A 137,108-nucleotide genomic window follows, 5' to 3' on the forward strand; every position below is an offset into this window, starting at 1 on the left:
ACTGCTCTCAGTGGTCTTTTTTTTTTTTTTTTTTTAAGCACTGCTCAGCTCTGGTTTATGTTGGCATGAGGGAGTGAACCTGGGATTTGGAGCCTCAGGCATGAGAGTCTCTTTGCGTAACCATTATGCTCTCTACGTCTGCCCGTTTTTCCTCAGATAGCAGGTGACAGAACGGGAGACACTGTGGTACTGGCTCCCTACTGCAGGTGCCCCTGTGATGGCCTGACAGGCTCTCGTGCATGGTGTTATGTGTGCTCTACCAGGGCGCACACACCTCGAGTTCATATTGTCCTGTCAACATTTCCACAGGCAGTATCTTCATTTTTGGTGAGTGTGTGGGGATGGGGGCAGGAATGGAACCCAGAGCTGCTGGCGTGGGAAGCAGGTACCACTGGGCTACACCCCCAGCCCTTTCTTTCTCCTGAGTGTTGATGTGCAGGGCCACAAATTCAGGACAAATTTCCTCTCAGGACGAATCGTGGCTGTAGACACTTCCAAGTCACAGCTTTCTCCTCACTGCCTCCGGCATCCAGCCTCCCTCCCTGGGTTCTCTGAAAGGCGCCTTCCTGTCGGCGCCGATGCTCACAGACACGGCTCCCACACGTGCGCTCACACGGGGTCTCCCACTCAGGATGGAACACACTTTCTCTCTCTCTTTCTGGCATTTAGAGCTTGTGACTCTCTTCTCTCCACCGAGGGCTTCACTGCCCCCCTTCACTCAGAGCAGCTGCCCCTACCCATCACTTCCACAGGATTCTGACACCTCGCCAGATCCGGGACACCAACGACGGTCACCACTGGCCACACAGGGCTACTGACCACCTATCACCCAGAGAGTCTAGACTGAGGGGTGCTGGCTGCCATACACACACACACACACACACACACACACACACACACACACACACACACACACACGGAGACTCGGCATGGAAAGAGGGCAGAAAGCACTGCAGTCATGTGTTTGGGCTGGGGTGACAGTGCGGCCTGTCAGAGCACCAACCTAGACGCCTGAGGTCACAGGTTCAATGCCCTGCACGACCTTATGCCAGAGCTGAGCAGGGCTCTTCCCTCTCTTTCATAAATAAATACATAAAACATTTCAGATTGATTCATACTGAAGTAATGTCTTGTACAGATTAAATAAAAATCTCTATATTAAATTTCACCATTATTATTATTATTTATTATTATTACCTTTCTAAAGTGGCTAATAAAACACCTGCCTGGACGGCCAGCTAGAGAGCAGTCTTTTGCTGGATCACACTTTTCCGCCTGCCCCTTCTTTCTCTCTGCTACCACCCCCCACCCGAATCCAAATCCACACCCTCTGCTTCTCCACACCTAGCGTTCCCTCAGTCTGCCTCCTCAAGACCTTGTCTACTTCTAATGTGGGTGCCTGATACTCCCTTTTGCTTTGAGGAGCTGCTACTCTTGCAGCCTTAACTGCAATCGATTTCAAGTTCAATCCACAATTCCTTGTGGATTCTTGTGGAGAACCGTCTGGACTCTCAGAGAAATTTTAAAGACGCAACCCTTGTAGTTCCCAACCAAAATGACCTTCTCCGAATTGTCCAGCCTCCCCAACGATCTTACTTCAAAGGCCCAATAACTGCAGAACAGCAAGCAAAAGTAAACCCACACTTAGAGCAAGGTAGCGCAGGACGGTGTCCCCCTCCTCCGGCGAGGCCTCGCCCTTTGCTCTCAGCAGGAAGCTCTCACTCCATCCGCTAGGACACCCCACAAGTAGGACACCCCACAAGTAGGACACCCCACAAGTCCCCATTTTCCCACTGTTTTTAGCATGAGCCACATGTCACGCCCCCCCCCCCATGACTTCTGGCCATTTCTGGGTCGTCTTTCATCCGCCATCCCCTCTTCAACTATACGAGGGAAAACAAAAACCAGAAACAAACAGACTCAGGGCTGGGAATGTGGAGAGGCGGGTGAGGAGGGGGAGAGATGGTCCTGAAAATGGGAAGGTTGCCCCTCACCCTCTTCCTTGGGTTTCCAGGGAGCCCTCTGCCTTCTCGGCCGCCAAGTGGCCCCCTCCCAGGGCAGTCACGTCCTCTCAGAGTCCTGCCTCTGTGTGAGAGCCTTCCACCCTTCACTCCACGGACACCCTGACTGCCTCCGCCAGCTTCCTCAAACATTTGGTGAGGGTGGGGGTTTCCCTCGCCTTCCTGCACGTCCACTTGCTTCCAGTCCCGTCACTCCTGTGTGGACACAGGAAGTGCTCCTGGCCCCACCAGAGTACTTCTCCAGAGCCTCCTGGCATGTTCCAGGCAGCCCTCCTTCCTGTGTCCTCTCCTCAGGTTCCCCAGGATGCAGCTCACTTGGGGCTCTTTCCATGATTCTTTCCACCTCCCTCCCACTCCCTCTTCTTTCCCTCGGCCATTCTCCCCACTTCATTCCACAGCCCACACCTCACCTGCTTCAGAAAGGAACCCCATTCTACACGTGGGTCTGAATGGGAAATGAGGGAACCTGAAATGGCAGACAAGTGGTTCTCTCTCTCCCACATCTGGGACATGGTGCCTGTCCAGTGCCCATGTGTGTCTGTGGGGAGCCCTCCCCTCCCTTCCCTCCTCTGCAGCCATCTCTCTCCAGGTACACCTGCCCTGCTCATCGTGTCCCTAGCCAGCCTTGCCCCTTCTGCTCCTGGACCCTGCTATTGCCAACCCGGGGCCAGCCTTTCTCCTGCTCATCCTGCCAGCCTCCCTCCCTTCCCATTCATGTGGCTGTCTCCATCCAGGTGAGACCCTGTTACCTCCTGACCCTCTCTAGGAGAAGCTACTTGGACTCCAGGCACGGCACGGAATACCCCGGTCCAGCCATGTACATCCCCACCTCCAAATGTCCAAGGTTTGACGGGGAAAGGAGAGAAAGGAGCTCACAGGCAACCTGGCAGAGTCCAGATGTGCAATCAGCCCTCTGGAGTTCCAGGGAAGGGCCAGGCACCGTGCTCAGGAACTAACCCCTCCTGGCAAAGGACAAAGGACCCTTGGACCTCAGCGAGTGTCACCCCCAGCCCAGGGCCACGTCCTCCAAAGCTGGCTGTGAGGGGCAGTATGGTAGACGTGCTAGCCCTCGGCTGCTGCTTCCGGGGACAGGTGCAGCACTGGACAGGCTCAGGAATGCTGCACTTGGGACCTGCCCCTCTCGACCTGCTGGGGGCTCTGCTGGTGGGGAGTCCAAGGAGCCCAGCAACCCCAGCCAGGGCCAGGCAGGGGACCTCGGAGCTGACTTTCACTTCAGTTTTTGCTGGAGTCTCCAGCCGGGCCTGGGGTCCCCACCCGCCTAACTGAGGCCCCTTCGGAGGTCCTCTGGTGGGTCTTGGTTCCGGCAAGGGGGGCACTAGGTCCCCTGCTTGGCTGGTCAAATCTCTGCTCCAAAGCTGCTCCTTTTAGAAGTAGCCTCCACGAACAGGACAAGAGAGGCCACGGACCCGGTCACCTGGGCTGGGATGCTGCTTTTGCAAGCCCCTTCCCAGGACCAGGAGGTGACCCCACACCCAGCTGCCAGCTGCCCTAGTGCCACCCGAGAAGCCCAGACTCTGCGCCCGCCCTGCGGGGCAGGGGAGAAGGGCGGGATTCCGGAGGGAGCGCGGAGGCAGGCTTTGGTGCAGCAGGCGGAGGGGACAGGGCGGGCCTGAGGCTTGGGGGGCCGCGGGCGGATCCTCCATGGGGGCCGGCGCCCGGTGCCCTGAGCCCGCTTTGGCCGCCCGCCTCTACTCACCGGGCAGACTTGGCAAAGTGTCTGCAAAGTGCTGCGGGGCCGGTGGCGGGGGCTGCGCGGGCTCTGTCGCCTTCTCTCGGGCGGGCAGCAGCTCGGCGGTGTCCAGCTCAGCCTCGGGACGCCGGGCGCCGGGCTCTGGGTGGCTTCGGGCAGCGGCGAGCTCAGGCGGCCCGTAGAAGGCGTCGGGCGGCTCAGCAAAGCTGGGCAGTGCGGTGGTCAGCGCCAGCATGGAGGGCACGGCCTGGCCCAGGCCGGCGCAGAAGGAGTTGGAGAGGCGGCCGGCGAAGGAGGCCAGGGGAGCCAGCGGCGGGAGTCCGGCGGGCAGCGGGGTGGGGGCCAGCGCCTGGGGCAGCACCAGCGGCCGGTAGGGCATGAACATAGGATACCCCGCGGCGTAGAGCAGCGGCCCGGCCCGCGGCGGCGGCGGCCCGATCAGCGCGTCGATGGAGAAGGCGGTGCCCGGGCCCGCACCCCCGCCGCCCCCCGGCGCCCCGCCGCCCGCCCGCTGCATGGTGCCCGCGCCCCGCTACCCGCTCCGGGCTGCCGGCCGGCGGCGGGCGCAGTGAGCTCTGGGCGCCGCGCCCCGCGCTCATAAGCAGGGAGGGGGCGGGCGGGCGGGCTGGGGGTGTCGCCCTCCGGACTCATCCATCTTCCTCAAATTACGCTTCACTTCCTCCCTCCGCCCGTCGCCCCGCGCCCGTTCCCAGCGGCGGCCGCGCCCGGACCCGCCCGCCCGGCCCAGCCAACTATTATTAATGGAGATTGATGAAGCCGCCCGCTTTGGGAAAGTTTGCGGCCAAGGGGGGCGGGCAGGAGGTGGACGGGGGGGGGGGGGGGGGGCGGCAGCTGCGGGTCCGGAGCCCTCTACCCAGGTCCACCCCGCCCAGGGGTGACCCCAGCATCCGGCCAGGATGCACCCTAGGGTGGCCAAGTGGGGGGGGCTGGATCCCTCCCTCTGCCTCCCACCCAGGCTCCCACCCTGTCCCCCACCCTGTCCCTCTCTTCCTCCCTGGGGGTCATGGCCTCAGATACTATCCCACAGAGGCCTCTAAGCTCCCCGGACGGTCGCTGCACCCCACCCCATCCCAGCCGGGTGTCCTGGTGTCAGTCCCCCCAATTCCCGCCTCTCGGCCCGACCCCCCAGCCGTAGGTCCGTCAGTGGGCTCCCTCCCTGGCCCGAGCTGAGCTGCGATTACTCCCCTGATTGGCTCCTCGCTGATGAGCCCTATTCATCCCCTGGCTGACACTCTCGACCTGCCGGCTGATTGCGGGGCGCCCCTGGCACTGATGAGCCCGGGGGTCAGCCGTGCTAATTACCCGCTAATTGCGATGACTCCGCTTGCTCTCCCCTCTCCCGCCCCCCCAGCCCTGGCGCCCTTCAGCAGCGGGCTGACAGTCTGGAGCAAAAGTCACACGGCCAGGCCACTGGTGCCAGGACGGGAGCTGTGGGGCCAGTGGGTGCCCCGGGGAGCAGCCGGAGCCGGGCCGTGAGGTCTGGACCCGGAAGTCTTCTGGGGGCTTGCTGGCCAGGCTGGGGGCAGACAGCCACCCTCCAGGAGTCTATCATCCGGAGGGCACCATCACATGTGGGGCCCTGAAAGGGTCTGCCAGATGGGCAGGGGGCTAGTCGGGAAGATGCAGGAGCCTGGGCCCCACGTTCACCTCAGTGGAGCCCCTCAGAGGGGAGGCTGGTAGGAAGGTGGAGGAGGGGAGCCACCCCCAACTTCTCTCAAGGTGCTCACTGAATGCCAGGACACTTGTTCTGTTTCTCAGAACAGCCCTGGTCCGAGGCCAGCCCTCCCCGAACGAAGGTTGGCCCAGAGAGTGGCTCTTACTTGGGCAGTGAGGGAGGGACCCTTAGTCAGGCGGCTTCCCGGAGACGGGCACATGACAGGCTCACTGGCTCTGGTCACAGAAGGTCAGTCACAGTAGTGGTGCCTACACCAGCCCAGCAAGGCAGAGGGGAAAAGCCCTGATTCTTTGCTTAGACAACAGACCTGCTTGGTGCAAAGTTCCAAGAGATAAGGGGGCCAGGATGTGGTGCAGCAGGTTAAGCACAAATAGCACAAGCCCAAGGACTGGCACAAGGATCCTGGTTCGAGACCCTGGTTCCCCACCTGCAGAGGGGATCACTTCACAAACGGCAAAGCAGGTCTGCAGGTGTCTCTCTATCTCCCCCTCCCCTCTCAATTTATCTTTATCCCATCCAATAAAATGGGGGGGGGGGGAAGGCCACCAGGAGCAGTGGATTTGTAGTGCTTGCACTGAACTCCAGCAATAATCCTGGAGGGAAAAAAAAAGTCTCAAGAGTGGACACACATTCTGAAACCGCTCTCCTGCCAGGCCCACTGGGTAAAAGCCCACGTTAGTAAGGTCACCACTATTGGGTGGGTAGGACACAGTGCCCGGCACCCTGCCAAGGACCCAGTCCAAGGCCTGTGATCTTGAAGTCGTATGCCGCCTAGTTCAGGCTAAGGGACTCCCAAGGAGTCTCAGTGGGCTACTTGCTCTGAAGGGAGGGCAAGGGAGCCCCCGGGGGCTTTTGCACTATCCTAGGTCCACGGTGTGTGTCTGCTGCTGGATTCTACAACCCTGGTTGAGTGGGGCCGTGAGGTGAGGTGTGTCTAGGTTGCTGTGCTTGGTCAAGGCTGGGCTGGGGGTACAGACCTAGAGACTCAGTGGCCACGGGGCAGCCCCCACCTGGTAGGGCCCTCGAATAGGGCCAACAGGCACAGGCTGGAGCGACCTTCTCTCTTGGACCCTTTCCTGGGTCTATGTGACTGTCCCCTGGAGGATGTGACTTCGTCTGCGGGAGGGGCGAGGAGGATCCTCAGGTCTCAGCACGCGGCAGGTGCCTTCCGTGTGGGGAGGGCCCCAGAGAGGGGCCACTGCAGGGACCCAACCTCCGAGAGGAAAACTCGGCTGTCAGCACCAAGGACAGGGCCGGCACCTCTGGTCACGCAGCCTCCTCCAGGCAGCCGTGGGCTCTCGGCCTGCAGGGGACACCAGGCTCCAGGATCTGCGGGCAGCCCTGCGCGCCCTCTCCCCACCCGCGGGTGCGACCCCATCCCCGCACTGGACTCTGGACTCGAAGCCCCCTCTGCACCCAGCCGGGGACAGTGCCACGCGCCTCGGCCTGCAAGGGTGGGGGGGCTATGGAGCCCAGGACGTCAGTCCTGCAGGGAGCCCGCACCCCGCACCCCCACACACCGCTCCCCCCACAACCGGCAGCCCCTGCATCCCGCTCCCCCCCCGCACCCTGCAGCCCCCGCACCCCGCATACCCCGCACCCTGCAGCGCCCACACCCCGCTCCCCCCCCGCACCCCGCTCCCCCCGCACCCCGCACCCTGCGCCCCGCTGGAGTTCTCGCGGCCTGCCCGCGGGCGCCCTCTGCTGGCTGCCTGCAACCGCTCCCCGGGGTGGGGGTCGCAGCGCCCCCTGGCGTCTTCGGGCCGCGGCCAGGTGAGCGGGCAGGGCCTTGCACTCGCAGGCTCGCGCTCGGGCGGGGGTGCGGGGGTGCGGGGGTGCTGGGGGTGCGGGGATGCGGGGGGTGCCGAGGTGCGGCGCCGCGGGCGCGGGGCGGGGTCCTCACGCAGGCGTGAAATTGGTTTGGAGCAAACACATTAGGGGAAGCAATTACCGCCGAGAGGCTCCGGGCCCGCAGGGCCGCACCGGGCTGGGGGGCGCTGCGGCTCACCCCGGGGGGGAGGGGGGAATCCTCTTCTCGCCCCTCCCCCTCCCCTCCCCCTTCCCTCCCCTCCCCTCCGCACAGCGCCCAGGGCCCGGCTCTGCCCCGCAACCCCTGCACTCCACGCCTCCCCGGGCCACGTGCGGGGCAGGGCGGCTGCAGGACACACAGACGGCCCCGGGACCCCGGAGTCCAGGTCCTCACCGCAGCTCAGCACCCATCCCACCCCGCGTGCACCCCGGCTCCAGAGACCCCCAGAGACCTGGGGAGAAGGCTGGGTGTCCCCTGCCCCGGCCAGCCATGGCTTCAGCTGGGCCCAGGCTGCGCGCCCCTTCCCCAGAGCGCAGGGTGGGGGTGGGTGGGGGTGGCTAGGTCTCTGAATTAAGCACCAGACGCACCCCACTCCCTTCTGCTCCCCCACCTGCCCGGCTGGGCCCCTCACCTCCTGCTTAGTGTCTCCAGAGCCTCTTGGGAGACCTGCCACCTCGGGGGTCCCCCCAGGTCTGCGGGCGCCAAGCAAGGTGGTGGGGGCAAAGCCGGTGGGCCCAGGGGCCGGGTGGGAGGACCCTCATGCTTCCGCAGCGCCTGCCCCCCCTGCACCCGCCTTTCGCTGGGAGGTGGCACCGGCCTGTCCCCACAGTGGCTGCCTGGCCTACACCTGCAGGTCACCGGGTTCGGCTTGCCCGCTGCTGTGACCGCATCATGCCCAGGGGCCTTGGGTTCAAGCCTCAGCACCTCATGATAGCCCCGTGCAAAGCACCAGGGGAAGCCCATGGAAGGTGGAATGGCGCTGTTCCCTCTCTCTCTTTCAGGGCACCTGAGAGAAGAGTGGGGCTGGGGAGGAGGGGCTGGGCGATGGCGCATGAGGTTGTGTGTGTAAGGATCTGGGTTCAAGCCCCCTTCTGCCTCCCCTGTCCCCACATGCAGGGAGAATCTTCTGGAGTGGTGGAGCAGGGCTGCAGGTCTCTTTCCTTTTCTTATTTATTATCTTTCTCTTTGTTTCTTCTTTTATTCCTTTGTTGGGGGCTTGTTTACAGTCGACAGTAAAATACAATAGCTTGTCCATGCATGGCATTTCCCAGTTTTCCACATGACAAGTCAACCCCAGTAGGTCCTCCTCTGCCATCAAGTTCCAGGACCTGACCCTCCCCCTCACTCCAGAGTCCTTTACTTTAGTGCAATACAACAATTTTTTAAAATATTTATTTTATTTATTTATTCCCTTTTGTTGCCCTTGTTGTTTTATTGTTGTAGTTATTATTGTTGTTGTTGTTGGATAGGACAGAGAGAAATGGAGAGAGAAGGGGAAGACAGAGAGGGGGAGAGAAAGATAGACACCTGCAGACCTGCTTCACCACCTGTGAAGCGATTCCCCTGCAGGTGGGGAGCCAGGGTTCGAACCGGGATCCTTACGCTGGTCCTTGTGCTTTGCGCCACCTGCGCTTAACCCGTTGTGCTACAGCCCGACTCCCAATACACCAATTTTTAAAAATTATCTTTATTTATTTGTTGGATAGAGACAGTCAGAAATTGAGAGGAAGGGGGAGGTAGAGAGGAAGAGAGACAGAGAGACTCCTGCAGCACTGCTTCACCACCTGCAAAGATTCCCCCCTGCAGATGGGGACCCAAAGGGCTTGAACCTGAGTCCTTGTAAATTGTAACATGTGCGCTCAACCAGGTGCGCCATCACCAGCTCGTGTCTCTTTTTGTATCCCTCTTCCCCTCTCAATTTCTCTGCCTCTATCCAAAAATAAGTAAATAAAATAAGAGCACATGTTATCATGTGAAAAGGCCCGGGTTTGGGGCCCTGATCCCCACCTGCAGGGAGGAAGCTTCATGAGTGGTGAAGCAGGTCTCTCTCTCTTTTTTATAAACTTTTTTTTTTTTGTCTCCAGGGTTATCTCTGGGGCTCAGTGCCAGCACTATGAATCCTCTGCTCCTGGCGGCCATTTTTCTCCCTCGTTTCATTGGGTAGGACAGAGAGAAATTGAGGGGGGGTAGCTAGAGAGGGGGAGACGCAGAGAGACACCTGCAGATCTGCTTCACTGCTTGTGAAGCGACACCCTGCAGGTGGGTAGCCAGGGTGGGGGGGGGGCGCTGGAGCCGGGATCCTTGTGCTTCAGGCCATGTGTGCTTAATTCAGTGCCCCACTGCCCCTCTCTCTCTCCCTCTCTTAGGTGGTTGTCACCAGCAGAAGCTGATGACCCTTCAAAGGTTTGAGGGTAAACCCAGGGTCCACCCTGTGTGCTGTCCCTGACCAGTCAGCCCCCCTCAAGGTGGGTTCCTTCACGCCCCATCCAAGAAGAAGTGAAGGAGATTTCTTTTTTTCTTTTTCTTTTAATTTTTAAACTTATCTTTATTGGATAGAGACAGCCAGAAACTGAGAGGGTAGGGGAGATAGAAAGGGAGAGAGACAGAGAGACACCTGCAGCCCTGCTTCACCACTTACAAAGCTTTCCCCCTGCAGGTGGGAACGGGAGCTCGAACCTGGGTCCTTGAGCACTGTAACATGTGTGCTCAACCAGGTGTGCCACCACCTGGCCCCCTTTCTTTTTCTTTTCTTTTTCTTTTTCTTTTTTTGCCTCCAGGGTTATTGCTGGTGTTCGGTTTCTGCACCATGAATCCACTTCTCCCGGTAGCCACTTTTTTTGTTGTTGTTGGATAGGACAGAGAGAAAATGGGGGGGGGGTAGAGAGGGGGAGAGAAAGACACCTGCAGACCTGCTTCATCACTGTGACGCGACACCCCCCCAACACAGGTGGGGAGCCGGGGACTCGAACCAGGATCCTTGCACGGGTTCTTGCGTGGATCCTTGCACTTTGTACTACGTGTGCTTAACCCAGTGCGCTACCGCCCGGCCCCGATTTCATCATTTTTTCTAGCTGGGTAGTATTGCATTGTGTATATATGCTACGGCTTTCTTTTTCATTCCTTTATTTATCATTCTGTTGATGGTTAAAGGGACACCACACCCACTTTGTGCTTCCTCTTCCTGCACTTGCTTCTCAAGTGTCACCCCTAAGTGAGAGCTTTCAGTATTTGTCCTTGTCTTTTTGACTTATCTCAGCTAACACAATACCCTCCAGTTCCACCCAGTATGAGGCAACTGAGATGACTTCACCATCATTCTTAGCTGCTGCGTAATGTTCCACTTATACCATAACTTCCGTAGCCACCCGTCTGTCACTGGGCATCTGGGCTGCTTCTGTTTGTGCTGCTCTCGAGCAAAGGTGAACATGGTTTTCTCTGGCTGGGGCTTCCTGCAAGCTTTGGGCAGAGCCCCAGGAGGAGGACTTCAGGCTCACAGGGCAGGTCTCTTTCTCCCGTTCTGAGGAATCCCCTGGCTGTTCCCACAGGAGCTGGGCTGACTGACATTCCTACCCACAATGGAAAGGCCCCCCTTTCCTCCAACCTCTTTCTTCTTTACATGATTTTTGAACCATTTATTCATTAACCTCCAGCGTTATCACTGGGGTTCAGTGCTGACACTATGAAGCCACTGCTCCCAGTGGCCTTTTTGTCCCTCCCTTTCCTTCCCTTTCCTCCTCTCTCTCTCTCTCTCTCTCTCTCTCTCTCTCACCAGAACACTGTTCAGTTCTGGCTTATGGTGGTGTGGGGGATTGAACCTGGGATGTTGGAGCCTCAGGCATGAGAGCCTGTTTGCATAACCATTATGCTATCTACCCTCTGCCCCCTTTCCCTTTCTTTCCTTTTTTTTTTTCCTTTCAAATTTTTATTAGATAGGATAGAGAGAAGCTGAGAGGGGAGGGATAGGTAGAGGGGAGAGAAAGATAGACCTGCTTCTCCACATGTGAAGCATCCCCCCCCGCAGGTGGGAACAGGGGCTCAGACACAAATCCTTGTGCTTGGTACTGTGTGTGCTTAACTGGGTGAGCCACTGCCTGGCTCCACTCTGTTCTTTCTTTCTCTATCTCTTTCATTCTTTCTCTCTTCCTTCCTTCCTTTTTTTTTTTAAAACATAGTAACGTCTTAAAAACTTTATTATCTTTATTTATTTACTAGCTAGAGACAGAGAAAAATTGAGAGGGAAGGGGTGTCGTGCTGCGCCACGGAGAAGAGAGAGAGGGGGAGTCCGGAGCGAAGAGGGAACACAAATCTTTATTTGCGCTGGCACCTCAGAGTTGGGTGAGAGAGAGGCAGGTTGGGCCACGTGGAGGTAGCAAAAATCACCGCCTCATGCAGTAACCTTCCCTGCGTCTAAACACCGAAGTGAAGGGCTGGCAAGAGAGAGAGGTGCGGAAGAAGAAGGGCTTTTATGGGAGCAGCTCTCGTGAGAATGGGAAGGGGGAGGAGTGACCACAGCACTCCAGGGAAGGATAATAACTCTCGGAAGAATGGGAAGGGGGAGGAGTGACCACAGCACTCCAGGGAAGGATAATAACTCTCGGAAGAATGGGAAGGGGGAGGAGTGACCACAGCACTCCAGGGAAGGATAATAACTCTCGTGAGAATGGGAAGGGGGAGGAATGACCAGAGCACTGCAACACACAATGCCTTGAGGGCACAACATGGCAAACAGGTGCTCTGAGAATGTCCCAACTCTCTCGGGAACTAGCAGTAGCCTGAGGGGACAACATGGTAGCTATGACTACGTCTGCACAATTTCCCAGCAAAGGGGGTCGAGAGAGAGAGAGAGAGAGAGAGAGAGAGAGAGAGAGACCTGCAGCACTGTTTCACCACTCGTGAAGCTTTCCCCCTGCAGGCGGGGACCAGGGGCTTGAACCTTCATCCTTGTGCACTGTAACATGAGTGCTTAACCAGGTGCACCACCACCTGCCCCCTTATTTAAATTATCTTTTAAAAAATATTTTATTTACTTATTCCCTTTTGTTGCTCTTGTTGTTTTATTGTTGTAGTTATTATTGATGTCCTTATTTTTGAATAGGACAGAGAGAAATGGAGAGAGGAGGGGAAGACAGAGAGGGGAAGAGAAAGACAGACACCTGCAGACCTGCTTCACCGCCTGTGAAGCGACTCCCCTGCAGGTGGGGAGCCGGGGCTCAAACCAGGATCTTTATGCCAGTCCTCGAGTTTCACGCCATGTGCGCTTAACCTGCTGCGCTACCGCCCGAGTCCCATAGTCTTTATTTATTTATTGGCTAGAGATGGTTAGAAATTGAGAGCAGATGGGGAGATAGAGAGGGTGCGAGACAGAGAGACACCTGCAGCACTTCTCCACTTGTGAAGCTTTCCCCCTGCAGGTGGGGACTGGGGGCTCAAACCTGGGTCCTTGTGCATTGTAACATGTGTGCTCAACCAGGTGCGCCACTACCCGGCCCTCCTTCCTTTTTCTCAAGACAGAAATTACTCAAGAGGGAATGGGGACATAGAGAAGGACAGAGAAATAGACACCTGCAGCACTGTTCCACCTGCAGGTGGGGACCAGGGGACCCGAACCCAGGTGTGCTGTAATGGGTGTGCCACCATCCGGTCCCCGTTCCAGCTGGCTGTCCTGTGGACCTCTCAACCCACCCCCTCTGGGGACCATATCTTGAGTCAGAGAGGCAGGTCTGCCTGGGACCCCAAAGGATGAAGGTGAGCCTGTAGCTGGCACTGTAGGGCAGATGGGGCCCCCAGGTGTGAGCCAGCAGAGGAGAATTAGATGCACCAAGCAGCACAGCTCTGAAGTGGTTTTTTAAATGTATTTATTTTATTTTTATGCTGGGGTTGAGAGAGAGAGAGAGAGAGAGAAAGAGAGAGAGCATAAGTCCTGTGTTCTATGACTGAGATACCACCCCAGCCCACTGGGGACTCTACTGCCCTTACAGTGTTGGGTGGGCTGGAGGGGCCTACCCCTCCCCTCCCCCGTCCCACTCCCTGCCCTGTCCCCCGCGTCTGGGGTCGCCCCAGCCCCGGGGACTCACCTAGTAGAGCACGTCTTCAAACTCCAGCTGCAGGAAGCGAAGTAGGCGCGGAGGCAGCGGCAGGCGGGGCAGAGCGCTGGGCAGGCGGGCGGCCAGGTGCTCGCGGATGGCACAGCGGCTCAGGTGCTGTAGGGAGCGGGGCCGTCGCACCAGGGCGAACAGGGAGGTGTAGAAACGCTGGTGCTCCTGGGGACAAGGGGGGTTCAGCCCGGCCACCCTGGGAGCAGCACCCACTCCTGGGGTGGGGAGCGGGGGGGGGGCTCCTGGTGGTTGGCGGGCAGAGGGGGGAAGGTCATGGCGCCCCACCTCCATTTTAAATTCTGGATAGACACAGAAAGTCTGAGAGAGGAAGGGGAAGAGGGGAGAGAGAGAGAGAGAGAGAGAGCTGCAACCCTACTTCATTACCTGCAAAGTATCAGCCCTGCATGTGGGTATCTGGGGCTTGAACCTGGGTCCTTGCACAAGGTAATAGGTGTGTCACTGCCTGGCACTTCTTTTTATAATTTTCTTTCTTTATTGGATTGAGACAGGCAGAGAGAGAGAGAGAGAGAGACTGAGACGGACCTACAGCCCTGCTTCACCACTTATGAAGCTTTCTCCCTGCAGGTGGAGACCGGGGACTTGAACCTGAGTCCTTGAGCACTGTAATGTGTGTGCTCAACCAGGTGCACCACCACCCGGCCCTGGGGGTGCCGTTTAGAAGCTGGTTGTCTCTGGGGGTGGACTGAGCGAGCGGTGTGAGTTTGAGTCCCAGCGCCTGACCTGCAGGGTTTCGGGGGGCACCAGGCTCCGAGCGTCCTCAGGCAGCGTGACTGAGCTGTAGGTGTTCATCAGGACCTCGATGGTCCTTGGGGACGTGCACCAGCGCTCCAGCACCTGGACAAAGAGGCAGTGGTCACTCCACAGGAGGAGGGGGTACAGGCAGCCCAGGACAGCTGCTGGGGCGTCTCCCAATGTGACCAAGTTAAAGTGAGGTGATGGGGGGGGGGTGAGGGGGCTCCTAATCCTGCGGGATCAGTGTCCTTGCAGAAGGACAGCGGCACAGGGGTCTGTCCGCACGTGGCTCAGGGGGCTGGATACACGACTACCATGCGGGGAGCCCTGAATTCCATGGACAACACCAGGGGGAGCTCTACAGATGGTGGAGCAGGGAGCTGGTCTCTCTCCATCTCTCTCTCTCCTCTCCTCTCCTCTCCTCTCCTCTCCTCTCCTCTCCTCTCCTCTCCTCTCCTCTCCTCTCCTCTCCTCTCCTCTCCTCTCCTCTCCTCTCTCTCTCTGGAAGTATAGTATGTAGTTTGGTTCAGGGAGACAGCTCAGCAGTCTTACATGTGCGCGAAGCATTAGGGTCACTCCTCAGCGCCCCTCCGCCACGTTCAGCATGGTGGTGTGGGGCTGCTAGGACAGCTTGCTTAGGTGGTGCACCTGCTTTGCTGAGTCTGAGACCCAGGTTGGAGCTCAGTTCCTGCTGCATTAGAGGAAGCGTCAGCAGTGGAGTGTCTTCCCCACCCTTTCTCTCTCTGTGACTCAATCTCTCTTTTTCTTTTCTTTTTAATTTTTATTTATAAAAAGGAAACACCAACCAAAAAAAAAAAAAAAAAAACACAGGATAAGAGGGGTACAACTCCACACAATTCCCACCACCAGAACTCCATATCCCATCCCTCCCCTGACAGCTTTCCTATTCTTTATCCCTCTGGGAGCATGGACCCAGGGTCATTGTGGGATGCAGAAGGTGGAAGGTCTGGCTTCTGGAATTGCTTCCCCGCTGAACATGGGTGTTGACAGGTGGATCCATACTCCCAGCCTGTCTCTCTCTTTCCCTAGTGGGGCAGGGCTATGGGGAAGCAGAGCTCCAGGACACATTGGTGGGGTTGTCTGTCCAAGGAAGTATGGCTGGCATCGTGCTAGTATCTGGAACCTGGTGGTTGAAAAAAGAGTTAACATTTAAAGCCAAACAAATTGTTGACTAATCATGAACCTAAAGGCTGGAATAGTGCAGATGATGAGTTGGGAGTTCTCCGTTTTGTAGATAGCTAATAGGCCTATTTTAGTTATGTTCCAAAGGGCCTGTGGCTATACTAGTTTTTTTTTTTCCTGAGCCTGAAATCTGATATGCAGGTGGATCCAAGCTATTGTCTGGGGAGATGATATCATGGCTGGGAGAAGGACGAGAAAGCTGGATCAGGGAAGAGAGTAGCTCCCTAATATGGGAAAGGTGTATAAATATTGTTGACTGTAAACCCCATCTATTTGATGTGATCTGGGGTCCATAATTAGCTTAGGAGCCTATGTGATCTCTGCATCCCTCTAGATCTGAGCTCACATTCTGTGGTCATGAGTAGGAACATTCCAAGCTGCCCCAATATCTACCCATCTTCTTCAGGTGGAGCATAGAGTATGTTGTCCAGCCTCCCTTCAGAGGATGAAACATTCTCTACCATTGTTGATCCAAGTTGGGGGCAAGGTCCTATGGGGGCCCACAAAGGGGTCTATTTTGTTGTTCTTGATGGAGACTGGTAACAGCTGAGAGAGGGATTTATTCAAGGTCTAGGCCCATCATATCTGTTTGGGAATCTCAGGACTCCCTGACTAGGGCCCCAGCTGATGGGGTGGCCTGATAGTGACTCAAGAGTCATCATTAAAGTCTGCCAGTCTCTTGCCCTTATTCAGCTTTTGCAGTCCTTGCTTTGATAAGGTTAGCTTTGGAGTGAGTGAGGGAAGTGTAACAGGAAGTAGGTGAGGAGGGTATCTAAGTCTAAGTAGACACTATTTCATTAGGAACTATCAGGTCTTTCTACTTCCTTGCTGCATATACCTGAAAGCAAAAGAGCACAGTAGTCTGAAATGAGTCAGTCTCTCTTTATATCTGAAAAAGTCAGCTCAGACTGTGAAGTTCTAGAGGCAACCAGAAGAAAAATTAAAACAAAGGTGGGTGAGAGGCTGAGGGAAAGCTCACATGGTGGAACATACACCTTACCAGGTGCAGCCTGGACTCCAGACTTGGCGTCACAGGTGAGCACTGTGCACAGCACCCAGGGAGCCCATGGAGGGTGGGCAGGGCTGTGGGGTCTCTCCTCTCTCAGCACCAGGCACAGCACCCAGGGAGCCCATGGAGGGTGGGCAGGGCTGTGGGTCTCTCCTCTCTCAGCACCAGGCACAGCACCCAGGGAGCCCCATGGAGGGTGGGCAGGGCTGTGGGGTGTCTCCTCTCTCAGCACCCTGCACAGCACCCAGGGAGCCCATGGAGGGTGGGCAGGGCTGTGGGGTGTCTCCTCTCTCAGCACCAGGCACAGCACCCAGGGAGCCCCATGGAGGGTGGGCAGGGCTGTGGGGTCTCTCCTCTCTCAGCACCCTGCACAGCACCCAGGGAGCCCATGGAGGGTGGGCAGGGCTGTGGGGTGTCTCCTCTCTCAGCACCCTGCACAGCACCCAGGGAGCCCATGGAGGGTGGGCAGGGCTGTGGGGTCTCTCCTCTCTCAGCAGCAGGCACAACAATCATGGAGCCCCATGGCGGGTGGGACAGGAGTATGCTGTTTCTTTTTCTCCTCTCTTCCTATCTAGACATAGGGTGGAAATTGACCTGGGAAAGTCTCTCAGTAATTTCTCATTAGTACTGTGCACATATGAAGCCCTGGATTCATTCCATGACACCATATAAAACAATCACTCCCAGGGGCTGGGTAGTGCCACACCTGGCTAATTGCACACATCACCATGTGCAGGGACCTGAGTTCAAGCCCTCACTCCCACTCCCCACCTATAGAGATGAAAGCTTCACAAATGGTGAAGTAGGTCTGCAGGTGTCTCTCGGTCTCTCTCTCCCCTTCTATCTCACCCTCAAATTCTCTATCCTATCAAATAAAGAAGGAAGAAATAAATTACTCTTTGCTCAAGGCCAGATCTGCCCTTTGGACTGGGGGTGGGTGGGATAGGTGGCTGGGGGTGTTCAGCCAGGGGGTGGGAGGTTTGGGCTGTGCAGCTGAGAATCAGAGCTGAGCTGGGGAGCATTCAGGGAGGAGAGACATGGCCAAGCAAACCGGCTTGGCTGGAGCCAGAGAAATTTCATTCCTTCCTTGTTATTATCTTAAATACAATTCTGGGGAGCAAATGCAGGGCCTTACACAGAGAGCTCTACAGTTGAGCCACTGAGTACTGAGAACTGAGTACTGGCCAGCCTGGCAATTATAGTAAAAAAGATATATTTATGTGTCTAGGGGGCGGGCAGCCATGTATGGAGCTGCAGGTTAAAGCCAGGGCTTTTCTCATGCAAGTCCTGTGCTTTGCCCGTGGAGCCACAACTCTGGCTGCCTGGTTCAGTTAGCATTTTATTTATTATTATTTTTAATTATTTTTATTTATTGAATCGAGACAGCCAGAAATCGACAGGGAAGGGGGTGATGGAGAGGGAGAGCGACAGACAGACACCTGCAGCCCTGCTTCACTACTCGTGAAGCTTCCCCCCTGCAGGTGAGGACCGGGGACTCAAACCCAGGTCCTTGTGCACTGTAACGTGTGTGCTCAACCAGGTGCACCACCACCCAGCCCCAGTATTTTATTTATTTATTATTTTTACCAATGCACTCATCTCTGGCTTATGGTGGTGCTGGGGACTGAACCTGGGGACCTTTAACGCCTCAGGCATGAAATGCTTTTTGCATAACTATTATTCTGTCTCCCAACTCATATTTTATTTTTTATTTTTTTAAATAAAGATTTTATTTATTTATTAATGAGAAAGATAGGAGGAGAGAGAAAGAGCCAGACATCACTCTGGTACATGTGCTGCCAGGGATTGAACTCAGGACCTCATGCTTGAGGGTCCAGTGCTTTACCCACTGTGCCACTTCCTGGACCACTCATCTTTTATTTTTGTATGTCAGCAATAGGACGAGACTAGAGAGAGGGTGAGACACAGGCACGGCCCCACCCTCCACAGAGCTCCCTTTGTTCTGACTTCGGTGTTTCCCTATGCTACCGGGAAGCAGGATTGAGGTGCCTGTCCCCCACCCGATGTCCTGTGTCCCCTGTGTATTGTCCCGCCACTGGGCGGTGCCCATGGAGCTGCCCCAGCCCGTCGCCTGAGGCAGGACTTCTGCAGGAAGCAGATGGGTATCAGAGCGATCTCTGCCCCCTGCCTCCCTGCCTGCTCTTAGCTGGCTCTCGGTCCTCCAGGCCCATGGGGGTTCCTGCAGTGCCCTCCTCCTTCACCTCTCCAGCCACACCCCTGGGAGCAGCCCTTCTGCCCTGCACGCACCCCTCTGGCGATGCTGACACGGGGAACATGGGAAGCAGGCACGGGAGATGCACTTGCTTCATAGATGGGGAAATTGAGGCCCAGAGAGAGTAAGAGACTGGCTAAGGGCCGCAAGGACTCCAGGACCAGCTAAGCTCAAAGACTGGGGGGAGCAAGGACCCACTTCAGGGGGCAGGGGACACATCTTACAGTGGCGTCTGGTGTGAGGCCAGGGTCACCCAGCAAGCTCTTGGAGCTTCCCATTAGTGGGGGTGGGGGGGAGGGTGCACCCAGTGAGCAGAGCTGGCTCAGGGAAGCCCCACCGTCTGCCTGTGCTCAGTCAGCAGCTAAGCCAGGCGCTGGGCCAGCTCTCCTTCCAACCCGGAGCAGGTTGGTGTCTCATGAGAACTGGCCGGGGGCCTGCATGGTGGAGGGAAGCAGAGAGCAGCCCCCCCTACTCAGGACAGAACCTCAACCATGCCCAGAGTGGCTACAGGTGTCAGGAAGCTGATGCAGGCGGCGGGGGGTTGGGGGTGGAGGTGGCACCTGAAGGAAGGGACAGGTAGCCCATCCTGTGTCCCTAAGGCTGGAGAGAGGGGGTGGTCCACCCCTCGGGTCTCCAGGAAGCCCACTGGCTGGCCCGCCTCCTTCTGCCACCCCCTCCCTGACGGGGCATGGGGGGGGACCATTAGCTGTCAGAGGCGCCATCAGATTACAGGAATCGCTCGCCGCCTAATTATCTGGTGTTAATAGGAGATTAATTAGTGTTAATTGTTGATTTTCTTGTATTTTCCCAAAGGGGAGACCAATCTGCCGAACTCTCAGGCTGTTTAATTATTTGGTCTTGCTCAGGAATCTCGACAGATGCTCCTGGGTTTGCATGTGAGTGGCTGAGGCTGGACAGGGGGCTGGGACTGGCCAGACCATTGGAGCCGTGTGTGTGTGTGTGTGTGTGTGTGTGTGTGTGTGTGTGTGTGCATGCGGGGGGGTGTTATAGAGTCGTTCACAGCCAGCCAAACCTGCTCTGGGCCTGGGGTTCTCTCAAGGGCAGGGGTCTGCACCCCACACAGCATGGCCTTCGTGACATTCTCCAGCCCCCGAGAAGACACAGCACAGCCTGGGGATGCCCCCTCACCCCACACACACGGACTCCAGGTGGACCCACTTTGGGGAAGTGAGCGAGAAGGGAGGCTCCACTGCAGGTCCAGGGAGATGAAGTGTGTCCTGCCCAGTCTGGATCGCTGGGCCAGTGTGACTACCTGGACTGCTGGTGGGGGAGGTGGCCTGCTGGGACAGAGGCCCCACAGGAGCCCCACAAGGACACCACGGCCAGCCAGGCTTCCTGGCAGCTTGCCATTGGCTCCCTTTCCCTGGGGTCCAGACCCCTGCTGACCGGGCCCCACTGCCCCCAGCCCACCTGCATCGAACATGCACACACATGTGTGAACACGTGTGCAGACATGCTCTCTCTCTACATATGCACATATGCTCTTTAATTTTTTAATTAGTTACTTTAAATTGTATTTATTATTGGATAGAGACAGAAATTGAGAGGGGAGGGGGAGATAGAGAGACAGAGAGACACCAGCAGCCCTGCTTCACCACTTGTAAAGCTTTCCCCCTGCTGGTGGGGACCAGGGGCTTGAACCTGAATCCTTGTGTACTGTAGTATAAGTGCTTAACTAGGTCCGCCATCACCTGGCCCCATTAACTATTTATTTTAATGAAAGACACTCTCTCTCTCTCTCTTTCTCTCTCTCTCTCTCTCTCTCCAGAGCCCTGCTCGGCTCTGGTTGATGGTGGTGCTGGGGATTGAACCTGGGACTTCAGAGCCTCAGGCAGGAAAGTTTTTTGCAGAATTATTATTATTTTCCCCAGACCCTGTTCAGCCCTAGCTGATGGTGGTGCTGGAGATCGAACCTGGGACTTCAGAGCCTCAGGAGACTCTTTGCAGAACCATGATGCCCTATTATTGTTATTGTTTATTTTTCCAGGAGAACTTCTCAGCTCTGGCTGATGGTGGTGATGGGGATTGAACTGGGGACTGCAGAGCCTCAGGCAGGAGAATCATTTGCAGAACCTCTGTGCTGTCTCCCAAGCCCTACACATGTGCACTTAACTGGCTGCACACACAGTTACACAAACATGCCTGGCTGGGTTCCAATGTGCACACACACACACACACACACACACACACACAATCCAGTCTCTGTATGCCCTGACCTTTGCCCTCTTGACCTTTACTTACTTATGTGCACAGATGTGCCCCATCTAGGGGCCAGGTGGTGGCACACCTGGCTAAGTGCCCACATTACAGCACAGACCCAGGTGGTCCTCACCTCCAGGGGGAAAAGCAAGTGGTGAAGCAAGGCTGCAGGTGTCTCTCTGTCTCATTCCCTCCTTCTATATGTATATTTGCCGCCAGGGTTATTGCTGGGGCTTAGTGCCTGCACTACAAATCCACTGCTCCTGGAAGCCATTTTTTTTCCATTTTGTTGCCCTTGTTGTTGCTATTATTGTTGCCACTGACGTTGTTGGATAGGACACAGAGAAATCAAGAGAGGAAGGGAGACAGAAATGGAGGAGAGAGACAGACACCTGCAGACCTGCTTCACCACTTGTGAAGCAACCTCCCTGCAGGTGGGGAGCCATGGGCTCGAACTGGGATCTTTATGCCGGACCTTGTACTTTGTGCCACTTGTGCTTAACCCGCTGTGCTACCGCCAGATGGCCTGATTTTTTTTTTTTTTATAAGAGCACTGATCAGCTATGGCTATGGTGGTTTGAGGGACTGAACCTGGGACTTCGGAGCCTCAGGCATGAGTGTCTCTTTGCATAACCCTTATGTTATCTACCCTACACTCTCCTTCCCTCTATATTTCTCCCACTTTTATCAATTTCTCTGTCTCTATGCAATAATAAATAAATAGATAAATAAATAAAATTGTGCCACATCCTAGCAAGGGACCCGCCCATTCAGCCAGGGAACCCCCAGTGTGCTCTACCCACCCCAGGCCCCCGCTGTCCCAGCTGTACCTTGGGGAGGGCTCCTGGCCACACCCGGACCGCCCCATGGTTGAGTAGGGCACGCACGGCCAGCTCGGGGCTCTGGGCCACAGCGGCGGGGGGCCCCTGGAGGGCACAGTGCAGGGCCATGTGCCCCCCGTAGTCCATGGCATTGACGCTGACGCCAAACGACAGGAGCAGCTCCACCACGGGCACGTGGCCCCGGCGACAGGCCAGGTGCAGGGGCCGCAGCTTGTCCCTGTCCGCCGCGTCCGCATCCGCCCCTGCGGAGAGCAGCAGCTGGCAGAGCTGCAGGCAGCGGGCAGTGGTGGCCTCGGCGGTGGCGGGGCACGTGCTGCGGGCATCACAGGCGGCCAGCAGGGGCGTCCCGCCCTCGGCGTCACGGGTGTCAGGACAGGCCCCCCGGCTCAGGAGCAGAGCTGTCAGCTCCACATGGCCCAGCCGTGCAGCCACATGCAAAGGTGTCTCCTCTTCTTCCTCGGACCTGCCCTCCACACTGGCCCCAAACCTCAGTAGCAGCTCTGCACACCTGGGAGGGGGAGAAGGGGTGAGGAGAGGCTGTCTTTACCGGAATTTCTCATTAGCAAGAGAGGAGGGACCCCACAGCCCTGCCCACCCTCCATGGGCTCCCTGGGTGCTGTGCAGGGTGCTGAGAGAGGAGACACCCCACAGCCCTGCCCACCCTCCATGGGCTCCCTGGGTGCTGTGCCTGGTGCTGAGAGAGGAGACACCCCACAGCCCTGCCCCACCCTCCATGGGCTCCCTGGGTGCTGTGCAGGGTGCTGAGAGAGGAGACACCCCACAGCCCTGCCCACCCTCCATGGGCTCCCTGGGTGCTGTGCCTGGTGCTGAGAGAGGAGACACCCCACAGCCCTGCCCACCCTCCATGGGCTCCCTGGGTGCTGAGAGAGGAGACACCCCACAGTCCTGCCCACCCTCCATGGGCTCCCTGGGTGCTGTGCAGGGTACTGAGAGAGGAGAGACCCCACAGCCCTGCCCACCCTCCATGGGCTCCCTGGGTGCTGTGCAGGGTGCTGAGAGAGGAGACACCCCACAACCCTGCCCACCCTCCATGGGCTCCCTGGATGCTGTGCAGGGTGCTGAGAGAGGAGACACCCCACAGCCCTGCCCACCCTCCATGGGCTCCCTGGGTGCTGTGCAGGGTTCTGAGAGAGGAGACACCCCACAGCCCTGCCCACCCTCCATGGGCTCCCTGGGTGCTGTGCAGGGTGCTGAGAGAGGAGACACCCCACAGCCCTGCCCACCCTCCATGGGCTCCCTGGGTGCTGTGCAGGGTGCTGAGAGAGGAGACACCCCACAGCCCTGCCCACCCTCCATGGGCTCCCTGGGTGCTGTGCCTGGTGCTGAGAGAGGAGACACCCCACAGCCCTGCCCACCCTCCATGGGTTCCCTGGGTGCTGTGCCTGGTGCTGAGAGAGGAGACACCCCACAGCCCTGCCCACCCTCCATGGGTTCCCTGGGTGCTGTGCCTGGTGCTGAGAGAGGAGACACCCCACAGCCCTGCCCACCCTCCATGGGCTCCCTGGGTGCTGTGCCTGGTGCTGAGAGAGGAGACACCCCACAGCCCTGCCCACCCTCCATGGGCTCCCTGGGTGCTGTGCAGGGTGCTGAGAGAGGAGACACCCCACAGCCCTGCCCACCCTCCATGGGCTCCCTGGGTGCTGTGCAGGGTGCTGAGAGAGGAGACACCCCACAGCCCTGCCCACCCTCCATGGGCTCCCTGGGTGCTGTGCCTGGTGCTGAGAGAGGAGACACCCCACAGCCCTGCCCACCCTCCATGGGCTCCCTGGGTGCTGTGCCTGGTGCTGAGAGAGGAGACACCCCACAGCCCTGCCCACCCTCCATGGGCTCCCTGGGTGCTGTGCCTGGTGCTGAGAGAGGAGACACCCCACAGCCCTGCCCACCCTCCATGGGCTCCCTGGGTGCTGTGCCTGATGCTGAGAGAGGGGAGACCCCACAGTCCTGCCCACCCTCCATGGGCTCCCTGGGTGCTGTGCAGGGTACTGAGAGAGGAGAGACCCCACAGCCCTGCCCACCCTCCATGGGCTCCCTGGGTGCTGTGCCTGGTGCTGAGAGAGGAGAGACCCACAGCCCTGCCCACCCTCCATGGGCTCCCTGGGTGCTGTGCCTAGTGCTGAGAGAGGAGACACCCCACAGCCCTGCCCACGCTCCATGGGCTTCCTGGGTGCTGTGCAGGGTGCTGAGAGAGGAGAGACCCCACAGCCCTGCGGTGGCCACCCTCCATGGGCTCCTGGGTGCTGTGCCTGGTGCTCCCGTGTTAGCTTGTGCTGGTAAGATACACTCTACCGTCTGAGCTATTTTCAGACCCTTTCTTCCTTCCTCCTCTCCCTTCTTTAAACTTGTGTCTTATAATTAAATTTATGACTACCTGCCTTTCTAGAAGTATGATTATTAGGAAGTTTCTCTCATTCTGGTCTCAGAACATAGAAAGTCAGATGGGGGAGTCGGGCGGTAGCGCAGTGGGTTAAGCGCACTTGGCGCAAAGCGCAAGGACCAGCGCAAAGATCCTGGTTTGAGCCCCCGGCTCCCCACCTGAGGGGAGTCGCTTCCCAGGTGGTGAAGCAGGTCTGCAGGTGTCTGTCTTTCTCTCCCCCTCTCTGTCTTCCCTCCTCTCTCCATTTCTCTCTGTCCTATCCAACAACGAAGACAGACAATAATAACTACAACAATAAAACAACAAGGGCAACAAAAAGGGAATAAATAAATACATAAATATTTTTTAAAAGTCAGATAGGACTAGGGAAACAGGATAAAAGTTACATAAAAACCTTTCATGCCAAGACAGCTACTGGATGGTTTCACTCTTGGGAATAATCTGGACAACTGATACACATGAACTTGCAGAAAACAAGCAAACAAAAATAAAGAGACATGGCAGAGGAGCAGTGGCAGAAGCCAGACCTTCCACCTTCTGCTCCCATAATGACCCTGGGTCCACACTCCCAGAGGGATAAAGAACAGGAAAGTTTCAGTGGAGGGGATGGGATACAGAACTCTGGTGAAGGGAACTGTGTGGAATTGTACCCCTTCTTGCATGGCATGTAAAGTTCTTCTCTCATTGTCATTCTCCCATTCTGTGAGGGGTCTCTTGGTTTGGGTAGTGGTTTCTTTTGTTGTGCAGAAGCTTTTTAATTTGATGTAGTCCCATTGGTTTATTTTTTATTTAGTATTCTTTGTAATTTCATTGATGATTTCTTTAAAATTTAGATGGAAAAGAGTTCTGCCAACATTTTCCTCTAAGTATTTGATAGTTTTCGGTCTAACATCCAAGTCCTTGATCCACTTGGAATTTACTTTTGTATTTGGTGAAATACAGTGGTTGAGTTTCATTCCTATGCATGTTTCAACCCAATTTTTTCAACACCATTTGCTGAAGAGACTCTGCTTTCCCCATTTAATAGTCTGGGCCCCTTTGTCAAAGATTAGATGTCCATAGGTGTGGGGACTCACTTCTGGGCTCTCAATTCTACTCCACTGGTCAGTGTGTCTATTCATGTTCCAGTACCAAGCAATTTTGATGACAATGGCCCTATAATACAGTTTGAGACTTGGGAGTGTGATGCCTCCAGTTCTGTTCTTTCTTCTCAAGATAGTTTTGGTAATTTTTTTTTTTTTTAGTTTTGGCAATTCTAGGTCTTTTCTGGTTCCAGATAAACAATTGTAGCTTTTTTTTCTGTTGTCCTAAAATACTTGGAAAGGATCTTGATGGGGATAGCATTAAATTTGTAGATGGCTCTGGGTAATATATTCATTTTGATGATGTTAATTCTTCCAGCCCATGAACAGGGAATATCTTTCCACTTCTTTGTGTCTTTTTCAATTTCCTTGAGTAGTGACTCATAATTTTCAGTATATAAGTCTTTCACTTTTTTGTTAGGTTTATTTCTAGATATTTTATTGTTTTTGTGGCTATAGTAAAAGGAAGTGATTTCTGGATTTCTTCTTCTTCTAACTTATTGTTTGCATAAAGTAATGCCACTGAATTTTGAATGTTAATTCTGTAGCCTGACACCTTACTGTATTGCCTGATAATTTCTGAGAGCTTTCTGCCAGATTCTTTAGGTTTTTCTATGTATACTATCATGTCATCTGCAAATAGGGAGAGTTTGACTTTTCTTCCAATCTGTATGCCTTTAATTCCTTGCTCCTGCCTGATTGCTATGGCAAGAACTTCCAACACTATGTTGAATAGTAATGGTGATAGTGGGCAGCCCTGTCTAGTACCTGATCTGAGTGGAAATGCTTCCAGTTTTTCACCATTGAGTATGATGTTGGCTGTAGGTTTGCTATATATAGACTCCACTATCTTGAGGAATTTTTTTATCTATTCCCCATTTTTGTAGCATTTTGATCATAAAGGGATGTTAGATTTTGTCAAAGGCTTTCTCTGCATCTATTGACATGACTATATGGTTTTTGGTCTTGCTTTTGTTGATGTGGTGGGTCACATTGATTGATTTATATATATTAAACCAACCTTGCATGCCTGGGATAAACCCTACTTGGTCATGATGCACAATCTTTTTAATATACTGCTGTGTCCAGTTGGCTAGAATTTTGTTCAGTATTTTAGCATCTATGTTCATTAGAGATATTGATCTGTAGTTTTCTTTTTTTTGTGGTATCCTTATCTGCTGTTGGTATCAATGTGATGTCAGCTTCATAGAAGCTGGAAGGGAGCATTCCTGCGTCTTCAATATTTGGAAGCGTTTTAAAAGTAGTGGTATTAGCTTTTCCTTGAAGGTTTTGTAGAATTCATTTGTAAAACCATCTGGTCCAGGACTTTTATTCTTGGAAAGGTTTTTGATAACTGTTTCAATGTCTTTGGCTGTGATTGGCCTGCTCATATTTTCTAGTTCATCTTTATTTAATTTTGGAAGTTTGTAGGTATCTAGGAACTCGCCCATTTCTTCCAGTTTCTCTAGCTTAGTGGCATAGAGTTGTTCATAGAAATCTTGGATGATATGTTGAATTTCTGCGGTGTCTGTTGTGATATCTCCTCTTTCATTGACTATCCGATTTATTTGGGTCGTCTCCCTTTTTTGTTTTGTGAGTCTCACTATGGGTTTGTTGATTTGTTCACCCTTTCAAAGAACCAACACTTAGCTTCATTGATCTTTTGTATGGTTTTCTTATTTCCATTGTTATTTATTTCTGCCCTAACTTTAGTTATTTCAGTCCTTCCCTGTCATTTCACGAACATCTCATAAAAACTGCAGCAAAGGTGGGCACGAGGAATAACATCATTGCAAGACTGGCCAGCTCCTCATGGGGCGCGAGCGCTTCCACACTACGATCATCATCTCTGGCATTATGCTATTCCACTGCAGAATACTGTGCCCCAGTATGGTTCCGTAGCCCCCATGTCCACTTGGTCGACTCCAAATTATATTCCTCCATGAGGGTCATTTCTGGAACCATCTGTTCCACCCCAGTTCCATGGCTGCCAGTTCTTAGCAACATCGCCCCGCCAGATATTCGTCGGGATGTGGCATCATCTAAGTTCATTTCCCACGTCTACGCTCGACCGGACCTGCCAATATACGCGGATATCTTTGCCCACCCTGTCCAACGCTTGACGTCTCATCATCCCATCTGGTCCCCTACGCCTACACTGAACTTCTCTGTTCCAGACTCTTGGAAACAGAGTTGGCAGTCAGATGAGGTCAAGAACAAACACCTCATCACAGACCCCTGCAAGCGTCAACCTGGCTTTGACCTAGCACGTTATGATTGGGCCCTCCTCAATCGCTATCGAACAGGCCATGGTCGGTGCGCCGCTATGTTCCATCGCTGGGGAGCCAGAGACGACCCGAACTGCCCCTGCGGCTCCAGACAGACTATGACCCACATAGTCAACGACTGCCACCTCTCCAGATTCAAAGGAGGTCTCGAAACTTTACATCAGGCTCAACCTGACGCTGTTGACTGGCTACGGAAGAAGGGCAAACGCTAGAAGAAGAAGAAGTCCTTCCTGTTGCTTTAGGGTTCCTTTGTTCTTCTTCTAAGTCTTTAAGATGAGCAATCGGGTTGTTTATTTGAGCTTTTTCTCAATTCCTAATGTGTGCTTGTATGGCTATGAACTTCCCTCGTAGTACTCGTAGCCTTAGCTGTGTCCCAAATATTTTGATAGCTTGAGTCTTCATTTTCATTGAATCGCGAAACATTTTGATTTCTTCCTTAATTTCCTCTTTGACCCAGTAGTTGTTAAGAAAGCTTCACAAATGTTGGAGCAGGGCTGCAGGTGTCTGTCTCTCTCCCTCTCTACCTCCCCCTTCCTCTCAATTTCTGGCTGTTCCTATCCAGTAAATAAACAAATACAAAAAAAAAGGAAGAAAAAATGGACCCTGAGAGTGATGAACTTGTCATGCAGGTGCTGTGTCCCAGTGATAACACCGGTGGCAATAAAAAAATAGATTAAATATTTTTTTATTGTTGTTGTAGTTATTGATGTCATCGTTGCTGGATAGGATAGAGAGAAATGGAGAGAGGAGGGGAAGACAGAGAGGCGGAGAGACAGAGAGATACCTGCAGACCTGCTTCACCGCCTGTGAAGTGACTCCCCTGCAAGTGGGGAGCCGGGGGCTCGAACTGCGATCCTTATGTCCAGTGTGCTTTGCGCCACGTGCACTTAACCCATTGCACTACTGCCCGACTCCCAGATTAAATATTTTTAACACCTACTTTTCTGTATGTCTGAAGCTCTGTTGAGAAGTTTAGTATTTTTAAACTTAAAATTTAAAATTAAAAATATATATATTTTTTCTTTTTTTCTGTTCTTGTTTTTTATTGTTGTTGTAGTTGATGTTGTAGACATCGCCCTGCAGGTGGGGAGCCAGGGGCTCAAACTGGGATCCTTAGGCTGGTCCTTGTGCTTTGTGCCATGTGCGCTTAACCCGTTGTGGTACCACCCGACTCCCAGATTATATATATATATATATATATATATATATATATATATATATATATATTTAAATTATTTCCAGAAATTGATGTTTTTTTTATATTTTATTTATTTATTAATGAGAAAGATAGGAAGAGAGAGAAAGAACCAGACATCACTCTGATACATGTGCTGCCAGGAATTGAACTCAGGACCTCATGCTTGAGAGTCCAATGCTTTATCCACTGTGCCATCTCCTGGACCACAGATTAAATATTTTTAACACCTACCTTTCTGTATGTCTGAAGCTCTGTTGAGCAATTTAGTTTTTTAAACTTAAATTTTTAAAAATTTTTTAAAAAATATATTTTTCTTTCTATTGTTCTTGTTTTTTATTGTTGTTGTAGGTATTATTGTTGCTATCGATGTTATCGTTGTTGGATAGGACAGAGAGACATGGAGAGAGGAAGGGAAGACAGAGAGGGGGAGAGAAAGACAGACACCTGCAGACCTGCTTCACCGCCTGTGAAGCGACTCCCCTGCAGGTAGGGAGCCGGGGGCTCGAACCGGGATCCTTATGCGGGTCCTTGCGTATGTGCCACCTGCACTTAACCCGCTGTGCTGCCACCCAACTCCCAGAATTTTCTTTAAATTTATTTAATGATGGAGACAAAGACCAGAGCCCTGCTCAGCTTGGGCTTATAGGGTTGAGCTCTGGCTCCACTCAGGGCCCCACAGACAGCATGGGGGAGCTCTCTGCTATCTGTTTCTTCTTCCCTCTTCTCTCTTCCTATCTTTCCGTGCAGCCAATAAGGATGAGAACGTTAGGCCACTCAGCAGTGCTGTGTGTCATGACATCCTGGGCCCAGGCACTGGCACTCACTGCAGTAGGGGAAGGAAGAGCAAAAACACTTGTCCTCTCCAGGAAAGGAAAGAACACCCCCTCCCCGGGCCTGCTCTCAGGGGGCTGAGCCTGGGCGCGACCAGAGCTGCAGAGTGGGTCCCACAGAGCCACGCTGTGGGCACAGAAGCCATGTGAAGAGAGTGTGAAGATAGCTGGGAGGTAGCGCAGCAGGTTAAGCACCAAGGACCGGCATAAGGATCCAGGTTTGAGCTGCCGGCTCCCCACCTGCAGGGAGAAGCAGGACTCAGGTGTCTGTCTTTCTCTCCCCCTCTCTGTCTTCCCCTCCTCTCTCCACAGAAGCCATGTGAGATCACTAAGCACGTGAGGATGCTTGACCTCACGGACCCCATCAATTCTAAAGACTGAGTCCCACTGGGACTGCCCCTTCCGTGCCCCTCCCCACACGACCCCCGGGTCACATGCCCGGGGCTTGAAGCTACCCACCCCAAACAGATAAATCCATTCAATACCTCATTAGCTTCTTCACTGATAACATTGGGGATACCTTGTGTTCAACAAAGTGTCTGATCAAAATCAATTTCACAGCCATCCAGACTCCATGCTCACACCACGTTAGTCAACATGGGGGCACCACCTCAGGGTCTCTCACCAGATGGGGGAGGGAAACAGGAACTCCGAGCGGTCTCAGGAAGCCAGCAGGGTCCGGGAGGTGGCCCAGCGAGTACGGTGCTGAACAGGGAAGCATGAGACCCCAGGCTCGATCCCTGGCATCCCATGTGCCAGAGTGCTGTTCTAGTTCTCACTCTCTCTCACACTAATACAGCAACAAATTGATCCGTTTTTAATTGCCACCAGAGTTAACACTGGGGCTCAGTGCCTGCACTATGTGTTCACTGCTCTGGGTGGGCATTTTTTCCATTAGTGCTGTGCAGGGTGCTGAGAGAGGAGACACCCCACAGCCCTGCCCACCCTCCATGGGCTCCCTGGGTGCTGTGCAGGGTGCTGAGAGAGGAGAGATCCCACAGCCCTGCCCACCCTCCATGGGCTCCCTGGGTGCTGTGCAGGGTGCTGAGAGAGGAGAGACCCCACAGCCCTGCCCACCCTCCATGGGGCTCCCTGGGTGCTGTGCATGGTGCTGAGAGAGGAGACACCCCACAGCCCTGCCCACCCTCCATGGGCTCCCTGGGTGCTGTGCAGGGTGCTGAGAGAGGAGAGACCCCACAGCCCTGCCCACCCTCCATGGGCTCCCTGGGTGCTGTGCATGGTGCTGAGAGAGGAGACACCCCACAGCCCTGCCCACCCTCCATGGGCTCCCTGGGTGCTGTGCAGGGTGCTGAGAGAGGAGACACCCCACAGCCCTGCCCACCCTCCATGGGCTCCCTGGGTGCTGTGCATGGTGCTGAGAGAGGAGACACCCCACAGCCCTGCCCACCCTCCATGGGCTCCCTGGGTGCTGTGCATGGTGCTGAGAGAGGAGAGACCCACAGCCCTGCCCACCCTCCACGGGCTCCCTGGGTGCTGTGCCTGGTGCTGAGAGAGGAGACACCCCACAGCCCTGCCCACCCTCCATGGGCTCCCTGGGTGCTGTGCATGGTGCTGAGAGAGGAGAGATCCCACAGCCCTGCCCACCCTCCATGGGCTCCCTGGGTGCTGTGCATGGTGCTGAGAGAGGAGACACCCCACAGCCTGCCCACCCTCCATGGGCTCCCTGGGTGCTGTGCAGGGTGCTGAGAGAGGAGAGACCCACAGCCCTGCCCACCCTCCATGGGCTCCCTGGGTGCTGTGCAGGGTGCTGAGAGAGGAGACACCCCACAGCCCTGCCCACCCTCCATGGGCTCCCTGGGTGCTGTGCCTGGTGCTGAGAGAGGAGAGATCCCACAGCCCTGCCCACCCTCCATGGGCTCCCTGGGTGCTGTGCATGGTGCTGAGAGAGGAGAGATCCCACAGACCTGCCCACCCTCCATGGGCTCCCTGGGTGCTGTGCATGGTGCTTAGAGAGGAGACACCCCACAGCCTGCCCACCCTCCATGGGCTCCCTGGGTGCTGTGCATGGTGCTGAGAGAGGAGAGACCCACAGCCCTGCCCACCCTCCATGGGCTCCCTGGGTGCTGTGCAGGGTGCTGAGAGAGGAGACACCCCACAGCCCTGCCCACCCTCCATGGGCTCCCTGGGTGCTGTGCATGGTGCTGAGAGAGGAGAGATCCCACAGCCCTGCCCACCCTCCATGGGCTCCCTGGGTGCTGTGCATGGTGCTGAGAGAGGAGACACCCCACAGCCTGCCCACCCTCCATGGGCTCCCTGGGTGCTGTGCATGGTGCTGAGAGAGGAGAGACCCACAGCCCTGCCCACCCTCCATGGGCTCCCTGGGTGCTGTGCATGGTGCTGAGAGAGGAGAGACCCCACAGCCCTGCCCACCCTCCATGGGCTCCCTGGGTGCTGTGCAGGGTGCTGAGAGAGGAGACACCCCACAGCCCTGCCCACCCTCCATCGGCTCCCTGGGTGCTGTGCCTGGTGCTGAGAGAGGATAGACCCCACAGCCCTGCCCACCCTCCATGGGCTCCCTGGGTGCTGTGCAGGGTGCTGAGAGAGGAGAGACCCCACAGCCCTGCCCACCCTCCATGGGCTCCCTGGGTACTGTGCAGGGTGCTGAGAGAGGAGACCCCGCATCCCTGCCCACCCTCCATGGGCTCCCTGGGTGCTGTGCCTGGTGCTGAGAGAGGAGACCCCACAGCCCTACTCCACCATGAGAGTGGCGAAGCAGGTCTGCAGGTCACTCTCTCCCTCTCCTCTGTTATTGTCTCTGTCCTATCCAATAAAATTGAAAAAATGGCGTCCAGGAGCAGTGGATTCACAGTGCCATCACCAAGCTCCAGTAGTAACCCCCGAGGCACACACACAAAAGCAAACAGACAACACAGCACCTCTCCACTATCTCTAGAGCTCTCCCCCAGTGCTGCCTGTGATCCTCCCAGGTGGGGCCCCGGGCTCAAAGCCAGCAGTGCCTGACATTCCCCCCACCTCCTGGGCCTTGGCTGCTGGCTTCTCTTTTAGTTAATTTTAAAAGATATTTACATGGCCTGAGAGGAAGTGCAGTGGGTCCATGTGGACTCTCGAACTTGGGTTCAGTCCCTGGCACCATATGTGTGAGAGTGGATCTCTGGTTCTCTCTGTGTGTATTTCTTTATCTCTCTCTTTCTCCTTCCATCTCTCTTTCCTATCTATCTCTCTCTCCTCTTTCTCCCCCTTTCTGGTCTCTCTCCCTCTCAATAGCAAGTAAATTAGTTTTTTAAAAAAAATTGTTTAATAACACCAGAGAGAGAGAGAGAGGGAGAGAGAGGCTAAGAGAGAGGAGAGGAGAGAACAGAGTCTCACTCTGGCCCATGCAGTCTCACTCAGGACTTCCTGCTTACAAATCTCGTGCCTTACTATGTGACACCACCACCAGAGTGCTGGGGTTAAAACTTAACTCTTAAAAAAAAAAACCTTAACTCCTAGTGCCCCTCCTTCTTGGATCCTCTCTTTCTCCCTTTGGTTCGTCTGTCCTCAGAGGATTCCATGGACTTAGTCAGATTAGGGTTTAAGATATGAGCATGGTTTAATAGAAACACAATGCAAGGACTCCAATTCAAGTCCCTACTCCCCACATGAAGGGAAGCTTCACAAGTGGGTAAAGCAGGGCTGCAGGTGTGTCTCTTTCTCAGGCTTGCAAGTCAATATATATGTATATATGGTCTAAGCACACCTGGCACAAAGCACAAGGACGGGCATTAGGATCCCGGTTCGAGTCCCCGGCTCCCCACCTGTAGGGGAGTCGCTTCACAGGCGGTGAAGCAGGTCTGCAGGTGTCTCTCTGTCTCTTCCCCTCTCTGTCTTCCCCTCCTCTCTCCATTTCTCACTGTCCTATCTAATAACGATAGCATCAATAACAATAATAACTACAACAACAACAAAAACAAGGACAACAAAAGGGAAAATAAATATTAAAAAATGTTTTTAAAAAATATATATATTATGTATATATTATTGGGAAGATATATATTTTCATTCCTTATCCTACCTCCTCTGACCCCCAGCAGTTCTCCTGTGGTGCTGGGCGCCAGGGCTCTGCACACATTAAGACACATATTCCTACCTATTTCATTATCTCCTGTTCTCCATTTTTTGTCAGCTATCATATGAATGAATGTCTTCCCCCCACACACACTCTCCACCCCCCCAGAACCCACCATTCTTCTGTCTCTGTGAGTCTCACTTTTCAAGATTGTAGACTTTGATCTTTTGTGACCGGCTTACTTCACCTAGCTCTGCCAAGCTCCACAAGTCTGGGAGAATTTCCTTCCTTTAATAAAATGATTTTCGGGAGTAAGGCAGTAGCGCAGCGGGCAAAGCACAAAGACCGGCGTAAGGATCCCGGTTCGAGCCCCCGGCTCCCCACCTGGAGGGGAGTCGCTTCACAGGCGGTGAAACAGGTCTGCAGGTGTCTGTCTTTCTCTCCCCCTCTCTGTCTTCCCCTCCTCTCTCCATTTCTCTCTGTCCTACCTGTCGACGACGACATCAATAACAAGAACAATAATAACTACAACAATAAAACAACAAGGGCAACAAAAGGGAATAAATAAATAAATAAATAAATAAATAAAAGAAATGAAGCTGAGGGAGTGTTTCAAATAAAAATAAAATGATTTTCTTGGGGCCAGGCAGTGGTGCACCTGATTAAGCACACACACTACAGTGTGCAAGGACCCGGGCTCAAGCCCCCGGTCCCCACCAGCAGGGGGAAAGTTTCACAAGCAGTGAAGCAGGGCCATAGGTGTCTCTCTGTCTCTCTCCCTCTCTATCTTCCTCCTCCCGTCCCAATTTCTCTGCCTCTATCCAATAAAAAAATAAATAAAATTTAAAAACTCATTCTCTTTATTTGCCATGAGCAACACCCAGGGAAAAGGTCATATAAGAAAGGGAGAGTGGTCTGGAAGTTGGCGCAGTGGGTAAAGCACTGGAGTCTCACGCATGAGGTCCCAAGTTCAGTCCCTGGCAGCACATGTACCAGAATGATATCTGGTAATAACTTTTAAATATTAAAAGAGAGAGAGAAGAGCCAGAGCTCAACTCTGGAGCATGCAGCACTGGGAGGAGCCTCAAGCAGGATGCAGTTGTGGGGGCTGCTGTGAAGTTCTATCTCTTGCTGGAAAGGGCTCATGGTCACTCACATGTGGGGGTTTGGCTGGCTGGGCTCAGCCTCTGTGCCCCTTTATCGGAGGGTAGGTCCATCAGGCCAGAGCCAGACACTTGCTGCAGGGATGGTCCCCTCTCTAGGGGTCCCCCAGATGGCTGGAGTCTTGGACACTGGGGATGAGGGGGCAGGTCTTACTCACTGCCTGCTGAGCCTGAAGCTGGGACATGGGACAACGGAGAATTTCAGATGCCCTGGCAGCCTCATCTGGGGTGACGAGAGTATGGTTTGGGGAGCAGCCCTGCCCTCCCTGCCCAGACCCCTTGGCGCCTCCCACCCGGCCTGCCCCCACTCCCACTCACATCCCCTGCCCCACTCCCACCCACATCCCCACTGGCCCTGCTCCACTCCCCAGTGGAGGGCTTTGGGGTACCACTCACTCCAGCAAGCCGGCGCCCCTGCACAGATGCAGGGGGGGCTTCCCGTCCTGGTCTGGCAGGTTGGGGTCGGCACCGGCCACCAGCAGGGCACGGACACAGGCGGCGTGGCCGGCACTGCAGGCTTCGTGCAGGGCGGTGCGGCCCCCAGGGGCACTGTCGGGCCGGGCCCCCCGCCTCAGGAGCAGCTGCAGGATCCCGGTGTGGCCCCGGCTGGCAGCCACGTGCAGCGGCGTGGTCAGCTCCTCCTGGTAGGTCAGGGACCAGAGTCCTGGGAGGGAGGCGAGACTGAGCTCACAGCATCCCCCTCACCCAGCCCAGCACCCCACAGTGGAGCGGGCCCAGCGCATACTCAGGGCACGGATGTTGAAACGGAAATCCCTCCAGCGTTCGGGGTCACTAGTGTCAAACACGGAGTCAGGGCCCAGGCCTGAGTCGGGGTCAGCGAGGATGAGGGCCACGGAGGCTGTGTCCCCGGCCAGCACCGCGCGCCAGAAGGCCAGCGCAGGCCCCGAGGCCAAGCGGGCCACGATGGGCCCCGGGGACTCCCCGGAAGCCCCACCACTGGGGCGCTCCACCAGCCTGGCGCACAGGGGGTGTCTGTCTCCCGGGGGCGACTCCTGCCCCCCGAAATCCTCTGAGGACCAGCTCATAAGGGCAGAAGGGACAGAGGCTGTGTCCTTGGCCCCCAGCCTCGGCCTCGGCCGGGCGCTGTCTGCAGCTATTCTGGGCCCCGCGTGACCCTTAGCTGCGCCAGCCCAGCCTGGGTCAGGCCCTCCTGGGGGGCGGCCCCCTGCCCCTCACCCCTGTCGCTGCTGCTCCAGCGGGGCTCTGCCGCTCGGCTCTGCAGCAGCAGGTCTGCCGTGCTGTGCGGGGGGAAGAGCTCTTGTAGCCGGCCCAGGTCTCCTGTGTACAGCGCGTTCTGCAGAGCCATGTCCCTGCACAGCAGCGGGGGGGCCCGGGGACCCCAGGCCCGGCGGGCAGGGGTGTGGGGCAGGCGGGGAGAGAAGCTGTTTCTCCTGGACATGGCCCGACCGGTGAGTGGGGCGCCAGGCAGATGGGGCCCCTGGGTGCTGGCCTGTGGGAGGGGCGGCGGAACAGGGTGCCATAAATAGCTTGCTGTGAGGCTGCCAGGAGTGGAGCGGGCTGGCATGGGTGGGGGGGGCACTCCCGCCCTGTGAGCTTGAATCATTTCTCTCTGTCCTATACAACAACGACATCAATAACAACAATAATAAAACAACAAGGGCAACAAAATGGAATAAATAGGGTGGGGGTATAGCATAATGGTTATGCAAAGAAACTTTCATGCCTGAGGCTCTCAAGTCCCAGGTTCAATTCCACACACTACAACAAGCCACAGCTGAGCAGTGCTCTGGTAAAAAAATTTTTTAAAAGGAATAAATAAATATTAAAGAAAAAATTTAAAAAGTAATTATTATTTATTTATTTTAAAAAATATATTTAATTTATTTATTCCCTTTTGTTTCCCTTGTTGTTTTATTGTAGTTATTATTGTTGTTGTCGTTGTTGGATAGGACAGAGAGAAATGGAGAGAGGAGGGGAAGACAGAGAGGAGGAGAGAAAGCTAGACACCTGCAGACCTGCTTCACCGCTTGTGAAGCGACTCCCCTGCAGGTGGGGAGCCGGGGTTCGAACCGGGATCCTTATGCCGGTCCTTGTGCTTTGCGCCACCTGTGCTTAACCCGCTGCGATACAGCCCGACTCCCGTAATTATTATTTTTAATCAGAGCCCTGCTCAGCTTTAACTTAATGATGGTGCAGGGGATTGAACCTGGGACTTTGGAGCTTCAGGCAGGAGAGTCTCTTTGCAGAATCATTATGCTATCTTCCCCACCCTCTCTCTTTACATTTAAAACAAATTATTTGTTAGAGGCAGAATGAATTGCAGCCCCTTTGTTTAGCCGTGTGTGTGGTTTCTCAGCTTTGTGCAGCAGGCGTCTGCTCTTAACCCTCCCCCACCCCCATGAAAGCTCCAAGCTCCCTCCTCCTCCCCCAGACCCCCAGTGCCCTTCTCTCCCCAGAGCCCCTGGCTTTGGTGCAGTACCCCACACCCCACCCAGGTTGTACCCCCATTCTCCCTTCCTAGCTCTGTCTCCCGAGTTCCACCTCCATGTGGAGTCACCCCGTATCCACGCCTCTCCTCCTGACCATCCTGCCCAGAACTGCTACATTTCTGTTGTCACCGAGGTTATTGCTGGGATTTGGTGCTGACACTGCAAATCTACTGCTTCCAGCGGCCATTGATTCCTTCTTTTTATTATTTATTTTATTTGATAGGACAGAGGAAAATATAGAGAGGAAGGGAGATAGAGAGGGAGAGAGACATCTGCAGCCCTGCTCCCCTACTCATGAGGTGTCCTCCCTGCACATGAGGAGCTGGGGCTCAAACCCGGGTCCTTGAGCGTGATAATGTGTGCGTTCAATCAGGTGCACCACCACCCAGCCCCACTCCAGTTCTATCTCTCAACAATAAATCACTCTTCTCTCTTCTTTTTTCAGTATTTTGAAAGTACAGAATTACATGTTGACAGGGGTTTGAATCCACACCATTCCCACCAGCAGAGTTCTGAATCTTTACTCTCCCTGCTGCAATCCACCACAGTTCCCCTAGAGTTGTAGACATGGGACCACCATCTTCTCTACAGCTGTCTGTCGGCATTTATACAAAGTCGCCCCTTCTTTTCCTGATTCAATCCTCTCTCCCACCTCTAAGCCACTCATGACATCATAACCACCTCTGTCTGTCCCTCTCCTTTTCCCTCTCTCTCTCTGGGTGCTGATGGAGCTGGAGTGCAGAGTCCTCTTATCTTCATCCTATCACTTCTCCCCTGCTGGGAGTGTGGATCAAGATCTTTAAGAAAAGATCAAAGTTACAACATCTGTACAGACATCTGTGTGTATCTTTAGCCTAGCGGTCAAATACCTCAAGTTAATACTCCATTAGCTAGAAAGCGCCAGAAGGAAGTAGCGTGCCCCAAAGAAGCAGCCCTAAGGGAGAAATGGCGGCCTGCCAGACAGGTTGGTACCCAGCATCCCTGGGCATCTGGGAAGGACTGGGTGAGGTGTGAGCCCAGCTGACTGCAGAGGGTGGAAGCCTGTGGTTCTGGTGAGACAGAGCCAGTGGGGGGCCGGGCAGGTCTGGGGGAAGGGTGGGGGCACTGGGCAGGCTTGAGCTGAGGCTCAGGTCCCGGAGGCGAGGAGGGAGGGGTGGTCACTGCTAGCGGTTCCTTCCTGTCTTTCTACCCCAAATCACCTTCTTTCACTCCGAGACCTCAGGACAGGTGCGCGGCGAGAAGTTTCTGGAGCAAAGGCACATCAGTTATGGTGCAGGAGCTCCTGCTATTTGCATCTTGACAGTCATGCTGTTAAGGTCAGACTCTTGTCTATGGGAAGCTTTTGTTGTTTTATTTTATTTTATTTATATTTTTTATTACAGAATTATATGTTAACAGGGGTTTGAATTCACACTAATCCCACCACCCAAGTTCTGAATCTTCACTCTCCGCACTGCAATCCACCACAGTTCCCCCAGAGTTGTAGACATGGGCCGACCATCTTCTCTACAACTATCTGTCCACATTTATAAATAGTTGCCCCTGGGAGTAGGGCGATAGCGCAGTGGGTTAAGCGCATGTGGCGCAAAGCACAAGGACCAGCGTAATGATCCCGGTTTGAGCCCCCAGCTCCCCACCTGCAGGGGAGTCACTTCACAGACGGTGAAGCAGGTCTGCAGGTGTCTGCCTTTCTCTCCCCCTCTCTGTCTTCCCCTCCTCTCTCCATTTCTCTCTGTCCTATCCAACATCGACGACATCAACAATAATAACTACAACAAGAAAACAACAAGGGAAACAAAAGGGAATAAATAAATATTTTTAAAAAATAGTTGCCCCTTCTTTTTCTGATTCAATCCTCTCTTCCCCTCTAAGCCACTCATGACATCATAGCTACCTCCATAAGCCCGTCTCCTTTTCCCTCTCTCTCTCTGGGTGCGGATGGAACTGGAGGGCAGAGTCCTCTTATCTTCATCCTATCACTTCTCCCCTGCTGGGAGTGTGGATCAAGGTTGTATATGGGGAGCAGAAGGTAGTTCTGACTTCTGTAGCTGCTTCTCCGCTGAGCATGGGCATTGACAGGTCAACCCATACCCTCAGCCTGTTTCTGTCTTTCTTAGTGGACCAGAGGGATGCATTGGATCGACCTTCTCGTGGTGCATCCCGTGAGTCCCCATTCATTGGGGAAACTGACGATCCTTCCTAGCCGACCGAATCCACATGGATCCCAGTCACTTTCAAAGCCAGCAACAAGCAGCTCCTGACAGCTTTCAACCTGACGCTGTTGACTGGCTACGGAAGAAGGGCAAACGCTAGAAGAAGAAGTGGACCAGAGCTCTGGAGATGCGAAGGTCCAGGACATATTGGTGAGATCATCTGCCCAGGGAAGTTGGGCTGGAGTCATGGTAGCATCCGCAGCCTGGTATCTGGAAGTTGGCATTATCTCAGTTGAGACAAGATGAACAGGAACCAGAAAGTAGGGTCAGAGCAGATGAGATTAGGGATTTTAGGGTAGAAGAAAGCTAGGAGAACCATTTTAGGCATGTTCCTGAGGAGCACACAACTATAATGGTTTTGCTTGAGTTTGGTAACTAACCTGAGGTTGCATGAGAATGTTGTCTGAGAGAATGGGGTCAGAGTGGAGCACCAGGTTTGAAGAGTTTCGAGGTTGACTTCTCAGGCTGGTGTCTCAGTCCACAGTGGGATTTCAATAGCAGCACTGTTGAGCTGTGCCGTGGAGAAGAGAGAGGAGGTCCGGAGCAAAGAGGGAACACAATCCTTAATTTGCGCTGGCACCTCAGAGTTGGGTGAGAGAGAAGCAGGTTGGGCCATGTGGAGGTAGTGAAAATGGCCGCCTCACGCAGTAACCTTCCCTGCGTCTGAACACCGAAGTGAAGGGCCGGCAAGAGAGAGAGGTGCGGAAGAAGAAGGGCTTTTATGGGAGTAGCTCTCGTGAGAATGGGAAGGGGGAGGAGTAACCAGAGCACTTCAACTATGGCGGGGAGTAGACAATGCCCTGAGAGCACAACATGGCAGAACAGGCGCTCCGAGAATGTCCCAACTCTGGCGGGAACTAGCAATAGCCTGAGGGGACAACATGGCAGATGTGACTGCGTCTGCACAATTTCCCAGCACAGCACTAGTAGTGATTTGGTTAAAGTTGACAGGGTTGGTATGGCAGTAAGTCATAGAAAAGGAATTTCAAGAAGTATGGGCATATCCTAGAGGTACCAGGACTAGGAGAAATGCGGGTCTTAAAGAGGATGCAAGGCGTTTCTTATAGTCTTAGAGAAAGTTAAAATATCAATAATTAAATATTATAGCCAGGTTGGTTGGGGGGCTAAGTATCTGTGTTATTATACTTGACTTCGCTATGATCTGAATGCTTCTAGTGGTATCTGAACCTTCTTGTATTTTAAATACTTACAAGGTCAAAAGGTCTTGACCTATCTGGCCTAAAGCTGTAATTGATTTAGATGTTTGCAGGGCTTTATTTTCCAATACATTTTTAGAGATCCGTGAACAATTAATCCCCTTATCAGAGTATGGCCATTTTGCAAATCTAAAATAAATATTAGCAAGAGCTAGTATTTGTGCTTAGGGCTATAGTCTAGGCCATTGGGGAACTTGAGATATTAAATCTCCCCTCCCCTCCCACATGTCTTATTGCTACTGATAGGACTAAATAGTGGTAAGAGTAGAGTTTCACATCTTCCTCACCACCGAAAGTCTTCCCTCTCGCCCCTAGGTAACCACAACAGTTTTCCCATTGTAAAGATGGGTTGTGTTCTATATAGATGTTTGATATCAAGTGCTTGTCTGAAGTATGCTGTGCGAATTATGTTCTCCCATTTGCTGGGTTTCCTGTTTATCTTTATGGAGTTTTCTTTTGATGTATGGAAGCTTTTTCATTTGATAGAGTCCCATTTGTTCAATCTTGCTTTTTTTCGTTTGCCCATGGGGTGAAGTCTCCAGATATGTCTTTAGTGTTAATGTCATGAAATGTTTCACCAATATTTCTTCTATGTATTCTATACTTTCAGGTCTGATATCCAGATCTTTGATCCGTTTTTAATTAATTTTGGTGTATGGTGTTAATTGGTGGTCTAGTTTCATTTTTCTGCATGTGGCTGTCTAATTCTGCCAACACCATTTGTTAAAGAGACTTTCTTTTCTCCAATGTGCAGATATGGCCCCTTTGTCATATATAAGGTATCTGTATATGTATAGATTGAGTTCTGGGCTCTCTATCTTATTCCATTGGTCCATATGACCAGTTTTGGTCTAGTACCACACTGTTTTGATGACTACTGCTTTGTAGTATAACCTAAAGTCGGGAATTGTGATGCCTCCATTTTCTTTCTTTTTCCTTAGGAGTGTTTTTGCTACTTGTGGTTTTTCAGAGTTCCACACAAATTTCACAAATTTTTGAATAATCTGTTCAATTTCCTTGAAATATGTCATTGGGATTTTAATAGGGATTGCGTTGAATCTATAGACTGCTTTGGGGGAAAACTGCCATTTTAATGATATTTATTCTCCCAATCCATGAACAGGGGATTTCTTTTAACAGTGTCTTATAGTTTTCCTTAAAAAGATCCTTTACATTCTTTGTTAGATGTATTCCTAGATATTTGATCTTTTTGGGTTCAATTGTGAATGGTATTATTGCTTCCTTCAGTTTCATTTCTTCTGACCTATCTTTTACATAAAGAAATGCCACGGGTTTATTGGTATTGATTTTTTAGCCTGCTACTTTACTGATTTCCAGTAGTTTCTTGGCAGAGTTTCTGGGGTCTTCTAGGTGTATCAACATATCATCTGCGAATAATGACTTTAACTTCATCCTTTCCAATTTGTATTCCTTTGATGTCTCTTTCTTGTCTGATTGCTATGGCAAGGACTTCTAGGTCTATGTTGAATAAAAATGGTGAGAGTGGGCACCCTTGTCTAGTTCCTGATTTTAGGGGGAAGGCTTTCAATTTTTCCCCATTGACTATGATGCTAGCCATGGGTTTATCATATATAGCCTTTATTATGTTAAGGAAATTTCTTTCCACTCAGTTTCTCGAGGGCCTTTATCATAAATGGGTGTTGTGCCTTGTCGAATGCTTTTTCTGCATCGATGGATAGAATCGTGTGATTTTTATCTTTCCTTTTGTTGATATAGTGGATTTCACTTATTGACTTGTGGATATTAAACCATCTCTATTTCCCAGGGATGAATCCCACTTGATCTTGGTGGATTATTCTCTTAATATATTGTTGTATTCGATTAGCCAAGATTTTGTTGAGGGTCTTTGCATCGATATTCATCAGGGATATAGGTCTGTATTTTCTTTTTTGCTGGGGTCCTTTCCTGCATTGGGGAATCAGTGTGATGTTAACCTCATGTATTTGGGAGTGTTCCCTCTTCTTCTATTTTCTGGAAGAGTTTGAGGAGAATGGGTATTAGTTCTTCTTTGAACGTTTTATAAAATTCATTAGTATAGCCATCAGGACCTGGGCTTTTGTTCTTGGGTAGGCTTTTGATTACTGTTTCAATTTCTTTACTAGTGGCTGGCCTGTTAAATTTATCTACTTCCTCTTGTGTCAAGGTTGGTAGTGGGTATGACTCTAGGAATGTGTCCATTTCTTCTTCTAAGTTGTCAAATTTGGTTCCATACAGGTGTCCATAGTATTCTTGCATAATCTTCTGAATCTCTACCTTATCTGTTGTAATATCTCCTCTTTCATTTTTGAGTGATTTTACCACAGTATTCTCTCTTTGTCTCTTGGTGAGTGTAGCTAGTGGCTTTATCTATTTTATTTATCCTTTCATAGAAGCAGCTCTTGGTTTCATTAATCTTCCTAATGGTCTTCTTGTTTTCTATTTCGTTGGTTTCTGCTCTGATTTTGACTATTTCCTGTCTCCTGCTGACTGTTGGTTCTTTTTGTTGCTCCGCTACTAGTTGGTTGAGGTGGGTTGTTAGCTGGTTTACTAGTGATTTCTCCTGTTCATTAACCTGGGCCTGTATTGCTATGAACTTCCCTCTCAGCACTGCTTTTGCTGCATCCCATAGGGTCTGGTAACTGGTTTCTTCATTTACATTGGTATCAAGATAATTTTTTATTTCTCTTTTGATCTCTTCAATGGCTCATTGTTCAGCAGCATATTGTTTAGTCTCCAGGCTTTGGGGAAATTCCTTGTCCTTTTTTTATTGATTTCTAGTTTCTTTTTTCTTTTCTTTTTTTTTTTTTTTGCCTCCAGGGTTATTGCTGGGGCTCAGTGCCTGCACTATGAATCCACTGCTCCTGGAGGCCATTTTTTTCCTTTGTTGCCTTTGCTGTTTATTGTCATCATTGTTGTTATTATTGTTGTTATTGCTGTCGTTGTTGGATAGGACAGAGAGAAATGGAGAGAGGAGGGAAAGACAGAGAGGGGGAGAGAAAGGCAGACACCTGCAGACCTGCTTCACCGCCTGTGAAGCGACTCTCCTGCAGGTGGGGAGCTGGGGGCTCGAACCGGGATCCTTACGCACTGGTCCTTGCGCTTTGTGACACGTGCGCTTGACCTGCTGTGCTACCACCTGGCCCCCTGATTTCTAGTTTCATGGTCTGAGAATTTTAGTATTTACATATCTGTTTAGACTGTCTTTGTGGCCCAGCATATGATCAGTCTTTGTAAATGTTCCATGTGTACTTGAAAAGAATGTGTGTTCATTACTTTCTTTTTTTCTTTTTTTTTTTCTTTTCTTTTTCTTTTCTCTTTTCTTTATCAGAGCCCTTGCTTAGTTCTGGATGATGGTGGTGCTAGGGATTGAATCTAGGGCCTCAGAGCCTAAGACAGGAGAGCCTTTCTACAGGACTATTATGCTGTCTCCCGGGCTCCAAGTTGATCTTTTATTAAAAGAAAACCCCAGGGGGCTGGGAGGTCACTCAAATGGTAGTGCTGACACTGCCATGTGTGGGGACCCAGGTTCGAGTGCCCCAGCCATCAAGTGGGAGCACAGGAGAAACACTGTGAGTGGTGGAGCAGTGCTGTACTGTCTCTCCTGTCTCTCTTCCTCCCTTCCTCTCTCCTCTGTTTCTTTTCGTGATTCAAAGGAAAAAAAAGAAGATTCTGCTGGGAACACTGGAATCACACAGATGGAAAGCGTGGGTGGCAAAAATTTTGAAAAGAGGGGGCCAGGCAGCAGCGTGGCAGGTTAAGTGCACATGGCACGAAGCACAAGGACCAGCATAAGGATCCTGGTTCGAGCCCCCAGCTCCCCACCTGCAGAGAAGTCACTTCACAAGTGGTGAAGCAGGTCTGCAGGTGTCTGTCTTTCTCTCCCCCTCTGTCTTACCCTCATCTCTTGATTTCTCTCTGTCCTATCCAGTGACAGCAATAACAACAACAGGTGTCTGTCTTTCTCTCCCCCTCTCTGTCTTCCCCTCCTCTCTCCATTACTCTCTGTCCTATCCAACAACGAATTGCGTCAACAAGGGCAATAATAATAACCACAACGAAGCAACAACAAGGGCAACAAAAGAGGGGGAAAAAATGGCCTCCAGGAGCGGTGGATTCATGGTGCAGGCACTGAGCCCAGCAATAACCCTGGAGGAGGAAAAAAAATAATTAAAAAAAAAGAAAGAAAGAAAAGAGGAAAAAAGGAAGGATGACATTTCGAAGCAGCAATAGGTGTAGAAGTGACTTAGGAAGAGAAGGCAGAACCATAGAAAAAATGTGCACATACATAAAAATACAGATAGTTATAGAAATAATCGTCCACCCATATCTGTGAGCTTAGGAGAACTACTGCAATTTCCAGTGGAGGGACTGGGAATTGTGGTGGTGGGAACAGTGTGGAGTTATACCCCTGTGTCTCATAATTTTGTAAATCACTATTGAAAAAAAGCCAAAAGAGGGAGCACAGCATGAAAAAAAGTCAGAGAAGACCCCCCTCCCCCAGGCAGCCCTCTAGATTGTTAAGCACACTGGCAATTTGACAGATGAGCAGGGAACGTGGGGTTAGCCTGCAGGCAGCAACCCAAACCCCCACCTTTTGTGTCAACCCCCCCAAAGCCCACCCTGGGTGCTAGTCATCAGAAACGGCCAAGTTTAGATTGCAGGTGGGTTTATTAGAGAATCCCACTGAGGACTCGAACCAGGGGACAGCCCCCAGAGGGCTCCCCGAGCAGTGCTCCAGGCCTGGGTGCTGGCACAGAGACTGTGACCGTGAGGGGAGGTGACAGCAGACGTCTCAGGGGCTCTGCAATGTGGTGACACGTGACAGCAGGTCCTGCCTCAGTGTCCCCTATGCACCAGCAGCCAGCGGGACCACTCCTCTCCTTCCTCTGCCCCTCAGCCCCTCCTCGGGGGGCTGGACGTGGGACAGTGGGGAGGGGTTGCCCTTTGGTGAGGAAGGCCATGTCTCAGGCCCGTGTGTCCTGCTCCCTCAGAGCCGGAGTCCTGGGGTGCAGCCCCTCCACAGACCCAGTCCAGCTGTGCTGAGTCCAGCACCCACGTTCGCAGTGAGGAAGGTGGGCTCTGGCCAGATTGTGGGGCAGGGTGCCCTCCCCAGATGACCCTGGTTCTCCAGGGCATCAAGCCCATCATGGGCAAGGGGATGGCATGAGGCAGGGGCAGGGGAAGTCCTTCATGGGCAGCAGGGGGGCTGGGGGTGCTTTACTTGGCAGATAAGATGGAAAAGGTGGGAAAGCCCAGCCCTGCCCCTCGCTACTTCATCTGTTCTCACTAAATTTATGATGGGGGGGTCACCCGCATCTTTTTAGGCACCCTAGCCCGGGGTCCCCAGAGCCCCTCTCTGTTTCTCTGGGTCGAGAAAACCAGAGATGGACTTTCAGTGTGTGTGTGTGGTGGGGAATGGCTCAGTCTGTTCAGCCCCCAGGGTCAGGCTGAGGAAGGACCCTGGGCAGGGGAAGGGTCTCCAGAAAGAAGGGGTACAGCCCCCAAATACAGGGCACTCGTCTCCCAGCAGCACTTGCTGTGCCCACAGAAGACCCCCATTTTCCTGGACCCCCTGTGCCCCACCCCCGTTAAAGGAGTCTGAGAAGGGACCTAGGAGACTGGTGCAGCTACCCCACGGTCACAGGTGGGGAAACCAAGGCCGGGTGACAGGCAGAGCTGGGCCAGGCCACACAGGGAATGGGGTGCAGGGGGTGGGAGGGTGCGTGCACTGCTTCAGCCTCTCCCCTGCCACTGTTTCTGTATTTTCTGGAGGCAGGTGGGGTGCAGGAGAGGGGGAGGAGGGGATGGTGTGGGTGCAGGCAGAGACGGACAGAGAGCTGGGTTGGGCGTTTATGGCTCTGCCCAGGGTGAGGGGTGGGAGGGACCCCCGAAGGTTCAGCGCAGCCTTGATGGTGGCCCCTCACTTCTTCTTCTTCTTGGCCTGCTTAGCTTCCTCAGCCGCGTCCTGCTCCTTGACCATCGTAACCCACCTCTTGCCTAGTGGGGTTTTGAAGTACCAGTCCTGGCGGGGAGGGGGGGCAAGGGCAGGTCCCCCGCTGACCCTCCACCCTGCCCCCAGCCTTGCCTGCCCCAGCACCCTGCCCTCCCCCAGGACGGGACCTCAGAGCCTGTCCTTCACACAACACACCAAGGCTCCAGGTCACAGTGTCAGCCAGCAAGGGCAGGTGCTCTCTCTCTCTCTCTCTCTCCTTGTTTAAGAAAAATTTACTTATAGGAGAGAGAGGGAAAGAGGGAGAGACAGAGGGAGAGAGAAGCAGAGCAGCACTCTGGCACGTGTGATGCTGGGGACAGAACTACGGTCTTCATCCTTGAGAGTCCAAGACTCCACTTCCTGTGCCTGTTTCTCTCTTTTTTTCTTTGTTTTCCAAGAGCACTGCCCAACTCTCGCTGATAGTAGTGCAGAAAATTGTACTTGGGACCTCAGAGCCTCAGGCATGGAAACCTTCTGCACAGTCATTTTGCTTACTCCCCAGCCCCTGCTCTCTCTCTCTCTATCTCTCTATCTCTGTCTCTCACCAGGGAATGAACTCGATCACGTGCAATGCTTCCTCGCTGCCACTGGACCCCATTTCCTATTCTAGTTTTTAAAGATTTATTTATTATAAGAAAGAGTGAGAGAATGAGGGAGAAATACACACAGAGAGACAGACAAGAACAATAAAGGAGAGAGAAAAGAAGCCTGCTTGACTCTGGCAGAAAGTGGTGCCAGAGATCCAACCTGGAGCCTTGGGGACTCATTCAGGCAAGCCGCTGCTCCAGCAGGTGGAGCTGTCTCCGGAGTACTCTGTGCTGCCCTTCTTGATGCAAGGAGAGGAGAGACCCCACAGCCCTGCCCACCCTCCATGGGCTCCCTGGGTGCTGTGCAGGGTGCTGAGAGAGGAGACACCCCACAGCCCTGCCCACCCTCCATGGGCTCCCTGGGTGCTGTGCAGGGTGCTGAGAGAGGAGAGACCCCACAGCCCTGCCCACCCTCCATGGGCTCCCTGGGTGCTGTGCATGGTGCTGAGAGAGGAGACACCCCACAGCCCTGCCCACCCTCCATGGGCTCCCTGGGTGCTGTGCCTGGTGCTGAGAGAGGAGACACCCCACAGCCCTGCCCACCCTCCATGGGCTCCCTGGGTGCTGTGCAGGGTGCTGAGAGAGGAGACACCCCACAGCCCTGCCCACCCTCCATGGGCTCCCTGGGTGCTGTGCCCATGATGCTGAGAGAGGAGAGACCCCACAGCCCTGCCCATCCTCCATGGGCTCCCTGGGTGCTGTGCAGGGTGCTGAGAGAGGAGAGACCCCACAGCCCTGCCCACCCTCCATGGGCTCCCTGGGTGCTGTGCATGGTATTCTCACATGGTGCTGGGGCTTGACTCAGGGTGGGGGGAGGGAGAACTGCAGCCCTTAGCTCCGAGTGGGCATCCAGGGCTCCCATGTGTGGGGCCTGAGGCCTGGCCTGCCGGGCTCACCTTCAAGGCCTCCTCCTCCTCCCAGTGCACCGGTTCCTGCTTCGCCAGGTGCCCCAGGAACTCTGAGGCCACCAGCGGCCGCTTGGACATCTGCAGGAGCCGCCGCTCGCTCACCACGGCGCGCACAGCATGCACAATGGCACCAGACGTGTAGCCGTCCGACACCCGAGCCAGCGAGCTGACGTCCAGGCTCGGGGTCAGCACGGCGCCTTGGGCCTGTAGCAGGTGCTTCCAGATGGCTGTGGGCAGGGACGTGGAGGGGCTGTGTGTGTGCAGAAGGCAGCCGTCCTCCCCGGGAAGGGACGAGGGTGCTCCCCTGAGCACGGAGGACACGGGGGTCCAGGGCCCAGGCCCAGGCAGGCGGGACCACCAGGCTGTAGCAGAGGGCTCACACTCGGTCCTTGTCCCTGTCCCCGTCCTAGTTCCCATCTCTGTCCTTTCTTTGTGCCTGAATCCATCTTTATTCCTATCCCATGTCTCCTGTCCCCATCTCTGAATCTGTCCTCATCCTTATTCCCTGTCCCCATCCTTGTCCCCACCCATCCTGTCCCCATACCCCATCTTTGTTCCGTCTCCTGTCCCCTGTCCCTGTCCCTGTTCCCTCCCTCTGTCTCTGTCCCTACCCTCTGTTCCTGTCCCCACCCTTGTTCTCTGTCCCCATCCTTGTCCTGCCCGCGTCCCCATACTCTCTCCTTGTTCCCTGTCCCTGTTCCTGTCCCTACCCTCTGTTCCTGTCCCCACCCTTGTTCTCCGTCCCCATCCCTGTCCCATCTCCTGTCTCCATACTCTCTCCTTGTTCCCTGTCCCCTGTCCCTGTTCCTGTCCTCTTCCTCTGTCTCTGTCCCTACTCTCTGTTCCTGTCCCCACCCTTGTTCTCTGTCCTCATCCCTGTCCTGCCCCCGTCCCCTACTCTCTCCTTGTTCCCTGTCCCTATTCCTGTCCCCTTCCTCTGTCTCTGTCCCCACCCTTGTTCTCTGTCCTTGTCCCTATCCTCTGTCCCTAGCCCTGTCTCTGTCCCCTATCCCTATCCCTGCACCCTGCCCCTGTCACCTATCCCTCATCCCTCCCTATGTCCCTATCCTCCTCCCCCACCCCTGTCCCCTGCCCAGCGAAGACCCACTGTAGCGCGAGGCATAATCAGGCCTGGGCATGAGCAGGATGTGTTCATAGAGCCGGCACAGGCCCTTGACGTCAGCCAGCTGTGGCCGTGCCGTGGTCCCGATGAGCAGCACGCGGTCCCCGGGGCTCAGCACACGCAGGGCCTTCGCCAGGTCTACCTTGATGCGCTTTGGGTCCATCTGCTCGGGGGTGGGCGTGGGGGCACACGGTGGGCGTCTGCCTTCTGGGGACACTGCCACCTCCTGAGCATGGGGACCCCCAAAGGCTGTGGACACTGCTTTGAAAGGGGGACGGATGACCCAGGGTCAGGGGACAGGCCCCCAGGGACACCTTTCCTTTCTCTTTCCTTCCTTTCCCTCTTTTTAAAATTGTTTAAAGTGCCACTAGAGTTGTCACTGGGGCTCAGTGCTAGCACCACAAATCCACCACTCCTGGCAGCCTTTCTTTTTCTTTCTTCCTTTCTCTCTTGTATTTTTATTATTATTATTATTATTATTATCATTATTATGATTATTACAGAGCCCTGATTAGCTCTGGCTCACAGTGGTGTGGGGGGTTGAATGTGGGACCTGAAAGCCTCAGGGTGAGAGTGTGTTTGCATAACCATTGTGCTGTTTCCCTTGCCCTGCCTTTCCCTTCCTTTCCTTTGAGAGGACAAAGGGAAATTGAGAGGGTAGAGAGGGTCAAAAAGAGACCCCTGCAGACCTGCTTCACCGCTCATGATGCTTCCCCCTTGTGGGTAGGGACCAGGGGGCTTGAACCTGGGCTCTTGCACATGTAACGTGTGTACTCAACCAGATGCATCACTGCCCGGCCCTGTACTATTATTCTGTTTCTCCTTCTTCTTTCCCTCCCTTCCTCCCTCCCTCCCTTCCCTTCCTCCCTCCCTTCCTCCCTCCCTCCCTTCCCTTCCTCCCTCCCTCCCTCCCTCCCTTCCTCCCTCCCTTCCTCCCTTCCTTCCTCTCTCCCTTCCTTCCTTCCTCCCTTCCTTTCCCTCTCTCTATTTCGTTGCCACCAGGATTATTGTTGGGATTCAGCGCCTGCAGTGAATCAAGCACTCCTGGTGGTCATTCTCCCACCCCCACCTTTTCTTTTTTTCTTTTCTAGGATGGAAGGAAACTGAGAAGGGGAGGGGGAGACAGAGAGGGAGAGAGACACCTGCAGCCCTGCTTCACTGCTTGTGGAGCTTCCTCCCTCCAGGGGAGGACTGGAGGCTTGAACCTGGGTTCTTGCTTATGATTACATGTGCACTCTCCTGGGTGCACCACTGTCCAGTCCCCTTTCCTTTCCTTTCCTTTCCTTTCCTTTCCTTTCCTTTCCTTTCCTTTCCTTTCCTTTCCTTTCCTTTCCTTTCTTGAGCCCTGCTCAGCTCAAGCTTTGGGTGGTTCGAGGGATTGAACTTGCAACCTTGGGGCCTCAGGCCTCGTCCTCACCGCCTTCTCCTCTCGGGGCACCTTCTTGTAGAAGTTCTTCTCGGCGTCTCCAATCCAGATGACGGAGGGCTGGAAGAGCCGGGCCACCTGGGTGGGTCAAGCAGGGTCCTGGGTGGGGACTGCTGCGTGGGAAAGCTCGCCCCACTCTGCAGAGAAACCCCCTGTCCCTGTTACCCCCCTTCCCGCCAGCTGGCCGCAGGTCCCCCCAGGCCCTGAGGGGCCCCCTGGACAGGCTGACCTTGAAGACCAAGTGCACGAGCATCTGCGCCCCCGCCTTCCCGGGGTACTTGTCCTGCAGGTTGCTCGGCGACAGGTCGAACAGGATAGCCTTGGTCTCGGTGCACACGGCCTGCACCAGCATCTTCTTGCCCATCCCCTCGGGGCCCACCAGCAGGATGGAGCGCACCAGGGGAGCCATGGAGTGGATGTGGGGGGAGCCTGAGGGTGGGAAGGGCAGCTGAGCCCCTGAGAGGCGGCCTGGACTTCACCAGAGCCCGGGTCTGAGCCCCAGCACCACACGGGAACACCACGTACTGGGGGAGGCTCTGAAGACGATGGGACAGTGCCACGGTGTCTCTGTCTCTCCCTCTCTGTATCTCTCCCTCCCGGAAGTTAAAAGGTCAAAAGGAAAGTCCAGGGCTGGGGAGATAGCATCATGGTTCTGCAAAACACTTTCATGCCTGAGGCTCTGAGGTCCCAGGTTCAATCCCCACCACCACCGTCAGCCAGAGCTGAACAGTGCTCCGGTATTTCTGTGTATCTCTCTCTCTCTCTCTCTCTCATGAAATAAATAAATAAATAAAATAAAATAAAAATTTTATACATTTAAAAATAAATAAAAGTCCACCAGGAGCAGTGGAGTCACACAGGATGAGGAAAAAGAGACCCCGCAGTGGTGAACTGTGTGTCCTCTACAGTCAGGCCTTGGGTTCGATCCCCAGCTCCTTGTGGGAATACCAGGGATGGTGGAGTGCTGCTGTGATCTCTCCCTCTCCCTGTCTGAAAGTTTAGAATAAAAAACAAAAAAAATGGAAGGGCTGTGTGGTGGCACACCTAGTTGAGTGCACATGTTACAATGCACAAGGTCTCAGGTTCAAGCCCCTGGTCCCCACTTGCAGGGGGGGAAAGCTTCATGAGCCGTGGAGTAGGGCTGCAGGTGTCTCTCTGTTTATATCTCTGTCTCCTCTTCCCTCTCCATTTCTATCTGTCTATAAATAAATAAAATAAACAAATAGCCAAGTGGTAGTGTATCTGTTTAAGCGCTCACATTACAACGCACAGGGACCCAGGTTTAAGCCCCGGTAACCACCTGCAGGAGGGAAGCTTCATGAGTGGTGAAGCAGGGCTGCCGGTGTCTCTCTGTCTCTCTCCCTCTCTATCTCCCCCTCCCCTCTCAATTGCTCTCTATCAAATAAATAAATAAGTAAGTAAGTAAGTAAATAAATGGAGAGAGTGTTGGGACATAGCTCGATGGGCAAAGTGTACAGTTTCTTACCTGTGAGGCTCTGGGTTTGATCCCCAGCACTGTACAGGAGTGTTGGTATGCATGAGACCCCTTCTGTTTCATTTGGTTTAAATCCCCCCTGCTTAACACTATTCTATTTACATAACCACTTCATTCTATTTACATAACCACTGTTAACAAGCACCACCCTCCCTCCAGGGCATTTGTGGTTCAGTGATAGGATTCTCGCCTAATCTGCCCCCTCTTTGTCACATTCTGATTTTCACCAGTCACTTTTCTCTCCACCCTCTCTATGTCACATCCTGTTTCCACCTTACTTGGCAAGTATATATAAAGACAGCATTGTGAGTTTTACAGTACTGTACTTTGAGTTTAGCTTAGCTCGTCTTAGATTGTGCTGCGTCCTGCATGAATAAAGAGATACTGCCTACAGCCCAACCATGAGTCCCTGGTCATGTTACCCGCCCGTGAAGCCAGCCTGGTGAAAACAACATAACCCGTTGAAAACAACACAGGAGCACTGAGCACAGCACTCAGCTGCTCACACTGGAGCAGTGCTTTAGTATGTCTCTGTACCCTCTCCCCACAGGGCTGGAGAGGCTGCTATGCTGGATGGCACAGGGGTAAGGGCTTTAGTTCACTCTGGGAGCACCATGCTAAAGAGAGTGTGATCCCTTCAGGAAGTCCTGGGGGGTGGGAGGTGTTTCAGGGTAGAACAGCCAGGCCTGTGGGAGGCCTGGGGTTCACTCTCAGGCGTCAGATAGAAAGAAGGAGAGAGGAGGTCCTGGGCTTGGGGGTGGGCACAGGGCAGGGGTGGAGGCAGGGGAGATGGCGCAGCCTGCAGGGCACCAGCCCAAATGTCTCAGGCCCCAGAGGCTTAAGGTTTAACCCCCAGCACTACCCTGTGCCCAAGCTGAGCAGTGCTCTGGTTCTCTCTCCCCCTCCCCCTCCCCCTCCCCCCGTACACACACAATAAATAAAATAAATATATCTTTAAAAAATATTTTGTTGGGGGAGTCGGGCTGTAGCGCAGCGGGTTAAGCGCAGGTGGCGCAAAGCGCAAGGACCGGCGTAAGGATCCCGGTTCAAGCCCCCGGCTCCCCACCTGCAGGGGAGTCGCTTTACAGGCGGTGAAGCAGGTCTGCAGGTGTCTGTCTTTCTCTCCTCCTCTCTGTCTTCCCCTCCTCTCTCCATTTCTCTCTGTCCTATCCAACAATGACAACTACAACAATAAAACAACAAGGGCAACAAAAAGAAATAAATAACATAAAAAATTTTTAAAAAATTTAAAAAAAAATTTGTTGGGAGTCGGGCGGTAGCGCAGCGGGTTAAGCGCAGGTGGCGCAAAGCACAAGGACCGGCATAAGGATCCTGGTTCGAACCCCGGCTCCCCACCTGCAGGGGAGTCGCTTCCCAGGCGGTGAAGCAGGTCTACAGGTGTCTGTCTTTCTCTCCCCCTCTCTGTCTTCCCCTCCTCTCTCCATTTCTCTCTGTCCTATCCAACAACGACAACAACAATAATAACTACAACAATAAAACAACAAGGGCAACAAAAGGGAATAAATAAATAAAAATAAAAAATATTTTTTAAAAATTTTGTTTCGGGGAGTCGGGCGGTAGCGCAGCGGGTTAAGCGCAGGTGGCACAAAGCGCAAGGACCAGCGTAAGGATCCCGGTTCAAGCCCCCGGCTCCCCACCTGCAGGGGAGTCGCTTCACAGGCAGTGAAGCAGGTCTGCAGGTGTCTGTCTTTCTCTCCCCCTCTCTGTCTTCCCCTCCTCTCTCCATTTCTCTCTGTCCTATCCAACAACAACGACATCAATAACAACAACAATAATAAGTACAACAATAAAACAACAGGGAAACAAAGGGAATAAGGAAATAAATATTTAAAAATATGTATTTTATTTTAATGAGAGACCAGAGCCCTGCTTAATTCTGGCTGATGGTGGTGCTAGGGGTTGAACCTGGGTCCTCAGAGCCTCAGGCAGGAGAGTCTTTTGCAAAACCATGATGCTGTCTCCCCAGCCCCAATAAATACGTCTTTAAAAAAAAAAGAGGGGAGTCGGGCGGTGGCGCAGCGGGTTAAGCGCACGTGGCACAAAGCACAAGGACCAGCATAAGGATCCCGGCTCGAGCCTCTGGCTCCCCACCTGCAGGGGAATCGCTTCACAGGCGGTGTAGCGGGTCTGTAGGTGTCTGTCTTTCTCTCCCCCTCTCTGTCTTCCCCTCCTCTCTCATTTCTCTCTGTCCTATCCAGCAAAGACGACATCAATAATAATAACTACAACAATAAAAAAACAACAAGGGCAACGAAAGGGAAAATAAATAAATATTTAAAAATATTTTTTAAAAAAAGAGGACAGAAGGGGCCTGGCGGTGGCACACCTGGTTGAGTGCACACACGACAGTGTGCAAGGCCCTAGGTTCAGTCCCCTGGTCCCCACTTACAGGGAGAAAGCTTCACAAGAGGTGAAGTAGTGCTGCAGGTGTCTCTCTGATTCTCTCCCTCTATGTCCCCTCCTCCTCTCTCAATTTCTGTCTGTCCCTATCCAAAATAATTGAGAATGTAATAAATTAAAAAAAGAGGAAGAAAGGAAGGGAGGAAGGGAGCAGACAGACATCAGTTGGGACTGAGTAGGTGTCTAGAACGCGGCTCGGGGTCCCCACAACCTGAGGGTGGCCCCTGCCCCCAGCGCCCCCGTCCCCGCTCACCGAGCCGCAGCACAGCGTATAGGGCCACGTTCTGCCGCATGTCAGACAGGGACGGCATGGCCAGCTTGTTGGCCAGGCCCAGAGGGGATCTGAGGTACAGCCAGTCCCCTGGGGACACGGGGGACACGCCGTGAGCAGAAGCCTGGGCAGGCTGGGGCAGGGGCTGTGGGGGGCGGGGGGCCGCGCCTGGGCTCACCAATGAAGTCTTTCAGCTCCACTTTCTCGTTCCTCTTGAGAACCTCAAAGAAGAGCAGCTCCTCAAACAGAGACTCCACAGACCTGGCAGGCGGGCATGGACGGACGCAGGTGTGGAGGGAGATGGGGCAGAGGTCAGTGTGGGGCATGAGCGCCAGGAAGGGAGGCCTTCCACCTGCCCCACAGCCTGAAGGCAGAATGCCAGGGGTGCCACAGCCAGAGTGGCACTGGCCAAGAGCCCCCACCTACTGGCTCACGGGGGGACCTCACTGAGGAGGGGGGGGACTCAGACAGAACCCCAGGGGGACAGAGCTGGTTAAGGCAAAGGTTGGAGAGAGGAGAGGAGGGGAGGGGAGGGGAGGGTGAAAGCTGACTGCGGTGTCTGTAAGTCCATTTATTTATTGTTTTTAATTTTTTATATTTATTTATTCCCTTTTGTTGCCCTTGTTGTTTTATTGTTGTAGTTATTATTGTTGTTATTGATGTCGTCATCACTGGATAGGACAGAGAGAAATGGAGAGAGGAGGGGAAGACAGAGAGGGGGAGAGAAAGACAGACACCTGCAGACCTGCTTCACTGCCTGGGAAGCGACTCCCCTGCAGGTGGGGAGCCAGGGGCTCGAACGGGGATCTTTATGCCTCGTGCTGTGCGCCACCTACGCTTCACCCGCTGTGCTACCGCCTGACTCCCTATTTATTGTTTTTAAATAGTTACTTATTTTGATGGAATAGAGAGGGAGCAAGAGAGACAGAGACACATCTGCAGCACAGGTTCACAGCTCATGAAGCTTCCCCCCCAACAGGTAAGGACCAGGGGCTTGAACCCAAGGCCTTGTTCATGGTGTTGGCCCTGCCAGGTGTGGTCCCACCTGCCCCCCCACTAATATGTTTATTATGAAAGGATCCACGGAGGGTTCACTGCTCAGCTCCAGCTTGAGGCGGTGCCAGGGATCGAACCTGGGCCTCTGGGACCTCAGTTGTGCAAGTCCTGGCTCTGACAGGCTGAGCCATTTCCCTGCCTCCCGCACTGTGTGTGCATGTGCGTGTAGCGTGGGGCTCCTGCACACGTGATCTTACTGACCCTGAATCCACTTTTCAGTCTTTTTATTGCAGACAGAGGAAGAGAAGGAGAGAGAAAAGAGAAACAGGGGAAAGAAAGCCCCAGGGCTGGGGTTTCCTCTAGCACCGTGTCACTCTTCTGTGGGCCGGGGCTCAGCCTGGATCACACACATGATAAGGCATGCCCTCTAAAGGATAAGTGATCTCCAAGCCCTCATTCTCTCTCTCTCCCTCCCTCTCTCCCTCTCTCCCTCTCTTCCTCTCTTCTTTCTTTTTTGCACCAGAACTCAGCTCTGGCTGATGGTAGTACAAGGAATTGAACCTGGGACTTTGGAGCCTCAGGTATGATAGTCTCTGCATAACCATTATGCTGTCTTCCCCTGCCCTTCTCTCTCTGTCTCTCTTGTTTAATTGTATGTGGTGCTGGGGAATGAACTCAGAGGCTCCCAGCACATGTGACACTACTTAATGACCTTCCGGCTGGGCTGGTGTTTAATTATTCTTTTGTGTTTTTCTTTTGTTGTTGCTGGGCTGACTTAGAGAGGGAGAGAGGAAGGGAGGAGAGAGAGAGAGAGAGAGAAGGCCCAAAGGGGGAGGAGAGGAGGGGAAACAGCATAGAAACTTCCTCTAGAGCAGCGGGAGACAGCTCGAATTTGACTGGAGCACAGGACCAAACAGGTAAACTGTTCTGCCGCCCCCCAGTACCCTATCTACCTGTCTGTCTGTCTATCTATCTCTTTCTGGAGAAAGGTGGTGGGGGAGAGAGAAACAGGAGAGACACCACAGCCTGCTCAACTGTCCACGGCGCTCTCACTTGGTGCAAGGACAGCGAGCTCCCTCCCCACCCCGGGGTCACCCTTCCCCCCTCACAGGTTCTAATCTGCCCTGCTCCTGGGCAGGTGGGTGGTGGAGACGGGTGGGGGAGAGAGCGAGCCGCAGCCGGGAGCCACCTGCAGGGCCCACCTGTCGGCAGTCAGATCCCGGTCCTTCTTCTTCCCAGCCCTCTGTGATGCGCCTTTCTGGGGAGAGGGAGCAGCGGCCATTGTCTGCCGGCCCTGCCCCCCACCCCCGCCCCCCCGGCCCCCCTCGGCCTGCCTTGGGGGGCTTCAGGGCCCGAGTCTCCTCTTTGTCCACCACCAGGCGCAGCGTCTTCAGCTCCTGCCGCATAAGCTCATCCACCTGGGGGTGCGGTGGGCAGTGACGTGGGGGGGTCAGCACAGGGGGAGCGGGCAGGGGGCAGCTGGAGGCCGGGGGCCTCTTTCACCTGGATGCGCAGCTCCGTCTCCACCTCCTTCCTCATCTCCATGCGCAGCTTCTCCGAGTCATGACCCTGATCAGGGTGTGTGGCCCCAGCCTGGTTCTGCCAGAGATCTGACCCCAGAGGGGGATGTGGGGGGTCAGAGGCCAGGGGAGCACACCTTCACACTCACTCACACACTCACACGCACATTCATACACATGCACTCCTATACTCACACACACACACACATCACACATGCACACATTGACTCCCAGCACACACACACCATATATATATATATTCAGTTTCACACACACACTACATATATACACTCATGTTCACACTCATACACACACTCACACACATGCTTACACTATACATACACTGTTTCACACACTTACACACTCACACACACATGCTCACACACACTATACAGTTTCACACTCACACACACACTACACATACACTCAGTTTCACACAACACTATTCTGCCTCTTCTGTCTGTCTCCCTTCGTGTGTGTGTGTGTGTGTGTGTGTGTGTGTGTGTGTGTGTATGAGAGAGAGGGAGAAAGACACCACACGAGGATGGGTACCTGGCCCTGTCAGGTGGCCCTCTCCCCACCCGGCTGCCCGACCCACCTCTCCCTGGGCCACAGACAGAGGCTGGGTCCCAAGGTGCCAAGCTCAGGGTGCAGGCCCCTCCCCAAAACCCTCCCCTGCAGGGCTGTAAGCACACCCACACTGCCCCCTCCTGACCACATGGCACACAGCCACCGCCCCGGGATGGGGTCACCTAGGACCCCAGCCTCCCCCCTCTCACTCAAGTACTCCTTGTGCCCAGCGCTGATGACGGGGACGGCCTTGGACGGCAGCAAAGTCAGCACCGATTCCTGCTCCTAGGAGAGAGGCAACGCGGACCCCGGCTCACCCGGCCCCAGCACCCAGCCCCGCTCGCCTCCCCATCCCACCCCCACCCATGCCCCTGCAGGAGACTCTTACCCCTCTCTTGGACTTCTCCTGTTTCTTCTTCTTCTTCTTCTCCTCCTTCTTCTCCTTCTTCTCTTGGTCCTTTTTCTTGCTCTCCTGGCTCTGAGTGTCTAATTCCACTTTCACCTGTGCCCGAGAGTGATAGCTTCAGAGAGGATGGGGACTGAGGAGGAGCAAAGTGTCCTGGGACTCAAGTCACCAGTGGAGGTGGACCTGCGGCTCCCCTCTCTGGGAACCAGGGCTCTGAGGGCCTCACCTGACGCAGACTGCTCCTCCAGACGCGGGGCCCATCTCTGTGAGGCCTCTGGGGACCCCTCTCCCTGCCCGGTGGCCACCCTCAGCCTCCCTCAGGACTCTGTCTCTGCACACTTACCTGCCTCATACAACCCCCTGTCCTCACCCTGGGGTACCTGTTCTGGAGTCTTCTCTGAAAAGAACAGGTAGGATCCCCCTGAAGATTCGTCCGGATAATCAGGGAACCGTCCGGTAATGGCACTGAAACAAATACAAGACGGCCAGAGGGTGGGGTATGGAGGGTTGGGAGAAGGAAGGGGATGATGGAGGGAGGGAGGGGTGAAGGCATGGGTGGATTGGCAGGCAGATAGAGGGGTAAATGCACATATGGATAGTTGGGTGGATGGACAAATGGATAGATGGAAGGAGGGATGGATGAATGGGCAAATGGACAGATGAATGGATGGGTAGATGGATGGGATGGCTAGATGGATAAGTAAGTGGATGAGAGGATGGACAGATGGACGCATGATGGGTGGATGAGCAGATGGACAGACAGATGGGCAGATGGAGGGATGGGGCATGGATGGATGGGTGAACAGACAAATGGACAGATGGATGGATGTGAAGATGGAAACATGGATGGTAAAGGTACTAGTGAATGGGCAGATGGATGGATGGGCAGATGGATGGGTGGATGAATGGATGGGTGGGTGGATGGATGAATGGATGGATAGATGGATGGATGGATGAGTGGGTGGATGAATGGATGGGTAGGTGGATGGATCCACAAATAGACGAACAGATGGATGGGTGAATGGATGGATGGATGAGTGGGTGGATGAATGGATGGATGAGTGGTGGATGAGCAGATGGGTAGGTGGATGGATCAATAAATAGATGGACAGATGGATGGATGGATGGATGGATGCATGGGTGGGTGGATGAACAGATGGGTAGGTGGATGGATCCATAAATAGATGAACAGATGGATGGGTGAATGGATGGATGGATGAGAGGGTGGATAAGCAGATGGGTAGGTGGATGGATCCATAAATAGATGGATGGATACATGGATGGATAGATGGGTGGATGGATGGATGGATGAGTGTGGATGGATGGATGGATGGATGGATGAGTGGGTGGATGAATGGATGGGTAGGTGGATGGATCCATAAATAGATGGACAGATGGATGGATGGGTAGATGTCTGGATGTGTGGATGGATGGATAGATGGACATACGTAGATGGATAGATAGACATACGTAGATGGGTGCGTGGATGAATGGATGGACAGAAGAATGGATGGACAGAAGAATGAATGGGTGGAGAGAAGGGTTAGAGACAAGGAATCAGGGCACTGGCAGAGAGGAAGGGAGGGAGAGGAGGAGTAACAGAGGAGGGCAGAGTCCTCGGTGCACCCACAGATGCTGCTCCTGTCTTACTCCGGCATTTTCTCTCCCATGAAGAGAACTGTGTGTGTGTGTGTGTGTGTGTGTGTGTGTGTGTAGGGGGGACAGCCCAGGAGCTAGGACCCCTGTGCGGAAGTGGAGGGTGTCAGCAATTGGGTAGGGGAGCCAGAGTCCCGTATGGGCACAGGGCGGGTGGGGGCCACTGACTGGCATTCAATGAACCACTGGCGGATCTGCTCCTTCATCTTCTCCCTGAGGGCAGGCCCCTCCGTCTCTGTGAGCGAGTCGTGCGCCTTGCCCTGGGCCTCCTGGAACTCCTCCTCACGGTCGGCCTGCCGCAGCCTCCGCAGGGAGTCCCCCAAGTTGGCCAGCGCCACCGAGCCCGAGGCCTGGTTCGAAGCCGGGAGCTGATGGGGCGAGTGGGGGGGGGGCTCAGGAGCCGGCTGGGGGCGCACGCACACGCACCTGCCCCCAGCACCCGGGGGCCAGCCTGCGTCGTGGGGAGAAATTGTGTTTGGAGCTGGGAGCCGCCGTGTAAATGACTCTGATAATGAGTTTGCTGGATGCATTGCGCCCCCTCCCCCGCCGGCCTGGGGCCCAGCCCCCACCGCGCCCGCGCCGCACTCCTCACAGGCGACAGGCGCTCGCTCCCACAGCCACTTTCCTGCCTCATTGGCTCCCAAATGTATTTTAAATATCACTCTGCGCAGAGACAATCACTGAAAACGCTGAGCTCACACTGCTGATGGCGGCCCCCTCCTCGCCCTCCGCCTGCTGCCTCCCCCGCCCCGGACCCTGCCTCCCTCCGCCTGCCCAGGCCCAGGGAAAGGGGGGGGGGTTCCTTCAGCACCCCCACTCCTACGCAGCACCCCCAGCCCTCTGGGGCAGCCACCCCAGCCCTCCCCATTGGGGCCCCCAGCCCAGCCTCTTCCTAGGAAGGGGCAGCCTCACCCCAACATGACCTGCTCCCCTAAACCAGCAGGACCCGTCCAGCTACGAAGTGAGGGAGAGCAGAGGACTGGAGATGGGGCTGCAAACTGGCTATACCTACCCCCTTGCCATGCCTGTGTGTGGGGTCCCTGCCCCCTGAGCCCAGAGAGACCCCAAGACACTCCCACTCACAGGACAGATTCACAGCACAGCAGACAAGAGAGCAAGTTTGGGGCTCCCCGGAGCATGTGAGGAGTCTGTGGATCTGGAGGGAGGGTCCCCAGGCACTCCAACCTAGTCCTGTGACCCTGCCAGAGACTGGAATGGTCTGGGAGCACAGGGGTGGGGTTCATGGACTTGGAAGCCTCTCCACTCTGCTGGCCACTCTGGGGCCCCATCTTCCAGCCAGACACCTGAACTGGGGGTTTCAGGAGGCTTACCCCCTCAGCCCCCTCCCCAAGTCTGAGTGAGGGCCCTTTAGGAGAGGGAAAGGTGGGAGCCAAAGGGACCTGGCGGGATGCTTCTCTTTCTCAACCAAAGACACTTTCAACCAGGGAACCCCCCCCCCTCTGCCTGAGAGCAGGTTACAACAGGGGAGATGAGGGACCCCACCTATGAGTAGGGCCAGGAGGGAGACCCACCATGCCAATGAACTCCATCTCGGTGCGCTGGTCCTGCTGGGCACGCTTTCGATGCAGGTGGCCTTTCCACACCTGGAGGGTGGGCGGGGGCTCTCGGCATGTGGCTCTGCCCTGGGGGGGGGGGCTCTGGGTCCACATGCCCTGAGCAGCCGTCCCCCCCACCAAGCACTCCAGCCCCAAGGCTTTCTTCCCTGGGGACCCATCCCTGAACCCAGGACTTGGTGGGGTCCAGGGGCCTGGGGAGGTGACAGTGTTCCTGGTGCAGAGTGGCCCTGCCCAGGGTTCTCACAGCCTCATGGAAACAGCCACCCCCACCCCAATAAGCCCCTGTGAGCATCTTGGAGACTTGTGGAGGCCATGGCCACATGCTGGGAACAGCTGAGGGGTGCAAAGTGGTGGTCCAGAGGACAGGAGGGGCCTGGCCAAGGCCTGCGAGGGGGATAGAGGCCTCAGGGCAGGGTTGGGCTTCTGCATTCAGGACCCAGCATCCCATGCGCCAGAATAAGGCTCTGCTTCTCCCTCTCCCTTCCCCTCTCCTTCTCCTTCTCCCTTCCCCTCTCCTTCGCTCTCTCTCACTCTTCTCTTCTTTCTCTTATGAATAAAACTTTGTTTTGATTCTTGATTTATTTATTTATTTATTTTCCCTTTCGTTGCCCTTGTTTTTCTTTTTTTTTATTGTTGCTGTGGTTATTATTATTGTTGTTGTTATTGATGTCGTCATTGTTGGATAGGACAGAGAGAAATGGAGAGAGGAGGGGAAGACAGAGAGGGGGAGAGAAAGACAGACACCTACAGACCTGCTTCACCGCCTGTGAAGTGACTCCCCTGCAGGCGGGGAGCCGGGGGCTCGAATCAGGATCCTTATGCCGGTCCTTGTGCTTTGCGCCACCTGCGCTTAACCCGCTGTGCTACCGCCCGACTCCCATGAATCAAACTTTTTTATAACCTTTTTATATATTTATTTATTCCCTTTTGTTGCCCTTGTTGTTTCATTGTTGTAGTTATTATTGTTGTTGGATAGGACAGAGAGAAATGGAGAGAGGAGGGGAGGATAGAGAGGGGGAGAGATAGACACCTGCAGACCTGCTTCACCGCCTGTGAGGTGACTCCCCTGCAGATGAGGAGCCGGGGGCTCGAACCAGGATCCTTACACTGCTCCCGACTCCCATGAATAAATCTTTTAAAAAAGAGTTTGAAAAGTTTCTGGAATGACCACTCACTCCATTCTACTGTAGAAAGATGGATATTTCGACTAGTTTTAACAACACTTCTATTTCTGGGGCTTCATATAGTACCCCACTTCAAGTCCTTCTAGGAATGTAGAATTAATAATAAACAAGTATGTGCTTCTTCCCCCATGGAGAGCACCAAGGAAGCTCCATGGATGGTGGCACAGGGCTTTGAAAATATAGAATAAAAATTGGACTGGAGGTTGACAAAGTATGGGCAATGCACTGCTTGGCCACGAGCATGTCCTGAGTGTGAGCTCGGCATCCAATACACTGAAGGAAGCTCTAGTGCTGTGGTTCTGTCTCTCTCCCTCTCCTTCTCCCTCTCTCTCTCTCTCTCTCTCTGTTTCTGAGAGAGTCATCCAAAAGCAGCGAAGTCCTGAAGATTAATAATAATAATAATAATAATAATAATAGGGCCGGGGAGGTATCACACATATGCAGGGTCCTGAGCTTGCTTCTCTGCATCATGTCAAAAGCAGGGGGCCAGGGAAGGGCCAGAGGTAGCTTAGCTGGTGGGGTGCACACTGAGCCATGCCCAAGGGCCCAGCCCCCAGCCCGCAGCACCACGTGGGGTCCCCATGTAGGGGGGATGCTTCCCCAGTAGTGAAGTAGGGTAAAAGGGTCTCTCCATCTCTGCCTCTCTCTCCCTGTCTCCCACTTTCTTTTTTTCCTTAATATTAATTTATTTATTCCTTTTTGTTGCCCTTTTTTACTGTTGTAGTTATTATTGTTGTTATTGATGTTGTCATTGTTGCATAGGCAGAAAGAAGTGGAGAGAGGAGGGGAAGACAGAGAGGGGAGAGAGAAAAATAGACACCTGCAGACCTGCTTCACCACCTGTGAAGTGACTCCCCTGCAGGTGGGAGCCGGGGGCTTGAACCGGGATCCTTACGCCGGTCCCTGCTCTTTGCGCCACCTGGGCTTAACCCGCTGTGCTACCGCCCGACTCCTGCCTCTCATTTTCTATTTGGAAAAAGAGAGAGAGCGCCTGCTGGGAGCAGTAGGATTGTGCTGCAGTGCACCAGACTTGCATGTCTGAGCCCTCAGAGGTCCCAAACTCAGTTCCCAGCACTGCCATCTGCCAGAGCTCAGTCTCATGAAAACAGATACAGAAAATAAATTTTGGTGGGGTGGGGGGCTTGAACAAATGGGAGGTTTATCATCTCGGTTATTTAGGTCAGCAAAACAGGCAAAGGGACAAAGAGGGGCTCGTCATGGCGGCGGCGGCTGCAGTGAGTGTCCAGAAGCCAGTCACCAGCCCTCGGCTACCCGTGTTCAGGTCCCGGGGGAAGAGGCATGGGGGTGGCGGCGAGGAGAGCAGCAAGGGCAGTAGGAACAGAGAGCACAGGAACCCGAATATAAGTTTTGAAAGAGTTGTGCATGCTGAGTGGTGGAGGCCTCTGAGGTAGGAGCTGCTTGTTTCATTTTGTTATATTATTATTATTATTTTGCCACAGGGTTGTTGCTGAGGCTCAGTGCTGGCACCACTCCTGGCAACCGTTTTTGTCTTGTTCTGATTTCCTTTTTTTTCAAATTTATTTGACAGGACAGAGAGAAATTGAGAGGGGAGGGGAGACGGAGAGGGAGAGAGACAGACACCTGCAGACCTGCTTCACCACTGATGAAACATTTCCCCTGCAGGTGGAGAGGACAGGCTCAAACCCAGGTCTTTGTGCATGGTAATATGCGCACTTCACTCGCTGCCCCACTGCCCAGCCCCCAAGAGTTACTTATTGGACAGCAAAATCCAAGCACCCACACCTCCACCATAAACTGCTGAGCCAGGCGAGCTTCCTGGAGGAGGTGGCCTTGGGGGGGGGGGGGCGCAACAGGCTATGTGTACCTTCTGTATGGTGAGCGCGGCCTGGTCCTGGGTGAATCGGTAGCGGCCCTCCATGCGGATCCGCTGGTCCCGCTCCTCCTCTCGGCGGATCTCCCGCATGAAGGTCGCCCGCAGGCGGCCCTGCCTGGCACGTTCGGCCCTCTGCAGCAGGATGATGGCATCCGTGCGGTGGATTCCTGGGAAGCTCTGGGGGGAGAGGCAGGAGCCTGTAGGTGGCGGTGAGCAGGTGGGCAGCCGGGGGCCAGCCTCCAGGATATGCCAGGCCCGGGGCCTGCCCAGACTGCAGACTGCGGGGGGCCAGGTGGCACAGGGCTAGGAGCCTGGGGGCGCTGCCTACCTCCTTGACGCCCACCGGCTCCTTCTGGGCCAGGATCTCAGCCAGTATGGCAGCCCGGGTCCTCAGGTTGGTGGGCTCCTCAAGGTGGAAATATTTGGGGATTGGAACCTCCATGTCTGCCTTTGGGGTGACCAGGAGGGGCAGGGTCAGGACGCCTCCGTGCTCCCACGTGGGGTGGGGGCTCAAACCCAGCATTGTGCACACAGCAAAGGACTCTGGGGTCAGCCGTGCGGGGGGCGGGGTTCAGGTCCTGGAACCTGATGGTGGAGGAGGACCTAGATAGAGTGTTATGTGGAAAACTGAGAAATGTTACCTGTGTACTAAGTACTGTCTTTTACTGCCGACTGTAAACTATTAATCCCTCCCCAAATAAGGGGGAGAAGTGAATAAAATGGGGTTCATTTTTCAAATTAATCAATCATCTTTTTATTATTATTTCTATATATTTTTTACAGAGTCAGCCATCTTTGCCCAAGTGGACAAAAAAAAAAAAGTCGGAAGTCGGGCGGGTTAAGCGCACCTGGCGCAAAAGGCAAGAACCGGCATAAGGATCCATAAGAGTCCCCGGCTCCCCACCTGCAGGGGAGTCTCTTCACAGGCGGTGAAGCAGGTCTGCAGGTGTCTGTCTTTCTCTCCCCCCTGTCTTCCCCCTCCTCTCTCCATTTCTCTCTGTCCTATCCAACAACAACGACAACAATAACTACAACAACAATAAAACAACAAGGGCAACAAAAGGGAATAAATAAATAAATTTAAAGAAAAAAGAAGTCTGCTCTAACAGCTACATCCGTCTCCCAGTCCCAGGAGATCTGCCACTCCTTTTTTATTGGGTAGAGACAGAAAGAAATTGAAAGGGGAGGGGAGAGAGGGAGAGAAACAGAGAGACTCCTGCAGCCCTGCTTCACCACTCGTGAAGCTTTACCCCTTGCAGTTGGGAACCAGGGGCTTGAACCCAGGTCCTGGTGCACGGTAGTGTGTGTGCTCAACCAGGGGCACCACCGCCTGGCACTGAGATCTGCCACTCTTTTAAAAATTACTTTGGGGAGTCGGGCGGCAGCGCAGCGGGTTAAGCGCAGGTGGCGCAAAGCGCAAGAACCGGCATAAGGATCCCGGTTCGAGCCCCGGCTCCCCACCTGCAGGGGAGTCGCTTCCCAGGCGGTGAAGCAGGTCTGCAGGTGTCTGTCTTTCTCTCCCCCTCTCTGTCTTCCCCTCCTCTCTCCATTTCTCTCTGTCCTATCCAACAACGATGACATCAGTAGCAACGATAATAGCTACAAGGGCAACAAAAGGGAATAAATATAAAAAATAAATAAAGTTAAAAAATATTTTGCTTTTTATTTATTTTGGATAGACAGAGAAATCAAGAGAGTGAGCGCGCCAGAGCCAGTCTGGTACACACAATGCCGGGGATGGAAGTAGGGGCCTCATACTCTTTCAGTTCCAAGATCCCTGGTCACTGGCCACCTCCCGGGGTGCCCAAGGCCCCCCTTTGACCTGCTCTGCTCCCCTGGCTCCCAGCGCAAGGGCGTAGGACTCCAGTGGGCGGCCTCGGTCCAGGGCGCGGCTGGTGGGCGGTCCCAGCCCAGGAGCGAGACTAGGTGGGCGGCCCCAGCCCAGGTGTGTGGCTACAGGGTGGTCCCAGCCCAGGTGTAAGTGGACCCAGGTGTCTGTGTCCTGGGCGCGGCTGGTGGGCGGTTCCAGTTGGGGGCGTGTCCGGGGGGCGGCCCCAGCCCGGGTGCGCGGCCCCCAGTGCCCAGCGCCCCCTCCCCCCGGCCCCCAGCCCCCGGCCCCCGCACCGGGGTGAGCCGCAGCTCCAGCAGCGCGCGGTCCAGGCAGTGGGTCTCACTGAGCTCCACGCGCACCAGCTCGTCCTTGAGCTCAAGCACCCGCACGGCCACCGCGTCCAGGAGGCGCCGGAGCAGCCGGCGCTTCTGCGGCTGCACCACCTGGTCGTAGAGCCCGTCGAAGCGGCGCAGCAGCCCCAGGTACTGCAGGTACAGCGCCGCCAGCCGGTGCTGCAGCGACGCGCGCTCCCGCTCGGGCACGGGTTCGAGCGCCGGCGGCTCCTGCTCCAGCACCTCCCGCAGGGTCAGGTGGGAGGAATCCCACAGGCGCTGGTACGCTCTGGGAGGGGTGGGGGGGCGATGGGCACCCTGAGCCAGGGGGAGGGGTCCAGCTATCTGCGGAGTGGGAGTGGGGCTTCCAGAAGTGACAGCCTCGCGACCGCCATCTATCACCCGAGGTGGGCGCCTACACGGGGGGCGTGGGCAGGGGAGAGTGCAAGGGAAGAAGGGGGGACCCAGAGGTGGGGTCTGTCCGTCCCAGGACTGGGGGGTGGGAGGGTGAGAAGCGCAGCACCAGGGCCTGAAGGTTACTCAGAGTGGGGTTCAGGGGAGATGGGAGTTCCAGCGAGCGCCCCTGGTGGGGGGGCTCAGAGTAGGCAGGGGTGGGCTCACTGCAGGGAGGGTGTATGTTCATGGCTCAGCAAGGAGATAGGACAATCCTGCCCAGAACTGGGGTCCCCTGTACCCCCAGGAAGCAGCCTGTGGGGTGGGTTTTGGATAGTGGGTCCCTGCAGGCTGAGAGCTCAGGCCAGGAATGGGGAGGGAGGAGTCATGAGAAGTGAGGTTAGGGGTGCTGTAGAGGAGGCCCCTCCCCAGAGCCCAGCCCTGTTTCTGGAATGGTCTGCGGGAAGTGTGCAGGGCAGGACAGCCCGCAGTCTCGGGGCCCCTTTCACCCCAGGACCTGCCATTCTGTCAGGACAGGAAGGCACTTGGCTCTCTGCTTCGCCCCAAGGGGTCCCCCACTTACCCTTCAGACATGCTGCCGGCTCCTCACACGGCCCTTTGTGAGCTGACCTGGAACCCACAGAACTTCTGAGGCTCCACCCTGACCCCACCCCACAAAGCCCTGGGGTTTGCAAGTTCTGTCCTATTGTACCAGGGTTCTAAGGGGAGGGGCTGCGGGCACAGGATTGGGGACAGCTGGCCCAGAGGACAACCCCCGGGCACAGGCTGGAGGATGGCCAGCCTCAGAGGGACCCGAGGCAGAAGGGGCTCATGTCGGGCTGCTCCCCAGAGGATCAAAGGGGGTGGGGGGGCTGAGATGTGAGGCTGGGGCTGAGAGCCACCCCAAGGGGCATCCTTTGCACATACACAGCTGCTCTCCCCAGGGTACGGGCCACTCCCACGGTCCCGTGGATGGTGGGTGGTTTCAGAAAGCTGCAACTAGGACCATAGATGGCAGACAGAGCACTCACAGCCCTGGTGTCACATGGGAGCACTGTGGACAGCACCCAGGGAGATCCAAGGATGGTGAACTGATGCTTTGGTGTCTCTCCTCCCCACTTCACCCCCCCAAAAAAAAATAATAACAGTGGCCAGGGAGGTGACACAAGGGCTAGCATATAGAACATGCTGGAAGGCCCAGTTCACCCTCCGGCACTGCCAGCACGGAGTGGGACTGTAGTCTCTGTCACACAAAATAGCCTTGTTGAGGGGCCCGGCGGTGGCACACCTGCTTCAGCGCACACCCGACATGTACAAGGATCCAGGTTCAAGCCCCTGGCCCCCACCCACAGAGGGAAAGCTTCCCGAGTGGTGAAGCAGGGCTGCAGGTGTCTCTCTGTTTCTCTCCCTCTCCCTCTTCCCTCTCAATTTATCTATCTCCATCCAACAGATTTTTTTTTGTAAATCACCCTGTGGCTGTCACCAGGGTGTCACCACTTCCCGAGCTCTTTTCCAGACACACACAGAGAGGGAAAGACACCACCAACCCAAAGCTTCTCCCAACACAGTGGGGGCTGGGCCGGAACCTAGGAGGCGCACAGGGCTAAGTGGGCTCACTTGACAGGTATTTTAACAACTCGTAGGGGCGTATGGCAAAATGCTGACAGCTCACTTAGATAGTGGGCTGCTTTGCCCAGTTCGAGACCCGAGTTTGAGTCTGGCTTCTATCACACGGAAGGAAGCTGGGAGCTGTGGTTTGTGACTGTTTCTTTCTGTCAAAACCAAACCAAGCCCTGGAGCAGAGAGGCCAGCAGTGGTTTGGTGCAGGCCTGAGGCCCTGAATGCATCCCCAGGAAGGAGCCCATCATGTACCACAGTGGCTCCAAGGCTCCATCTGAGCTCTCTGCACCCTCCCCACCCCCACCCCCCCCACCCAGCTATTACTACACTGGCTCAGGAGCCCTTTCCTTTTTAATTTTCTTTTCTTTTGTTTCCTCCCAGTGGGACTTTATTGGGGTGTCACAGCTAAAACCACTGGGAGACACCCCCACGCCGGGGGTCGTGCTGCTCTCTCTGCTGGCGCTCCTGCAGCAGCTGCTCCTGGACGTCGGCCCCCTCGGCCGCTGGCCTCTCGGGAAGCCGTGCTGCACTCTGGTTCGCACAGTGGCCACTGGCACATTGTAAATGTGCTCCAGGTAGTTCCTGACGTCCACTCTGGTCATCTCCAGAGGGATCCGGAACTGCACGGTGTCCAGGGGCTGAGGCTGGCCGGGCCGCACAGCTGGATGAAGAAGTTGGTGCGGAAGACGCGGAGCTGAGGGTCGTCCCGTTGGCACAGTGGGTACAGCACGTTCCGCGCCTTCGTCACGCTTCCCTTTTTAATTTCCTAATGTCTTTATTTATTGGACAGAAACAACCAGAAATCAAGAGGGGAGGGGGAGATACACAAGGAGAGAGAGAGGCAGAGAGATACCTGTAGCCACCGCTTCACCATTTGTAAAGCTTTCCCCTTGCAGGTGGTGACCAGGGGCTCGAACCCAGATCCTTGTGCACTGTAACATGTGCGCTCAACCAGGTGCACCACTACCCAGCCCTTTATTTGGAAAGTACCGAGGACAGCAGCAGACCACCCAGGAGAGGGTCTGTCCCCTGAGCCAGGAATTCTGAAAGAAAAGTCCCGGCCCGGGAGCCTGAGGGTGAGAATGGCGTAGTGCAGACGAGGGGCCCTCCAGCTCCGGCTCCCTAGCATTTCCACACACAGGCTCCTGGCCGGGGGCTTAGCAGGTAGAGTGCAGGGCTAGTGTCTATGAGGCCCCAGGTGTGATGCCCAGCTGTACTCTGGTCTCAGAAATAGGGCTGTATTTTACTCTGCTGCCAGGGTTATTGCTGGGGCTTCATATCTGCATGATTCTATCTACCACGATCTTTCCCCATTTTTTTCTCTTTTAACTGGAGTCCTGCTCAGCTCTGATGATGCTGTTGGACCTGAGACCTTGGAGTCTTAGGTATGAAAGGCTTTTTGCATCACCATTCTGCTGACTCCCCCACTTGTATTATTATTATTATTATTATTATTATTATTATTATTATTATTGTGAGAAAGAGGTAGAGGGGAGAGAGACAGACACCTGCAGCATTACTCCACCGTGAAGCTGCAGAGGGGCCGGGGCTAGAACCTGGGTCCTTGCACAGGGAGGGTCACGTGTTAAGTAGAGTCTATGGGTACACCACTACCCAGCCCCATAAATAACCATTTAAGAGCTTGGAAGTGGGATACCAGCTTCATTTCGGACACGCTCCCAAGCAATGGGACTGCATGGTGCCACGTGACACCTTGAGTGACAGAGGCTGAAACGGGGGGATGGAAGTTGAGGCTGGCGCCCAGGTCTCTGGGCTGCCCCTCCCTGGCTGTGGGTGGAGCATCGTGCACCTGTTCTCCCAGGTGTATCAGGTGAGCCAGGGTGAATACAAGGACACGCAGTAGAGGTGATCACTAGCTGGGTCTGGCTGTTCCAAGGACTCACTCCCTATGCCCCAGCCCTGGGATGGCTCAGGGTTCCAAGTGAGAGAATGCCACTAGCGCTATGGGGTGACTGTCAGCACAGGGCAGAGGGGCATGCTTGTTTGTTTGTTTGTTGCCTCCAGGTTTATCGCTGGGGCTCGGGCTCGGTGCCGGCACTATGAATCCACCACTCCTGGCAGCCATTTTGTTCATTTTTTCTAGAGAGGGAGAGAGACAGAGAGACATCTGCAGCTCTGCTTCACTACCTGTGAAGTGGACCTGCTACAGATGGGAGCAGGGGCTCCGAACCTAGGTCCTTGCGTTTAGTACTATGTGCGCTTAACTGGGTGCACCACCAAGCAGCCCCTTATTTGCAGTTGTGCTCCGGGATGGCCCTTAATTTGTTCTGAAATTCAGGGAGAGAAAGGGCTGGGGGAGTAACACACCTGCAGGGCCTACAGGCATCATCTGGGCAGTGGACCCGGAACCTGATGGTGCCTAACTCTGCGGAGCTGCCCCCACGCGCCAGTGGCTCCTCCATCAACAGCGAGAGTGGAGATGGCGGGGACTGCCATGGTGCTGCCCACCCTGCATGGGCTCCCCGGGTTCTGTGCTGGGTGCTGAGAGAGGAGAGACCCCACAGCCCTGCCCACCCTCCATGGGCTCCCTGGGTGCTGTGCCTGGTGCTGAGAGAGGAGAGACCCCACAGCCCTGCCCACCCTCCATGGGCTCCCTGGGTGCTGTGCCTGGTGCTCAGAGAGGAGACACCCCACAGCCCTGCCCACCCTCCATGGGCTCCCTGGGTGCTGAGCAGGGTGCTGAGAGAGGAGAGACCCCACAGCCCTGCCCACCCTCCATGGGCTCCCTGGGTGCTGTGCCTGATGCTGAGAGACCCCACAGCCCTGCCCACCCTCCATGGGCTCCCCGGGTTCTGTGCCGGGTGCTGAGAGAGGAGAGACCCCATAGGCCTGCCCACCGTCCATGGGCTCCCTGGATGCTGTGCAGGGTGCTGAGAGAGGAGACACCCCACAGCCCTGCCCACCCTCCATGGGCTCCCTGGGTGCTGAGCAGGGTGCTGAGAGAGGAGAGACCCCACAGCCCTGCCCACCCTCCATGGGCTCCCTGGGTGCTGTGCCTGATGCTGAGAGACCCCACAGCCCTGCCCACCCTCCATGGGCTCCCTGGGTGCTGTGCTGGGTGCTGAGAGAGGAGACACCCCACAGCCCTGCCCACCCTCCATGGGCTCCCTGGGTGCTGTGCAGGGTGCTGAGAGAGGAGACACCCCACAGCCCTGCCCACCCTCCATGGGCTCCCTGGGTGCTGTGCCTGGTGCTGAGAGGAGAGACCCCACAGCCCTGCCCACCCTCCATGGGGCTCCCTGGGTGCTGTGCAGGGTGCTGAGAGAGACCCCACAGCCCTGCCCACCCTCCATGGGCTCCCTGGGTGCTGTGCCTGATGCTGAGAGACCCCACAGCCCTGCCCACCCTCCATGGGCTCCCTGGGTGCTGTGCCTGGTGCTGAGAGAGGAGAGACCCCACAGCCCTGCCCACCCTCCATGGGCTCCCTGGGTGCTGTGCAGGGTGCTGAGAGGAGAGACCCCACAGCCCTGCCCACCCTCCATGGGCTCCCTGGGTGCTGTGCAGGGTGCTGAGAGAGGAGACACCCCACAGCCCTGCCCACCCTCCATGAGCTCCCTGGGTGCTGTGCAGGGTGCTGAGAGAGGAGACACCCCACAGCCCTGCCCACCCTCCATGGGCTCCCTGGGTGCTGTGCCTGGTGCTGAGAGAGGAGAGACCCCACAGCCTTGCCCACCCTCCATGGGCTCCCTGGGTGCTGTGCCTGGTGCTGAGAGAGGAGAGACCCCACAGCCCTGCCCACCCTCCATGGGCTACCTGTTGTGCCTGGTGCTGAGAGAGGAGACACCCCACAGCCCTGCCCACCCTCCATGGGCTTCCTGATTCTGGCTTACTGGAGGCCCTTGCCCCAGCCCACCTCCTTCCCTGTCAGAGGTCAGGTCCTGCTGCCAGTGTTCCAGCAACTCTTCATGATCCGGGATGTGGTCCCTGTTGTCACCCCACCCCCCCCAGGAAAGCTGAGCACAATTGTGTGTGTGTGTGCATGGGGGTGGGGGGCTCGGGCGGTTTGTGGGCTCAGACCTGAGCTCCACCTGTGGGTGGCCAGCCCAAGAAGGGGGACTCGGGGCAGCCTGGAGACCTCAGGAAGTGTCCCCACCCTGTAAGTTGAGACAGCAGAGGCCCCGGCTCCCCTAGATGCTGGCCACTGAGTATGAGTACCCACTGGTACCCCAAAATGTGTGTCAGTGAGCCCCAAGAGGAAGTGCTTCTGGGGCAAGGAACAGAGGGCAGAGGGCAGGACTAGTTTGAGGCTGAGCCTCAAGCCCCTCCCTGACGGATAAGAGCCAGCCACCACCTGAGAGACCGGTCTCCCAGAGTGCCGTGCTGGGCGGGCCTGGCCCTGCTTCAGCACCTCGCAGAGGAACATGAAGTAGGCCTCGGGTCCCCAGCCCCATGCCCACACCCACCCGCTGTGCCTGCTCTCACTCCTCCCACTCCTGCTCCGCCTCCCCGAGCCCAGGCCCATGTTGTGTGTGTTGGGGGCTGTGCCTGAGCCTGGAGGGGTGGCGTGGCTCCAGGTGCTCTCAGGCCAGGTGACCAGCTGCCCCCTCACACCCCCCAATGGGGATTCAGACACAGGGTCCCCATCCTCAGCACTCAAGAGCTGGGGGGCACAGGGGAACACAGAGCTGCCGCCAGCCCGGAAAGTCCAGGACACCAAGAGGACAACGAGAAGGCTGAGAGGAGAGGGGCAGGGAAGAAGCCTCAGGGCTGGAGTGGGCCCAGGTGTGGGGGCAGGAGGCGGGTGAAGGAGAGAGCGCCAGCCCATGGTCCGGGAGGTGGCGCAGTGGATAAAGCACCAGACTCTGAAGCATGAGGTCCTGTGTTCAATCCCCGGCAGCACATGTACCAGAATGTCTGGTTCTTTCTCTCCCTCCTCCTATCTTCCTCATTAATATATATATATATATATATATATATATTTTTTTTAAAGTGGGGCCAGGTGGTGGCACACCTGGTTAAGCACAGGTCCTAGTGCGCATGGACCTGGGTTTAAGCTCCTGGTCCCCACCTGCAGGGGAGAAGCTTCACAAGTGGTGAAGCAGTGTTGCAGGTGTCTCTTGTCTGTCTCCCTATCACCCTCTCCCCTCCCAATTTCTTGTGGTCTCTATCCAATAAATAAGATTAAAAAAAAAAAAAAGCCAATCCTGCACTGCCAACCCCCACCCCTGCTCCCCTGTGCCCCCCTTGCTGAGCACTAAGGGCAGGGGTGCAGGGTCTCATCGGGAGGGCTGAATCCAGGCTCTCAGAGTATCTGGTGAGGGCAGACGGTCAGCTTCATGGGGCACGGACAGGACACAGACCTTGGTGGTGGGAATGGTGTTAATATACACTCCTTTAGGAAAAAAAAAAAAAAAAAAAAAAATATATATATATATATATATATATCTGGTCTCACAGGTTTTTAAAAAACTATCATTTATTTATTTAAATATTTATTGGAGACAGACATCGAGAGGGAAGGGGAAGATAGAGAGGGAGAGACACCCGCAGCCCTCTTCACTGCTGCAGGTGGGGGCCGGAGGCTTGAACCCGGGTCCTTGTGCATTGTGACGTGTGTTCTCAACCAGCGTGTCAGCGCCCAGCCTCCTTGCAGGCTTTTTCTTACTTATTTTCATGGCATGGGGCCTGTTCCCCGGGAAACTTCACCACATTCAGAGATGGAGAGGGAGATAGCACAGAAGCAGGTCGCCTGCTGGCACTGGGGCAGGAGGATGGGGCCCAGGTGGCGGGGTCCAGGGGCGTGCCCTCTGGCCCTGTGAAGGCTTGGGAAAGCCTCCTTAACCGGCTTCAAGACCGGCGTGGGGCCAGGTGGAGACGCACGCGGTGGAGTGTACACATACTTCCCTGCGCAACGAACTGGGTTCGAGCTCCAGCTCCTCACCTACATGGGGGGAGTTTCACTAGCTGAAGCAGGTCTGCAGGAGTCTTCCCTTTTTTTATTTTTCTCTCTGTCCTATCAAAATAAAATTTAAAAAGAGAACAAGACCACTGGGAGCAGTGAATCTATAGTAGCAGCACCAAGCCCCAGAGATAACCCTAGTGGCAGGGAAAAAGAAAAAGACTGGCTTTAAAAAATTAAGTTCTGGGGCCACGTAGTGGCAGAACCAGTATGTCACTCGTGCTGCCTTGCACAAGGACCCTAGTTCAAGCCCCTGCTCCCCACCTGCAGGGTGGAAGCTTCGTAAGCAGTGAAGCAGGACGGCAGATCTCTCTCTTTCCCCTTTCTCTCAGGTTCTCTATTTAAAATAAACGAGGTTGGGTGATAGCACTCGGCTGAGTGAACATGCTATAGTGCACAAGGACCTGGGTTCGAGGCCCTCCCTCCCCACCTGTGGGGGGGCTTCACGAATGGTGAAGCAGGTCTGTACGTGTCTGTCTCATCTCCCTCTCTCCTGTTTCTCTTTGTCCGATCCAGTAAAAATTAAGAAAGGGAAAATGGCTGCTGGAAGCAGTGGGTTCCTAGTGCTGGCACTGAGCTGCACGCAATAAACCCAGGCTGCAATTAAAAATATATCTATCTAATATATATGCAGGTACATATATGTTTATTATATTCTTGTGGCTAGGGATAGGGCTCAACCGGCCGAGCGCTGGCTGGTGTGGCTGGGGCTGGTTCGATTCCTGGCGCTGCGTGTGCTCTTAAGGTCTCTGGGTTCTCACCGGCTAGGTGAGACTGTCATGGTTCTGGGCAGGCAGGTCACAGGCCTCAGGACTTCCTGTGCGTCCCCATCCCCACCAGAAGTGGTCCACAAGCTGCAAGGAGCGTGTCACATACTCACCCCTCCCACCATAGCCAGCGCCCTCACACACGACATCCTGCTGGGCCGGCCTTTCTCAATCAGGACAGACCCACAGCCCTGCCCACCCTCCATGGGCTCCCTGGGTGCTGTGCCTGGTGCTGAGAGAGGAGAGACCCCACAGCCCTGCCCACCCTCCATGGGCTCCCTGGGTGCTGTGCCTGGTACTGAGAGAGGAGACACCCCACAGCCCTGCCCACCCTCCATGGGCTCCCTGGGTGCTGTGCCTGGTGCTGAGAGAGGAGACACCCCACAGCCCTGCCCACCCTCTATGGGCTCCCTGGGTGCTGTGCAGGGTGCTGAGAGAGGAGAGACCCCACAGCCCTGCCCACCCACCATGGAGCTCCCTGGGTGCTGTGCAGGGTGCTGAGAGAGGAGAGACCCCACAGCCCTGCCCACCCTCCATGGGCTCCCTGGGTGCTGTGCCTGGTGCTGAGAGAGGAGAGACCCACAGCCCTGCCCACCCTCCATGGGCTCCCTGGGTGCTGTGCCTGGTGCTGAGAGAGGAGAGACCCCTACAGCCCTGCCCACCCTCCATGGGCTCCCTGGGTGCTGTGCAGGGTGCTGAGAGAGGAGAGACCCCACAGCCCTGCCCACCCTCCATGGGCTCCCTGGGTGCTGTGCAGGGTGCTGGGAGAGGAGAGACCCCACAGCCCTGCCCACCCTCCATGGGCTCCCTGGATGCTGTGCCTGGTGCTGAGAGAGGAGAGACACCACAGCCCTGCCCACCCTCCATGGGCTCCCTGGGTACTGTGCATGGTGCTGAGAGAAGAGAGACCCCACAGCCCTGCCCACCCTCCATGGGCTCCCTGGGTGCTGTGCAGGGTGCTGAGAGAGGAGAGACCCCACAGCCCTGCCCACCCTCCATGGGCTCCCTGGGTACTGTGCATGGTGCTGAGAGAAGAGAGACCCCACAGCCCTGCCCACCCTCCATGGGCTCCCTGGGTGCTGTGCAGGGTGCTGAGAGAGGAGAGACCCCACAGCCCTGCCCACCCTCCATGGGCTCCCTGGGTGCTGTGCAGGGTGCTGAGAGAGGAGAGACCCCACAGCCCTGCCCACCCTCCATGGGCTCCCTGGATGCTGTGCAGGGTGCTGAGAGAGGAGAGAACCCACAGCCCTGCCCACCCTCCATGGGCTCCCTGGGTGCTGTGCCTGGTGCTGACAGAGGAGAGACCCCACATCCCTGCCCACCCTCCATGGGGCTTCCTGGGTGCTGTGCAGGGTGCTGAGAGAGGAGAGATCTCACAGCCCTGCCCACCCTCCATGGGGCTCTCCTGGCCCTGACAGCTGCATTTTAAACAAACACCCTAGAGAGGAGACAGCTCACCCAGTAGGGCACATGCCTCAGTGTGCACCAAGCTGGCCACTGGCTTGAGCCTCCACTGGAACACAAGTGGTGCGTCTCCTCCCCATTCTGAGATGGAAAGAATGAGAAAGCTGCCTCCACCCACTTGCCCGGAGCAGAGCTGCCCACACAGGCCTAAGGCCTAGCACACAGAGAAAACACACACACACACACCCCAACGTTACAGTGCAGGGGAGCAGCCTCTGGTGCGCTAGGTCTGCTGTTGGAGTGGGGTCCCAGCCAACCCCCATCAGATGCCTTAATTCCTTTCCCTTTAGATGCGGCCAGGGCCTCACACATGCAATTCCAGGGCTCCAGGCTTCTCTCAGCCAGAGACAGCGAGAGACAGAGACAGCACAGCACCTCCCTGTGGCAGCTGAGCTCAGCCTGAGAACGGGAAAGGATGGGAGGGAGGGAGCATGGCTTCTGCTCTCTTTATTGGACGTTTTTGTGGGTGTCACGTGGGTCTAAAAGTTACACCATTAAATAATTATTTAAAAACTGACCAGAGACGAGGCCCCTGGTCCCGAGCTCCAAACCGGAAGCAGAGAGGAACAGGGGTGGTGGCTGGGGGTCCTCCTCCAACATCACTAAGACCCAGAGGGCAGGGGAGGGGGTCCTGGGCTCCATCGGGGGTCCCGCCCGGGGTCCTCTGGCGACGCCACCAGGGGTCCAAGAACCAGCCAGGGGCCCAAACCTGGACCAGCGTGACCGGAGGTGGGGAGCCGTCCGCCGTCGGAGATCTGAGCACAGCTAAGGCAGGTGGGGGTGGGTGGGGGGAGCAGGGGTGCAGCAGTGCAGGGGTGCGGCCCGGGCCCGCGGCCGGGGGCTCACACGTTGTGGGTCCTCCTGGTGAGCTGGGGCTCCTCGCCCAGCAGCTTGCACTTGAGGTGTTCCTTGTACGCCAGGATGTCCCCAGGCCACTTGGTGACGGTCTGCTTCTCACAGACCCAGATTTCCTGAGCGACCTGAAGAGACCCAGAGGGGCCCGTGAGTGTCCCCACCCCCAACTCTAGGGACCGTGCCCGGCAGCTCCAGAGCCTCTGGGGCAGGGAGCTGCATGTCCTTCTGAGTCCCAGTCCCCCAGCAGCGCCTCAGCTTCTTGGGGGCCCACTCCAGAGCCTCCATTCCCCATCTTTCCTGGAGCTTCAGAACCTGCCCCGTCCAGCTGTCCTGGGGTAGTGTGGTCTAGTCCAAATCTCTAAATGAGACGGTGTCTACAGCCGGGGAGAAGGCTTGGATCCTTAAGACATCAGCTCACAGGCCTGATGCCCCAGAGGTCCCAGGCTCAATCTGTGCGATCACCGTGTACTGAGATAAGCAGGTCCCTCCCCACCTCTCTCCCACGATAAGGACTGAGCAAGTAGGATGGTAGCTCATATTCCAGACTCTCCTGCCTGAGGCTCTGAGGCCCCATGTTCAATGCCCCGAACCACCATGAGCCAGAGCTGAGCAGGGCTTTGTTCTCTCTCATTAAATAATAATAGTAATAATAAAAGGGGGTGGGGGAGATAGCAAAGAGACTCTCATGCCTGAGTTTTTGAGGTCTCAGGTTCAATCCCCCACACCACCAACAGCCATGCTGAGCAGGGCTCTGGTAACAAGGAACAACCACAACAATAATAATAGAAGTAAAAAATAGAAAAGGGCTGGCTTTCCAAAACGGCTCTCCTTCCTGAGGCTCTCAAGATAAAAACACGACTTCTGAAAATCCCTGGCTCTAGCCCAACAAGTCCTGGCGCCACAGGAGAAGCATCGGCTCTGCCCGCTCCCCTGCTCCGGCCTCAGCCCCCCGAGTCCCCGGAAGACGCCACCTGCTGGATGAGCCGGAAGTCGTGGCTGACCAGCATCATGCCTCCCTCAAACTCGTTGATAGCGTCGGCCAGCGCGTCAATGGTCTCGATGTCCAGGTGGTTGGTAGGCTCGTCCAGGAAGAGCATGTGGGGGTTCTGCCAGGCCAGCCAGGCCAGGCACACACGGCACTTCTGCCCGTCAGACAGGTTCCGGATGGGGCTCACCTGCGGCCGACGGTGGGCTGAGGTCACTCCGTGGCCCCCGCGGTGGGCGCCCCTCAGGAGCTTCGGAGCTCAGGGATACCACACTCGGGCAGCTTCTGCGGTGACACAGCCCGGGGGCCCTCGTGTCGCCAAGGCCAAATGCCTCGCTCGCTGCCACCACGGCTCCACGTGAAAAATAAACGCAGTGGGGCCGGGCAGTGACACACCCAGTAGAGAGCCCCCATTACTATGATGTGCAAGGACCTGGGTTCGAGCCTGGGACGCCCACCTCCGGGGGGGGGGGGAGGCTTCTCGAGTGGTGAAGCGGTGCTGCAGGTGTCTCTCTGTCTCCCTCTCCCTGTCTCTATCCAATAAAAATAAATAAATAAAGCAAGTGCTGGGAGCAGTGGATTCACCCTGCAGGCACCGAGCCTTAGCAGTAACCCTGATAACGGTGGATTAAAAACGGATTCTTAAAAAACACTGCTGGGGGAGCCGGGCGGTGGCACAGCGGGTTAAGCGCACGTGGCACAAAGCTCAAGGACAGGCTTAAGCCCACAGCCGCTATACGTGAGCTCCCGCATAAGGGAAGCTCCGCAAGCCGAGCGTGCTACTGAGCAAACCCCCCCCCCCCATCTAAAAGAGGCAGCCAGAGTCCCCTGGGAGTGTAGGAACCGGGTAGGTTGAGCCCGTCGATAATCCTGGTGACAAGAAAATGCAAAACAAGGAGGCGCAGCCCAGGCGAGAGGCGGCTGTGCCCGAAGGAGGCGCTGCACTCGCCCTCCAACGAGTGACCCGGCCCCCAGTTCTCAAGATGACACAACAAAATCAAAGCGTCAGGGGCTACGGCGAGAGGCCCCCCCCCACACAGACAGGAACCCCACTCAACCTGCCCCGCGCACCTGCTGCTTCCCGGTGAGGCCGTAGCGGCCGATGATCTTCCGCATCTCCTCCTTCTCCTTGATCTCAGGGTAGCACCTCATCATGTACTCCAGCGGCGACAGGTCCAGGTCCAGCTGCTCTTGGAGGTGCTGCAGGGGCGTGGGGGCATCAGGGCTCAGGACGCGGGCGGGGGGGGGGGTTCAGGGTGCTGCCCACCCCACCCCATGCCCACCCACCTGGTGGTAGCGCCCGATCTTCACGTGCGAGTGCTTCCGGATCATGCCGTCGGTGGGCAGCAGCTGGGAGGTGGGCGGGGGGGGGCGAGGGGTGAGTGCTCCCCCCGCCCCCCAAAATGAGCCTTGAAGAGACGGTAAGCCGGACAGAGAGACAGAGATAGACAGAGGAGGGGCTGAGCCACTTGGCGCAGCGCCCACGGCAGAGGACCAGCGTGACGGAGCCCCCGGGGCAGCCCCTCGCCTCTGCCTCTCCGGTGGCAGGGGATGCACCCCCGGGACACAGCCGCCGGCCACGAGCTCCACGGGGTGGGGGCCCAAGTGTCACAGGCTGCATCCACCCAACCCCCGGCCCCCACCCAACATTTCTCAGGAAGCAGGACCCCTGAATGTGGCCAGACGCTGCCTGGACGCAGTCATCCCCATCCCTCTCTCACACCCCCACCACCCGGGGGCCACCCTCTCACTGCCCTGCCCGGGTGCCTCCTCCAACACAGGACGCGGCCCCTGGGCGCCCGGCCGGCAGCTACCTCTCCCGTCAGCAGCTTGAGAAGGGTGGACTTCCCGGCGCCGTTGGGCCCCACCAGAGCCACGCGGGTGTCCAGGTCGATGCCGAACTCCAAGTTGTTGTAGATGCAGGGCTGCAGGGGAGGGGGCAGCTGGGGCAGCTGTGGGGGCCGGCACCCCGCCACCCCGGGCAGGTGGGGAACGGCCGGCCGGCTGGGGGACCCTCACCCCCGAGCCCGTGCTCACCCCATCCTGCGTGTACTTGAAGCTCACGTTCTGTACCATGATGACGGGCGGCGGGATCTTCCCGCAGGGCGGGAAGTAGAAGGACAGTGTCTGCGGGGAGAAGGGGGTGAGACACGGCCTGCCTCCACACTCCGGACGCCCCCCCTTGTTGCTCACGGCCCTCTGTCAGCACGCTGGCACCCAGCCCCCCCACCACTCAGCTCTCCGTCAGCCCTCAGCCCCCCATCACTCACGACCCTCTCCGTCAGCCCCTAGCCCCACCTTGTCACTTATGACCCTCTCCGTCAGCCCCTAGCCCATCACTCACTCAGCTCTCCATCAGCCCCCAGCCCCACCTTGTCGCTCACGACCCTCTCTGTCAGCCCCCAGCCCCCCATCACTCACTCAGCTCTCCGTCAGCCCCCAGCCCCACCTTGTCGCTCATGACCCGCTCTGTCAGCCCCCAGCCCCCCATCACTCACTCAGCTCTCCATCAGCCCCCAGCCCAACCTTGTCGCTCACGACCCGCTCTGTCAGCCCCCAGCCCCCCATCACTCACTCAGCTCTCCATCAGCCCCCAGCCCCACCTTGTCGCTCACGACCCGCTCTGTCAGCCCCGACGCCATCATCTTCTGTAGCGTCTTCTCCTTGCTTTGTGCCTGTCGGGCCAGCTTGGCGCTGCCGTGCCCAAACCTGGCGATGTAGTTCTGGGGGGGGAGAACGGGCTGTGTGGGTGGGGCACCCAGCCCCCCCCCAGCACCTGGCCCCCCGCCCAGCCGGCCCCGCACCTTCATGTGCGCGATCTGGTCCTGCTCCCAGTGGAAGCGCTTCATCTGGTTCTCCTCCAGCTCCAGCCGCGTCTTCACGTACTGGTCGTAGTTACCCTGCAGGGGAGGGAGGAGGCGGGGAGGGAGCAGCTTCAGCCCTGCTCGCACAGTGTGGGCAGCTGGACAGAGTGGACCCTCCCCGACAGCGGGGGCACCTGGGAGAGTCCACGAGCGGGGCCGAGTCCCCATGGAGTGTGCGCTCGGGGAGACGGGGAGCAGGAAGAGGTGCGCGGGGGCGGGGCTCACCGTGTAGTACTTGAGGCTCCTGTTGTGCATGTGGATGATGTTGGTGCAGACGCCGTTGAGGAAGTCCTGGGAGTGGGAGACGAGGACCAGGATGCGCTTGAAGCTGCGGGGGGCGGAGGGAGAAGTGGGAGGCAGTGGGGGCGGCCCTTCCTCGCCTTCTCCCAGCACCCCTGCCGCGGGACACTGGGCAGGTCTGTGCGTGTGGGGGGGACCTGCACCCACAGAAACCCAGACGAGGTGGCCGCACCCGCACCGCAGAGGCTGAGCTGCCCCCGCTAGCCGTGGGCCCCGCCGGGGTGCTTGGGGGGCGCCCTCCAGGGCCCGCCCCTTACGTCTTGAGCTCCTCCTCCAGCCACACGCAGGCGTCCAGGTCCAGGTGGTTGGTGGGCTCGTCCAGCAGCAGCATGAAGGGCCGAATGAACAGGGCTCTGGGGACGGGGGATACGGGGGGCTCGGTGCTTGGCCACCACGGGGGCTTGTCCAGGGGGCGGGGGGAGTCCTCGGCGCTCGGCCGTCATGGGCCTGCCCTGCCCGGGCTCCTGGCCTCTGGTGAGCTCACCGCGCAGGGGCTGGGGGGGGAACCGTGCGAGCGGAGGCTGGGGCAGAAAGCAGGGTGGGGGGCGAGGTCACCCAGAGAGGGGGCTGGGCAAGGGCTCGGGGTGGGAGAAGCTGAAAGCTCCCCCACATCTAGGCTGGGGCCCGCCAGGGGTACAAGGTGTGGAAGCAAGCACTTAGGCCAAAGCAGAGAGAGAGAGAGTCCGATTGGCCACTCCAGCCTTTTGCATCAGAGGGTGAGAGACGCTCGAGTCCGATTGGCCACTCCGGCCTTTTGCATCAGAGGGTGAGAGACGCTCCAGTCTAGAGCTTCCCCTGTGACTCTGGGCCCACACGCTCCCAGGTGTGGTGGCCTCTCCCCTAGAATGTTCCTTCCTCACATGGAACAGAGATGGGGGGGGGGGGACCGTCGGCATGCCCCCGAAACTGCTAGAAGGTCTGGGTATCCCCAGCCAGGCCGAGACCAGGGGCACCTGGCGGGGGCGGGGGGAGGAGGCTGCAGAGTCCAGGGCACAGAGGTGGGCGGGGGGTGGGTGGGTGGGGGCACAGCCGGGTTCCGGAACACCACTCCGCGGGGAAACTCTGGCTCGGCCCCTGGACGGGGGCACCCTGGACAGGAGAGGCCGACACTCACCTGGCCAGCGCCACCCGCATGCGCCAGCCCCCGCTGAAGTCGCGCAGCCTGCGGCGCTGCATGGCAGGCGTGAAGCCCAGCCCGTGGAGGATGCGGGAGGCCCGCGTCTCCGCCTTGTCGGCGTCCAGCTCCTCCAGCCGCTCATACAGCTCCAGGAGCTTCTCGCACTCGGCTGCGGGGGCGAGGGGGCGCGTGAGTCTGGTGGGGGCCGTGGGGGACCCTCCCCGTGGGGCCCGCCCCGCCTACCGTCCTCGTGGGCCAGGCGCTCGGCCTCGCGCTCCAGCATGGCGCGCTCCGTGTCCACCTCCATGACACACTGCAGCGGCGTCTTGTCGCTGGGCGGCATCTCACGCGTCAGGTGGTAGATGTCGATGTGCTCGGGGATGGGCACCTCACGCTTGCCCACGGCGGACAGCAGCATGGACTTGCCTGCGGGGTGTGTGTATGTGTGTGTGTGTGTGTGTGTGTGTGTGTGAGTGTCGGGGCGGGCTCATCCTCTCTGTGCAGGGGAGGCCAGGCCGGGGCGAGGGTTTGGGGGAGACGGGCGCCCCTGGGGTCTCAGGCGCACACCAGGGGCATTTCTCCCTCTCTCTGTTGCCATCAGAGTTTTCCTGGGGCTCTGTGCCTGCACGGCTCCACTGGCCCCACTGGGCTTTTTTTTTTTTTTCCTTTTAAACAAAAAACTTTTTTTTTAAAGAAACTTTTTTTTAAAAAAATTTATTTTCCCTTGTGTTGCCCTTGTTTATCACTGATGTGGTTATTACTGTTGTCATTGCTGCCGTTGTTGTTGGATAGGACAGTGAGAAATCGAGAGAGGGGAAGGCAGAGGGGGAGAGAAAGAGACACCTGGAGACCTGCTTCACCACCTGTGAAGCGACTCTACTTGCAGGTGGGGAACCGGGGGCTCGAACCAGGATCCTTACACTGGTCCTTGCGTTAACAAAAATCTTTTTTAAAATTAATTAATTTTCCCTTTTGTTGCCCTTGTTTTTTCATTGTTGTAGTTATTGTTGTTGTTAGTGATGTCGTTGTTGTTGGATAGGAGAGACAGAAATGGAGAGAGGAGGGGAAGACAGAGAGGGGGAGAGAAAGACAGACACCTGCAGACCTGCTTTACCGCCTGTGAAGAGACTCCCCTGCAGGTGGGGAGCCGGGGGCTGGAACCGGGATCCTCAGGCTGGTCCTTGCGCTTTGCGCCACCTGCGCTTAACCCGCTGCGCCACCACCCGACTCCCCTACACAAAAATCTTAAAGGTTTTCAGTGAGAAGAGGTTTTCCTGTGGAGACCTCATTCTCTCCCACTGCGATTCTTTTAAATCCTATTTATGGATTTAGGGTAGACACAGAGAGAAATGGAGAGGGAAGTGGAAGAGAGATGCCTACAGCCCTGCTCCACCCGTGAAGCTACCTCTGCAGGTGGGGAGCAGGGGCCTGAACCCAGGTCCTTGTTCACTCTAATGGGTACACTCAACCCGCTGTGCCACCGCCTGCCCCTGGACTTTTGTCGTTTTAGGCAGCAGAAGAGAGACAGGAAGAGAGCACAGCAGCACCACAGAACTGCTCTGCTGTGCTTTGCCATGCTGCTCCTGAGCGGTGGCTGGGGCTCGAACCTAGGTCCTGGCACATGGCAACAGCTCCAGAGAACAGCTCTCTTCCAGTCCCTCACCATTATTTTAGCCCTTCTCATGTATCTATTATTATTTTTCAGTCCTTCTTGCTTATTCAAATCTGACCACTCCCCCTACCCTCACGTACACATTCCCCTGGGCTGCGGGTCACCCCTCTGAAAGGCCCACCCTCCTGTGACAGCTCTGCATGCATCACCCCCACCCCCTGCCTGGCAGATAGCTCACTCAGCACGAGGCCTGGGTTCAGCAGCACAAGAGATCGCCACCCCAGTGAGGGCAGCTCTGTGGATGGCAGAGTGGGGCCAAGCAGCCTCTCTCTCCCCTTCTCTGTGTCTCTCACAGGACGAGAAGGCCGCCCAGGAGAGGTGGGGTCACAGGCAGGCAGGCAGCCACACAGCAGTGAGGACAATACGCCACCCGGCGCGGCCTGTCCTGCCCCCAGCCCAGACCATGATGCCCAACTGAGGGCCAGGGCATCCCAGGGGATAACCCCCAGCCCCCGTGCCCAGCCCCTCACCTATTCCGTTCAGGCCGATGAGGCCATAGCGCCGGCCCGAGTTGAGCTCCAGCTTGGTGTCGCTGAGCAGCTCCTGGCCGTGGAAGGTGAGGGACAGGTTGATGATGTGGGCATCCGTGCTATTGGGGTGAGAAGCCAGGACGCCAGTGACGGCTCGGGCCGCAGCCTTCTTCAGCTCAAAGTCCTCCAGCTCCTTGCTCAGCAAGTCCACATCTGGGGACAGACAAGGTCGGGCTGAGTCCCCACACACAGGCACATCAGCTTAGTCCCCCCTTCTCCTCCACAGAGCTGAGCAGTGGCCCAGGGCCTAGGTCCAGGCCCACGTGAGCAGACTCGGGGCTCCACCAGTGTCCAAGGGTGCCCTGCCACCTTGCTTCCTGGACACCTGTTATCAGTCAACAGAGCTGGGTCTCTGGCTTCCGGTAGAGCCGGGGACTGAACCTGGCACTTAGGAGTCCTGGGCATGAAAGACTTTTGCTAACCCGACCCTGACGCCTGTTAGTTGGCAACTCTGCTTCTTGGCGGTGCCAGGGATCAAACCTGGGACCCCTAGTGCCTCTAGCATCAAAGTCTGCTACATTACCCACGGCACTGCCTCCCCTGGCCCCACACTGGTTCCGTGTCCTAACTTTGGGGACAGGAAGCTGCTCAGAGTCCAAGCACTGATCTGCATGCCTGAGGCCCCGGGGTTCATCCCTGGCACCATATGGCAAAGTTCAACTGTCCCCTATGTGCACGTTGGAAAAGAATTCACCCAGATCCCCCCACACACACACACACACACACACACGCACACACGCACACACACCACAGAGCACAGCGTCAGGGTCCATGGCCGAAAGATGTAGCCAACAGCTCCCAAAGAGCTCGCTGGCCAGCAAGGCCCTGTGTGACAAGTTGCAGAAGGCTCAGGGTGGGCAGAGGCCCGTCTGCAGGAGCCAGTGCCCCCAGTCCAGAGTGTTCAGACTGAGAGGCGCTGCTGGCTCTCGGTGGCTTCCCACCTCCTGGCTGGGGAGGACGGGTCGCTCGCTCCAAGATGAGCCGCTGAGAGCCGAGTGTGCGGGGCCTGGGCTGCGCCACCATTCTGCTCATGTATCAAATGCCAGGACCCTGGCCTGCCGGGACCCGCTCATGATTTTACAAGTAAAACAGAGAAGTCAGACCAGTGACACCGACGCCCAAGACCTTAATGGCTTCCCACAATGCCCTTCTGCAGAGGACAGCACTACTGCAGGTGACCCCATGCCAGGCAGCCTCTGCCCCTTGTCGGCAACCCGATTTCAGAACAGAGCCCAGGGCTGGCAGAGGCCCGGGGTGGGGGGCCAGGTGGGCCAGCAGGGAGGGGCTGACACTATAGGCCTGTCATCCTGCCACCCACCGGCCCTGCCCGGCCTGCCAGTAACGAGAGCCGCCTGCAGGGAAGACTCTGCCCTTCCTAAGCCCCGCACATGGCCACAGCTGCTCCAACTGGTGGGGTGTGGAAAGTCTCCTCAGGACAGCCTGCAGGCCACCTGCCCACCAGCCCTGCTCCCTGCCCAGACCCGAAGCTGGCCAGGAGCTTGGGAGCGCCTCCCTTAAAGGGCCAGACGGCCAAGGCCATGGCTGAATTACCAGCTGAAATGCGGCCACTTGGAACGCGTCACCTGTGGACAGTGACGCTTTGATCTGCGCTTCCCACCTTCATCCTTCTCATTCCTTCCTCTGGCCCAACTGCTGTGGAGTTTCTGACACCGCGGGACAGTGACAGTGACCAAACATTCTCAGCTGGGGATGGGTGGGGTGGCTCTAAGGGGCTGGTTTGTTTCAGTCAGTCAACTAGCTGTTTTTATAGGAGAGTCTCTTCACAGGCGGTGAAGCAGGTCTGCAGGTGTCTGTCTTTCTCTCCCCGTCTCTGTCTTTCCCTCCTCTCTCCATTTCTCTCTGTCCTATCCAACAACAACGACATCATAATAACAACAATAACTAGAACAATAAAATAACAAGGGCAACAAAAGGGAATAATATTTAAAAAAAAGATCTTTGGCTCATGCTCCTGGAGGATAAAGAATAGGGAAGAAAGGGGGAGCCAGGCAGTAGCGTAGTGGGTTGAGCGCACATGGGGTGAAGTGCACAGACTGGCATAAGGATCCAGGCTCAAGCCCCCAGCTCGTTTCACAAACAGTGAAGCAGGTCTGCAGGTGTCGATCTTTCTCTCCCCGTCTTCCCCTCCTTTCTGGATTCTTCTTTGTCTTATCCAACACCAACAGCAATGGCAACAATAATAACAAGGGAGACAAAATGGACAAAAAGGCCTCCAGGAGCAGTGGACTGACCGAGCCCCAGCAATAACCCCAGAGGCAGAAAAATAAATAAGAAAGCTTCCAGTGGAGGGGTTGGATGTGGAACTCTGGTGGTGGGAACTGTGTGGAATTGCAGCCCTCTTATCCTACAAGCTTCCTGACCATCATTAAATCACTAAGAAAAAAAATTAAAAGAAAGTTTTACTGGAACAGGCTTAGCACGTTCTCCTGTTGGTGGGGCTGCTCCCACTCACAGCGGCAGAGGTGAGCAGCTGTGTCAGACGTGAGGTGGGCAGGCGGGGGGGGGGGTGCGGGGAGCAGAGTCGCACACAGCTGTCTGTCCTGGATGTCCAGAGAGGAAGCCTCTGGCCCCTGGGTCTAGGCCGCCAGCGGTTCAGGTGGAGAACGTTCAAAACTCAAGGAAAACCACTTTCTCTTGGTCCTTTCCAGTTCAGAGTGTGTGAGCGACCTAAGTGGCCTCCCAGGGCTGGAGCAGACTGTGCTGGCTCACAGCACACAGGACCTGTGACACTGGGCAGATGGAAAATAGACTCTGCAAGGGGCACTGCAGACCCCAGAAGCCCCCCTTCCTTCCCCCACGGGAGAATGCGCTGGACTTGGGCCTCAGTCTCCCAGGTGTCTCTCTGGATCTTACCACCCCCTTGCCACCTATAGACAGGCACACGGAGTGACAGCTGGGAAGGGTGGACGGATGGTGACCTGGCGGCAATGACAGCTCAGCCCCCCTCTGCCCAGTCGCCGAGGTGCACTGAGTGCGGCCTGCTGACCTGCCGATCACCAAGGCAGTAGGGAGCCTATCCCCTGGTGCTAAGGCCAGAGAGCAGAGCGGCTCACGGAGCTCAAGGCTACCATGGGAGCTGTGGCTGGGTCCCTGGGAGGTCCATCCTGGGGGAGGGGGAGCCCAGTGGGAAACCCACAGGGGAATGGCAAAGGGTGAGGGAAAGTGGGCTTTTTCCTGTCCAGCCAGGAAGTCCCAGGCTGCCGGGGGCCAGCCTCACTGCAGCACTCTCCCAGACTTCATGCTCGGGAGATAAGTGCTCTTAATTCCTTTCTTGCTTTGTTCCCCTAACATTTACCTATTTACAAGGGGGAGAGAGAGAGAAAGTCAGAACACCATTCTGGCACATGTGATTTTGGGGCTCGAACTCAGGACCTCCGATATTTCTTTTACTTATTGCACATAACAGTTTCACATGAGGCAACAGAGCTCTGCACAGGGACCACCCTCCGGCATGGCCATTTCCAGATCTGGAAAAAGAGACCAACAGACAGGAGGGAAGAAAACACAGCACCAAGAGACTTAGTTCAGGCTCCCCCAGTGCTGTGTGGGCCAGGACTCGAACCTGAGCCATGTGTGTGGGGAAGCAGATACCCTCCCAGGAGAGTCGGCTCACCTGCACACTGTCATTATTACCAGTATCTTCTGTATTTATTTAGGTTAGATACAGGGAGAAGTCGAGATGGATGGAGGAGATAAGAGAGGGAGAGAGAAACGATTGCAGCCCTGCTTCACCACTCATGAAGCTTCCCCCCTGCAGGTGGGGACATCGGAGTGGGGGGGGGGGGCCTTGAGCCTGGGTCCTGCGTGAGGTAGTATGTGCACCTAACCAGATGCACCACTGCCCCACTGGTTCACTCTTAGTTCACTCTTTTTTCTCCCAAATTCCCGGCTGTCTCTTAGAAACTGCAGTGGTAATTCATATTTCTTCCAACAATAACTTTGTATCTTTGTCCGCAAGAAAGTATTTCTCAAGACCTCCTCCCCATACTCAAAGAGCAAACAGCTTAAAAAGAAACAAAGTCGTGGTCCAGGAGGTGGCGCAGTGGTTAAGGTTTGGGCTCTCAAGCAGGAGGTCCTGAGTTTGATCCCTGGCAGCACATGTGCCAGAGTGATGTCTGGTTCTTTCTCTCTCCTCCTATCTTTGTCATAAATAAATAAAATCTTTAAAAAAAAAAAAAGTACTTGAAATAAAAAGGTAACAGGGGAGTTGGGCGGTAGCGCAGCGGGTTAAGCATGTGGCGCAAAGCGCAAGGACTGGTGTAAGGATCCCGGTTCGAGCCCCCGGCCCGGCTCCCCACCAGCAGGGAAGTCGCTTCACAGGCAGTGAAGCAGGTCTGCAGGTGTCTGTCTTTCTCTCCCCCTCCTCTCTCCAGTTCTCTCTGTCCTATACAACAACAACGATAATAACTACAACAATAAAACAACAAGGGCAACAAAAGGGAATAAATAAATTAAAAAAAAAAAGGTAACAGTATGGACAGATAGCAGAGGGCAGAGGGAATGGAGACCCTGAGTGGGGAGACATCTGCTTTCCTGCTCTTTCAGACGTAAACGAGCTAAAGCGGAAGCTGAGGAATCCGGGCCTCCCTGTAAGAGGAGCGGCAGCAGGCTGGATGGCATAGGCTTGTTTGGGGAGTTCTGGGAGGCAGGGAAGGAGGCTGGTAGTCGCCTGCTAAGGGGCTAGGGCATTCCTTTATCTTCTTCTTATTATTATCTTTATTTATTGGCTAGAGACAGCCAGAAATCAAGAGGATGGGAGAGACAGAGAGGGAGAGAGGGATAGACCCCTGCAGTGCTACTTCACCCACCACTCACAAAGCTTTCCCTTGCAGGTGGGGACCAAGGGCTCAAACCCAGGTCCTGGTGTATTTTAACACATGCACTCAACCACTGCTCGGCCCCTGGGGCCTTCCTGATTATACCCTGCCGCCATCTCCCGCCTAGATGGTCAGTTATGAGACAGCAACTGTTTATAGCCAGCCCGCTGTCCACCATCTGGGAACGGCTCCATGAGCGTGCCTCCAAATATGGCTGACAGAAAGGCATCTCTTTCACAAGAGAAACCCCATAAATAAATGTAAGTTTCTTTCTTGTTGATGTAGTTATTACTCGGGGGAGGAGGAGTAAGACACAAGCTACAACGCTACTGGTTCAGTTCCCCCAAGTTTCCTGACTGCTTGCCACACGTACTGCCCAGGGTGCCAGCATGAGCCGTCTGACTGGGAGGGTGAGGGCACAGCGGCAGAGCACAGGGCCTGCATGGGCGGGCACCTGAGACTGGTCCCTGACACCACATGCACAAAAGTGATGAGCTGGGCTGTCTCTCTTATAAGCAAGTGTTGGAGAGAAAGTCTGGCCCTTTCAGACACCAAGTCACAGACGCTACCATGACGCCACCCTGACCTCCCTGGGCAGACGCCCTCACCCGTGTGTCCTGGAGCCTCCCCTCCCCAGAGCCCTGCCCCACTAGGGACAGACAGACACAGGCTGGGGGTGTGGGTCCACCTGCCAACACCCATGTCCAGCGGAGAAGCAATGACAGAAGCCACAACTCCCACCTGCTGCTCCCCATAGAGAATTTGGATCCCTGCTCCCAGAGGGGGAGAAATGTCAGGGGGAGATGCCCAGAGGGCTCTGAGCCCCAACTCCATCAGGACCCAGAGAGAGAGAAGGAGAGGAAGGGCACTCAGAAGTAGTACCAGGTGTAGGTGTGGTTTAGAAAACAAGAGAAGCGGGGCCAGGTGGTGGCACACCTGGTTGAGCGCATGTGTTACAATGCACAAGGACTCGGGTTCAAGTCCCTGGTCCCCACCTGCAGCAGGAAAGCTTTACGAATGGGGAAGCAGGGCTGCAGGTGTCTGTCTCCCTCTCCTCTCAATGTCTCTCTGCCTCTAGCCAATAATAAATGTCACACACACACACACACACACACACACACACACAGGAAGAGAAGGCAGGACCAAAGTGTGTGTGGGGGGGGGGATGGGCAAATACAAACATAGACAGTGACAGAAACAATAGCGAACCCTTATCTGTGACCTTGGGAGAATCACTACAACAGTGGAGGGAATGGGAATACCGCACTCTGGGGGTGGGAATGGCGTGGAAGTGTAGCCCTGTTGTCTTTTAAGTTTGTAAATCACTAAGAAAAAAAAAAGGAAAGAAAGAAAGAAAGATGGAATAAGTTAGGCTGACTGTCCCTGGCTGGGGTGGGGTCCCGTCCAGCCCCAAGACCCGGCCACCCCCCCACCCCACCCCCCCGGCCCAGCCACCTGCGGACTCGGTGCCGTTGGCCTCCAGCTTCTCCCCGGCCACCTGCGGCTCGCTGGCGGCGTCCCCGTTCTCCTCCTGCCCCTTCTTGGGCCTCTGTCTCGCCTTGGCCGCCTCCTTCTTCTTGGCCGCCTTCTTCTTGGCCAGGTCGGAGGGCATGGTGGCGGTCCCCGGGGGGCGGAGGTGGCCGGTCTTTCGGGGAGCCTGGAGCAAGGCGGCAGCACCCACAAAGCTCAACTTCCGGGAGCGAGGGCGTGGGTGGGGGGTCCCGGCTGCCCCCGGCGCCCCCAACTTTGCCGGGACCCCCCCCTGCACACACACACCCGAGCCCGCGCCCACCACCCGGCTCCATCTCGGGGCGCGTGGCTGGGGCTCCCGGGGGGCCGGGTCCCGAGGTTCCCCCGGATCCCCCCGCCCGGGCGCCGGCCTCTCCCTCCCTCCCTCCGGGGCGCCCCCATCCCCCCCCCGCGAACCCCCTCGGGATGGCCGCCTCCTCCCTCCGGGCCCCACCGCGAGCCCCTCGGCGTCCCCCTGGGCCTGGCTTCCCGTCCGCAGTCGCCTCCATCCCGCCCCGGCCCCTGCTCGCGCCGCTCGGCCTCCCGCCCCGGCCGGCCGGCACCCCCGCCCCCAGCGCCCCTGCCCCCAACTCACGGGGCCTCGCCGCTCGGCCTCTGTCGCAACAGAGCCGCACCTCGGGCTTCTCCGCGTGCGGCCGGCTCTCCGACCAATCAGCGCCTCGCGCGGCTCTTGGCGCGCGGCCGCGCGGCCTTCTGGGAAGTGTAGTCCTCCCGGGGCAGCAGCCCTGCCGTGACCGCAACGGAAAAACTACGACGTATCCCAGGGGGCCGCGCGGGGCCGCGTGGCGTCATCAGGCCGCGCGAGGCTGATGGGGATAATTGGAGTCCCAGAGCCCGCGGCCCGCAGACCCGCTCCTGGCATTGGGAGCTGCGGGTCGCTGGCTCCTTCTCGGGCTTTCCAGGGTCCTCCTCCGCCGCACCTCTACGAAGTCCGAGCTGTCACGGGCAATGGAAACTTCCTGGGGCCGCCCCAGGGGCTCCATCACTACGACTCCCAGCCTGCCCGGTGCGGGCAGGGGTGGAAACAATGGGAAGAACCGGCGTGGGGGGGTGTCCCGGGAGCGAGGCGTGTCCCTTCCACCCCGGCCCCCCGAAACTGCTGGCTTTCTATGGAAACCTCCTCTTCTCTTCCGTGGGAAGAGCCCCAAGTGCAGGGGGCGCCCTTGCGGGCTCTGTGAACTAACTTCCTCCTTTTCCTTTGGGGCTTAAAGTCTTTCTTAATATTTATTTTTGGACGCAGACAGATTTGAGAGGGAAAGGAGAACTAGGCAGAGAGAGAAAGACACCCACAGCCCTGCCTCAGCGCTCCTGCAGGTGGAGACCAGAGACTTGAACCTGGCTCCTTGCGCACTGCAGTGTGTGCTCAACTGGCTGCGCCTAATAGTATTCGTATGTTACGTAGACAGGTCTACATAGAGAATTTTATCTTCTAGCAGAAAATAAAGGGCACGTGGTCTGGGAGGTGGCGCAGTGGGTAAAGTGTGGGGCTTTTTTATTTATTTATTTTGCCTCCAGGGTTTTTGCTGGGGCTCAGTGCCTGCCTGCCCCATGAATCCACTGCTCCTGGAGGCCTTTTTTTTTTTTTTTTCTTTTTCTTTCTCCCCTTTTGTTGCCCTTGTTGTGGTTATTGTTGTTCTTGATGTCGTCGTTGTTGGATAGCACAGAGAGAAATGGAGAGAGGAGGGGAAGACAAGGGGAGAGAAAGACAGACACCTGCAGACCTGCTTTACCGCCTGTGAAGCGACTCCCCTGCAGGTGGGGAGCCGGGGGCTCGAACCGGGATCCTTACACCGGTCCTTGTGCTTTGCGCCACCTGCACTTAACCCGCTGCGCTGCCGCCCGGACCCCCAGTGTTGGGTTTTCAAACATGAGGTTCCGGATTCTATCCCTGGCAGCACCTGTACCAGGCTGATATTCTGGCTCTTTCTCTTCCTGTCCCTTTCATGAAAAAGAAAGGACTGGGCAGTGGTAGGTAGCATAATGGTTATGCAAAGATTCTCATGTCTGAGCCTCTGACGTTTAATCCCCAACATCATCCTAAGCCAGAGTTGATCAGTGCTCTGGAAAAAAATAAGTAGATAAAGCACTGGACTCTTCAAGCGTGAGGCCCTGAGTTCAATCCCCAGCTGCACATGCACCAGAGTGACACCTGGTTCTTTCTCTTCCCTATCTTTCTCATGAATAAATAAAATATTTAAAAGAAAAAAAGAGAAAGTTTAAGATCATTAGCATTTCAAATAGCTATAAAATGAATCATCTTCTCTTAAGTGGTTTGATAGTTTTCGGGTTTCCTGCTGTCTTTTTGACTCAAGTTCTAGTAGATACCACAGCCAGAGAGTTCCAGGGACAGAGCAATACTTTGATCCTGTGTTTTAGGAGTAACGCTGACACTTTACAGGAAATGATTGGGGATGAGGTTCAAAAAAGTTCTGCACGTGTCCTTTGATATTACTGTTTCCTTTGGCAAACGCTAGAAGAAGAACTGTTTCCTTCGAAAATCTGTGGCCTAATGAGTTTCTGAAGAAATCCTGGCTTTATTGTATTGACTTTTCATGTGATTTTTTTTTTCATTACTGTGATTAGTCGATCAGGGCAGCAGCTTGCTGCAGCTGCTACTCTATGGCCAAGCCTCCAGGAGTCTCCCGAATAGATTTTTTTAACGTATTTATTGCATAGCGACAGAAAAATCAGAAGAGAAGGGGGGACTAAGAGAGGGTATGAGTCAGAGAGACACGTGCAGACCTGCTCCACCACTCATGAAGCTCCCCTCCCCTCCCCGCATGTGAGGACTCAAGGCTTGAAGCTGTTAGCTTTCTTCTTCTTCTAGCGTTTGCCCTTCTTCCGTAGCCAGTCAACAGCGTCAGGTGGAGCCTGATGTCAAGTTTCGAGACCTCCTTTGAATCTGGAGAGGTGGCAGTCGTTGACTATGTGGGTCATAGTCTGTCTGGAGCCGCAGGGGCAGTTCGGGTCGTCTCTGGCTCCCCAGCGATGGAACATAGCGGCGCACCGGCCATGGCCTGTTCGATAGCGATTGAGGAGGGCCCGATCATAACGTGCCAGGTCAAAGCTGGGTTGACGCTTGCAGGGGTCTGTGATGAGGTGTTTGTTCTTTACCTCAGCTGACTGCCAACTCTGTTTCCAAGAGACTGGAACAGAGAAGTTCAGTGTAGGCGTAGGGGACCAGATTGGGTGACGAGACGTCAAGCGTTGGACAGGGTGGGCGAAGATACCCGCGTATATTGGCAGGTCCGGTCGAGCGTAGACGTGGGAAATGAACTTAGATGATGCCACATCCCGAAGAATATCTGGTGGGGCGATGTTGCTAAGAACTGGCAGCCATGGAACCGGGGTGGAACGGATGGTTCCAGAAATGATCCTCATGGAGGAGTATAATTTGGAATCGACCAAGTGGACATGGGGGCTACGGAACCATCCTGGGGCACAGTATTCTGCAGTGGAATAGCATAATGCCAGAGAGGATGATCGCAGTGTGGAAGCGCTCGCGCCCCATGAGGAGCTGGCCAGTCTTGCAATGATGTGATTCCTCGCGCCCACCTTTGCTGCAGTTTTTATGAGATGTTCGTGAAATGACAGGGTGCGATCGAGAGTAACGCCAAGATAGACTGGCTGGGCTTCATGCCGGATTCTCGTATCGTCAAGCTGCACATTAAGCTCACGTGAGGCCGAGGCATGGTGTAGATGGAAAACAGATGATACCGTTTTTGCAGTGCTAGGGATTAGTCGCCATTTTTCACAGTGATCAGATATCAGAGACATGTCTTTCGTGAGTGTTTCCTCGAGGATGTCGAACTTGGATGCCTGAGTTGCACAGCAGATGTCATCGGTGTAGATGAACTTCCTTGAAGAAGTTTCTGGAAGGTCATTGATGTAAATATTAAATAGCGTAGGAGCCAGAACAGAGCCCTGGGGGAGGCCACTTGAGACAAGTCTCCATCTGCTAGACTTGTCACCCAGATGCACCTGGAATCTTCTGTTTTGGAGAAGAAACGATATAGTGTTGGCCACCCATGGAGGCAGGCATCTTGAGATCTTGACTAGGAGACCGCGGTGCCAGACCGTGTCATAGGCTGCTGTGAGATCAACAAAGACAGCACCTGTCTTTAAATTCTTCTGGAATCCATTTTCAATGTAAGTTGAGAGGGCCAGGGCTTGTTCGCAGGTAGATCTTCCTGGGCGGAAACCAGCTTGGGCAGGTGACAGGAATTTCTCTGTGAGAGGAGAAATACGTGACAGAAGCAGCCTCTCAAGGAGTTTGTAACACACGGAGAGGAGAGAAATTGGTCTATAGCTGGCGGCCAGTGTTGGGTCTTTCTTTGGTTTCAAAACTGCTATTATCTTCGCACGACGCCAAATTTTGGGCATAGCTTTCTAAATAAATGACATGGGCAGCTGACATCACTCACCTGGATACCAGTCTGCATCATGTGCTCACTCCAGGTTCACGCTGTGGAGGGGAGCTTGGGCGCTGTAATCTCTTGCATTCTTTGCCTCTGTGTCAATCTAATAGCACATAAATAAAATAAATAGACTTTGACTGACTGCTAAGTCTTTGTGAAGCCAAGTACTTAAACTGCCCACCCAGGCACCTAGCCTCCAGGGAGCACTGTCCACAACAACCTTCCCCTCCCCAGCTTTAATAAATGCGAAGTTAGAGGCAGAGAACCACCATTTTAAAAATTATCTTTATTTATTTACTGGATAGACACAGCCAGAAATCAAGAGAGGAGGAGGTGACAGAGAAAAAGACATCTGCAACATTGCTTCACCACTCGCAAAGCTTTCCCCCAGCAGGTGGGGCCAGGGCCTCAAACCTGGGTCTTTGTTCATTATAACATGGATGTTTAATGAGGTGCACCACCACTTAGCCTTGAGAATCACCATTTTTAATGAATTTAATTTATTTTTTATTGCCACCAGGGTTATCTCTGGAGCTCAGTGCTTGCACAACAAAAGCTTAAAGCTCTCTTAAAGCCTTCTTTCTCTCTCAATAGGACAGAGAAATTGAGAGGAGGGAGGACAGAGAGAGACTTGCAATACTACATAATTATTTGTGAAGCTCCCTCCCTGCAGATGGGGATTGGGAATTTGCACTCAGGTCCTTGTGCATGGTAACGTGTCTTCAACCAGGTTCACCACCATCCAGCTCCCTTTGTAAGCTTCATTGACGTCAGTGTGTATATATGTGTATATGTGTGTGTGTGTGTCATCTCCATGGCTTCAGTACTCTGAGATGACTTTCAGATAGAGACAGTCAGAGACCAAGAGGCAGAGATAGAGGAAAGAGAGATCACAGGACCAAAGCTTCCTCCACTATGGTGGGGGGCAGGCTTGAACCCAGGTCAGACACAGGACAAAGCAGGCCACTATCCAAGTGAGCTGTTTCACTGCCCCTGCTGTTGTATTTCTTATGCCCCTCCTCCAAACTCTAAGGTGGATATTATTCCCTTTGGGATTAACAGGGCCTGAAAGAAAGACAGCGCCTGTTAATAATAACAGTCCTGCTAGTGGAAGCTGTGCCCAGACTAGAGGCTAGAATCTTTGGGTTCTCAAACTGCAGTCCTGTACACAGCATGGAAGGAAACAATTGTCACTTCTCTGCCAGATCTCAGCCAATCACACCTGCAGTTTCAGCGATTTAGCCAGTTGTTGGGCAGAATCTCTCCCAGCAAGGTGGGATTAGAAAGCTCATCGCCACTTAAGATGTTTAAGCATCCTCATCCAGAGTTTAGGTCTTTTGCAGAGTATAGACCTGAGAAGGAGGGGAGACAAACTCAGGAAATGAGAGTGAGAGAGAGCGAGAGAGAGAGAGAGAGAGAGAGATTATAAATTGGTAGACAGATCAGAAGGAAAGAGGAGGAAGTAAAAGATCAATAAAGTTCTGGAAGCAAGAACTGCTGAAAATATGGAATAGTGGAGGTGAAAGGGAGGAAGTGACTCCGCCAAAATTATCTATAAACTTTGTGATGAAAGAAGACACTTAGTAGCAGAGCGGCGAAACTGAGTAACTGCCAGGGGTGTGGAAGCTGCTGTTGGATACAGTAGCCTCTAGCAAGCCAGTTGATTGGGAACTCTGGGGGTGGGGGTGGGGTTTGAGACGTGATGTCCGTGTAACATCTGTCCGGGGTTTCAAAGATCTATGTACCTGGTGAAATGATATTCTGGATATATCTAATGTGATAACATATTAAAGTTAATTTCACCTGTTTCTTTTTGCTTTTTACTTTTCTGAGTGAATTACCGATTCAGAGCCCTGCTGAGCTCTGGCTTATGTTGGTGGCAGGGATTGAACCTGGGATGTAGAAGCTTCAGGCAAGAAAAATCCGTTTTCACCAAGCCATAAATTCAGTTTAATCTCATGTAGGTGTGAATCCTTTTTTTTTTTTTTAACTATTTTTAAATATTTATTTATTGTCTTTTGTTGCCCTTGTTGTTTTATTGTTGTAGTTATTGGATAGGACAGAGAGAAATGGAGAGAGGAGGGGAAGACAGAGAGGGGGAAAGAAAGACACCTGCAGACCTGCTTCACCACCTGTGAAGCGACTCCCCTGTAGGTGGGGAGCCAAGGGCTCGAACCGGGATCCTTACACTGGTCCTTGTACTTAGCGCCACTTGCACTTAACCCGCTGTGCTACTGCCTACTCCCCCCCCCTTTTTTTTTCTTTAACCAGAGCACTGTTCAGCTCTGGTTTATGGTGGTGCGAGGGATTGAACCTGGGTCTTTATGCTATCTACCCTCCGCCCCCCCTTTTTTTTTAACTAAGGGAATTAATGGTTTACATTAAATATAGTCAGTTGTCACTTGAGTAAAATTTGAGTTCTCATTGGTCTACGGAACCATTATAAAGAGATTTCCTACATCTCAGTTACATTTTTAAAAAGTCAGGGGGCCAGGTGGTGGTGCACCTGGTTGAGTCCACATGCTGCAATGCACAGGGACCTGGGTTCAAGCCCTAGTCCTCACCAGCAGAGGGAAAGCTTTGCGAGTGGTGAAGCAGGGCTGCAAGTCTCTGTCTCTTTCCCTCTATATCACCCCCTTCCCTCTTGATTTCTGGCTGTGTCTACCTAACAAATAAAGATAACAAAAACAATTTTTAAAAAATTTTGTGGTGTGAAACTATACACTGTAATCTTATAATTCTGTAACCTGCTATTAATCACAATTAAAAATGTTTTTAATGACAAAAAGAAAAAACTTCACATAGGGAGTCAGGAGATACGGCAGAGGTTAAGCGAATGTGGCGCAAAGCCCAAGGACTCGCTTAATGATCCAGCCCCCGGCTCCCCACCTGCAGGGGAGTCGCTTCACAGATGGTGAAGCAGGTCTGCAGGTGTCTGTCTTTCTCTCCCCCTCTCTGCCTTCCCCTCTCTCCATTTCTCTCTGTCCTATCCAACAACGACAACATCAATAACAACAATAATAACTACAACAACAATAAAACAACAAGGGCTTTTGTGGTCTCAGCTGCAGAAGAAAGTGGAGCAACGAGATGCACTCGCTGAGCTCAGTCTGGCTCCGAGGCCTACAAGCTGCAGAAGTCCAAGCAAGTGCAGGCACCCCGCCAAGGCCAGGCGGTGGAACACCACGGGCACCACCACCTGCCGCATGCCGCGCCCGAAGATCGTGTACCCACAGGTTCAGGCGCAGATTCCGGGAAGGGGCGACTCCAAAGCCCTGGAGGGCCGCGGCTGCAGCCTCCTGCTCATCTTGAGGACTCCAACAGTGGCACAGTAAATGTTTTAAAACGGTGAAAAAAAATTAAAAAAATAAAACAACAAGGGCAACAAAAGGGAATAAATAAATATTTTTTTTAAAAAAAATCTTTGAATAATCACCATGCTATTTCCCCTGTCCACTTTTTTGTAGTTTCAAATATATAGCTGCTGGAATATTATTGTTTTTATTTTTAGGCTCTCTTCAACTTTTAATTTTTATTAATTAATTAATTTATTTATTGTATAGAGACAGCCAGACATCGAGAAGGAAGGGGAGATAGAGGAGAGAGTCAGAGAGACACCTGCAACCCTGCTTCACCACTTGCAAAGCTTTCCCCCTGCAGGTGGGATCTGGGGGGTTGAACCTGGGTCCTTGTGCACTGTAATGTGCACTCAACCAGGTGCGCCACCCAAGACAAATTTAAAAGACATACACAGCTCACAGTGATGGTTTGTCTGAACCAGTGAATGTGTACCCACACTTCCCTTCCCAAAGAGCTCATGTATTTACCGCCTCCTGTTTGCCGGTTGCTGGAGGGAAACGCATCACACAGCCAACTGTGCAGACCTCCACACAGTGAGGGGGCACAGCCCCGGTCAGATCTACCTAGGGTAGTTCTTAGAATGGTGTTTGCTTTATTTGTTTACTGACTTATTTATTTTAGAATAATTGTTTTATTGCATCAATTAACAAGGGCATATTCTTCAGAGGTGAGCACTACCTTCTGCCTTATAAAAAAAAAGAAGTTCGAGCCCCGGCTCCCCACCTGCAGGGGAGTCGCTTCACAGGCGGTGAAGCAGGTCTGCAGCACATGTACCAGAGTGATGTCTGGTTCTTTCTCTCTTTCTCGCTTCCTATATTTCTCATTAATGAATAAATAAAATCTTTAAAAAAATAAAATCACAGGTCACATTCCTTACTTGTCCTTTGTTTTTTTTTTAGTTTTTAAAGTTTCTTTATAAAATAAAATATAGTATAATTTATTTTTCTGCTAGGGTTCTGCTTGAAACCTGTACCTGCATAACTCCACTCCAGTGTGAGTTTCTTTTTCTTTTGTTTTTCCTAAATAGAGGGTGAGACAGAGAGTAAGATAGAAGAGGCTTGGCAGTGGTGCGCCTATTTCAGCATATACATTACAGTGTGCAGAGATGCAGATTCAAGCCCCTGCTCCCCACTTTCAGGGGAAAACTTCACAAGTGGTGAAACAGGTCTGTAGGTGTCTTTTCCTCTTTCTAGCTACCTCTCCCCTCTCAATTTCTCTCTCTATCCAATAATAAATAAAGTTGTTTTTTAAAAAAAATTATTTATTTATTTATTCATGAGAAAGATAGGAGGAGAGAAAGAACCAGTCATCACTCTGGTACATGTGCTGCCAGGGATCAAACTCAGGACCTCATGCTTGAGAGTCCAATGCTTTATCCCCTGCACCACCTCCCAGACCACAAGTTTGTTTGTTTGTTTGTTTGTTTTAAGAGAGAGAGTAGGGGTAGGGCAGTGGCGCACCTGGTTAAGCACACATAGTACTGAGGGACCCATGCAAGGAGCCGGGTTTGGGCCCCTGATACCCACTTGAGCAGGTCTGCAGGGAGATCTTTTTATTTTTTAAACATATTTATTTATTCCCTTTTGTTGCCCTTGTTGTTTGACTGTTGTAGTTTTTGTTGTTGGATAGGACAGAGAGAAACGGAGAGAGGAGGAGGAGACAGAGACGGGTAGAGAGAGGTAAACACATGCAGAACTGCTTCACCTCCTGTGAAGCTACCCCCCTGGAGGTGGGGAGCCAGGGTCTCCAACAGGGATGCTTTGCGCCACCTGCACTTAACCCGCTGTGCTACCGCCCGACTCCCTGCAGGGAGATCTTTCTATCTCCCTCTCTATCTCTTCCTCCTCTCTCAATTTCTCTCTGTCCTATCGAATGAAAAATGCGAAAACGAAACAAAACAATAAACTAGGTGGGGCAGTAACGCAGCGGGTTAAGCGTGGCGCAAACGCAAGGACCCGCGTAAGGATCCCGGTTGGAGCCCCCGGCTACCCACCTGCAGGGGGAGTCGCTTTACAAGTGATGAAGCAGGTCTGCAGGTGTCTGTCTCCCCCTCTCTGTCTTCCCCTCCTCTCTCCACTTCTCTCTGTCCTATCCAACAACGACTACATCACCACCACCAAGAACAATAACTACAACAACAATAAAAAAGGGCAACAGAAGGGAAAATAAATAAATTTAAAAAATTAAAAAAAAAACTGTCCTCTGGGAGTGGTGGATTCCCAGTGCAGACACACAGTTCCAGTGACAACGCTGGAGGCAAAATAATAATAATAATAATAAAATAAAGTGTGTTGTTAAAATTCGGCGGCTCCAGCTGGCTGGGCTAGCTTCACGGGCGGGTAACAGAGACGACCAGAGACATATGGCTGGGCAGGGAAGCTGTATTTCTTTATTCAGGAACAACGATTCATAAACTAAACCAAACTAATCACCAAGCATAACTCTGCTGTCTCTTTGCGGCGGCGCAAGCACTCTCTCTTACTCTGGAACTCTGCGACTCTCCAACTCTCGAACTCTGGAACTCTGGCGGGGTTCCTTGGGGCGGGGCCAAGCGGGCCCGCGAAACTAACAGGACTGATCCAATTCTCTTGGTGGGGGAGAACTAGAACCCAATGTAAAGCATACAACAAAAGTGAAACCATAGTATCACTCCACCACTGGTGAAGTGTCCCCTTCCATGGAGTTCCCATGTGGTGGGTGGGGGCTTGAACCTGGGTCTTTGCACAGGGTGAAATATGCGCTCTCCTGAGCAGACTATGCCCAGCCTGTATCTTTGTTTGACTTTAGTGCTGGCGGTGCTGGATCCACTTTCTTTGACTGTCCTCACTTGCTAATGAGAGCCCAGAATGCTACTCCCGCCATCCAGGAAAATTTATCTGTGTTGCTCTCATATGTTGCTGGGGCTTGAATCCAGGGCTTTATGGGTGCTGACTGCTGAGCCACTTCCCTAAGCCCTAGAATATCTTGAAACGTTTCTTCATTGTATATTCATTACATGTGAGAGAGAGAGAGAGAGAGAGAGAGCAGAGAGGGAGAGCAGAGCAGCAACCTAGTACAGGAATCGTCAGGGACCAAGTCAGAAGCCTCAGGTGTGCAGGTTCGGTGCTCTGCCTAAGGACCTATTTCCCCAGTAATACGAAAACAGCCTCTCTCTCTCTCTCTCTCTCTCTCTCTCCTTCTTCTTCTTCTTCTCTTTCTTTTTTTAAAAAATAATTTATTTATTTTCCCTTTTGTTGCCCCTCTTTTATTGTTGTAGTTTTTATTGTTGTAGTTGATATTGCTGGATATGACAGAGAGAAATGGAGAGAGGAGGGGAAGACAGAGAGGGGGGAGAGAAAGACAGACACCTGCAGACCTGCTTCACCGCCTGGGAAGCGACTCCCCTGCAGGTGGGGAGCCGGGGGATCAAACCGGGATCCTTATGCCGGTCCTTGCACTTTGTGCCATGTGCACTTAACCTGCTGCACTACCACCCGACTCCCTCTTTCTTTCTTTCTTTTTTTTTTTTTTGATTTCTTTTTATTGGGGAATTAATGTTTTACATTCAACAGTAAATACAATAGTTTGTACATGCATAACATTCCCCAGTTTCCCATATAACAATACAACCCCCACTAGGTCCTCTGAATCCTTCTTGGACCTGTATTCTCCCCACCCACCCACCCACCCACCCCAGAGTCTTTTTTTGGTGTGATACGCCAATTCCATTTCAGGTTCTGCTTGTGTTTTCTTTTCTAATCTTGTTTTTCAACTTCAGCCTGAGAGTGAGATCATCCCATATTCATCCTTCCGCTTCTAACTTATTTCACTCAACATGATTTTTTCAAGGTCCATCCAAGATCGGCTGAAAACAGTGAAGTCACCATTTTTTACAGCTGAGTAGTATTCCATTGTGTATATAGACCACAACTTGTTCAGCCACTCATCTGTTGTTGGACACCTGGGTTGCTTCCAGGTTTTGGCTATTACAAATTGTGCTGCCAAGAACATATGTGTACATTGATCTTTTTGGATGGATGTGTTGGGTTCCTTAGGATCTATCCCCAGGAGAGGAATTGCAGGGTCACAGGGTAGGTCCATTTCTAGCCTTCTGAGAGTTCTCCAGACTGCTCTCCACAGAGGTTGGACCAATTGACATTCCCACCAGCAGTGCAGGAGGGTTCCTTTGACCCCACACCCTCTCCAGCATTTGCTGCTGTTCCCTTTTCTGATGTATGACATTCTCACAGGAGTGAAGTGGTATCTCATTGTTGTCTTTATTTGCATTTCTCTGACAATCAGAGACTTGGAGCATTTCTTCATGTGTTTCTTGGCCTTCTGGATCTCTTCTGTGGTGAATATTCTGTCCATGTCCTCCCCCCATTTTTGGATGGGGTTATTTGTTGTCTTGTTGTTGAGTTTGGTAAGCTCTTTATGTATGTTGGTTATTAAACTCTTGTCTGATGTATGGCATGTAAAGATCTTCTCCCATTCTGTGAGGGGTCTCTTGGTTTGGGTAGTGGTTTCCTTTGCTGTGCAAAAGCTTTTTAATTTGATGTAGTCCCATAGGTTTATGCTTGCCTTAGTCTTCTTTGTAATTGGATTCATTTCATTGAAGATGTCTTTAAAATTTATGCGGAAAAGAGTTCTGCCAATATTTTCCTCTAAGTATCTGATAGCTTCTGGTCTAACATCCAAGTCCTTGATCCACTTGGAAATTACTTTTGTATTTGGTGAAAAACAGTGGTTCAGATTCATTCTTCTGCATGTTTCAACCCATTGTTTCCTGCCCCGGGCCAGCAGGGCGGTGAGCAGGGGCTAGGAACCCAATAAGACCTGGAATGACAGGGACAAGAGACACGAAGAATGACAGCAAGACAGGTTTCTGATCAAGCTGCAAAATTTTATTGCGTTCACAGGCATTATAAGGCTTTGGGGAAGTGGGGGGGAAGTGCTGGAGGAGGAGGAGGGGGAGCAATCTTCAAAGGCGAATGTTCCTTGCAACATACAATGGATGAAATCATGTTTGCTACCACAACTATGTGTTGTGTCACTATTTCTGATAAATGGTCCACCTGAGGGGAAAATGGCCTGCCCAGGGGGGGGAATGAAACTTGTCTCGAGGGCTTCCATTGTTTCAAAGCTAATCATCTATCAAGCAGAGAAATGGCTCCTGGCAGTTTCCAACACCATTTGTTGAAGAGACTCTGCTTTCCGCATTTAATAGTCTGGGCCCCTTTGTCAAAGATTCGATGTCCATAGGTGTGGTCTCTCTTTCTGTTTAACCAGAGCCCTGCTCAGCTCTGGCTGACGATGGTGCAAGCCGAGACCTTGAAGCCTCAGGCAGGAGAGTCTTTTCCAGAACCATCAGGCTGTTTCCTTGTTCTTGAATGATGTTTCTCCTTTCTCTCCTCCTCCCTCCCTTCCTTCCCTCCTTCAGTGCAGGGGGGTCAGACCCCAACCCGAGCTGCACACAGGGCAGAGCAGCACACCGTCCAACTGAGCCATTCTGTCAGTCCTCGAATGATGTTTCTTCACTGTTTTGTTTATTTGTTAACATTTTATTTATGAATTAATGAGAGGGATAGGAGGAGAGAGAGAACCAGACATCACTCTGGCACATGTGCTGCTGGGGACTGAACTTGAAACCTCATGCTTGAGAGTCCAACGCTTTATCCTCTGTGCCACCTACCGGACCACAGAATGATGTTTCTTAACTGTACCAACCCCAGTGTTCATTCTTATTTGCCAAGTTATTTATTTTTCCTTTCTTTTTTGTTTTCTTTTTTGCCTCCAGGATCTTCACTGGGGCTCGGTGCCTGCACTACGAATCCACTGCTCCTGGAGGCTATTTTTTTCCCCTTTGTTGCCCTTGTTTATCATTGTTGTTGTTGTTGCTGTCGTTGTTGTTGGATAGGACAGAGAGAAGTGGAGAGAGGAGGGGAAGACCGAGAGGGGGAGAGAAAGACAGACACCTGCAGACCTGCTTCACCGCCTGTGAAGTGACTCCCCTGCAGGTGGGGAGCCGAGCTGGGGGCTGGAACCAGGATCCTTATGCCGGTCCTTGCATTTTGCGTCACGTGTGCTTAACCTGCTACGTTACCTTACCGCCTAACCCCGTTTTCAGTTTTTAAAAAGAAAAATTGCCTCCTTTATGCAGAACTACATACCATACTACTAAGAAAAGTCCATGACACTCTATTCTGGAATTGGAAGATGGGGGAGGAGGGTGTTACATGAGCCTTCCAGTCTTGGGCGAAAGAAGAACCAAGAGCACACAGATACCCCCGGGCCCCCAGTGAACCCGTGCTGGGGCCATACCCCCCCTTCCCCGTCAAGGGGAGATGAGGCCTTTCCTAGTCCTGGTTTGGCCTCACCTCCAGCTCTCATACCCAGAATGTCCACCAACATCCCCAACATTTTCCCCAGGGGAGAAGCCACAGCCCCTCCAGTGGGATCAGCATCCTGGCAGTGGGGTTGTCCTCCTGCCGTGGGGGTGGACATGTCTTTGGTTTGGGGTTCTTGCAGTTCAGCCTCCAAGATCAGAGAGTGGGCTGGTCTCTGGCTCAGGGGGCATCTGTCGGGGAGTAGGGTCCCCATTTCCTCTTGGGAAGGTGACTTCTGGGACACATGGACACCTTCAGTGCTCCCATGTAATGTCAGAGCTCAAGCCCAGGACCTCACATACCTGAAGACATGCATTCTTACCAGGTGGCTGATCTCAGCCATTTTGGTGGCATGGTGAGAAACAGTTGCCTCCTGGCTGGGCTGTCTACCAGCCCTTCCAACACCTCCCTCTTCTACAGTCATTTATTAGTGAGAGAGAGAGAGAGAGATCCAGAGGGAGAAAGGGAGAGAGGGAGAGAGGGAGAGAGAGGGAGAGAGGGAGAGAGGGAGAGAGATAGAGAGAGAGAGAGAGAGGAAACATACATCTAACTTGGGACTTTGTGCTTTTTAATTCTTTTTTTTTTTTTGCCTCCAGGGTTATTGCTGGGGCTCGGTGCCTGCACCACGAATCCACTGCTCCTTGTTGTTGTTATTGTTGCCAATGCATTGTTGTTGGGTAGGACAGAGAGAAATTGAGAGAGGAAGGGAGACAGAGAGGGGGGAGACACCTGCAGACCTGCTTCACCGCCTGTGAAGTGACCCACCTGCAGGTGGGGAGCCAGAGGTTCGAACTGGGGTCCTTGCGCTTCACGCCACATATGCTTAAACCCACTGTGCTACCACCTGACTCCCCGGGACCTTGTGCTTTTAAGGCCTACACTGTAGCCATCTCACCATCTCCCAGGCCTGTTTTGTTTCGTTTTAAAGATTTTTGGCAGCCCTTTAGGTAGAGTAGTGGATAAGGTACTGGACTCTCGAGCATGGGGTCCCGAGTTCAGTCACCAGCATGTATGTGTCAGAACGATGCTCTGCTTCTCTCTTCCTCTGCCTCTCCCCTCCTCTCTAATTAATAACCTAAAAAATAAAACTATATTTATGAAAATAAAGCTGGGGGCCAGGTGGTGGCACACTTGGTTGAGTGCACATATTATAATACACAAAGACCCAGGTTCGAGCCCCTGGTCCCCACCTGCAGGGGGAAGCTTCACAAGTGGTGAAACAGGGCTGCAGGTGTCTCTGTCTCTCTCCCTATCACCCCCTTCCCTCTCTATTTCTGGCTGTCTCAATCCAATAAATAAATAAATAAATAAATATTAAAAAGAAAAGAAAGCTGTAGGTTGAGGAGTTAGCACAGGGGTTCTGCAAAAAGACTTTCATGTCTGAGGTTCTGAGTTCAAATCTCTAGCACCACAGTCAATCAAAGCTGAGGTTTTGGTTTTAAAAATATTTCTAAAATTAATATGAGAGAGAGAAGGAGGAAGAGGAGGGAGAAGGAGCAAAGCTTGAGATTTGACACCTCACTTCCTGGACCACGGTGATCACCCCACCCCATGAAGTTCCCCTCCGCCATACAAAGAGTTAGCATTCTTTTAAAATATTTTTTAATATTTATTTATTCCCTTTTGTTGCCCTTGTTTTATTGTTGGTTATTATTGTTGTCATTGTTGTTGGATAGGACAGAGAGATGGAGAGAGGAGGGGAAGACAGAGAGGGGGAGAGAAAGACAGACACCTGCAGACCTGCTTCACCGCCTGTGGAGTGACTGCCCTGCAGGTGGGGAGCCGGGGCTCGAACCGGGATCCTTATGCCGGTCCTATGCGCTTTGTACCACCTGCGCTTAATCCACTGTGTTACCGCCGGACTCTCTAGAGTTAACATTCTTAGTCCAACTTAATGAGTCCCATATTCTTTGAGTACTGACAGAAAAACATTTAGCAACAAAAAGACTCCTGTAGGGGGGCTGGGCAGTAGCGCAGCGGGTTAAGCGCACATAGTACAAAGCACAAGGACTGGTGCAAGGATCCCGGTTCAAACCCCCTCCACCCACATCTGTAGAGGGGTTGGTCGCTTCCCAGGCGGTGAAGCAGGTCTGCAGGTGTCTGTCTTTCTCTCTCCCTCTCTATCTTCCCCTCCTCTCTCCATTTCTCTCTGTCCCATCCAACAACAATGACAACAATAATAACCAACAATAAAACAACAAGGGCAACAAAAGGGAATAAATAAATATTAAAAAATATAAAAAAAAGAATGTTAACTCTTTGTATGGCGGAACCAAAAATGGAGAAAAGAACCTGCAGGAGCAGTGGATTCGATTCATGGTCCAGGCACCAAGCCCCAGCGATAACCTTGGAGGCAAAAAACAAAACGAAAGCTGTACACTTCCAGATGGTTCCCTGGAGGTGGTGCCATCACATCATGGCTGGGGTCCTTACTCATCACAATCCAGTGGACCCCAACGTTCCTGCTCAACCAAACCGTTTCTCTTCTCTCTCTCCTTTAAGACTTATTTACTAATGAGAAAGACGGGAGGAGAGAAAGAACCCGACATCACTCTGGTACATGTGCTGGAGGGGTTTAACTTGAGACCTCATGCGTGGCAGTCCGATGCGTTGCCCACTGTGCCACCCCAGTCCACCACCCCTTTCTTCTCTAGAGAGAGAAAACATAAAACTAGAATACATAACTAGTGAGATACTTATGTACCTCCCCCCCCCAGCTCTTGTTTATAGTGACACCGGGGATTGAACCTGGAACCTCAGAGTCTCAGACGTGCCCTTTTTTTTTTTTTTTTTTTTTTAATATTTATTTTATTTATTTTTTTGCTGCCCTTGTTGTTTTATTGTTGTACTTATTATTGTTATTCCCGTTGTTGGATAGGACAGAGAGAAATGGAGAGAGGAGGGGAAGACAGAGAGGGGGAGAGAAAGATAGACACCTGCAGACCTGCTTCACCGCCTGTGAAGCGACTCCCCTGCAGGTGGGGAGCCGGGGTTCGAACCGGGATCCTTATGCCGGTCCTTGTGCTTTGCGCCACCTGCGCTTAACCCGCTGCGCTACAGCCCGACTCCCTGACGTGCCCTTTTTAAAAACAAAACAAAACAAACAAAAAAATATATATATATATTATTTATCTATTCCCTTTTGTTGCCTTTGTTGTTTTTTATTGTTGTAGCTATTATTGATGTGGTCGTTGCTGGATAGGACAGAGAGAAATGGAGAGAGGAGGGGAAGACAGAGAGGGAGAAAGACAGACACCTGCAGACCTGCTTCACCGCCTGTGAAGCGACTCCCCTGCAGGGGGGGAGCCGGGGGCTGGAACCCGGGTCCTCACGCCGGTCCTTGCGCTTTGCGCCACGTGCGCTAACGCCCGACTCCCGCCTTTATTATTATTATTACTATTATTAGCATCATTATTATGTCCCCCAGGCCTCTCTGAGCCGGCAAGATGCTCCTGCTTCCTGTCTGATCTCTCCCTGCACCGGGGGCTCTGGGCGGCCCCCACCCCGCAGGTCCCAGCTCAGTGCTTCCCGCCCCCCAGCCCCCATTCTGCCGCAGGGCCCAGCTGGTGACTTCCACGCGCCGCTGCTCTTCCCGGTGCACCGGGTGCCCCAGTCGCCGGCTCGGGAAGGCACGTGTCCCCGCGGGTCCCCCCGCCCACGTGGTGCCCAGCTGTCAGCCAGGGCCCCGGTGCCAGGGCTCAAGCTCGGAACCCCACGGCTGCGAGCCCCAGCCGCCCCCCTCAACAAACGCTGTCGCGGCCGGGACCGTTTTCGAACCCAGTCCGACTCCCTCCCTCCCTCCCTTCCTTTGGCGTCTGCGGACAAGCGGGCGCCGCCGCAGCCACGGCGGCGCGCCCGGCTACGGGCGCTCGGGGCGCATGCGCGCGGCTGCGCAGACCATAGAGACAGCGGGAGGAGGGTGGGAGTGAGCGGCCGGAAGTGGTCACCATAGAGACGCCGGCCGGGGCGGGCGGAAGAGGAAGCAGCTGTCCGCGCTGTGAGGTGGCAGCGCCGACCGGGCCGGCTCCTCGCTCGGAAGCTGGGGTCTGTCCCCTTCCTTTCCCTGCCCCGACGCGCGAGGGGCTCCAGGGTCGCCCACCGGGACGAGGGGGTCCCCCGGACGCCCCCCACGCGCGCCGTCCCCGCCGCCACGCCCCGGGATCCAGTCTCCGGCTTCCGGGGTGCCCGCGGCCCCGGCGGCCCGCCTTCCCCGCTGCCATCTGCACCCCAGATCTCCCGCGGCTTCCTGCGTCTCCCCCCACACCCCCCGGCTCGGGGCGCGAACCCGCGGTGGGGAATGGGGGTGTCTGATGGCTGAGTGGGGGGGGCGGCCGTGGGGGGCCCCCGGCTGCTGGGCCGCGGCGTTTGGAGGGACACCCCGCCCCCAGGCCCCCGGTGCGCTCGGCGTCTGCAGAGGCCGGTGCACGGCCGTCGGGGTCGTCCTGCTGGCACGGCGCTGACACCGCGTCCCGCCGGGGCGGCCGACCCCCAGCATGCGGCTGGGCTCCCTGCTGGCCCTGCTGCGGCCCGCGCTGCCCCTGCTGCTCGGCCTGTCGCTGGGCTGCAGCCTGAGCCTCCTGCGCGTGTCCTGGAGCCAGGCCGACGGCGAAGACCCCTGCGTGGAGCCCCGGGGGCCCAGAGCCGGTGGGCGGGACCCGGCCGATGAGGACCTGGAGCCCCGCATCGTGCCCTACTACAGGGACCCCAGCAAGCCGCACAAGAAGGTGCTCAGGTGAGAGAGAGAGACAGAGAGAGAGAGAGAGGGGGACAGAGAGACAGAGACAGACAGAGAGAGAGACAGACAGAGAGACAGAGATGAGAGACAGAGAGAGGGGCAGAGAGAGACAGAGAGAGACAGAGACAGAGACAGACAGAGAGACAGAGAGAGAGGGACAGACAGAGAGAGAGACAGAGATGAGAGACAGAGACAGAGAGACAGAGAGACAGAGACAGGGAGAGAGACAGACAGAGAGACAGACAGAGAGAGACAGAAAGACAGAGAGAGAGACAGAGATGAGAGACAGAGGGGCAGAGAGAGACAGAGAGAGAGACAGAGACAGACAGAGAGACAGAGAGAGAGGGACAGACAGAGAGAGAGACAGAGATGAGAGACAGAGAGACAGAGACAGGGAGAGAGACAGACAGGGAGAGAGACAGACAGAGAGAGAGACAGAAAGACAGAGAGAGACAGAAAGAGAGAGACAGAGAGAGAGACAGACAGAGACAGACAGAGATGAGAGACAGAGAGAGAGACAGAGATGAGAGACACAGAGAGAGAGGGACAGACAGAGAGAGACAGAGACAGACAGAGACAGAGAGACAGAGAGAGAGACAGACAGACAGAGAGACAGAGAGAGAGACAGAGAAAGACAGAGAGACAGAGAAAGACAGAGAGACAGAGAGAGACAGAAAGACAGAGAGAGAGACAGAGAGAGACAGACAGAAAGACAGAGATGAGAGACAGAGAGAGAGACAGACAGAGAGAAAGACAGAGAGAGACAGAGAGAGACAGAAAGACAGAGAGAGACAGAGAAAGAGAGAGACAGAGACAGACAGAGAGAAAGACAGAGATGAGAGACAGAGAGAGAGACAGAGATGAGAGACAGACAGAGAGACAGAGAGAGGGGGGGGCTGCGGGCAGCGGCGCAGACCCAGAACCTGCCGGCAGACACACCCCGGCGCCGCCCCTGGTGTTGGGGGCGCCCTTGGGGCGGGTCGCATGCGGGACACTGCCGTCAGGGGGACCCCCAGCAAGGCCTGCTTCACCCGCTGAGCTGTCTCTCAGGGTCCTCAAGGTCCAGGCGTGGTGGTATTTTTTTTGTTTGTTTGTTTTTGGATGTGTTCTCTTTTTTAAATCACCTTTTTTTTCTTTTTTTTTTTTTTGCTTTTTAAAAAATACTTATTTATTTCCTTTTTGTTGCCCTTGAGGTTTTTTTTGTTGTTGTGGTTGTGGTGGTGGTGATTATTATTGTTGTTATTGATGTTGTCGTTGTTGGATAGGACAGAGAGAAACGGAGAGAGGAGGGGAAGACAGAGAGGGGGAGAGAAAGACAGACACCTGCAGACCTGCTTCACCACCTGTGAAGCGACTCCCCTGCAGGTGGGGAGCCGGGGGCTCGAACCGGGATCCTTCTGCCGGTCCTTGCGCTGCTCTCTTTTCTGATCTTTACTCGCTTATCGGCTAGAGACAGCCAGAAATCAAGAAGGTAGAGAGACGCCTGCAGCCCTGTTTTCCGCTCGCAAATCTTTCCCCTTGGCACGTGGGGACTTGGGGGCTCGAACCTGGGTCCTTGTGCGTCGTAACGTGTGCTCTCAGCCAGGTGCGCCACTGCCCAGCCCCCTCCGCTCTCTCTCCTAACGTGCTGCCTGCGCAGCGGGGAGACCGTGCCCAAGGCTTGCCCCACTTACCCCAGCGGCGCCTGGGCCCCGCTTGCCAGTCACTGCTGGGTAGTGCCGGGGATCGAGCTGCGACGGCACAGGCCAGCCCTCCGGGCCCCTGGTCCTATGTAAACATGCCTTTAACTTAAAGTCAGAGACAGACCGATAAATAGGAGGCAGCCCACAGCCCTGCCCCAGCATTCCAGCCGGGCGCACGCTCAGAGCCTCTCGCCCGCCCGTAAGGCGGGGACTCAGCTGAGCACCCCTGGGTGGTCGGGAACAGGACCGAAGGTAGGTGCCCTAAGCGGCCGGGCCGGCTCTCTTAACTCCCGCCCCATGGGGCGGTGGGAGAGGTGCAGCCATACCTTTCCCCTCCCCTCCCCTGTCCCTCCCGTCCCCTCCTCCTCTGCCTGTCCCCCACAGCCAGGCCTGACCCCCGGCCGCTGTCTCCGCAGGACCCGCTACATCCAGACCGAGCTGGGCTCCCGCGAGCGGCTGCTGGTGGCCGTGCTGACATCCAGGGCCACGCTGCCCACCCTGGGCGTGGCGGTGAACCGCACGGTGGGGCACCACCTCCCGCGGCTGCTGTACTTCACGGGCCAGCGGGCGCGGGCCCCGGCGGGCATGCAGGTGGTGGCGCTGGGCGACGAGCGGCCGGCCTGGCTCATGTCCGAGGCGCTGCGCCACCTGCACGCGCACTTCGGCGCCGACTACGACTGGTTCTTCATCATGCAGGACGACACCTACGTGCAGGCCCCGCGCCTGGCCGCCCTGGCCAGCCACCTGAGCAGCGGCCGCGACCTGTACCTGGGCCGCGCCGAGGAATTCATCGGGGCCCCCGAGCAGGCGCGCTACTGCCACGGCGGCTTCGGCTACCTGCTGTCCCGGAGCCTGCTGCTGCGCCTGCGGCCCCACCTGGACGCCTGCCGCGGGGACATCCTGGGCGCCCGGCCCGACGAGTGGCTGGGCCGCTGCCTCATCGACTCGCTGGGCGTCGGCTGTGTCTCGCAGCACCAGGTGATGCCAGGCCACACCCCCGTAGCCAAGACCCCCACCCGTCCCCCACACCAGCCTCCTGCCGGCCTCCACGGCCAGGCCCCTTCCCCAGGCCATGTGGCCGGCCCTCTGCCAGCCCCCCACACCGCACAGTTCCCGCCCTGATAAGGCCGCTCCCCAGGGGCTTCATGGCTCTTTCGATTTGTTTAAAAGATCTATCTACTTGTTTATTATTGTTTAATCCCCATCAGGGCTGTCTCTGGGGCTCAGGGCCGGCACTATGAATCCACTGCTCCTGACAGCCGCTTTTTCCTTTTTTTTTTTTTTCCTTTCTATTCCAGTGGGTAGGACAGAGAGAAATTGACATGGAGGGGGAGATAGAGGAGAGAGAGAGACACACACACCTGCAGACCTGCTTCACTGCTGTGAAGCTTTCCCCCTGCAGGAGGGTCCCTGGACATGGTAATGAGTTTGATCAGCCTTTGCCTCACAGCCTGCACCCCCCCCCCCCTTTTACCAAATCCCTACTCAGCTCAGGCTTTTAAAATTTTTTTTATTTTTCCTTTTGTTGCCCTTGTTTTTCATTGTTGTTGTAGTTATTATTATTGCTATTGATGTTGTCATTGTTGCATAGGACAGAAATGGAAAGAGGAAGGGAAGACAGAGAGGGGGAAAGAAAGACAAACACCTGCAGACCTGCTTCACCGCCTGTGAAGCGACTCCCCTGCAGGTGGGGAGCTGGGGGCTCGAACCGGGATCCTTATGCCGGTCCTTGTGCTTTGCGCCACCTGCACTTAACCCGCTGCGCTACCGCTGACTCCCATAAGCTCTGGCTTAAGGTGATGTTGGGGACCTTGGAACCTCAGGCATGGGAGCTTTTTGCATAATGATTATGTTGTCTCCCCGGCCTTTCTTTTTACTAGAGCCCTGCTCAGTGCTAGCTTATGGTGGTGCAGGGGATTGAACCTGGGAATTTGGACCCTCAGGCAAGAAAATTTCTTTGCATAACCATTAGCTGCCTATCTCTGCCCCCCTCCTTTTATCTTTTTTTTTTTTTTTTTTGCCTCCATGGTTATTGCTGGGGCTGGGTGCCTGCACTACGAATCCTCTGCTCCTGGAGGCTATTTTTTTCCCCTTTTGTTGACCTTGTTGTTCATTATTATTACTATTGTTATTGCTGTCATTGTTATTGGATAGGACAGAGAGAAATCGAGAGAGGAGGGCCAGACAGAGAAGAAGAGAGAAAGATAGACACCTGCAGACCTGCTTCACCACTTGTGAAGCAACCCCCCTGCAGATGGGAAGCTGGGGGCTCGAACCAGGATCCCTACGCTTTGCGCCATGTGCGCTCAACCTGCAGCTCTACTAGCCCGGCTCTATCTCGTTTTTCTTAATGGTTCGGGGGAATGAACTCCCACGCGAGCCATACTGCTGAGTGGCTTCCTGGGCCCATTGTTTTCCGTCTATATAGTTGGAGAGAGGACAAGACAGTGGAGACAGACACAGTAGCCCTGCGCCACCAAGGAGGTTGCTCAGTGCCATCTGTGGCGCCCCTCCCCGTGGTGCTGGGGTGGGATCGAGGCTTCACACGGGGAAGGCCTGTGCCCTACCGGCTGAGCCCCTCCTGCTCTGGCTGTCCTGTTCTGCCCAGGACTCTGCCATTTGTCAAAGGAGAGAAGAGGGGCAGACGCTGGGGTGCTGTGGGTGCTTCTGTTCTCTTGAGAAATAGGGGGGGGGTTTGCTTGACTGTTTTATGTCCCCTTCCCAAAGTCCAGGAGTGAGGTCAAAGGTCGGGGCACCCAGCCATCCCCCACCCCCTCCATTCCCCACGGCGGTGAGGGTGACCACCGCGAACGTCCGTGGCTTGGTTGCGGGTCGCGGGGGCCATGGGGCTGCCTTCTGCGCGCGTGGACTGACCGCTCGCTCGATGGGTCCCTCCAGGGGCAGCAGTATCGCTCCTTTGAACTGGCCAAAAACGGGGACCCGGAGAAGGAGGGGAGCCCAGCTTTCCTGAGTGCCTTCGCTGTGCACCCCGTCTCCGAGGGAAGCCTCATGTACCGGCTGCACAAGCGCTTCAGCGCCCTGGAGCTCGAGCGGGCCTACAGCGAGATGGAACAGCTGCAGGTGCGGGCGGTGCCGGGCCTCGCTGCTGGCACGGCGCTTACTTTATTTACACTTCACCTGTAGTCATCACTGCGGCTTTATCACTCTGGGTAACTTTTCGGGGGGGGGGGGGCAGGGTTCGGTCCCTGGGCTCACCCACGGCAGAGACGCACACTCTTCCAAGACTGACTTATCTTTATTTCATTATTGTTATCATTGTTGAATAGAGACAGAGAGAAACTGAGAGTCGAGAGGGAGAAGCAGCCCTGCTTCCCCATTCTCAAAGCTTTCCCCCTGCAGGTGGGGGCCGGGGCCTTGAACCTGAGTCCTTGCTCACTGTAATGTGAGCACTTAACCAGGTGCGCTGCCACCTGACTCCTCTTGTTGATTTTTATTATTTTTTTATATATCTCTTTTTAAATTTTATGAGAAGCCAGCCAGAGCTCCTCGCAGGTATTGGGGACTGAAGCCTGGGCTTCTGTGGCCTCCGGTGTGCAACCCCTGTACCCTGATGTGCCAGGCCCCCCCCCCCCCATCTATTAAGTCAGTGTTTAGTTTTTGGTGCCGTGCTTCACACCTGCCCAATCCACTGCCCCAGGCAGAAGTGTTTTTGTTTTATTTTTTATCCTTCACTTCTATCAGATAGTGATTTGGGAGGTGGTTCAGTGGACAAGACATTGTTCTCTCATGAGGTCCAGCTTCAGTCCCCAGCTTCGCATGTGCCGGAGAAATCATCCAGTCTCCTCCCATAAGTAAGTGGTAGTAAATGGGTCAAGGTAGATGCAGAGGCGGCACCAGCTCTCTGACACTCACGGTGCCTTCCCGGGGCCCGGGGCTCTGCGTGGGTCCTCACACTAGCTGAAGTGTGCGTGCGCCCTGCCGGGTGAACTGTCTCCTGGCTCCATTTATACAGATGGGGAACAAGAGCCATGCCATGCGGTGGCCCACCCAGTGACGAGCAAACGACTAAATGCAAGGCCCCGGGTTTGAGCCCCAGCTCCCCATCAGCAGTAGGGAAGCTTCCTGAGTGGGGAAGCAGGGCTGCGGGTGTCTCTCTCCCTCTCTGTCTCCCATCTCTCAATTTCTGTGTCCTATCAAATAAAATTGACCAAAAAGGGGGGTGTGTGTGGCTGCTAGGAGCAGCGGATTCATAGTGCTGATGCCAATTCCCAGTGATAACTCTGGAGGTAGGAAATCAACCAGAGTGAGAGCTGAGAGCACCGCTCAGCTGTGGCCATCTCGTGCTGCCAGGATGGACCTCGGGTTGCCCCGGGGCCCCAGCTCCTGCCGTGCCCAGCTTCGCTCTGGCCAGTTCCGAGGAGCAGGGAGGCCCTAGGGCCTGGGGGGACAGAGCCCGGGCCTCAGGGTCACTCACCCAGCCGTGTTCTACCCCCCCCAGGCCCAGATCCAGAACCTTTCTGCCCTGACCCCCGAGGGCGAGGCTGGGCTGAGCTGGCCCATCGGGCTTCCCGCCCCCTTCACCCCGCGCTCCCGCTTCGAGGTGCTGGGCTGGGACTACTTCACGGAGCAGCACTCCTTCGCCTGCGCCGACGGGGCCCCCAAGTGCCCGCTGCAGGGGGCCAGCCGCGCCGACGTGGCGGACGTGGTGGACACGGCGCTGGAGCGGCTGAACCTGCGCTACCAGCCCCGCCTGCGCTTCCGGAAGCGGCGGCTGCTCAACGGCTACCGGCGCTTCGACCCGGCGCGCGGCCTGGAGTACACGCTGGACCTGCTGCTGGACGCGGAGACGCGGCGCGGGCACCGGCGGCCGCTGGCACACAGGGTGCGGCTGCTGCGCCCGCTGAGCCGCGCCGAGCTGCTGCCGGTGCCCTACGTGACCGAGGCAGCGCGCGTCCAGCTGGTGCTGCCCCTGCGACCTGCCGACAGCCCCGCCGCCCTGGCCTTCCTGGAGGCCTTCGCCACACGCCTGCTGCAGCCCGGCGAGCGCGCCCAGCTCAGCCTGCTGCTGGCCTACGGGGGCGCCCGCGGGGGCCCGGACCCTTTCGCGGCCGTGCGGGCGGCCGCGGGCGCCCTGGAGCGCCGCCACCCCGGGGCGCGGCTGGCCCTCCTGGCTGTGCGCGCCGACGCGCCGTCGCAGGTGCGCCTCATGGACGCTGTGTCCAAGAAGCACCCGGTGGACACGCTCTTCTTCCTGGTGACGGCGGGCTCGCGGCCCGGCCCCGACGTGCTGAACCGCTGCCGCATGCACGCCATCGCGGGCTGGCAGGCCTTCTTCCCCGTGCACTTCCAGGAGTTCCACCCTGCCCTGGCCCCCCGCGACCCCGCCGCCCCTGCAGGGGACCCCTGGCGGGGTGCCGCGGCCACGGCGGGCCGCTTTGACCAGCTGGCTTCGGCGGAGGGCTGCTTCTACAACGCCGACTACTTGGCGGCGCGGGCGCGCCTGGCGCGGGAGCTGGCGGGCCCGGAGGAGGAGGAAGCCCTGGAGGGGCTGGAGGTGATGGACGTGTTCCTCCGCTTCTCAGGGCTCCACCTCTTCCGCGCCGTGGAGCCGGGCCTGGTGCAGCCGTTCGCCGTGCGGGAGTGCAGCCCGCGCCTCAGCGAGGAGCTCTACCACCGCTGCCGGCTCAGCGCGCTGCAGGGGCTGGGGACGCGCGCGCAGCTGGCCGTGGCGCTGCTGGAGCAGGAGCAGGGCAACAGCACCTAGCACCCCGGGGCGGGGCGGGGTGGGGCGGGGCAAGCCCCCGCAGGCCGACTGACGGACAGAGCCCGTGGCTGTACCTTTTTAATAAGTGTCATTAAAAACGTCTTCTGTCAAACCAGTCCAGGTCTAGGGGGCCGGGACGCGGAGGAGCACGGAGAGGGGCGTTCCCCCGGGGTCCCGCTCGTCGCCCCCCTTCTGACAATGACCACAAGGCTGCCACAGATGAAGGACCTTTAATCCTGCCCCCCTCCTGTGCGGCCCTCCTAGGTGTTGCGCACGACCAGAGACTGCTCCAGCTCCTGCCTCCGCTGCTGGATCTTTAGAGAGAGGCGGGGCAGGTGACTCGGGCGCGCACGCACACACGCGCACCAGGGGCCGCGGGGACCCTCTCAGGCACACCCACACACCTTGCAGTAGAAATACCGGCTGACAGCCTCCTGGGACCAGGGCTGGTGGTAGAACTCCGCCCTGCGCTCCTCCTCCGGGTTGCCCGCCACGTCCGTCATGACCTGGGGGTGGGGGTGGGCTCAGCCCTGGGCCAGAGGGGGGCTCACCGTCCTCCCTGTGTGCTTCTTTCCCACCCAGCACCCGGCACCCAGCCCCCACCTTGAGGTCACGGCTCTGGGATCGAAGCAGGTCCTGGATGTAGCCCTTGGGGTCCCTGGAGAAACTCAGCATGAAGTCCCGCTGGATCTTGAGCTGGTTGATGGACTCGATCGTCTCATGGATCTGCCAGGAGAGGCAAGAGGCGTCACTGCTGCCGTGCCCCCCCCCCTCAGGATGCCCACAGTGCAGTCCAGCATGCTGATCTGCCGGGCACCCCCATAGGGCCTTCCAGCCTGTGGCCCATTGTCCTGCAGTCTGCTGGTGGACCCAAAGACTCCCTCAGGCCCCATCTTGCAGGACCCCAGACTCTCCCAGCCCACCTTGCGGGACCCCCAGACTCCCCCAACCCACCTAGTAGTCTGCACGCTGACCTCCTGGTGGATCCCAGGCTCCCTAAGAGTCCCCGAGCCGCCACCTTGCAGGACCCCCAGATTACCCATTCCCATCTTGCAGGATGCCCAGACTCCCCCAGCCCCATCTTGCAGGATAACAAGACTCCCCAGACACCACCTTGCAGGGCCCCCAACACCCCCAGGTCCATCATACAGGATCCCCCAGATTCCCCCGGGGCCCACCTTGCAGGACCCTGAGACTCCCCCGGCCCACCTTGCAGGGGGCCCAGACTCCCCCAGCCCCACCTTGCAGGGCCCCCAGACTCCCCCAGCCCCACCTTGCAGGGCCCCCAGACTCCCCCAGCCCCACCTTGCAGGGCCCCCAGACTACCCCGGCCCACCTTACAGGGCCCCCAGACTCCCCCAGCCCCACCTTGCAGGGGCCCCAGACTCCCCCAGGCCCATCATACAAGACCCCCAGACTCCCCCGGCCCACCTTGCAGGGCCCCAGACCCCCCTGGTCCACCTTACAGGGCCCCCAGACCCCCCTGGTCCACCTTGCAGGGCCCCCAGACTCTCGGCCCACCTTGCAGGGCCCCCAGACTCTCGGCCCACCTTGCAGGGCCCCCAGACTCCCCCGGCCCACCTTGCAGGACCCCCAGACTCCCCCGGTCCACCTTGCAGGGCCCCCAGACTCCCCCGGTCCACCTTGCAGGGCCCCCAGACTCCCCCGGCCACACCTTGCAGGGCCCCCAGACTCCCCCGGCCCACCTTGCAGGGCCCCCAGACTCTCCCGGTCCACCTTGCAGGACCCCCGACTCCCCCGGCCCACCTTGCAGTCCAGCACGCTGATCTCCTGCTGGTTGGCGGTGGACAGCAGAAAGCTGCTCATCTGGCCCTTGAGCGGCTCCTCCACCTCCACGTCAATATCGTAGCAGGCTGTCTTCTTCTGGTCCGACGGGTCCACGCTGCGGAGAGGGGCAGGCGGGGCAGTGCAGCAGCAGGGGTCCCCTGGGCTCGGCTCAGCGGGAGGACAGGAGCAGGGGTCTCACCTGATGACGTGGTTGATGACGATGGGGTCGGGGGGCAGTAGCAGGGCGGTGAGGCGCTGGGGGATCTCGGAGAACTTGAGACGCGGGCAGTCGAAGATCTGCAGCCCAGAGGGAGACGCTGCCCACAGAGCCCACGCTGTGCTCCTGGGCCGGCCGGCAGAAGGGGGCCCAGTCTAGGTGGCCTCCCGCTGGGGCCCGGGCTCCTGGGCAGGGCTGGGGACCCCCACCCCCCGCAGCTGGCAGAGCACTCAATAAATAACCAGTGTACGCCCAGGCCTGACCCTGCTGTGTCATTTCCGAACTGTGTGTGTGTGTGTAGGGGTGTGGCCCTGAGGGACCCGGCCACTACAGTGTGCTGTCTCTCTGTCTGTCCTGTCTGTCTCTCCTCTCTGTCTCTCCCCTCTGTCTCTCCCGTCTGTCTCCTGTGTCTCTCCCCTCTCTGTCTCTCCTGTCTCCCCTCTGTCTCTCCCCTCTGTGTCTCTCCTGTCTCTCCCCTCTGTCTCTCCCCTCTGTCTCTCCTCTGTCTCTCCCTCTGTCTCTCCTCTCTGTCTCTCCTGTCTCCCCTGTCTCTCCCCTCTGTGTCTCTCCTGTCTCTCCTCTCTGTCTCTCCCCTCTGTCTCTCCTGTCTCCCCCCTGTGTCTCTCTCTGTCCTCTGTCTCCTCTCTGTCTCTCCTGTCTCCTCCCTGTGTCTCCTCTCTGTCTCTCCCCTCTGTCTCCCCTGTCTCCCCCCTGTGTCTCTCCTCTCTGTCTCTCCCCTGTGTCTCTCCTCTCTGTCCTCTGTCTCCTCTCTGTCTCTCCTGTCTCCCCCCTGTGTCTCTCCTCTCTGTCTCTCCCCTCTGTCTCCCCTGTCTCCCCCCTGTGTCTCTCCTCTCTGTCCTCTGTCTCCTCTCTGTCTCTCCTGTCTCCCCCCTGTGTCTCTCCTCTCTGTCCTGTCTCTCCTCTCTGTCTTTCCTGTCTCTCCCTGTCTCTCCCGTCTCTCCTCTCTGTCTCTCCTCTCTCCCCTCTGTCTCTCCCCTCTGTGTCTCTCCTGTCTCTCCTGTCTCTCCCCTCTGTCTCTCCTGTCTCCCCCGTGTCTCTCCCCTCTCCTGTCTCTCCTCTCTGTCTTTCCTGTCTCTCCCGTCTCTCCCTGTCTCTCCCCTCTGTCTCTCTGTCTCTCCCCTCTGTCTCTCCTCTCTCTCCCCTCTCTCCCCTCTGTCTCTCCTCTCTCTCCCCTCTCTCCCCTCTGTCTCTCCTCTCTCTCCCCTGTCTCTCCTCTCTCCCCTGTCTCTCTCCCCTGTCTCTCCCCTCTCTCTCCCCTGTCTCTCCCCTCTGTCTCTCCTCTCTCTCTCCCCTGTCTCTCCTCTCTCTCCCCTGTCTCTCCCCTCTGTCTCTCCTCTCTCTCTCCCCTGTCTCTCCTCTCTGTCTCTCCCATCTCTTGTCTCTCCCCTCCCCGTGCTGCTCGTTCTCTGCACCGGCTCTTCCCTGTGCAGTTGAGTCCCAGCAAGCACTGGCTGTCCCCCTCCCTGGGCATGGACCGGGGGGCTTCCCCTGTGGCCTGCCACCCCTGCTGCCCCCTCCCCCGCCCAGACGGGCGGCGGCGCCACCTGCTGGAAGTACTTGTCCCCGTTGATGTACTCCTTGTCGTGCGCGTCCTGCAGCCGGTGGGTCTTCACGTACTGCCAGAGCGCCTGCACGATGGCCGAGCGGCTCTGCGTGTGCAGCCCCAGCAGCCGGGCCAGGCGGGGGTCCAGCTTGAACTGGGGGGGCTGGGGAGGGGCGAGGGAGGGGCTTGAGCGGGGGCGTGGTCTCGGGGGCGGGGCCTGGAGGGCGGGGCCGCGCGTGCGCACCTGGTAGTCCAGCATGAGCAGCAGCGTGCAGCGCACGCTCAGGTCGCCGGGCCGCTTCACCTGGAAGCCGTCTGTCTCCTGCGTGGTGGGTGTCCGGTGCCACTGTGGGGGAGGCGGGTGAGCGGGGCTGCCGGCAGGGGGGGGCCCCTCCACACAGACAGACAGACAGACACACACAGTCCCCCGGCGGGCTTCCTACCTCCACCAGGTGGTTGTCCGGCCCGTACAAGTCCTTGTCCAGCTCGATGACCAGGCTCTTGAAGAAGGAGGAGAACTTCCGCTTCTGCTTGCTGGGCTGGGGGAGCAGCGGGGCGGGGGGTCCACGGGTCGGGGGGTGGTCGATGCCCAGCCGCCCGACGGGCTCCGGGGACTGAGCTGGACATATGTGTCCAGGGACTTGTCCACCACCCTGCCTGCCCCAGAAGCTGCCCCCACCCCGCCCGCCCCAGAAGCCGCCCCCCACCCCGCCCGCCCCAGAAGCCGGCCCCCACCCCGCCCGCCCCAGAAGCCGCCCCCCACCTCGCCCGCCCCAGAAGCCGCCCCCACCCCGCCCGCCCCAGAAGCTGCCCCCCACCCTGCCCTGCCTACATCATCCAGGAGCTTGCCCTCCACCCTGAGCTCCCAGGAGGCGATGCTGCCATCTGAGTCCTCGGCGTCGGGCTTCGCAGGGTTAAAGGTGTTGGAGATGTAGAGACGCAGCTTCCGCTTTTGCTGCAGACAGGGACAGGAGCCAGGGACAGGAGCGTGTAGGACCCAGCAGCACCTCCCAGGCCCCCACCCCAGCCCCCACCCCCACCTGGGCTGGCACCTTCATGGGCCTCTTCAGAGCCTCCTGGATGTCCACCCGCTTCCGCATGATGGTGTGGTCCAGCTTCCGCTCAAATGCCAGCAGGTCCATGTAGGCCTGGGACTCGGGGACCAGCTCCCGGATCTGGGGGGCTGGGGCTCAGCCGGCTGCCAGGTGCGACGCCCGTCCCCGGGCCCCCGGGTGGTGCAAGGCTCAGGAAGGGTCTGCCCAGCTCTTGGCCCCAGCACTTGGCCTCCAGTGGTTTGGAGCCCCTCAGCCTGCCCCACCCCAGCCCTGATACACAGCTGCAGGCTCTCAGAGGGGCTGGGCCGGGGTCCTGAGGCCTTGGGAGCAACCCCGGCACCTCACCCAGTCACCTCCATGGCTGTCCCCAGCGGTGGCACCCCAGCTGGCAGCCTTCTGCCAGCCTCTGCCCAGCTCCTGCGTCTCTGCCCCCCAGCACCAGCACCCTGCCCCTCGGGGCTGCATGCCCCTCCCCCAGCCCGAAGGACCCCACTTCTTAATCAGCTTTTGCAACAAAAAGTGAAAGTGAATGAGCGGTCTGAGCAGCTTGTTTCTGGGGGGGGGGGCACATAGGGCAGGGGGGAGGAGAGGAGGGCGGAGCGCGCAGGGGGCGGGCGGGGTTGCAGCAGAAGCACTCACCCTTTGAGGGAGGATTTTGTCTGCCATCTTCCTCCTCTTGGCACTGTACATTTTTTAAAGAAAAAACCAGGTTGCCATGGCGACAGATCTGGGAGTAACGAGGCCACCTGCTAAATTATCCCCGGCATCGCCTGCCCGCCTGGCTGGGGTTCCCACAAAGCGCTGCCCGCCTGCCCAGAGGTGGTGCAGGGGGCTCTGGGCTCCGCAGGGGAGCAGAGGGAGCCCCCTTCTTTCTGAGGCTCAGGAACCCCGTTTCTGCCCGGACACATGCCCAGGGACTGAGGGATTCAGAGGAAGAAAGGGCAGGATGCAAAGACTGACACAGCCCACAGCAAGATGGGGCTCTGAGTCTGGACTCCAGGGCGTGGAGGAGCCCCAGCCTTGGCAGGAGGTGGTGGTGTGACCCCGGTGCAGGTGACAACCCTTTCACCCAGAAGTGACAACGCTGGGGAGGGCTGTCTCACACTAGGACCACCTGCCAACAGGGACCGACGCCCCCACCCCCGCAGTGCACCCCCGGGATCAGAGAATGTGTGTGCATGCCCCTCTGGGGGGTGTGGCGAGGGCAGGACACACTGGCTGGACCTCAGAGCACCCCAGAAAATCCTTGCTCCTGGAAAGAGCCGGAACCCAGCCTCAGGATGGCTCCACACCGCCCCCCGGTGGTGGCCTCAGCCGCCCCCCTCCCCCCTGTGGAAGACCGGTGAGACCCTTCCGTCTGAGGGCTAGCTTGCCTTGGAGAAATGTGGGTGATGGACTCCCCGAGTGCGGGAGAACCCCCTGGGACGGAGGAACGGCCACTTTGCTGGGTTCCCGCAGAGGGCGGGGCTCCTTGCACATGAGGAAACAGTCGGGGTGGGCTGGCCTAGCACCCCAAACAAATGGGGGGGGGGCTGCAGGGGACGCAGACAGGGAAAAGGGGCCCAGGGCTGGGGTGCCGCCAGGACACTCTCGGGAGGCTGAGTGGCCTCGCACCGCTGGGGACACTGGCCACCCCTCAAACCCAGCTCTGGAGGGGCTGTTAGAAGCTGGAGGGGATGGGGGCCACTCTAGGGTGGGCACAGGCTGAGTGTGAGGGGCACATGAGGGCAGACCCTGCCCACGGCCAGCCACCCTCCTCCCCCACGGCCGACTGGACCGTCCCCCTCCTGGAGACGAGGGACGGGGAGCAGGTGACCAGGACGAGGTGTACAAAGGACACGGCAGTCATGCCCCCACCCCACTCACCTGCGGGTCCGAGCGGGGGCGGTGGGTACCGGCTGGCCCTGGCTCTGTGCGGGGCTCTGCCCAGGTGGGGGCGCTGCTCGCTTGCGGGCGGGCTCCATGCCCGCGGGGGCCAGGCCAGGGCGCACGGCCGGGCTGCCCATGTAGGGCGAGCCCGGGGGGCCCATGGGCGCCCCCTGGTGGGGCATCCGGGCTCCAGACGGCATCCCGGGGCGCTGGGGCGGTGTGTGGGGGGGCAAGCAGAAGTGGCGGCCGCAGGTCAGACCAGGCAGCTTCCCCAGCCTGAAACCCCCCCAACCCGGGCGGGCGGCAGCGGCAGCAGAAGCGAGAGAAGGGGGGTGGGTGGGAGGCGCGAGGGAAGAAGCCCCCCCTACCCTGCCAGCAGGAAGCACAGCCTTTAGGGGCCCGCCCCCATCCCCGCCGCCTCCACCCCCCCAGTTGGATGGGGCTACCTGGCCAAGGTCATGGGGACCCCGCCCCTTCTGCAGGGCTAGCTGGGGGTTCCCCACTTGCTGCCTCTGCTGCCCTCCTCCACGCTCCCAGCCCAGCTCCTGGGGCTCATGCACAAGTCTCCCTGTCTCAGCCGCCCCCATCACATCCCTTTGGCAGATTCCAGGGATGGCCATGGGTGACCTAGCTCCCCACCTCCATCCCAGGGATTGGCCCCCATGGTGGAGGGTGGGCTTCAGGGAATCTCAGGGGCTGCAATCACCCCCTTCCCAAGCCCAGGACTCTCAGGATGGGAGTGAGACTGGCCAGAGGTGGGCACTGGTGTCCTCTGACCCCTCTTCCTGTCCGCTGGGGTCACAGAGATGTCCCCTGCTTGGACCACTTCTACTCTCCTGCCCTTGGTGGGGGCAGAAATCGGTGTGGGGGTGCTCTGGCAGGATGGTGTCCCCTGGGTCTCTCGGCCCCACGTGTCCAGATTCCAGCAGAGGGAGTGGGGGGGAGACCGGAAGGAAGGGGTAGGGAGGAGGCTGAGGAGCCAGGGCACCTTACACCCCCACTGTCACTTCTACTGCCCCCTGGTCGCCAGGAGCCCCCCCCTGCACCCTTGCTGACTGCCAGCTGCCTGCCCATGCCCTGCCTGACCCTCACGGCGGGCAGCTGTCAGTGCCGGTCTGTCCTGCGCAAAGCTGCCTCCCGCCAGAGCCACCTGACCCTGTCACTCACACCTCGAGGGTGGCAGCTGGACTCCCGTCCCCCCAGTAAGATGGGGCCCTGGGCATGGGGCTCACAGCCCTCCAAGAACTGAGGTGCAAAGTTGTCCAAGTGGACACGCACATGGCCCTCCTGTCCCCCTCAGCTGGGCCGTTTAGAGGGTCCTGTAGTAGCAGGGATGGGGTGACACGCTGGCCTCACAGCAGCCCATATCCCCTCTCCTAGCCCAGAGACACTCACCTGCCAACCCCTAGAATCCCAGGACCAGCCCTTCCAGAGCCCAGCTTCTAAGCTCCCCGACAATCTAGCTTCCTCCTTGGGGCTGACACCAAATTTGGCCATCAGCGAGCCTGCCTGCTCCCTCGTCCCCTCTCTGACACCATCCTGTGCACCCCCTTAAGTGCTAGGGCCCCTGCCTCGCCCTCCCACACCCCTACACACCCCCAAGCCTGGTCCCAGCCTAAACCTCTGGTCCCCAGAGGGTCTAGGGGCGGCTGGGGGACTGCCCCGTGGTGCCTCTGGTCCCCAGCCTCAGTCCCTCAGTCCCCACCACAGCACCATGGAAGACTGGGGTGGGGGGCGCCTCGGTTTCTAGCTTGGGGTCTGTCCCGAGCACAGGCCTGTCTGTGACCCCCACGCCAGAGCCACTGGCCAAGCCCAGAACCCACATCCCTTCTGCTCACTGTCCCCTGGGGTCACCTGCGCTTGGCTCCTCAGGCAGGCTCCCAGACTTGCCTCCCCGCGCCACCCAGAGCAGGGCTGACACCTGCCCCCCAGCCCCCAGGCAAAGAAACGCGGGGTACAGAGGGGGCCCTCCCTGCCGGGGATGCATCCCCCAAGTCCCACCCCGGCCCCTGGCAAGCACCCCCAGAATGCCTCCAGGGCTCCCCTTCTCCGAGGCCCCCTGATGACGTGTGTGTGTGGGGGGGCGGGCGGGATGGGGGCCCCGACCCTCCCTCCATTCAGTCCGAGCCAGCCGCCGCCCCCCCACCCACCCCCCACCCCCGCGGCCCGGCCCCACTCACCACCCCATGGACCAAAAACTCAAAAAGTTTGCTCTTGGTGGCTTTGCGTGCCCCTCCCGCAACTTCGTCCGCGGCCATGGGCGCCGGCGGCGGGCGCGCTCTCCCGCTCGCTTCCTCTTTCTTTCCCTTTTCTGCCTCTTTTTTTCCCTCCAACTCTCCCCTCCGTCCTGCTGGGCGCTCTCACACTTCTACTCCAGCCGAGAGGGAGGGGCCCCTTCAGGGCTGCCCTGACGGCCCACGGCCCACGCCCGGCCGCCGCATTCCTGCGCTGATAAGCCGCTGCCTGTTGACTCGGCGACGGGGACACAGGGACTGGGACGGGGACCAGGCCTCCTGCCACCGGCCCCGGCCGGCCGGGCGGCAGATAAGCGGCGGCAGAGGGGCCTGGAGCTGGGCACTGGGCTCCGGGCGGCAGGGCGGGAGAGGGGGAGGGGCCGGCGGGGGGGGGGGATGGGGGTGCTGTGGCCACGGCGGGCGGGTGGGGGACGGGGGACGGCGGGGCGTCCTCAGTCCCCGCAGCGGCTCTGCTGCATTTTTGAGGCTCTCCTGGGACAGGCAGGCCAAGTGCAGAAACATTCCCCGCAGGAATAGGGGGTAGGGGGCAGGCCGCCGGGGGAGCACCCCCCCCACACACACACACCTCCAGTGTGGGCAACCTGGTGTCCAGAGAGGTGGGAGTGGGCTGCGTGCCTTGTCAGGGGTGCATGTGGCCTCTGTCCCCCCCTGCTTTTTGGGGGGGGCTGCTTCTGGGTCCCAGGGCAGAGAGTGGGGGCCCTGGTGGAAGGGTTTCAGATAAAGAGAGAGAGAGAGAGGGAGAGAGGCAGGAGGATGGAGGAGGGGCAGGAAGAGAAAATGGGGGGCAGGGAGCTGGGGGTCCCCACGGCAGGTCTCTGATGGCTTTGGGCCTGGGGCAGAAACTCCAGAGGAGCTGAGGTGCTAGGCCAGCCTTGAGGACCCCCGCCCAGAGAGCAGGGTGGGCTGTGGCTGTGGGGGGTTGGGTAGGAAACAGGAGCTGCAAAGCCTGAGGTCCCCAGGCTGGGCACCCTAAGACCAGGCCCCTTACCCCCACCATTGGGTGAGAGAGCCCAGGGGCTTGAGGACCTGAGTTCAGGAATGGGGGCCTCTGGGCTCAGCATTGTTGCAGTCTGGGGTGAGGGTGAGGGGTAGTGCCCAGGGAAGCTGCAGGCAAACTGGGGGTGGGGGGAGGGAGCCCTGAGGTTCCCCTTCTCAGGACCGGGAGCCAGTGAGCCGCCTACCCTCCTTCCTGCCTGCAGCCTGACTTCCAGGATCCCTGGTCACCCCCGTCCATTCAGACTGGAGAGTCTAGGTGCAGGGCACCCCTCCATGTCCCTGGCTTGATGGGCGACCTGGACCCTGGCGTATGGTGGCCGCTGGGGACACCGTGTCCTCTCTCTAATATGTCACTCTCCTCCAGCCTCTACCCCTCACCCCCTGCAGCCCTCCTGCCCAGAATATCTGGCTGTCCTCACCATGCCTCACTCCTCTAAGCCCCTCTGGGGCCGGCTCCTCCAGGAAGCCCTCCTGGCCTGCTCTGCACTCTCTGTTCTCCCAATACCCGTGGTTGCCACACAGTGCTCAAAGGAACATTCTCACACTCATAGCTGCCTGCCGCTTCCTGGGTGTTTGGTGTGATTTCCCAAAGCAGCAGTGGCACCCCTCAGGCCACCTGCCCCCCGAGCCTGGGTCCTAGTGCCTGCTAGCATCTGCCCAAGACCACAGCCCCTGTGGCTGAAGTGGGGTCCCCAGCACCCCAAGAGATGCTTCTAGCTTGGACATTGAAAGCCAGACCTTGGGGTTCTGCAGAAGCAGGCTTTTGGGGGAGGCTTTGGGGGAGGGGGAAGAGAGCAGAGGTTCACTGTCCTGGAGGGAGCAGCTGTGAGGGGGGCTGGGGTGCAGGATGGCAGGGGGGTCCTCAGGCTCAGGTGATGCCACCGCAGGTACCCACACCCAGGGCCACCCTGAGCCTGGCCACCCCCTCACCTGCCTCTTGGGGGGTGCTGGGGCCCGGCTGGCAGAACCTTGGGGCCCAAAAAGCACCCTGCCCCCCACCCCCATGCCAGTACAAGAGGGACAGGGAGCCACGTGGCTTGGCCTGCGGGCACACCCGAGTCACCTCCATGCCTGCAGCGGGTGGTCAGGTCCCCCCATGGCAGACCCATCCTGAGGGGGCCCACCTGGGGGTGCGGGTGGGGGGGCAGAGCAGGGTGGCTGCTCATGTCTGGCTCCCCAGTCTCAGTCTGGCCATGCAGGGTGGGAGGGAGAGAGGAAGGGAGGCTGGGGAGCCCCCCTCCTGCCAGTAGTCTGAGGGCAGGGGACGCTTCTTCCCACCCCCAGCCCCCCACCTCTGCCCACTCTGGCCCCCCACCCTGGCAGCCGGCGGGTCCGGGTGGAGGGAACCCCCCTGCCGTCCCCCCATCCCTCCTTCCCTCCCCGGCAGGCAGCGCAGGCACCAAATGGTAAAGCAGGGAGATGCGGGGGGCCAGGACACATCGGGGACCCCCAGCCCCCCACCGGGGCCGAGTGGGGATGGAGACTTCTCCCGGGGCTCCGGCTGCCCCCTGCCCTGCCCACCCACGGGGGCCCAGGCTGCACAAGGCGGCTTCTCCCTGTGAAGGTCAGCCTGGGGCCTAGCTTGGGCCGCGGTGGGAGACGCCACCTCGGCCGCCTCTTAACCCCTTCCCCGCAGGCAGGCCTGAGCAGGGGAGGGGGAGGTGAGGAGGGGAGGAGGAGGAGGAGGAGGAGGAGGAGGAGGTGGTTGGGGAGGAACAAAGGAAGACCTCTGCTCCCACCCCCGCCCCCTCAATGGGGCTTTTCTTAGGGGGAGAGAAGGGACCCCCGCCCCCCAACAGGGCTAAGAGAGAGGAGAGAGCTTGCATGGACAGAGAGAATATATGAATTGAGCCCCACCCCCAGCTAGGAGGCCCCCCATTTCTGCTCCATTCCCAGCCCCCAGCCCCCAGGTACAAAGGGTGTGTGTGTGAGGGGGGTGCAGAGGCAGCTGGGCCCCAACCTACTGGCCTGGCGGAAGTCCCAGCCCCCCCCAACCCTCGTAAGAAGTGGAGGGTGCTACCCAGCTCCCAGAGATAGTGGAGAGGAAGCTACCTGAACCCCAGCTCCGGGGAGAGGCGTCCTGCAGCCCACAGCTAGGACTGTGGGCCAGACCCAGAGAGGTGCTACATACAGCCCCCATCCTCGCACACACCCCTCACACACACTGCTCCCCAGGCTGGCGGGGTCCCGCCTTCTTTGTGCAAGCACGTTTCTGTCCCAGGATACCCCCTCCCACCCGGGACTGCCTCCCTCTGTGCTACTGCCTTTGCTTCTGCCTTTGTATTTGCAGACAGACAGGATGATGGACGTCGACAAGGTACAAAGAGGCAGGACACCCCCACCACCAGGTGACCTTGGCCAAGTCACAGTCTGTCCCTGGCTTGCCCGCTGCCCAGGCCCGGGACCCAGGGGGACGGGCCAGAGGGAGAGCGAAGGGGCGCAGCCCACCTAGCCTGGGTGGTCCCTGCGGTCAACAGCCCCTCCTCCACCAGGTCCAGGTGCCAGGCCCTGCCCTGCTCCTTGTCACATGAGTCCACCACCCTGTCACCCCCTGTGAATAAGGCCCTTGGGAAAGGTTTGGAGAAGAACTGAATCTCAGTCTCTATTTTTATGTATAATTTTAAGTATTTTTAAAACTTTATAGGAAAGAGAGAAATTGAGAGGAAAGAGGGATAGTGAGGGAGAGACAGAGAGACAGAGAGACCCACTGCCAGTCAATGGATTTCCCCAACCTCCTGCCAGGCAATGGATTAATCAGGGAAGCAAAGCCCCTCCAGTGTATTTATTCTGCGTTGGGGATTCAACGCAGGGGCCTCAGACCTGCTCTACTGCTCATGATGTTCCCCCCTGCAGTTGGAGACCGGGGGCTTGAACCTGGGTCCTTGTGCATGGTAATGTGTGTGCACTTGGTCCTGTTTTATTTATTTGAGATTAAAAAAATTTTTTTTATATTTATTTATTCCCTTTTTGTTGCCCTTGTTGTTTTATTGTTGTAGTTATTATTGTTGTTATTGATGTCATTCGTTGTTGGCCAGGACAGAGAGAAATGGAGAGAGGAGAGGAAGACAGAGAGGGGGAGAGAAAGACAGACACCTGCAGACCTGCTTCACCGTCTGTGAAGCGACTCCCCTGCAGGTGGGGAGCCGGGGGCTCGAACCAGGATCCTTACGCCTGTCCTTGCACTTGGCGCCACATGCGCTTAACCCGCTGCACTACCGCTTGACTGCCTATTTTAGATTTTTAAAATAACTTATTATTGACAGAGACAGAGAAATTGAGAGGGGAGGGAGAGATAGAGAGGGAGAGAGACAGAGAGACACCTGCAGCCCTGCTTCACCACTCATGAAGCTTCCCCCTGCAGGTGGGGGCCAGGGGCTTGAACCCAGGTCCTTGCGCACTGTGATGTGAGCGCTTAACCAGGTGCACCACTTCCTGGTCCCTGTTTATATATTTTTGATGAGAGAGAGAGAGAAATTCCAGAGCTCTGGTAGATGGTGGTGCTGGGGATGGAACCTGGGACCTCAGAGAGGCTCAGGCAGGAGAGTCTTTTGCAGAACCCCTGTGCTGTCTCCCCAGCTCACATCCCCCCACCCCATTCTTTCATTTTTAAAAAATATCTTCTTTATTTATGTATGAGAGGGATAGGAGGAGAGAGAAAGGACCAGACATCACTCTGGTACATGTGCTGCTAGGTAACAAACTCAAGACCTCATGCTTGAGAGTCCAATACTTTATCCACTGCACCACCTCCCGGATCACCCCACTCTCTCATTATGGTTCCAGGCAGATAGACAGAGATAGAACACTGCATCGAGCTTCCCCCAGAGAGTCCCGTCTGGCACCAGGGCTTCAGCCTGGGCTGTGCAGGGCTAAGCAGGGCCCCCACCTGGTGAGCAATTCAAAGGGTAACTCTTTTGGTCTCTGACTCCTTGCGCTTTCTGGCCTAAGGGGGTATACTCTGTGGCCCCATTCCCCAGCACAGAGCCAACGGGCACTGGGAGGGAAGGGGTGAGGGTGCACGTCCTTTTCTGTCCCCTGCCCTGGTGGCTCTCCTCACAGCCTATGGCACTGGGCACAAAGGCATTGCAGGGTCTGCTCCCCATTTCAGGGAGGGTGAGGGGCTGGGCACATGGACGCTGTGTCCAGGGTCCTGAGGGTTATTTGTGGTGGCCAAGCCTGGGGGGCCACACTGGGGGCTCCCACACGCCCCTCACCCTCTGTCTCAGGCTGGAGCCTCCTCCTGGCCCCAAAGCCCCAGGGTCCAGAGAGTCACCTCGGGGTGTTGCATCCTTCCTGCCCCACCCAGGGACCCTGCCTGATCCGGGATTTGAGGGAGCCTTGGGGGTCCCTATGGACAGCTCCCCCTCCTGGCTAGTAGGACACAGCTACCTTTCCCCCGACTTCTGGGAGCACCCGTGGGTGACAGCAAGGCAGAGGGCTACCCAAGGGTTGCCCGCCCACCTCCCTGTCCAGAAGCTCCCTGGGGCCAGCCTCCTCTTTCTTGACCCCCCGAGACCCGTCCCCTCTCCCCCCTCCAGTGGCAGGACAGCCACCTAGGGCTACCCCTCCCCCAAAGCTTCTGTGGCCACCCCCATGGCCAGAAGGCGCCTCCTGGGGCCAGGGTGCCCCATGCAGTGCAGAGAGCTGAGTTGGACAAGGGCTGGGAGACAGCTCAGTAGCAAAGCACAGGGCTTGCGTGCCGGAGGCCCTGGGAAGTACCTGTTCAAGTCCTGGCACAGCTCAGAGTCCCATCTGAGTTGGCCTTTCTCTCTCATAAAAGGAAAGGAGACTTTTTTTTTTTTTTTTTAAGAAACGAAACAAAAGGAAATGCTAAAAGCAGTCCTTGGATCCTGTTTGCAGAAGTGGGGTATCTCTCCACTTTTTCTTCCCTCCATCTCTCTCTCTCTTTAATTTTGGCTCTCTCTCTCCCCCCCCCCCTCTCTCTCTCTCTCTCTCTCTCTATATATATATATATATATATATATATATATATATATATTTCTGCCTCCAGGGTTATTGCTGGGGCTCGGTGCCTGCACTATGAACCCACTGCTCCTGGAGGCTATTTTTTCCTTTTGGTGCCCTTGTTTATCATTGTTGTTGTTATTATCATTATTATCATTATTATTGCTGTCATTGTTGTTGGATAGGACAGAAAGAAATGGAGAGAGGAGGGGGAGACAGAGAGGGGAAGAGAAAGACAGACACCTGCAGACCTGCTTCACCGCCTGTGAAGCGACCCCCCTGCAGGTGGGGAGCTGGGAGGCTCCAATCCAACAAGGATCTCTAAGCCGGTCTGTCACTCTGCACCACGTGCACTTAACCACCCGGCTCCCAGTTTTGGTTATATTTTTAATTTTTTCACTTTTGATTATGATAGAGACAGAGAGAAGGGAGAGGGGGAGAGAGACACCCGCAGCCGTTTCACCACCCCACCTCTGAAGCTTCCCCTCTGCAGGTGGGTAGCAGGGGCTTGAACCCAGGTCCTTGTGCGCTTAACCAGGTGCACCCCCACCCGGCACCCCATCCTCTGTCTTGCTCACACTCGAGATACAGAATGAAAACTGGGCGAGGCAGGCAAAGTGAGGTTACCCAGGAGGGTTGCCTCCCAGCTAAACCCCCCATGACACTCAGCAGACAACGTGAGAAAGCAGTTGGTGGACCCCCTTCTCCTTATGGCTACAAGGCGGGGGGGGGTGCTGCTCTCCTGTTCCCCAGGACACCCTGCTCCCTTGCTGTCTCCTGGCGGACAGCTCCCTTCCCACCCACTGTGGGTGTCCATGGTCAGTCTGTGAGCCCCTCCTCAGCCCCCACTCTGGTCTCTGAGAGCTTGTTGGGAGGCTCGGGGTTGGGGGGGGGGCGAGAAAGAAACTCAAAGACGCTCAGCTGAGCACCAGCCCTTCAGCCTCTGGGGTCACACTTAGGGGATGGTTGTGGGTTATCTGTACAGCACCCACCCTGGGCTCGAGGACGGCACCACACAGGAGAACCACAGACAGCACCAAGGGGACTCCTAAGGACGGCAGGCAGTGGGGTAGTGCTTTATGGCTCTCTCTCTCTCTGTGTGTGTGTGTGTGTGTGTCCCTGTTTATTTACTTATTTTTAATTGTTAATTGAAAAAGCAGAGAGAAATTGAGAGGGAAGGGGAGACAGAGAGACACCTGCAGCCCTGCTTCATCACTCATGATGCTTTCCCCCTGCAGGTGGGGACTGGGGGCTTCAACCAGTGCGGTGATTCCTGTGTAATGTGTGCATTTAACCAGGTGAGTCATCTTCTGCCCCCTAAATAATCTTTTTGAGGAGCTACGTGGTGGTGCACTCTGTCGAGCACATATGTTACAGTGTACAAGGACCCAGGTTCAAGCCCCCAGTCCCCACCTGCAGGGGGGAATTTCACAGATGGTAAAGCAGGGCTGCAGGTGTGTGTCTCTCTCTTTCTCCCTCTCTATCACCTCCTTCCACTTAGGTTTCTTTTCTTTTTGAAATATTTTATTTATTTATTAGTGAGAAAGATAGAGAGACAAAGAACCAGACATCACTCTGATACATGTACTGCTGGGGATTGAACTCAGGTCCTCATACTTGAGAGTCCAATGCTAGATCCACTGCGCTACCTCCCGGACCACCTTCCACTTTAGTTTCTCTATGTCTCTATCCAATAAATGAATAAATAAATTTAATTAAAATAATGTTTTAAAATATTTTATTTCTTTATTTTTATGAGATAGATAGATGCTCAGCTCTGGCTGATGGTGGTGCTGGGGATTGAACCTGGAGCCTCAGAGCCTCAGGCGGGAGAGTCTGTTGCAGAACCATGATGCTGTCTCCCCTGCTCCCCCACTTCACCCCAACCTACCTAAGAAATGAGTAAAAGCCAGGCTGTGGGAGTCACCTGCACACACTGGCCAGGGCTCATTTTCAGGGACCATCTACAAAGTGCCGCCTGCCTCCCTTGGAGAGTGGGGCAGTTTCTATCATTGTCAACATGCTCTGCCCCTCGAGGAAGACGGGTCCTGACATGAGAGCAGCCTAGAAGGTTCCAGCTGTGCCCATGGACTGTGAGCTCAGACTGACAGGGACTCAGAGGCCACACAGGCTCCTGTGCCAGATGTGAATAGACACGGGCCCTGGGTCAGATCAGTGGGGTTTATAGTTAATGGTATTTATATACTTTCCCATATTTGGGAGCTACTCTCTGCCCTGATCCAGCTATCTAGTCCTATTCCCAACTCTGACACCATCTCCCCAGACAATAACTTTATCCCACCTGTATGGTAGCTGTCAGGCTCAGGCAAAAGTTACTAAAGTCATGGGCCCCTTGGAATATATTTAAAATAGACTTTCTAGCTTCTTCCAACATGAAGACCCCACATCTCACCTGTTATATTCTTACCTTTGGATTCAGCCTGTGCACGCCCTGGAGTGGTCCCCATCTACCCCACCCCCCAGCTTCTAACAGCCCCTCCAGAGCTGAGCCACCAAGTTGCAGATGCCGCCATGATGCCAACCTGACCTCCCTGGGCAGACGCCCTCACCCGTGTGTCCTGGAGCCTCCCCTCCCCAGAGCCCTGCCCCACTAGGGACAGACAGACACAGGCTGGGGGTGTGGATCCACCTGCCAACACCCATGTCCAGCGGAGAAGCAATGACAGAAGCCACAACTCCCACCTTCTGCTCCCCATAGAGAATTTGGGTCCCTGCTCCCAGAGGGATAAAGAACAGGGAAGCTTCCAGTGGAGGGGGTGGGACATGGAGCTCTGGTGGTGGGAATTATATCCCTTTTATCCCACAATCTTGATTTTGTAATCCCAAAGTCATTATTAAATCACTAATAATATAACTTTTTTTTAAAGTACCACCTGTGCTCTAACAAGTCCCCAAGTTCCCTCCAGCCTGGTTCTCTCTGGTTTTCAGCCTCACACATGTAGCTGTCACTTGACAGACTCACAGAGCTCAGATTCCTGTGTTTACAATGAATTAAATGAATATATATATGTATGTATATATACTGGGGAGATAGTATAATGGTTCTGCAAAATGCCTGAGGCTCTGAGGTCCCAGGCTCAATCCCCAGCCCCACCATCATCCAGAGCTGAGCAGAGCTCTGGTCTATTTGTTTATCTAGCTCATGAAAATAATATATATATATATATTATTTTTAAAAAGATTATTTAGGGAGGCATACAGTGATGCACCTGGTTGAGCACACACATTACAGTGCACAAGGATCTGGGTCTGAGTTCAAGCCCCTGGTCTCCACCTGCAGGGGGAAAGCTTCAGAACTAGTGAAGCAGGGCTGCAGGTATCTCTCTTTCTCTATCTCCCTTTCCCTCTCAACCTCTCTCTGTCTTTACCCAAAATAAGTAAATAACATACATTTTTAGTACTTTAGTTTAATGACTATATACGGAGAGAGAGAGAGAGAGAGAGAGACAGAGAGAAAAAGATGGAGATCAGAGCCCTGCTTAGCTCTGGTTTGTGGTGGTGCTGGGGATTGAACCTGGGACCCCAGAGCCTCAAGCACAAGAGTCTTTTCCAGAGCCATTATGCTGTCTCCCCAGTCCTAAATAAAACATGTTTAAATGATTATTCAATTATTACGAGAGAGACAGAAACAGAGCCTCACTCTGGCACACGTGATGCTGGAGAGCAACCTCAGGGCCTTATGCTCGAGAGCCAAGCTTAGCCACCGTGCCGTTAACATGAGAGAGACAGAGATACAGACAGTGCCTCCGCACCGTGCAACGCATCAAACTCTGGACCCCAAGCCTCCCCGTCCAGTGTACCAGTCATGGTGCCAGCTTCCTACTGCACCCAGAAGGGGGGTGTCCCTTCAGGGAGGGAGTCTAGTCACATTCCTATTTGCTCAGGACTCCCCTCCGCCATCAGCAGCACCCCATCCTACTCTGAGCAGGCACCCAGATTCTGCAGTGCCAACACCCAGTCCCACTGCCATGCCCTCTGCTGTAGGAGACAGAGAGGGAGAGACAGCAAGGAGGAGAGACTCCTCAGCCACCCCTCACCCCATGAAGCTTCCTCTGTGCGTGGTACTCCCATGTGGCAGCCAGGGACTCGAACCCAGGTCCTAGTGCATCTCAAAGCATGTGCTCTGCTGAGGGAGCCAGCTCTTGGTCTCCGTAGGGTTCTTTAAAAAAAAAAAATGTTCTGGGAGTTGGGCGGTAGCGTAGCGGGTTAAGCGCAAGTGGCACAAAACGCAAGGACCAGTTTAAGGATCCTGGTTCGAGCCCCCAGCTCCCCACCTGCAGGGGAGTCGCTTCACAGGCGGTGAAGCAGGTCTGCAGGTGTCTTTCTCTCCCCCCCTCTGTCTTCTCCTCCTCTCTCCATTTCTCTCTGTCCTAACAACAACATCAACAACATCAACAACAACAACAACAATAATAACTACAACAATAAAAACAACAAGGGCAACAAAAGGGAACAAATAAATATAAAAAAGATATTAAAAAAATGTTCCTGGGGTCAGGCAGTGGCGCACCTAGTTAAGCACACACATTACAGTGCGCAAGAACCCAGGTTCAAGCCCCTGGTCCCCACCTATAGGGGGGAAGCTTCACGAGTGGTGAAGCAAGTCTGCAG

At 55.8% G+C, this 137,108-nt stretch overlaps 6 protein-coding genes, 1 long non-coding RNA gene and 1 pseudogene across 14 annotated transcripts in view; 1 reads left to right on the forward strand and 7 right to left on the reverse strand.

Moving 5' to 3' along the window:
• Window positions 1-3,730: 3,730 nt before the first annotated feature.
• Window positions 3,731-4,340, reverse strand: GBX1 (gastrulation brain homeobox 1). The gene has a single exon (XM_060195678.1). It carries the CDS (start codon window positions 4,247-4,249, stop codon window positions 3,731-3,733), a length of 519 nt encoding a protein of 172 aa, XP_060051661.1. The 5' UTR covers window positions 4,250-4,340.
• Window positions 4,341-13,088: 8,748 nt separating this feature from the next.
• On the reverse strand, window positions 13,089-36,078 carry ASB10 (ankyrin repeat and SOCS box containing 10). 2 transcript variants are annotated; one of them, XM_060196819.1, is made up of 6 exons: window positions 35,774-36,078; window positions 34,973-35,240; window positions 21,582-22,101; window positions 14,075-14,188; window positions 13,313-13,498; window positions 13,089-13,109 (listed from the first exon to the last, which is right to left on the reverse strand). In XM_060196819.1, exons 1-5 carry the CDS (start codon window positions 35,994-35,996, stop codon window positions 13,313-13,315), a joined length of 1,311 nt encoding a protein of 436 aa, XP_060052802.1. In that variant the 5' UTR covers window positions 35,997-36,078; the 3' UTR covers window positions 13,089-13,109. The 2 variants fall into 2 exon arrangements, with proteins under 2 accessions (XP_060052802.1, XP_060052803.1); XM_060196820.1 differs by lacking the exon at window positions 35,774-36,078 and adding an exon at window positions 35,322-35,731 and having other exon boundaries at window positions 13,092-13,109.
• Window positions 36,079-46,315: 10,237 nt separating this feature from the next.
• On the reverse strand, window positions 46,316-67,614 carry IQCA1L (IQ motif containing with AAA domain 1 like). The gene is made up of 19 exons (XM_007536633.2): window positions 67,604-67,614; window positions 66,589-66,916; window positions 64,793-64,912; window positions 64,456-64,641; window positions 61,381-61,452; window positions 60,017-60,216; window positions 58,573-58,657; window positions 58,175-58,288; window positions 57,996-58,071; window positions 57,200-57,306; window positions 57,031-57,114; window positions 56,899-56,954; window positions 54,879-54,961; window positions 54,683-54,790; window positions 50,743-50,942; window positions 50,505-50,591; window positions 49,073-49,250; window positions 47,953-48,191; window positions 46,316-46,499 (listed from the first exon to the last, which is right to left on the reverse strand). The coding sequence occupies exons 1-19, from the start codon at window positions 67,612-67,614 to the stop codon at window positions 46,398-46,400; spliced, it is 2,436 nt and encodes an 811-aa protein (XP_007536695.1). The 3' UTR covers window positions 46,316-46,397.
• A 1,349-nt stretch (window positions 67,615-68,963) lies between these two features.
• On the reverse strand, window positions 68,964-70,306 carry LOC107523359 (large ribosomal subunit protein uL23m-like; annotated as a pseudogene).
• A 3,770-nt stretch (window positions 70,307-74,076) lies between these two features.
• Window positions 74,077-77,275, reverse strand: LOC132539961 (uncharacterized). The gene is made up of 2 exons (XR_009551262.1): window positions 76,786-77,275; window positions 74,077-75,414 (listed from the first exon to the last, which is right to left on the reverse strand). It is a non-coding gene; the product is annotated as an uncharacterized LOC132539961 (long non-coding RNA).
• A 213-nt stretch (window positions 77,276-77,488) lies between these two features.
• Window positions 77,489-91,632, reverse strand: ABCF2 (ATP binding cassette subfamily F member 2). Its single transcript, XM_060196821.1, has 14 exons — window positions 91,408-91,632; window positions 85,055-85,267; window positions 83,156-83,338; window positions 82,910-83,081; window positions 82,053-82,148; window positions 81,721-81,823; window positions 81,436-81,531; window positions 81,235-81,354; window positions 80,669-80,758; window positions 80,446-80,556; window positions 79,919-79,981; window positions 79,703-79,831; window positions 78,618-78,821; window positions 77,489-77,771 (listed from the first exon to the last, which is right to left on the reverse strand). Exons 1-14 carry the CDS (start codon window positions 91,562-91,564, stop codon window positions 77,634-77,636), a joined length of 1,875 nt encoding a protein of 624 aa, XP_060052804.1. The 5' UTR covers window positions 91,565-91,632; the 3' UTR covers window positions 77,489-77,633.
• An 18,471-nt stretch (window positions 91,633-110,103) lies between these two features.
• Window positions 110,104-117,879, forward strand: CHPF2 (chondroitin polymerizing factor 2). 2 transcript variants are annotated; one of them, XM_060196830.1, is made up of 4 exons: window positions 110,104-110,357; window positions 112,459-113,020; window positions 114,941-115,123; window positions 116,502-117,879. In XM_060196830.1, exons 1-4 carry the CDS (start codon window positions 110,119-110,121, stop codon window positions 117,765-117,767), a joined length of 2,250 nt encoding a protein of 749 aa, XP_060052813.1. In that variant the 5' UTR covers window positions 110,104-110,118; the 3' UTR covers window positions 117,768-117,879. The 2 variants fall into 2 exon arrangements, with proteins under 2 accessions (XP_060052813.1, XP_060052815.1); XM_060196832.1 differs by lacking the exon at window positions 114,941-115,123.
• A 102-nt stretch (window positions 117,880-117,981) lies between these two features.
• The window catches only part of SMARCD3 (SWI/SNF related, matrix associated, actin dependent regulator of chromatin, subfamily d, member 3), a 35,656-nt gene continuing 16,529 nt past the window's right edge, over window positions 117,982-137,108 (reverse strand). The window contains exons 1-14 of one of the 6 annotated variants that reach the window (XM_060196840.1): window positions 126,441-126,578; window positions 125,656-125,737; window positions 124,258-124,469; window positions 123,031-123,073; window positions 122,389-122,511; window positions 122,169-122,291; window positions 121,780-121,875; window positions 121,581-121,682; window positions 121,338-121,499; window positions 119,755-119,852; window positions 119,535-119,670; window positions 118,371-118,493; window positions 118,172-118,273; window positions 117,982-118,081 (exon numbers count right to left, since the gene is read on the reverse strand). In XM_060196840.1, coding sequence (XP_060052823.1) covers window positions 118,028-118,081; window positions 118,172-118,273; window positions 118,371-118,493; window positions 119,535-119,670; window positions 119,755-119,852; window positions 121,338-121,499; window positions 121,581-121,682; window positions 121,780-121,875; window positions 122,169-122,291; window positions 122,389-122,511; window positions 123,031-123,073; window positions 124,258-124,469; window positions 125,656-125,737; window positions 126,441-126,448 — 1,464 coding nt within the window. In that variant the 5' untranslated portion in view covers window positions 126,449-126,578 and the 3' untranslated portion in view covers window positions 117,982-118,027. Of the gene's footprint in view, window positions 118,082-118,171; window positions 118,274-118,370; window positions 118,494-119,534; window positions 119,671-119,754; window positions 119,853-121,337; window positions 121,500-121,580; window positions 121,683-121,779; window positions 121,876-122,168; window positions 122,292-122,388; window positions 122,512-123,030; window positions 123,074-124,257; window positions 124,470-125,655; window positions 125,738-126,440; window positions 126,746-137,108 lie in introns of those variants that run through there. The other 5 variants (XM_060196845.1, XM_060196841.1, XM_060196842.1 and 2 more) reach the window with 5 other exon arrangements.

This window comes from Erinaceus europaeus, chromosome 8, assembly GCF_950295315.1.
Source record: "Erinaceus europaeus chromosome 8, mEriEur2.1, whole genome shotgun sequence".
NCBI classification, from domain to species: Eukaryota; Metazoa; Chordata; class Mammalia; order Eulipotyphla; family Erinaceidae; genus Erinaceus; species Erinaceus europaeus.

What these genes read in the sequence shown, in the direction of transcription:
- ABCF2 (XM_060196821.1), bottom strand. Translation starts at nt 91,564, where the DNA reads ATGCCCTCCGACCTGGCCAAGAAGAAGGCGGCCAAGAAGAAGGAGGCG. An exon ending in TCAAGTACACGCAGGATGGG is followed by an intron (nt 80,557 to 80,668) that starts GTGAGCACGGGC and finishes CCTCCCCTGCAG; the next exon opens with CCCTGCATCTACAACAACTT. An exon ending in ACTTCCGGCTCATCCAGCAG is followed by an intron (nt 77,772 to 78,617) that starts GTGGCGTCTTCC and finishes GGGTCTCTTCAG; the next exon opens with GTCGCTCAGGAAATCTGGGT.
- IQCA1L (XM_007536633.2), bottom strand. An exon ending in GGAGCTGAAAGACTTCATTG is followed by an intron (nt 54,791 to 54,878) that starts GTGAGCCCAGGC and finishes CCGTGTCCCCAG; the next exon opens with GGGACTGGCTGTACCTCAGA. An exon ending in ATACGCTGTGCTGCGGCTCG is followed by an intron (nt 50,943 to 54,682) that starts GTGAGCGGGGAC and finishes TCCCACCCTCAG; the next exon opens with GCTCCCCCCACATCCACTCC.
- GBX1 (XM_060195678.1), bottom strand. Translation starts at nt 4,249, where the DNA reads ATGCAGCGGGCGGGCGGCGGGGCGCCGGGGGGCGGCGGGGGTGCGGGC.
- ASB10 (XM_060196820.1), bottom strand. Translation starts at nt 35,622, where the DNA reads ATGAGCTGGTCCTCAGAGGATTTCGGGGGGCAGGAGTCGCCCCCGGGA. An exon ending in GGCCAGGAGCCCTCCCCAAG is followed by an intron (nt 14,189 to 21,581) that starts GTACAGCTGGGA and finishes CTCTTTGTCCAG; the next exon opens with GTGCTGGAGCGCTGGTGCAC. An exon ending in TGCCCCCCGAAACCCTGCAG is followed by an intron (nt 13,499 to 14,074) that starts GTCAGGCGCTGG and finishes CCTTGTCCCCAG; the next exon opens with GAGCACCAGCGTTTCTACAC.
- CHPF2 (XM_060196830.1), top strand. Translation starts at nt 110,119, where the DNA reads ATGCGGCTGGGCTCCCTGCTGGCCCTGCTGCGGCCCGCGCTGCCCCTG. An exon ending in CCGCACAAGAAGGTGCTCAG is followed by an intron (nt 110,358 to 112,458) that starts GTGAGAGAGAGA and finishes CTGTCTCCGCAG; the next exon opens with GACCCGCTACATCCAGACCG. An exon ending in GCGAGATGGAACAGCTGCAG is followed by an intron (nt 115,124 to 116,501) that starts GTGCGGGCGGTG and finishes TACCCCCCCCAG; the next exon opens with GCCCAGATCCAGAACCTTTC.